The sequence below is a fragment of the Hyperolius riggenbachi genome, chromosome 2 (genome assembly GCF_040937935.1).
Source record: "Hyperolius riggenbachi isolate aHypRig1 chromosome 2, aHypRig1.pri, whole genome shotgun sequence".
Classification (NCBI taxonomy): Eukaryota; Metazoa; Chordata; class Amphibia; order Anura; family Hyperoliidae; genus Hyperolius; species Hyperolius riggenbachi.
In genome coordinates, this window is record NC_090647.1 from 552,053,018 (window position 1) to 552,197,196 (window position 144,179).

The window sequence follows — 144,179 nt, forward strand, 5'->3', positions numbered from 1 at the left end:
TGTAAATATACACAGCATGATGCAGAGCTTGCCTGGAGGGTCCATGGGCAAATATCTGTCTGGTCTCTCCCCATTGTTCTAATGACTGCATGTGTGGATGAGGTGTTAAAAAAGTTGAAAAGTTTGTGACAGTCCCTCGACTCCAGGAGGGCTGCTTTCTGACTTGTGTGAGAGACTGGCAGAGCCTCCTGTATTCCTGCACTTCATTACAAACACCTTTGTTAGCTTAAATTAACCCCAAAGTGTTCAGTTAAATCACTGAGATATCCAGCTTTCAGTATGGGCAAATGAATGGCAAAACGTTCAGTACAGCATGCATAACTTGTATTCTCAGCAGTTACAGTTTTAGGTTGAACAGAAGACCTACAGCCATCCAGTTCAGCCAGAATACTAAATCATTGTGCTTAACTAGCATGGTTTTTACAGTCTTCTCTGGAGTTCTCATCATGATTGTCATTTGTCACCTGTCTGTGTGATTTTATTGCATTTTGTGGGGAAATCTTCTGCGAATCTGATTGCATTTTGTGCTCGGCCGGCCCTCCACCACTATGTGGTCTGGAAAAAAAAACGGCCCTCCATGCCCACGAAGTTGGACAGCACACTGCTAAGGTCTTGTATATTTGGCCCCACCCATGACCACGCCCACATGCTGTTGTGAGCGTCCTCTTTTTTGGAAATCAAAATATGGTCACCTTAACCTAAGGGGGACCCTCAGACTCTATCCTATAGCTCCTTCTTTTTCTATCTTCTCTCTCTCCATCTGCACTTTGCAGGACATGCGGTGTAATTGCTGCAGAGTAGTGAGCGCAGATTGTGGCTGCTCCGCTCGACATAGCACTCAGACGGACCCCACGGGGCCTCCTCTACCGTATTAATGTATTGTGCAACATGCTATGCGTAATGTATATGATGATGTTGATTGCTTGTATATCTCTGCTATTGCTGTAACTACTTGTTCTTAACTATCATGCTGTTACTGTACCATCGACGACCCTGTATGTGCCAAAATTAATTCCGGGCAGGGCCGGCCCGCTCATGAGGCGGGGTGAAACTTTTGCCTCAGGCGGCAAATTTCCAGGGGCGGCATCCGCCCGTCCGTGCGGGGAGCCGGCCGCCGAGCTGGAGGGGTAGCTGGCAGGACGGGGGTATTGGGCCTAGCGGCGGGGAGGGGGTCGGACCCCCCCCCCCCCTCCCTCGCCTGGGTCCCCCGTCCTCCGCTCCCCTCCAGCCTTACATAGAAGCAGCCGCTATTTGTAAGAGGCACGGGCGGGGAGGACTCACCTCTTCCTCGATCCAGCGTGCGCTCCACTGACGTCACTTCCTGCAACGCTGCAGGAAGTGATGTCAGTGGAGCGCACGCTGGGAAGAGGTGAGTCCTCCCCGCCCGTGCGTCTTACAAATAGCGGCTGCTTCTTCTACGTAAGGCTGGAGGGGAGCGCAGTTCGGGGGACCCAGGCGAGGGAGGGGGGGTACGACCCCCTCCCCGCCGCTAGGCCCAATACCCCCATCCTGCCAGCTACCCCTCCAGCTCGGCGGCCCCCCCAGAGCGCCCCCCCCACCGGGGGGGGGGTGGCGGCGGAAAATTTTTTTTTGCCTCAGGCGGCAAAAAGTCTAGGGCCGGCCCTGATTCCGGGTACAATCCCCGTTGTACTTGGCGAAATAAATAATTCTGATTCTGATTCTGAAGTATCTGTGTGATCATTCTGCATAATGGCAGATTACCCAGGGTGCAGTGCTTCAGTGAGACGAATCACGAAAGTATGCAACCTGTATGCCGATTACTATGTGTGTGTGCTTGTACAGCACACAGCTAGGTTTAAAGGAAACCAGTCTATCTATCTACCTGCCTGTCTGTCTAATTAATCTGTCTATGCCCTCATCTACCTCTTTGCAAGGGTGTGACGAGAGTGGAGCAGCACCTGCGATTGCAGGAGGACCCAGGACTGTAGGGGGCCCCCAACTACTAACCTTCCCTTACTCCGATACAGAGGACTATACAGATCAGGTGTTTTGTGGCTACACTTGTTATGGGTGTGAAGATCACAATGGCCACACTTGTTGTATGACCCTTGTGAGATGGACTCCAAGGCTGTGAAGGGCACCAAGGGGTTGGCAAGGTGAAGGGGTGTAACCATTAGGAGGCCTCATCAAAGTTTTGCAGGGGGGGGGGGGGGGCATGAATTGTAGTTATGTCACTGCCTCTGTCAGTGGCGTAGCAATAGGGGGTGCAGAGGTAGCGACCGCATCGGGGCCCTTGAGCCAGAGGGGCCCCAAGGGGCCCTCCCTCAACCACAGTATTTACTCCTTATTGGTCCTGTGTTGATAATAATCACTTCTAGAGATGCTTTGAATAGTAGTAATCATTAATACACTGTTCCCCATCCCCTTCTTGCACCTCTGACACTGTGGTTGTCCTTGATTGGTTTTGGCGCGCCGTATCATTTGTTATGTATATAACGCTTGGGGGGCCCCATGTAAAACTTGCACCGGGGCCCACAGCTTCTTTACTACGCCACTGGCCTCTGTCTATCTATTTATCTATCTATCTATCTATCTATCTATCTATCTATCTATCTATCCATATGTGCAGGCTAACAACGCATCTGTACCTCCTTGGCATACCGATGTTGTCTGAGGCATTGGGTCACAATCCCTGTCGGGCAACAAATCAAATCAAATCAAAGATAGCTTTATTGGCATGACCAAGATTCATACAGGTATTGCCAAAGCAAGGGGAAAAAGGGGGACATGGAAGGGTGTGGGGTAGGAGGATAATGGCTAAGCAGTCTGTGGACATTTTTAGGTTTACAGTTCCGTTATGCTCCTCTCAGTCTGTGGCATGCTGTAGCATAGTGTGTAGCTCACTGTGGATTCCTCCTCTCAGTCTGTGGCATGCTGTAGCATAGTGTGCAGCGATTGTCACTGCGGATTCCTCCTCTCAGTCTGTGGCATGCTGTGGCATAGTGTGCAGCGATTGTCACTGTGGATTCCTCCTCTCAGTCTGTGGCATGCTGTAGCATAGTGTGCAGCAATTGCCACTGTGGATTCCTCCTCTTAGTCTGTGGCATGCTGTGACATAGTGTGCAGTGATTGTCACTGTGGATTCCTCCTCTCAGTCTGTGGCATGCTGTGACATAGTGTGCAGCGATTGTCACTGTGTATTCCTCCTCTCAGTCTGTGGCATGCTGTAGCATAGTGTGCAGCGATTGTCACTGTGTATTCCTCCTCTCAGTCTGTGGCATGCTGTGGCATAGTGTGCAGCGATTGTCACTGTGGATTCCTCCTCTCAGTCTGTGGCATGCTGTAGCATAGTGTGCAGCTATTGCCACTGTGGATTCCTCCTCTTAGTCTGTGGCATGCTGTGACATAGTGTGCAGTGATTGTCACTGTGGATTCCTCCTCTCAGTCTGTGGCATTCTGTGACATAGTGTGCAGTGATTGTCACTGTGGATTCCTCCTCTCAGTCTGTGGCATGCTGTGACATAGTGTGCAGTGATTGTCACTGTGGATTCCTCCTCTCAGTCTGTGGCATTATGTGACATAGTGTGCAGCGATTGTCACTGTGGATTCCTCCTCTCAGTCTGTGGCATGCTGTGACATAGTGCACAGAGATTGTCACTGTGGATTCCTCTTCTCCCAGTAGGATATATGTTTTTCTCGCATCTTCTAATGTGAGAAAGTCTGGGAATAGTTCCAACAATTTCTTAAAGTAAGTGTCCCTGGTTGCAGTGTATATATGGGGCAGGATCCCAACAATAGTGGTCAGCACCTCCAGAAGAATGCTTGCTCTTTTACTTAAAACATAGCTCTTTAATTCAAGATTTTAAAAAGTTCCATTAAAAATGGTGAAGAGTTGTGGGGCCATTAACCAGCGACAGCCCGCTGTTTCAGACTTCCGCCTTTCCTCAGGCTGGATAGTCCCACATTAACCATATGAAACACAAACACCATCTAATATACTACTTCCTAACCAATCAGGAGATGGCACCTTGGAGGACCTGATGGGGAACTGCATGCAATTGCAATTGGACCAATGGGAACATAGAGTAGGGATACACCTATCCTGAAACATGTGTAACAGGTGAAATCCCAAAGCTAAAAAGTAGTGCACTGAAAACATCTCCTTAAGCCGCTTCAATCCCTCATAATCAGGGACAGGCGACATCAGTCATCGACAGTGCAATAAAACATATAATATTCAATGCCATTGTTCCACAACATTAGTAGCATGCAGCCAGCACTCACCATCGTATCTCAACTTCCGCGTTCGCCGCGCGGCCCAGGGTTGCTGTGACGTAATGCAGAGGGAGTTCCCTGCTTCCCTCTACCCAATCTACCCATGGCCAGGGATACAATGCGCGTCAAACTGACGTCGCAATATCACACTCCCCCACAGCACGTCACTATGGAAGCCAGATGGCCGCGTTCGGACCTGGAGGCCTTTATCCGGGACTTGGAGGTCAGTTGCCCTTCAATCAGATTAACTGCACATTCTAGTAATGAACAAGTTGCCTTTTTGGACACCTTGGTCATGATCCATAATGGAGTATTGAGTACTGATTTATATGTGAAAAAAACAGACAGAAATGCAGTATTAGAATATGGAAGTTTCCATCCAAGACATATCATAGAAAATATCCCTCAGGGACAGTACATGAGGGTTAGACGCATAGTTTCAGATCCAGACATGTGTAAAACTAGATTAAGTGAAATGGAACGAAAATTCTCCATGAGGGGATATCCGAAAACATCCTTAGAGAAATCAAATAAAAAGAAAAAGACAAGGAAACGGTCCAAGATACGCATTCCATGTGTGACTACTTATTCGACGGCAAGTGATCAGGTGTCCAAAATTATCAAAAAACATTGGGCCATACTCCGAGAAGCATATCCAAACATACCTGAATTTGTGGAGCCACCTTTGATGTCATATAGGAGAGCCCCCACAATCCGTAACAGGGTAGTTAAAACTCGGGGCTGTACTCCCTCAAAAAATATGAAGAAAGTAACCGGTACATTTCCATGTCTAAATTGCCACATGTGTAACAACATCACTAAAGGTTCATATTTTACACATCCATCAACTGGGAGGAAATTTGCGATTAAAGATTACTATACCTGTGATTCTACATATGTGGTATACTATTTGAAATGCCCGTGTGGCTTGGGCTACGTGGGCCAAACTACACAGAAACTTAAAGACAGGATCTGCTCTCACAAGTCTTCAATCCGGACTAAATGTAAAGAACAATCTGTTTCTAGCCATTTTTTGAATAGTAGACATTCTGTTTCACAATTAAAGGTCCAGGTGATAGATCAGGTACCCTCAGATTGGGGGGGAGGGGATAGAAATAAGGAACTATCAAGGAGAGAGGCAAAGTGGATCCGATTGTTGAATACGTATGGACCATCAGGCTTAAATAGGGAATATGATCTTGCTTTCACCTTGAGATAAGTCTGGGATGGGATGGGATAGTGGTTTCCACCTGCTCATGATTCAAATGGTTAGTTTTAGATAGGTCTATAGAGGTCAAGGTTGTTACCTGTTTCTATATGAGTATTGTAATTTTTGTATGATTGTATATTGTTCTTGATATATTTTTATGTATTATTATCTTTCAGATGGAGATGGCACTGAGAGGGATCTCTTTTTTGACTGCTAAGGGTGATCTATACAAGTGTACTGAAATTGGTGATACCCCTTTAACATTGGTATGTATGCTGCCAGCAGGATGTATTTTTGTCGTTTTTTAAGCGGTTTTCCTGGGGGTTTCTATAACGAGTTTCCTCCCAGCACTCTGCCAGTGAGCTCAATAGTTTGTCTGTACATACGCGGCGAAGCACGCTTTGTTTACTTTTTTGTGGGCTCGGATAGGTGGTGCGGGGGAAGGAGGAGTGGCCATCTGGCTTCCATAGTGACGTGCTGTGGGGGAGTGTGATATTGCGACGTCAGTTTGACGCGCATTGTATCCCTGGCCATGTGCGCTCCATAGATTGGGTATAGGGAAGCAGGGAACTCCCTCTGCATTACGTCACAGCAACCCTGGGCCGCGCGGCGAACGCGGAAGTTGAGATACGATGGTGAGTGCTGGCTGCATGCTACTAATGTTGTGGAACAATGGCATTGAATATTATATGTTTTATTGCACTGTCGATGACTGATGTCGCCTGTCCCTGATTATGAGGGATTGAAGCGGCTTAAGGAGATGTTTTCAGTGCACTACTTTTTAGCTTTGGGATTTCACCTGTTACACATGTTTCAGGATAGGTGTATCCCTACTCTATGTTCCCATTGGTCCAATTGCAATTGCATGCAGTTCCCCATCAGGTCCTCCAAGGTGCCATCTCCTGATTGGTTAGGAAGTAGTATATTAGATGGTGTTTGTGTTTCATATGGTTAATGTGGGACTATCCAGCCTGAGGAAAGGCGGAAGTCTGAAACAGCGGGCTGTCGCTGGTTAATGGCCCCACAACTCTTCACCATTTTTAATGGAATTTTTAAAAATCTTGAATTAACCTCCCTGGCGGTAACCCCGTGTGTGACACGGGGTAAGCCGCCGGAGGGTGCCGCTCAGGCCCTGCTGGGCCGATTTTCATAATTTTTTTTTTTGCTGGACGCAGCTAGCACTTTGCTAGCTGCGCCAGCACTCTGATCGCCGCCGGCCCCCGCCCGATCGCCGCTATTTGCTGCGGCGCGCGCCCCCCCCCCCCCAGACCCCAGCGCTGCCTGGCCAATCAGTGCCAGGCAGCGCCGAGGGGTGGCCCGGGACTCCCAATGATGTCCCGACGTCAGTGACGTCGGTGACGTCATCCCGCCCCGTCGCCATGGCGACGGGGGAAGCCCTCCAGGAAATCCCGTTCTATGAACGGGATTTCCTGATCGGAGATCGCCGAAGGCGATCGAAGCGGGCGGGGGTATGCCGCTCAGCAGCGGCTATCATGTAGCGAGCCCTCGGCTCGCTACATGATTAAAAAAAAATTATTTTTTTTAAAAACTGCTGCGCTCCCTCCTGGCGGTATTTTTCATACCGCCAAGGAGGTTAAAGAGCTATGTTTTAAGTAAAAGAGCAAGCATTCTTCTGGAGGTGCTGACCACTATTGTTGGGATCCGGATCGCTGTCCAAGAGGTACTGACGGACGGAAGGTCAGAGCACTCCTACTTTGTTTCCACAATTCATTGGAATCCGTGGGTGCTGATCACATTACGCTAAAGTATATATGGGGCAGTGCAGCAGGAAATGGCTTTCATCCTCAAGGGTCTTCTGCTCGCAGTGTTGGCATAGTCTCTCCTCCCTGGATTTGTACATCTGTCTGTGTCTCCCAGACTCTATTTCGAGGTTGTATAGACCTCAACAGAGGCTGTCAGTCAGTATCATCCTTACAAGTGCTGTACAGTCAGCCAATTGCCATATGTGGCTCCCGACTCTGTCACGTGACATGGGACTGAAGCGCATTGTGATTGGCGCAGACGCTCCGCATTGCAACCCTCCGTGATGGAGGTTAGAGAGAGAGTGCGGCAGATGGATCTATGTGGGTGGGGGAGGTCCTCCATGTAGTTACGCCCTTGGTTTGATGAATAAGGGATAACTAAGAACTGGTCGAACTCCATGCCAGTGTTTAGGATAGACTTAGAAATCCAGGCTCGGATTTACACCACAGGAGCCTATAGGCAGGCCTGGTCTACCCATGATGCCAAGTGAGGCTACTTCCTCAGGTGGCAGAAGTCTGGGGACAGCACCAGGCAGAAACAGGAAGTGAAGAGAGTGCCTGGCCAACCTTTACTGGGGGCAACTGGACCTGGATAACCTATACTGGGGGCAACTGTACCCAGCTAGCAACACTGGGGGCACCTATAACTGGCTACCTACCTATACTGAGGGTGTTTTTTGGGGGGCTCACCGCAGCTATAACGTGCGGTGCAAATTGTCGGGTGCTGTGTGATCATTCCAATCCGGGGCGGGTATCCTCACAAGTTTGCCTCAGGCAGCAAACAAATCTAGAACCGGCTCTGCCTATATGCAGACAGACATCCTGGCACTGTAGACTTCGTCCTCCGTGAACCTATAAACTTCTGTTGAACTGCACGGCAAGTGTGCTGGCTGTCCCAGCTGTCACTCCTGCCTTACTTCCCTTGCCTGTCATAGGTAGCTGGAGGGTCCCTTAGCATTCGGTAGCCAGAGGTACCCTCAGACTCAGTATTAAGTAGATAGAGGTTCCCCTGATTGAAGGGAGATCCCGTCAATGGAATGCAGAGACCTGGGTGAGTAACCTCTCACTTACACTCTGCTCGGGACTCTGCATAGTGAAGGAGGGAGGGAGGCACTATGGGTTCTATCATCAGGCGCCTGACAGTGACTTATGGAGAATCCAGCCCTGGAGAAATGTGTTCTACTTGATGAAAGATGAATCACACCCATGTAGATACAGCCCCTGTTTTGATGAATTGAAAACGGGATAACTAAGAACAGGTGTCGAACTCCAGTCCTCGCAGGCCATATCCCTTCCAGTGTTTAGGATGGTCAGAGAAATGGAGAAATGTCTTCTGCTTGATATACCAAGCCTTTCCCTGATTCAGACTCATCAATTTATTTCAGCTGTGCCCAAAATGCTTTCAGAGGCGTAGCTATGGGTGGGCAAGGAGGGACATATGCCCCAGGCGCAGCACTGGGAGGGCACTCAGCATAACCGCTGCACCGCCACTCTCTGACTGCCCGAAGTGCCCCTGCTTCTCTCCCCCCCTCTGCAGAGGAGTGCGGAAGCATTAACAGCAGCAGAAAAAGCAAGGCATCTAAAGGTGGCACATCTAACTATCTATGGGCGGCACATCTGACTATCTAAGCAGGGAGGAAGGTGAGCACATCTGGCTATTTATAGGGGGCACATCTGGCTAAAGGGGGGCACATCATGCTATCTGAATGGGGTAAGGGGCATATTTGGATATCTAAACAGGGGGAAGAGAGGCATATATGGCTATCTATAAAGAGGGAAGGGGGCACATCTTGCTATTTAAACAGCATTTGTACATTTGACTCCACCCATGACCACATCTTGATGCGTGGCCACACCCGTTTGGTCTAGAGGGGGGCGCAAAGACTGTCTTTGTCTCCGGCACTGAAAAGCCTAAGCCTAGCTACGCCTCTGTGAGGACCTCAGCCTTTGATGACTGGAGTTCGACTTCCTGTGACAGTTATCCGAGAGGATTTCATACACAGACATAAACAGGAGCTGCCACTAACTGGCAGCCCAGATCTAGGAGCACGCTTGTTCCGGGAACGAGGTTTTAGCTCCATTTTCTACATTCCTCCTCTGAAAGCCGAACTTACACCGCTTCCGCATAATATTGTGTAATTGCTGTCACTTTTCACCCTCCTCCACTTTCCCAAAGAAAGCGATTTACGTTGCACCTCAGCGGGGTACCTGTTAGCAACGCGCGCCGGATTCAACACAACTTCATCTCCACTTGAGAATAATTGAGTTAGAATAAGATAAACAGGGCATTGTGCGAGACAATACCAAGCGCCGAATTAAGAAAACAATTATTTACATGCTGCCGTTTCCCGGGAATAATTGCCTTGCGCAGGAATAACCGGGGTAGGCTTGTTTTGCATGTCGCTAATGCGCCCAAGTGAAAGCCGCTCGCGTCACGGAAATAATGATGATTTGCCGACGGGCTGAGCGAGAGAAGCGACTAGGCGGCTTGTTAGGAGCACCACCGAACACTCGAACAAAGTCGTAGAAAAACTGCAGCTGGCTTTATGTTGTGTACAAACAATATGCCCTTTCTCAAACTATTTAAAGCAACCATGAACTGAAAATAAACTTATGAGACAAGTAATTGTATCTGTAGAACTGATGCAAAATAAAACTTTCCTGGAGAGACCCACATTCTTGATTTTGGTTGAAAGGGTTGAAGATGTAGGTGTGAAGTTTGAATTAGATATAGCATCACATTGGCACAGCTGCAGTTTGTTCAGCCCTCACACAGAGAAACAATGGCCTACTGAAGTTTTCATCGCTGTCTGCCTATTATTATTATTATTATTATTTATTAGATTTATATAGCGCCAACATATTACGCAGCGCTGTACAATAAATAGGATTACAGACAATCATAACAGGGTTGACAGAACAATACAGGTAACAGACCATAGATACAACAATACAGGTAATAGCAATAAGATACGCAACACAATGCAGATAATAGTACAATGCCAGATCATAAACTGGAATGGTAGTGGTAAAAAATTACCAGTTCCAAATTCTGGGTAAAGTGCACATAGTCAAGTATGATACACAAGGGAAGAGGGCCCTGCTAAAGGCTTACAATCTAGAGGGAGGGGCTGGTGACACAAAAGGAGGGGGTGCATCAAGAAGTTATTGGCAGAAAGCCTATCAGAAGTGTTTTCACAGTCACACAGAAGTTTAATGACCTCTAATTAGTCTTCAGGAAAGCTGCTGCTGCATTCTGAGTGCAGAGATAAAGTAGCAGTTAAAGGGACCCTGAGCAGAGCAATAAAATGGAAAGCTGAACTTCCCTGGGGCTTCCTCCAGTCCTCCATAGGCCACAAGGTCCCTTGGCGTCCTATGGGTCCTCTCCGTGGTCCAACTGGTGGGGTGGCTCCATTAGGTACGCAACTTCGGCTGAATTTGTGCACAACTGTGCATGCGTGGCCGTCCGCACACCTGGCTCGATCACGTGACCATCGCCTTAGCCGTTCTGCGCTAGCGTGGTTCTCGAAAAACTGAGCGGACCTAATGGAGCCGCCAATGTGACCATGGAAGGGACCCAGAGAAATCCTGCGCCTAATGAGAAACAGACGCCAGATAAGTAATCCAATCTTAAAGGGGAACTGAAATGGAGGCTGCCATATTTATTTCATTTCAATCAATACTAGTTGCCTGGCAGCCCTGCTGGTCTATTTCTCTGCAGTAGTATCTGAATAACACCAGAAATAAGCATGCAGCTAGTCTTGTCAGATCTGACTTTAAAGTCTGAAACACCTGATCTGCTGCATGCTTGTTCAGGGGCTATGGCTAATAGTATTACAGGCAGAGGATCAGCAGGGCTGCCAGGCAACTGGTATTGCTTAAAAGGAAAAAACATGGCAGCCTCCATATACTTCTCTCTTCAGTGAACCCGAGCTGAAAATATTCTGATGAGAAAAGCAATTGAATTTATCCTCCTACTCCTAAAAAATGACCCTTTTTAGATGTCCCATTTTATATTTAAACATTTACAAAGTAGAATTAATGTTTTGTCGCCTCTGCTCAGTGGCAGCCTATTAAGTGTCTGTAAATGAAAATACATGAACGATTGACCTTTTTCTATCTCTCTCCTGCTCTCAGAAGTTCTTTTCTGCCAGGAAAACTTGTATAGCTGTAATTAGCTTATCAGTGATATTTACTATATTCCCGACAAGGTACTTACAAGACAGAAGCCGCCACTTGCATGCCTGAAAATTAACTTTCAGGCAAGCAAAATAAAATAAGTGAAATAGCCTAGTTATTAATATGTTTTGCACTTTACATACACATGTTTATCTCATCATGTCACATGTCACCTCGGGGACACTTTAATATTCAGAGAATGTTAAAAACCACCTCCAGCCAAAAAAAGGTCTGAATGGCAATACATACATGTAGTCTATGCACTGTGTAGAGTTAGATGAACATATAAAGTTTACATCTGATAAATCATAGTGGATAGAACAAACTCACATTTATATTTGTAGCAGCATTTCCTTATTTAACTTAATGCTAAAGCTTTGTGTCCTCCCCTCCAGACTGGTTAACTCCCCTGCCCCTCCCTCCCCTGCCGTCTGCCTGCCTGGATCAAATGACTTCTCTTTTCACAGTGTGTAACAGAGAGCAAACACAGAAGAACTGCTGCAGCGTGTCTTAACATGTCTTTTTGCTATAATTCTTATTTCAGATGTCTATCTGTCTACCTAGATTAGATGACATGGACATGAGGGGTGGAGTTATGACATCAATTCTCCAGCATCCTTTGCACCTATGGGGCCCAATTTTACACTGGGGGCGGGGATTTCAAGTCCATATGTGGAATGCGGACCCTGTAGGTGAGAAAATCACACTTTATCATGTGTGAGTTTATATGTCTTGGCAATTTATTAGGTTTAGAGCAAACTGTAATTTATAATTTAAGTACTTTTGAATACTGCAGTTATTTCTTCATCCCATTTAGAGGTTGATAACCAGCTTGTCTGCCGAAGACGTTGAGATATTTTTCCCTGAACGAGTAATTATTTCTATTGTCTGCCTCCTTTTGTAAGAAACTTAGTTTTCTTTTTTTTCTTTTTTTTTTTGAAGCTGGATCATTTGCTGACATTTTATTAATTTGTAGTAGCGTAATAAAGGGTTTTTGTCTTTGACTTGACGTGGAGATGATGGTAAGATTGGTCCTTCGAAGATCTGTTTTTCTTGATCTGTCTTAATTTAATTAGCGCCTAAGAACTGCTTCTCATCGCCGCTCGGTAATTATCTTGGACAGGTGAGACATATTGGGATGAAACTGGCGGGGAACAGGGGGGGGAGAGGGATTGGGTGGAAAGGCAGTTTTATTTGTCCCAGTATGATCCTAGTGTAGTCTTCCACTCTACAGAGACATAAAAAAAGGCACTGAGATCACACAAAGGCAGTTGTCGCCTCTGGCTCCGAGACATATTGGTGCAAAGGCTATTGCAGGGGACTTCTGGCTCAGGTAGATATATTTTTTGAGGCGGGGTCCATTTAGTACACAGCAATTTTACCATTAAAGTGGTCCCGAACGCAGATCTTCCTCGCTGCTGTAAAAAGTACGCAACAGCACAATAACATTCACCACTCCCCTGTCCAGCCAACTCACTCCTCCTTCAGGCTGTGTCCTCTGTTACCCGGCAGCATGTGCGTACTCATACTGCTGCTAATACTCTGCAGGCGAGACAGACAAAAAGGGCTCGGGAAATTTTGGAGCACCATAGGCTGTAGTGTGAATTACAGCTATGGCGGTGCTCAGACAGTAATTTGCCCAAATGACTATAAAAACAGCATCATTCAGCCACCAGAAATAGCTGGCAGCTGGATCATGTCTTTCCCAGTGGTGGCCCGAAATTTCGCATATGCAAAATTTCGCATCGAAATTCGCAATTACGCATCATAACGGTAATGGGATTTCAGAGAAAATCGTAATTAATTTCTAATGTAATCGTAGTGTTTAAAAATTTTGCGTAATTGCGTAATTTCCGTGAAATGTCACATCATTTTGTGCCGAGTTTAGAGGTTAATAGCAAAGCCCCTGTACATGCTATTGCTACCAAAATTGCTACATATGTTAAGCAGAATAGTAGGTATAAGTCACAAAAAGAATTTTTCAAAAAGACCCTGTAGTTTTTGAGAAACTCGATTTTAAATATGCAAAGAAAAATGGTTTCTAAAGGGGAACTTCAGCCTAAACAAACATGCTGTTATTAAGTTACATTAGTTATGTTAATTAGAATAGATAGGTAATATAATATTTTACGCACCCTGTTTTAAAAGAACAGGCAAATGTTTATGATTCATGGGGGCTGCCATCTTTGTCATGGGGCAGCCATCTTTTTGGTCGAAAGGAGGTGACAAGGAGCAGGAGACACAGTTCCAACTGTCCTGTGCCCTGATTACCCCTCCCAGCTGCACACGCTAGGCTTCAAATGTCAAATTCAAAATGTAAAAAAAAAATTTTTGCACCAAAACAGCAGAACGAGAACAACAACATCAGAAATCCCAATATGCTTTGCACAGCATAAGGGGAAAACTGCCCGGGCAGTTTTCTTCTGTGCAGCTAAAAATGAGGCTTGTATAAGAGAAACAAAGTTCTGATGCTGTGAAACTGTTAAAGAAACACCAAGCCTTTTCAGTGCTGCTGAGTCGATTTTTAGTCTGGAGGTTCACTTTAAACTGTCATTTTTATAAGTTTAAAAACCATTTTTTACTTGTATTTTTGAAATCGAGTTTCTCAAAAACTATAAGGTCTTTTTGCAAAATGTTTTTGACTTGTACCCACGATTCTCCTTAAAGAGACTCCGTAACAAAAATTGCATCCTGTTTTTTATCATCCTACAAGTTCCAAAAGCTATTCTAATGTGTTCTGGCTTACTGCAGCACTTTGTACTATCACAGTCTCTGTAATAAATCAACTTATCTCTCTCTTGTCAGACTTGTCAGCCTGTGTCTGGAAGGCTGCCAAGTTCTTCAGTGTTGTGGTTCTGCTATGAACTCCCCCTTCCAGGCCCCTCTATGCACACTGCCTGTGTGTTATTTAGATTAGAGCAGCTTCTCTCTTCTCTCTTATCTTTTACAAGCTGGATACATCGTCCTCTGAGCTGGCTGGGCTTTCACATAGTGAGGAATTACAGACAAGGGCAAAGCAGTTTGCAGGAAGAAAAGAGCAGCCTGAAACTTCTGTGCATGAGAACAGGGGGAAAGAAACACACAAATGATCTCTTGAGATTCAAAAGGAAGGCTGTATACAGCCTGCTTGTGTATGGATGTATTTTCTATGTGTGGACATACTGTACATTTTGGTGGCCATTTTGTTTGTTTATAAACAAACTTTTTAAAACTGTTTTTAACCACTTTTAATGCGGCGGGGAGCGGCGAAATTGTGACATAGGGTAATAGGAGATATCCCCTAACGCACTGGTATGTTTACTTTTGTGTGATTTTAACAATACAGATTCTCTTTAACATATGTAGCAATTTTGGTGTCAATAGCATGTATGGGGGGCTTTGATATTCACTGCTAAAGTCGGCACAAAATTACCCGAAATTTCACAAAATTTTATGCGAAATTACGAATGAGTACACGAAATCAATTGAATTTGTAAATCGTAATTACGTATAAGCGTAATTGCAAAAATGTACGTGAAATTTCGCGAATTTGTTGATTACGATCCTCACTGGTCTTTTCCCTTGAGTTCACAGCGACCTGGAGAGGAAATAGTAATTAATGCCACCAGGACTTTTGCAGGAGCAGGGTTAACCGTTTTTCAGCTTCACCCTTCACCCACATTTTCCAGTGCCATTTTTGCATGTATGCTCTGCAGGGGCCCTGGGGGAGCACTATCAATGGGGGAGACCTGAGGGGGCCATCAGCCAACTCTCTGTCCCTGGGCAATTACCCAGTTTGTCCCTATGGAAGCACCTGCCCTGATGATATGTATAATATTTTGGAAGGCCAGCCTAGTTAATCCATTTTGCAGAGTCCTTTTGTAACATCTGTGCCTAGTATAAGGCAGACAGTTTAACATTGATTTTACAGAACAAATCCATGACACTTCATTACTAGGACTGGAGAAGGATGACATTTGTAATCTATAGCTTCTAAACGCGTTCTTGCCTTATGAGAAATATTCCGTTATCAGCTGCGGAACCTTTGTCTCGTCCCCCAATCTGCTTGTTTAGTCAGTAGTCTGACTAGTTCGCACTGAATTAGTTACGCCTTCTCTGATGTGTAATTGGCAGCTTCGGAGGAAACGAGATTAATTTATTGAGACAGATGCAAAGAAAACGGTAATAAAAGACAGGCGGTTGCCCGGAGCAATCATCAGGTTTCAGCTGCTACTTGACATATTTACAATGGAATAAATTTGAACAAAATTTGCATGATGTAATTTTGAGCCTATTTAATAATGTGCTTAAAAATACTTCATGAATATCTCCTCACGCGAGGTGGAGAAGTAATAATCTGCAGCTGTTCTCGTAGCAGTATTGCTCAATCAATAATGTCAACATTGGCCTTCTGTTGATGTCTCTGGGACACTGTAGGAGACCTTGATTTCTATAGGCTGGGAACTGTGAGTAGCCAAAGATCACAATCTAACTGGCAGCTCTTGACTGGGATTCCCTTCAGCTGACATTGGTTACTCTGAATCATCTGATGCTGTTGAGGACACAAACGTGGAAACCAGTGGTGAAGGAGCAGGGGTAGCAATTGGGAGAGCGGCCATGCTCATGGAGAGGTCCGTGTTCACCACTACACGCACCCATGGTGATGAAGTCACACCCCACCCCCCAAATGTGGCAGAATGAGCAGTCATCTTCCTCCTTCCCCTTGTCCAAATTCTCCAATCTGCATGGTTCTCCATTAATGATTCTGGGAGGTCTGGTAGAGGAGTTAAACATTTGGAAACCCAGGGCCGGTAAGAAAAAGAGACAAAAAAAGCCCCAGGAGTAGAGATGGGCCGAACGGTTAGCCGGCGAACGGTTCCAGGCGAACTTCGGGTAGGTACTTTCCCGGAAGTTCAATTCGCCCCATAATGCTCTATGAGGGTCAACTTTGACCCTCTGCATCACAGTCAGCAGGCGCATTGTAGCCAATCCGGCTATACTAAGCCCTGGAGCCCCACCCCCCCCCCCCCCCCCTTATATAAGGCAGGCTCCGGCGGCCATTAGCCTCACTCACTGTGCCTGCTAGAGACAGAATAGGGACAGCTGCTGCAGACTTGTTCTCCTAGGGACAGATTAGTCAGGCTCTTGCCTTCTTAGCTTGCTTAGCTGAATCTTATTGCTATAATAGCGCCACAAAAAAGCTCTTTTCAGAGCTCATCCTGCTCGTGTGATCAATTTTTTTTTTCTGTGTTTGAAACTGACACGTGTGTTTTATAGACAGCATTGCTAATTCATATTGTGTGTCCCACTGCCAGCAGCAGCAGCACATTCAGTGACTACTACCTGTGTGTGTGAGACACTTGTGTTGCTTAGACAGCATTGCTAATTCATAATGTGTGTGTCCCACTGCCAGCAGCCCACCAGCATTCAGCAGCACATTCAGTGACACCTGTGTGTGTGACAGGGAGCTGCACATTGTACTACCTACCCAGTACTGCATTTACCTACTACTAGTACCTGTTGTGTTTAGTTACCTCATCACTGCATACACCTACGTTTGTGTTGAGTGAACCCACCTCGCTGCACATAACTACCTTTTGTGTTGAGTGAACTTGCCTCACTGCATATAACTACCTTTTAAGCTGAATGAACTCACCTCACTGTATATCTACCTTTTCTGTAGAGTGAACTCACCTCACTGCATATAACTACCTTTGTGTTGAGTGAACTCAGCTGACTGCATCTAACTACCTGTTGTGTTCAGTGAACTCACCTCACTGCATATATAACTACTTTTGGGTTGAGTGAACTCACCTCACTGCATATATAACTACCTTTGGGTTGAGTGAACTCACCTCACTGCACATAGCTACCTTTTGTGTTCAGTGAACTCACCTCACTGCATATATAACTACCTTTGGGTTGAGTGAACTCACCTCACTGCATATCTACCTTTTCTGTTGAGTGAACTCACCTCACTGCATATACCTAGCTTCCCCCCGAGATGGACAAAATGGACAAACCAGGTAGAGGAAGAGGTAGAGGAAGACCCAGAGGAAGGCCACCTGGCACTGGCAGGTCTGTGCGAGGTGGTGTTGCTGTGATTTCGTGCGGACCTGGACAAGTACAGTGCTCAGAAGAAGGCACGTGCCATCACTTCCCAAAATTGTGAGGACGTGCTTGAGTATTTAACACAGAAGACCTCATCTCCGGCAGCCAGTGCTACCAGCGCTAGTACAAGCATCACATCTGCTGAATTTGACACTTCGCAGGAGTTATTTGGTGGTGGTGAAATCACTGATTCACAGCCACTACTGCAACAAGAAGAAGGCGCAGGTACACCACCTCATACGTCTGAGTTAGGTGGCGATAGTATGGACGTAATGTGTGAGGAGGGGCATGATGAACCACCTGAAGTTGGTGTAGTTGTGGAGTTGTCTGGGGAAAGCGAAGCTGGGCAGGAGGATTATAATGACGATTATACGGATGCCACGTATGTTCCCAATAGAGGAGATGACCAGGGGGACTGTTCAGAGGGGGAGCCAGAGAGGAGTAGGAGGAGACAACTCCATGATAGAAGCAGAGGGAGCTCGTCCTCAGAAACAGCTGGGGGCAGTGTCCGGTGCCATGTATCGCTAGCTATGGCCAGCCAGCCAACATGCCCTTCAACGTCAGCTGCTGATGCCACCGTAGCGCCATCACCCCAGGGGGGCTCAGCGGTTTGGAAATTTTTTAACGTGTGTGTCTCAGATCAGAGCAAAGCCATCTGTTGTCTCTGCCAGCAAAAATTGAGCTGTGGAAAGGCCAACTCTTACGTAGGGACAAGTGCCTTAGGAAGGCACCTGGAGAGAAGGCACAAACAGCTATGGGAAGAACACCTGAGGAAAAGGAGCACCCCTCAAAAGACAAGCCACCCTCCTTCTCCTCTTCCTCCTTCAGGTGCATCGTCTTCATCCGCTTTCTCCCTTGAACCTTCACAGCCACCCTCCTTCACACCGCCTCTGCCCTTGAGCGGTTCCTGCTCCTCTGCCCACAGCAGTAGCCAGGTGTCCGTGAAGGAAATCTTTGAGCGGAAGAAGCCAATTTCGGCCAGTCACCCTCTTGCCCGGCGTCTGACAGCTGGTGTGGCGGAACTATTAGCTCGCCAGCTATTACCATACAAGCTGGTGGAGTCAGAGGCTTTCCGTAAATTTGTGGCCATTGGAACACCGCAGTGGAAGATACCAGGCCGCACTTATTTTTCACGAAAGGCCATACCCAAACTGTACTGTGCAGTTCAGAGGCAAGTGTTATCATCTATTGCGAAGAGCGTTGGGTCAAGGGTCCACCTGACCATGGATGCCTGGTCTGCCAAGCACGGGCAGGGTCGCTACATTACGTACACAGCCCCTGGTGACCGATGGCAGCAAGCAGAGAGTACGTGGCTGTTCAGCGGGCCGACTTGTCACACCTCCACGGCTTGCAGGCAGGCCTCCTGCCACCTCCTCTCCTTCTCCTCCAGCTACATCCTCTTTGCTGTCAACCTCCTCAGCTGAGTGTCAGTTGATTTCTAGCGGTGCTGCCATCTCCTCTTCCTCTCCAGCTACACAGCCCCATCTCCCCAGAGCCTACGCTGCATGCCAGGTACGACGGTGTCACGCAATTTTAGACATGTCTTGCCTCAAAGCGGAGAGTCACACTGGAGCAGCTCGCCTGGCTGCTCTTAACAAAAAGGTGGAGCAATGGCTGACCCCACACCAGCTGGAGATCGGCAACGTGGTGTGTGACAACGGCAGCAATCTCCTTTCCGCTTTAAATTTGGGAAAGCTGACACATGTACCCTGCATGGCACATGTGCTGAGTCTGGTCGTGCAAAGATTTGTCTCAAAGTACCCAGGCTTAGAGGACGTCCTGAAGCAGACCAGGAAGTTGTGTGGGCATTTCAGGCGGTCTTATACGGCCATGGCACGCTTTGCGGACATTCAGCGGAAAAACAACTTGCCGGTGAGACGCTTGATATGCGACAGCCCGACTCGCTGGAATTCCACCCTGCTCATGTTCTCTCGCCTGCTAGACCAGGAGAAAGCCATCACCCAGTACCTGTACAACTACAGTAGAAAGACACAATCTGGGAAGATGGGGATGTTGTTGCCCAACAGCTGGACACTGATGCGAAATGCATGCAGGACCATGCGGCCGTTTGAGGAGGTGACCAACCTGGTGAGTCGCGCTGAAGGCACAATCAGCGACTTGATCCCCTACGCTTACTTCCTGGAGCGTGCCGTGTGTAGAGTGCTAGATGAAGCTGTGGAGGAGCGAGAACAGGAACCGCTACGGCAGGAGGAGTCGTGGGACCAATTTTCAGCTGAACCACAGGTTTCCTCAACACCTGCGGCACCACAGAGGGGGGGGGGGGGGAGGAGGGAGAAGAGGAGTCGTGTGGGAAAGGAGAGCAGTCAGACTCGGATGATTATGAGGAAGGTGTTTCAGTGGAGGAAGAAAAGGCGGCAGCAGCAGAAGAACAACCCCAGCAGCCGTCACAGGGGGCTTCTGCTGCTCCACGTTCCCGTGGTATTGTTTGTGGCTGGGGGGAGGAAGAGGAGTTGCGTGACGTCACTGTGGAAGAGCAAGAGGAGATGGAGAGTACGTCTGGATCCGACTTTGTGCAGATGGCCTCTTTCATGTTGTCCAGCATGTTGAGGGACCCCCGTATCAAAAAACTCAAGGGGAATGACCTGTACTGGGTGGCCACGCTACTAGACCCTTGGTACAGGCACAAAGTGGCAGACCTGTTACCAACTCAACACAAGGCGGAAAGGATGCAGCACTTGCAGAACAAGCTGTCAATGATGCTTTACAATGCATTTAAGGGTGATGTGACAGTACAACGCAATAAAGGTACCACTGGCAGTATTCCTCCTCACCAGTCCACGCAGGCAAGGACAGGACGCTCCAGCGATCTCGGGGTGATGTCGGACATGCGGACATTCTTTAGTCCAACGCCTCACAGTAACCCTTCGGGATCCACCCTCCACCAACGCCTGTACCGGCAGGTAGCCGACTACCTGGCCTTAAGTGTGGATGTACACACTGCGACTGCGAGCAGCGCCGATGAACCCTTGCTCTACTGGTTGCGCATGCTTGACCTGTGGCCAGAGCTGTCCCAATTTGCCATACAACTTCTCTCTTGCCCTGCCGCAAGCGTCCTGTCAGAAAGGACCTTCAGTGCAGCTGGAGGCATTGTCACTGAGAAGAGAAGTTGCCTAAGTCATGACAGTGTTCAGTACCTGACCTTTATCAAAAGAACGAGGCATGGATACCTGAGGGCTATTGCACGACCGAAGACTAAGTCAGTCCCCACACACAGCATCTCTGCCTGCAGGCCGCTTGACTGCCTTCTCCACCACCACCACCAGGGTCCAGGACTCTAGGCGGATTCCAGATTTTTTAAGGCCGCTGCTAGCAGCGGCCGCTATACTAATTTTTCTGGGGCGTGCACATGCCTGCCTAATTTTTCTGGCTGAACTGCAGGCGGCTGCAACAAAAAAACAAAAGACATGTACATGTGCCCATCCCCCTTCATGATCATTACCTTGCCGTGGTGAAGGGGCTTGCGTATCACAATGAAGCAATGACCTCCGGCTATATGACTCGGGTGGGGGTGGCACACCAAAGATAATAAGGTCGTTGTTTCATTGTGGTCAGACCAAATTTGATCAGCTGGACAGTCACTGTTCTGTCATTCAGCTACATCAGCTGGGCGACCATATGGGCTAAAAAGCCACCATCACCTGCACTCTCGTTATGGTGCGTACCAGTCCAGAACGTCCGTCACTACACAAACGGCTGTTTGCAGTCACTGCATACCTTTCACTGCATCTGTGACTGCCCATTATACCTGGCAGGCAGTGCATAACTTGCACTTTAATGGATACAGTTTTAAACAATTGAAAAATACAACCATCTACAGTTTCAAACAATTTAAAAATACAACCATCTACATTTTCAAACAATTTAAAAATACAACCATCTACATTTTCAAACAATTTAAAAATACAACCATCTACATTTTCAAACAATTTAAAAATACAACCATCTACAGTTTCAAACAATTGAAAAAAAAGGCAAAAATCTTGCCCTCCGTAAAACATTCTTGGCAAATGCTTTCGACTTGGTTTGTCTTCCGCTGGGTCAAGGGTCCATCTGATCACAGATGCCTGGTCTGCAAAGCACAGTCAGAACAGCTACAGCATGGGTCTCAGCAGGCTCCCACTTCGGGCCGGAACCCAACCTTCATTCCCCGCCCATTACCTGTGGTGACAATGTCAGACTTGCCCGCCTACATATGATTCTCGTGAAAGGAATGTGGTGTCATCTTTGCCCGCCATAACTGGTTCTCGTTAAAGGATTTAAAGTACATTCATTTCAAATACAGCAAGCCCTCGATAGTCCTCCTGTATTGTTATTTTTGGTCACTACCTCGGGACGGGCATGCCTGCCTGCTGCCCTCCTTGCCTGGATGTGTGGTGGGAGCCGTTTGTTAGGCTACTACTCCGGACCGGAAATACACCAGGAAGGGTTCCCCCACCATTAGCCATGGTCATGCTGGCCTCAAAAGTGATGGAAAAGATGTTTCAAGGGGTCTAACACCTGGAGGGGGGCATGGCGGAGTGGGATACACGCCAAAAGTCCCGGGGAAAAATCTGGTTGTGAAGCAAAACAGCGTTTTAAGGGCAGAAATCACATTGAATGCTAAATTGCAGGCCAAACGTGCTTTAAAACATCTTGCATGTGTATACATCAATCAGGTAGTGTAATTAGAGTACTGCTTCACACTGACGCACCAAACTAACTGTGTAACGCACTGCAAGTTACCAGCTGTTTGTGTAGTAACGGCTATGCTGGACTACTGCGCAACATGGCGAGATTGCTCTTCCTCACTCAGTAATGTCAGGTAATATGTGACTGCCTTCTCAACTTTCCATGGCATTGTTAAAAAGCTTACGTTTTGACAGCTTAGACACTGTCTCACATTAACCTGAGTAAGTCCCGTGAAACGCGTTGACTTTTTGTTGGTGTCTAACAATAAAAATCTTAACCTCTTATCACGAGGTAAGACTGTTCCTATTACTTATGTTCACTCACTACATATTATATCACAATTGGGGCTCCTCCTCCCATCTGGCATTGCCTCCTCTCCTGTCCCAGGGCTTACCTCTACGACTGCATCATGTGGTCTTTTGCTTTTTTTCTGGCGCACAACCGATGTTGACCCAACTGAGTCATCATAACCGAGTGGAGACACTCTTTCTCCACTAGCCCTAAACTGTGGTTGCCTATAACAACCCACGTCTGTAAGCAGTGGTTATTTCTTTACATTGTCCTGAAATATTACACTATTGGTACTCCTGGTTAGTGATGGGCCAAACCTCCGATTTTCGGTTCGCGAACTGGGTTCGCGAACTTCCGCGGAAGGTTCTGTTTGCGGAAAAGTTCGCGAACCGCAATAGACTTCAATGGAAAGGCGAACTGGATTTCTGCTGTATTTAGTCCTAAGCATAATAAGTGATCAAAAGTGATCAAAAGAAAAAAAAAACTCCCAACATACAAATCCCTATAGACCCAGAAACCGGGCCGACACCCCAATTGTTCCTCCTTGCCCTTGGTAGGTGCTGAAGTCTCACCTACCCACTGACCTCCTCTTGTGTCTAGCGTCATTGTGAGCATCTGCACCACGTGACACCGGCACATGTAGTGATGTCACTATATGTGCAGTGACACCAGACATAGGAGGAGGCCAGGAGTCAAGCCACCGGAGAGGTAAGCCATCACCATGGCTTGATTTCAGGCAAGACCACAAAGGCCATGGCCTAGGGCACTAGGAAAGCAAGAAGTAGGCTGAGGGCAGCAGGGTGGCAGGAGCAGTTAGCCTGCCGAACATTTGTCCTGCTACACAGTGTTTGCACATAGCAGTGGGCGGCATATCTGGCACTCGGCGGATGAAGGGGCAGGGAACCGGCACTTACAGTCATCTCTGAGCTGCCTGTCACTCGACGAATGTGCTGCTCGCAAAAGAGCTTACAATCTAATCCCTGCCATCATGTCACTAACTGTCCTCAGAGTAGCCTACAATCTAATCCCTGCTGTGTTGGAGGGGAAGTTTAGGATGCTGTCGGTCCAGTGGCAGCTGGTGATAGTGAGCCTTGAGCAGTAAAAAGTACAAATCCAAACCCTGGCCATCAGCAAAAACCACGAGCATGGAGTGGGCAACAAAACACTTGGGATGGGTCTGTCGGGTCCCTCGGTCCTCAGGGAATCGAATGCCGTTGCTGCTGTCGCAGCGCACCCAATCAAGCCTTTGCGACCAAGATTTTCCAGCTTGCCCGATCAATTACCCTGGCTGGAAATTGATTGAAAAATGGATCGGGTGGACATGTTGTGGCATCAATTCTCCTCCAATTTTATAAAAATAATCAAATTGAAATTGGCGAGCAAAATCAAGTAACGTATGAGTACCCTTAGCTACATTTTTTGTTTGTTCACAATTAGGTGTATGGCTGACTCTCCGAGGGACACCTCCACCACCGAGGAGTCTAAGAAGCTCTGATGTAGAGATCTCTCCACCATTCCTCCATCTACATATCCCTCGGCGCCACTGCATTACTAAAGATAATGTAAGAGCATGAGTAGATTATAGAGAATTGCACCTATTTCTCTAAGTGCGCACCATGGCGGTAATGCCGCTTTCTCTAACTAGCCGATCGGAGAGAGTGCATCCCACGTAGCATGCCGTTCCCTTTTCATCTCACAAACACAGTCGAGGATGTTCCACATCTTTTTCTTCTAAATATCCCTCCATTACAGTAAATATGTTTTCTTCCCGGACCCGGCAACATCAAAGGCAGTGCAGACGTTTAACTGGAGTAAACCCCCCTCCCCAGTCCCTAAGCTGTGTGGCAATGTAGCTATTAAATAGGACACAGCCAAAGCGGCAAAATGACCTTTCGATTCTACAAAGATGTGTTGAGGCTGCTTCCTCTGGAGTCGGGCGGAAAGGTAAAGAAGGGCCCCAGGCAGCCTCAGCTAGGCTTTCTAATAACGTAACCTCCTTTATTTCCATTTGTTTTCAGAGGTGGCGTTCGCTGACTCTCCGATAACCCGCTCCTCCGGTCTCTGTTTGTTCCTCGGCTAATGATTTGGTGCGTTGAGGTTTCTTCTGTTGTCTTCAAAGTGGGACTCTTGAAAGATTAATCTGGGGTGTCTGGGGAAAAAGATGAGGAGAAAGTTATCAGCAGATGCAATTTCAAACACTTGACTGGAATTTTGAAACAGCTTTGTGTTATTAACTCAACTATGTAAAGTTTGGTAAAAAGAAAAGAAAGGTCAGTTACTGGCTTAGAAATGAAATATGATCATTATTGTTGTTACTGTTATTGCTTCACATCTGTACACTTATATAATTATTTGTGACACTTTGCACTCCCCCCCCCCCCCCCTCTCTTTGTGACACTTTACACTCTCGTCTTCTGTCTTTGCACTCTGGTCAGTGAAGCCTATGTTATACTTTCCACCATGTCTTCTCAAACAATTTGCCTTTTGGCATAACGGCTTAAAGCATTATGCACTACAACCCACCCACACGTGGTGTGTCCATAAGCGTTTACACATACGCAGCAAGTTTTGTGCTAGACCACTTTTTTCTTGTCCATAAAAGCTTGCTGCATTGGTTACTCTGTCAGCTTCGGTTAGCACTGACCTAGTGTACTAGTGTCATTGACCTGCCTGATCCTGTTTATGTCCTGTTTTGACCTCAGCCATTTACTTTATTAAAGCAATCCACCTTCCCTTCACCTGAGCCTATGCTATGACCTGACTACTCTTAAATTCAGGCTGCCCTGATCTTGCTATGTACTTGAATCTTGTCTTGCCTTCCATTGCCCACTAGGGGTTATTATTATTATTCGTATTATTGATTTATAAAGCGACAACATATTCCATTGCACTGTAGAAAGTAGGAAACGACCAAGAGGTACGTAATGATACAGACAATGATATACATCAAATATAGACACTGGTACAAAATACATAACTGGTGATTACCATGACAGATGTAACATGATGAATAAAATGTATAACAAAGAGCAAGCTATGAAATGAACAATAAAATCCAAGACACAAAAGAGTGAGAGCCTTGCACTTGCGAGCTTACAATCTAAAAGAAATGATGGCCCATCATGCATTTTCGGGGCGCTCTTTTGAAGACCCATAGCCACTTAGAATCCATTCCTTGGAGAGCCTTTGAGAGCCTTCCACTGTAGTAAACATGGTCTGCTTTTCTTGGACACCTGCCAGTTCATCAAGGTTCTGTCTTGTGCAACATGACCATTTCGTGCCTGCTGCTATTTCCTCTGATCTGACTTCCTGTTGTGACTTGACCTTTACCTGACTTTGCTGGTCCTTCTGCCTCATTTACGGTTAAACTCTGCCTGCAACAACCTTGGATTGTCTTGGTCTACGATCTATCACTGCTTGCCCTTGACCTTTGATTGTCTAACCTTACCTTTAAATATTGTCCTACAACCCACCGGTAGTCACCTGGTGGTATCTTTTGTTCTCTCCATCAATGGTGGGACAATCCCAGAGGTTGTGTGACCTGTTGTGGCTACAACCATACCAGATTGCCAATAAGTGGCATAGCCAAGGGAAAAGAGAATTCCATAGGCTAATGAGAATTCCATGGGCTAAATTGCTACAGAGGACTGAAGTCTGCCATTGTACGAGTACAACACCATCAACTTGCTATTGCAGCAAACAACAAATAAGATTTGTAAAGTGCTTTTCTCTTACACACAATTATTATTTCTTGGCTATTGTCAGGTGTTTCTCTCTGTGAGAATCCCACATTGTTCAGTGACTGTGTGTAAGACCTGCCTTTGAATGTTTCTGTGGTAACCTTTTGTGTAATGTACCAACACGGGTTACATAACTAGAAGTACAATAACACTTAAAACATAATCTAATCAAAGAGATGCTACGAAATGAAAGCAAACTTGGCCTTCAACAGACTAGTTAAATGCTCTGCCTAGCATTTGACGGTAAAGTTAGGAATACTCATGTTTAACCTCCTGAGCGTCCAGAGACGCCGGAGGGTGCCGCTCAGGCCCTGCTGGGCCGATTTCAATCAAATAAAAAGGAGCACACGCAGCCGGCACTTTGCCAGCCGCGTGTGCTACCTGATCGCCGCCGTAGCGCGGCGATGCGCCACGTGCAGCGGTGATGCGCCGCGTGCAGCGGTGAAAGAGGGTCCCCCCAGCCGCCTGAGCCCAGCGCAGCCGGACCAAACAGTTCCGGCCAGTTTGTCATTGTTTGTAGATTTTAGCTATGTTTGGAACGTCTCATTTGCAAAGCTATGAACCTCTGCAGTCTGACATGCTAAGAACAGTGTAATATTGAAGCAGAGGTATATGAAAACAAAACCCCGTCAGGTATCACACACACACGCACGCACGCACGCACACACACACACACACACACACACACTTACAAATGTTTATGTTGCACATAAGAAACATTTCCTCTGCTTTCTGTGAAAGAAAGCTCTGCCTGTCTCTGACTAAGCTCTATGCACATGCAGGGTTAACAGATGCACTGTGAGGGAATTTTCCCCTCCCCTCATGGCTCACTCTGGCTTCAGATTAGAGAAGACTGCTATCAGAAAAGTGTGAAAGGAATTAGATAACAGTAAACAAAGAGATCATTTATACACTTGTACTTAGCAGCACTTCCCAAACATTTTCTATCTCAATTGAAAAAAATATTTAATCAATAGTGTTCCTTTAAGCTAATTACGCACAGCAAGACTGGATTGCTGGAAACGACCAATAAACGTCCCTTCCGCAATCCCGAGGTTCAGCAGGAGCAAGATGAGCTGTCTTTTGGTTTCACCCTGTGCCAAAATTAGTTTGCGCCCATTTTATAACAGCCAGAGATACCATCAGTATTGAGTAGTTAAAGGTGAACCAAGTATTAGGTAGCTAGATTCCCCCCCCCCCCCCCCCAAGACTGAAAGGAAATCTAGTCAGTGGAATGCTGAGAGCCAGGTGAGTAACCTCTCATTTACGATCCTCTCAGGACTCTGCATAGGGAAGGAAAAAAGGGAGGCACTCGGGGAGGGTAGTGAGCCACCTTTCCATCATCAGGCACCTGTAGGCAAAAGCCTACAGTGCCTAATGGAAAATCCAGCCCTGCCTCCTCTCCGAACATCACTCTTACAGCCCTCTTGCACACGGTATTGACTTCATGTGAACTGCACTGTGCTAGATTATACTAAAAACTCAAAAGAAGTACTTGGTAAGGAAGCACGATGGTCTCCTTGTACAAGGATAATCCTGTGGGATGGGGGAGGGTTTTATAAAGCTAACTAAAGATTGAGATAAGTTCCTAAAGTTCCTCGAATAAGAGAATCACTGCGACAAGCCTGATGGTAGAAGTTATGAGACGCTGATCTTGCAGCGCGGCGTGCTACTTGCTCCCAGTGACTGCAATCACCGCTCTCCCTTTCATCACCCGCCTGGTGTCCCTGTGATCAGCGCCTTCTCTGTGCAGACAAAAGACTGACATAGTCAAGGTGACGATCGCAGCGCGGCAGTCAGACAGTCAGAGGAACTTCATGCTGCTTCCGTCTTATTCTGTCTCTCCTATGGAATGCTAACTACTACACCTGGCTCCCAGTGTGTGACTGAACATAGCTGAGCCCAGAAAATATCCTTAATATTGGTAGCAGGAAAAAAGGGCGCCGGGTGAGGGTGGAGGAAAAGGACGCCGCCATAGACTTTAATGCAATTATCGTTAATACGGCGAAGAAAGCAGAAAAAAGGGCGCAGCAAAACATTTCGTCAATAACATTACAACATTATAGTTTTTGAGATAGTTATCATTTTAGAAGTTTACAACGGTATAGTTTTTGTCATATTATTTTGTTAATAAGTACAGATTTTACGTTTTCAAAGGTATTATCATTAATATATGTAAAAGGGTGTTTCTGCAGAGGGAGAGGTTAATGTTAGGCACCACAGGGGGAATGGTTAGGGTTAGGCACCACCGGGGGGTGGTTAGGGATAGGCGTCACCGGGGGGGTTAGAGTTAGGCACCACCAGGGGGTGGTTAGTTTTAGGCAATACTAGGGGGGTGGTTAGGGTTAGGCACCACCAGGGCGGTGGTTAGGGTTAGGCACCACTGGGGGGGTTAGAGTTAGGCACCACCGGGGGGGGGGATTAGAGTTAGGCACCACCGGGGGGTGGTTAGGGTTAGGCACCACCAAGGGTGGTTAGGGATAGGCGTCACTAGGGGAGTGGTTAGTTTTAGGCACCACCAGGGGAGGGTTCTGTGTGAGGGTAGGGTTGGGTTAAGCAGTATTGACGAAAAATGTAATGACATTTAACGTTAATTTTTATTTGTTATTATTTCTCGTTTGTTTTTGCAACAGTAATTACAGTATTGTTAATAAAACTTGACAACAATGGTTCTCGTTAGCAAATTTTGCTAATACCTAGTGCCAAATTCGTTAATAAGTCAGGCCCTTTTTTCATGCACGCTTAATATTCTTTATGGAATACATTTTTGATTGACTCAATTGACTTAAAAACTTTTTAAATAGTTTTGAATATCCTGATAACATTATCATTGTAGCCTTCTATCAGCAGGGTGACAGCAGAGACGTAGCCAGGGTTTTCAGCACCCGGGGACATAGACAGTTTTTGCACACCTAGCCCCCCCTTCCCCGGACTAAATGGGCATGGCCATACATCAGAATGTGGTCATGGTCATGGGTGGAGTCACATATACAAATGCTGTATATGTATAGCCATAGATGCCCCCCCTTCCCCTGTTTAAATAGCCAAATGTGCCCCCTTCCCCCATTCAAGTAGCCTGATGTGCTCCCCTTTAAATAGTCAAATATGCCCCCTTTGGAAAGCCAGGTGTGCCCCACTTTTTCTGCTGCTATTAATGCTTCTGCACTGCTCTGCAGAGAGAGGGAGAGAGGCAGAGGCACTTCAGGCAGCCAGCAAGTCACCTCTCACGAACATGGGGGTGCAGCCAGAGGCGTATGTAGAGAGATGCAGGTATGACTAGAGCTATGGGCGCCCCCTGCAGCATGGGCGCCATGTCTGCACCCATGTTGTGCTGTAGCCGCCTGGTGTGTGTCCCTATTACGGAGACACAGTCACAGGCACAGCTGCTGTTCTGTGCAGGAGAGAGATGAGAGGAGGCGCCACTAGGGGGAGCTCCAGGCAAGAGTGCACTGAGCTCTGACGTCTCTGCAAGAGAGTGGGAAGCACGCTGAGGATGGTGGGGCTGGAACTGCACAAGAACTGAAGACATGGTGACTGGGACTGATCCTCTCCCTCAGTCTCTTGCCAAGCAGATCGATCCCGCAGAATGGGGAGTACAGTCATTGTGGCATGCGAGGTATGTAGATTAGGTCTGCACTGGGGGGAGGGAGCTGTATATGGAGCACAAGCTTCCCTGTGAGGCTTGTGTAGTGTGACAGGCTGCCCTGCAATGTGAGCCTCATTATCTGTTATTGCTGTCTGTGTGACACCCCCCCCCCCCCCCCCGTCTGTTATTGCTGCCTGTGTGTTTCCCCCATCTGTTATTGCTGTCTGTGTGACTCCTCCTGTCATTGCTGTCTGTGTGACCCCTCTGTCTTTTATTGCTGTCTGTGTGACCCCCCAGTCTGTTATTGCTGTCTGTGTGATCCCCCTGTCTGTTATTGCTGTCTGTGTGACCCTTCCTGTCGGTTATTGCTGTCTGTGTGCCCCTTCCTGTCTGTTATTGCTGTCTGTGTGACCCCCCCTGTCTGTTATTGCTGTCTGTGTGATCCCCCTGTCTGTTATTGCTGTCTGTGTGACCCCCCTGTCTGTTATTGCTGTGTGTGTGACCCCTCCTGTCTGTTATTGCTGTCTGTGTGATCCCCCTGTCCGTTATTGCTGTCTGGGTGATCCCCCTGTCCGTTATTGCTGTCTGGGTGACCCCTCCTGTCCGTTATTGCTGTCTGGGTGACCCCTCCTGTCTGTTATTGCTGTCTGTGTGACCCCCCTGTCTGTTATTGCTGTCTGTGTGACCCCCCTGTCTGTTATTGCTGTCTGTGTGACCCCTCCTGTCTGTTATTGCTGCCTGTGTGACCCCCCTGTCTGTTATTGCTGTGTGTGTGACCCCTCCTGTCTGTTATTGCTGTCTGTGTGATCCCCCTGTCTGTTATTGCTGTCTGTGTGACCCCCCCTGTCTGTTATTGCTGTCTGTGTGACCCCTCCTGTCTGTTATTGCTGTCTGTGTGATCCCCCTGTCTGTTATTGCTGTCTGTGTGATCCCCCTGTCTGTTATTGCTGTCTGTGTGACCCCCTGCCTGTTATTGCTGTCTGTGTGACCCTTCCTGTCTGTTATTGCTGTCTGTGTGACACTCCCTGTCTGTTATTGCTGTCTGTGTGACACTCCCCCTGTCTGTTATTGCTGTCTGTGTGACCCCCCCCCCCCTCCCTGTCTGTTATTGCTGTCTGTGTGACCCCACCCCCCCTCCCTGTCTGTTATTGCTGTCTTCTGGCTGCACTCTGACTCTCACAGGAGGGAAAGATGTTTGATCAGCAGTCACTGTGGGTTCAGGCTTTGCTTCAGTGTAAAGGATGTGGTGTTAGAGGGGGTGTTAGAGGGCAGAGGGGGCTGTAAAGAAAACTATTGTAATCTAAAAATGGACATTTACAGAAAAATATACTTGGAGAATGATTATCATAAAATTTGCACTATTGTATATAGCAATGGAATACAGTACTATCTCTGGTGTTCCTTCTCTGCCCACTGCTCTCTCACTTTCTCTCCTCCTCTCTTTCTGTCTCTCCTAGCATCTCTCGGACCGCCTGTTCTGTTTTGCTTTTTCCAAGTGTTCACAATCACTTTATTTCACCATCTGCCAATGTATTTATGTAGCAGTAACGTCTTCTGCAGCACTTTACAGAGTACATAGTCATGTCACTGATTGTCCCAAACTAATCCTACCATAGTCATAGTATAATGTCCTACTATATTATTATTATGTATTTATTGATACAGAACTGACAGAGAAAGGGGGGGGGGGCGCAACTTCAGTGTTTGCCATAGGCGCTTTATTACCAAGATACGCCCCTGGGTGCAGCGACTGTGTTGAGTGCCCTCAAAGTGCTGCGCCCGAGGACATATCCTCCCCCCCTCCCTTGTCCTCCCAACGCTACACCTCGATTGGGAGAAGTTTATGCTGCCTCCTGTATCAAGTGCCTGTTGGACACATAACTACTATTATCCTGATCCCTAGCAATGACTTTTAGAGAGCGTTCAAGGATTGGCTAAAAAGTGCTGCTGGGAGGGAAATGTGGGTGGGGATTTAGCAGGACAACGTTGCACGCTGATGGCCGAGCTATTTTTTTTTTCAGATTTTCTTTAAGGGGGGTCAGTTAGGATAAGGCATCAGAGGGGGGTGGTCAGGGATAGACATTATAGGCATTGGCTGGAGGTTGGTTGGGGCTAAGCACTGGCAGTGAGTGTAAAACTGGCCACTAAAGGTCCAATTTCTTAGCGAATAATCGTTCGAGCGATCAGAAATTCTGATCGGACAAAAAATCGTTCACTACACCATCAACTAACCAATCATTGCTTCCTATCTATCACGACCACCAAGAAAATTTTTTTCACTCGTTCATAATCGATTGTGTCCACCAATGGAGATTATTTACAACCAATCCGATCAGAATTTCTGATCCTTTGAACAATTTTTCGCTAGAAATTGGACCGTTAGTGGCCAGCTTTAGAATAGCGTTAGGTTTAGCTGTTGTAAAATTTCGGTTACAATTAGCACTGCACAATAGTTGAACATCGGTGATTTTACTGATGTTCTACTTGGGGCTATTTCCAGGCGCCCTGTTTGCATGTGGGGCAGAGCAGATGCCCACGTTTTCTTATTGGCTGCTCCACCTCTTTACTTGGGTTTTCCTTGTACTGGTTTTGGTGTTTTCTGAGAAAAAAATAAATAAATAATGGTTGCTATTAAACAAGGATTACACACACACACACACACACATTATATATATATATATATGGCACTAGCTGTTGATCCCGTTCAAATTATCCCCCCCCCCCCCCTAAATCGAGCTCCGGCTATCGCCAGCACCCAAATTAGTGCCTGAGCACCCGCTATGGCCGTGATTCACTCTACGGCCTATGGCGGCGCCCAGATCATTGGTGCAGCTCTACGCCAAAATTAGCTGTCTGTCTCAATGTATACAAACATAAGTAAATATAGAATACATAGATATATGTATGCACTGTATGTATGTATTCATGTATATATTAATATACATACATGAATGCATGAATACATACATACAAACATACATACAGTGCATACGTATACAGTATGTATAAAACAGCAGAAAATCCCCATAATCTGTCATTATTTTTCTTCGTACCTTTTTTTTCTATCTAATCATTTATTTTTTTTAGTATACCGGTATTTATTTTCTCTGCCTATCTGTAGTGCAGGTTATTTTTTTAAAAAAGATTTATTTTTAATACTGTAAGTCCCTCTGATTTTTTTTTATTTTTTTTTACTGCTCCCTCATTCATTTTAAAACAACTAAACTGCTTTACTCGCCCCTCAGGAGAAGTATCTATTTAAAAAAAAAAACATATTTCCCTTTTTAGTGTATTATTTATCGCATGTCAGGAGCGCCACGGCATCCGTATGAAGGGAGACATGCTTCACAGTGATCTGGATAATATTTTATTAAGGTAGATTCCAGGAAATAAAAAAAAGATATATGTGTCTCATAAAAGGCAAAAAAAAATAAATCCCCTGACTGTAATGTATAAGACAGGCTGCCTGGGGCAACGCTGCCGCGGCTGGGAGAAAAGGGGACAATTTCATTCACATAATAAAAGTCGGGGCATGTAATATTCATGCGGGGAGCTGTTATTGCATTCTTGCCCTAAACCTTGTGAGGATCCAGTGATAAGAGAGCTGTGCTCATTAAATCTCTGGCTGCCTTCTGCACGTTCTCCCTCCGCCACGCTGGAGATACATTTCTCACAGCGCCGGGGCGAGACTCAGAATTCTTTTCTACCCAGAGTCCCCTAAGATTCCCTTCAGTAGTCAGGCTGAACAACATGTGCCGCCTCAGGCACCGCTGTAATATCAGGCCTTAAAGTGGATTTCTACTGGCTGTCTTCTTTCACGCTGGGAGATTATGTCCCACTGCGATTGGCTGATTTATTCTGAGTCACTCTTCGGTTAACCAGGCGGACAGTACACAATCATTTAAAATGATCCATAATGTTTAACGTGAACCGGAATTGAAAATAAACGCACGAGATAATGAATGAAATGTATGTGTAGTACGGATAATAAATAGAACATTAATAGCAAAAAAAAGTCATGTTTTTATTTTCAGTTATATATAGTTTTATTTATTAAACTGCATCAGACTGTCACAGTAGCAGTTTATAATCCACACTCAGCTCTTTAAGGTGTAAAACAAAGCAGAGCGAATGACCCTTAGAACTTCCCTGCTATAAAACCTTATCTTAAGCTGTCTCTCGCTGTTTCTTGGCTGTTAAAGCTCTTCAGAAAACGGGACCGACTTCCACTAATTTAGTCATGAAGCTCAGAGACGTTCTTTTGCATAGATAACAACTCAAGTATTTTAAAACTTCCTGGGATGGAAAACAGAAAGGGATTTCACATAATTTGTTAGTGTGGCTGTCAGGATGGAGAGTGGTTTCACCGCAGCAGGCAGCAGCGCGGCCGCCGCCGGCCCGGCATGTCAGGCATTTATGCCCTTAGGAGACGGGTCAGCTGACAAGCCGGTCAGCTGACTCCAGTCTCCATGTTTCTCTGCGCTGATTGGTTGGAGGATTCTGGGGGGGGCAGTTTGAACTGCCCTAGCATATTTAAGCCTGGATCTGACAGTGTTTCTTTGTCTGTTGTTTCGAAAACTTCGTGCTAGCGCTCAGACCTTAGTCAGATCCTTGTGTGTTTGAACCGGCAGGACCCCGGGGATTCGCACTTAGCATAGGATTATTATTGTTATTGTATTTTTGATATTACTGTGTATGACCTCCTGCTTGAACTCCTGATTACTCTCTTGCCTCTCGATTCTGTACCTTTGCCAATCTGACCTGTTGCCGACCTCTGCCTGTCTATAGACTCTGATTCTTGCCTCACGATTCTGTACCTTTGCCAATCTGACCTGTTGCCGACCTCTGCCTGTCTATAGACTCTGATTCTTGCCTCACGATTCTTTACCTTAGTTATCCTGATCTGCTGCTAACCTCTGCTTGTACGACCTTGAACCCACCATTAGGCCCTTGCCACTGGGGGGCTGCACCTACCAGGTGCCTGGTTAAACCCTCTCCAAAAAGTGTGCACCAATCACCTGTTTTTTACACATTGAATAAAATACTGACATCAGCTAGGTTCTGAGCCATACACTGATAATCGTTACAGTGGCTAGTATCATATGTGTATAAGTTTATCTCATCATGTCATATGTCACACCTTGCTTAACCAGGTAGGCATTATAAAATTATTTAAAATGATCCGCCATGATTAAATGAAATAATAATAAGCCTTACATGCAGTACATCTAAGAGAAAAAAAATACGTTTTTCATTATTATTATTATTATTATTATTGTTGATTTACAAAGCGCCAACATACTCCATGGCGCTGTACAAAGTAACAAGCAAACATGGGGTTCAAAATAATACAGACAATGATATTGTCACGACTCCTGCTAGCAGGGTATTTGCTGATCACATTTAGTAGCATATACAAAAGGTCAGGACACAGATATGCAATGAATTAGTGTTTAAAAGGATACTGTAGGGGGTCGGGGGAAAATGAGCTGAACTTACCCGGGGCTTCTAATGGTCCCCCGCAGACATCCTGTGTTGGCGCAGCCACTCACCAATGCTCCGGCCCCACCTCCAGTTCACTTCTGGAATTTCTGACTTTAAAGTCAGAAAACCACTGCGCCTGCGTTGCCGTGTCCTCGCTCCCGCTGATGTCACCAGGAGTGTACTGCGCAGACACAGACCATACTGGGCCTGCGCTGTGCTCTCTTGATGACATCAGCGGGATTGAGGACACGGCAACGCAGGCGCAGTGGTTTTCAGACTTTAAAGTCTGAAATTCCAGAAGTGAACCGGAGGCGGGGCCGGAGCATCGGTGAGTGGCTGCGCCAACACAGGATGTCTGCGGGGGACCGTTAGAAGCCCCGGGTAAGTTCAGCTCATTTTCCCCTGACCCCCCTACAGTATCCCTTTAATATGAACAGTGCTATATACATATATACAAATATAACAATCGCAGTACATAATCATCAAGCAGAATCAACATCAAACACAGTCCAGGGTCAATACACGCTAGAATCAGAAACCCCAATGGTTTACACATACACAGAGCTGCAACTAAGCTAGCCTATGTATGATTAAACAGGAATACCTACTACACCCTAGCTGATCTGGGACACAGAGGAGCAATAGAGCAGGGCAGAACAGGTTGCAAGCAGAAAGGCTCAGGGCTGGTTCAGACGGACGTTTGCAGAGCGTTTACAGCCAGCGTTCAGGGCTTGGTGTTAAACGCTCCCATTCAAGTGAATGGGAGCGTTTGTACCAAGCTTTCAAGCGCGTTTACACAAACGCGGCGTTTGGGTCCCGATTTTCCCTGGCGTTCAAGGAGCCCCTGGAAGCTACATGTAGCTTCCAGGGGAGGTTAACCGCGACGGCTAATGTCCCCCTAGGGGAAGAAAAAACGCGACCGCATCCAAACGCACACGAACGCTGCTGAACGCGACGCCAGCAAACGCAACGTCTCCAAACGTCCGTCTGAACCAGCCCTCACACAGGCAGACAGACAGAATCACAGAGCAAGGCAAGATAGGTTGTAAGCCAAAGGCTTACACAGGCAGTCAGACAAAGGGGAAATGCAGAGCAAGAGAGTGGACCAACAAGCAGTAGTCACACTGACACGAGGATCTGTGAAGTGTGAAGGGAGTGGCCAGCTTAAATAGGAGCTGGCAGCCTGCCCGGACATCTGTGGAATAGAGACATGTGTAACCCATGATACTCCATCTAGTGGTGAGCCTGTTAACTGCAGGCAACCATGAAAAGCAAACAGAGCCACCTGCTGGTGACTTGTGATGGCACCAGCAGGTGAAGCAGGAAGCAACAGTGTTTCTGACAGATATACACCAATATACCAAATGCAGAATTTGTACAAAGTACAGAATTGGTAATTACAGTGACAAAATGAATAAGAATACATTTGTAACAAAATCCAAAACACAAGAGGGAGAGAGAGCTCTGCCCTTGCGAGCTTACAATCTAAAGGAATGCAAGGGGAGGGGGGGAGGGCAAGAGGTGGGGTAGTATACAACATTCCTACCTAGTAGCAATGTGGTTTAGGTTAGCTAGCAGAACTACAACTTGTCCAGAAGTCAAAAATGGAAACTGGCCTAAGGTAGACGGGAAAGGTGAGTTTTGAGGGCATGTTTAAAGATAGCGAAGGTTGGGGAGTGACGGATGTGATGTGGCAGAGGATTCCAGAGGAGGGGTGAAGCACGTGAGAAATCTTGTATGTGTGAATGGGAGGAGGTGATTCTGGAGAAGGACAAAAGAAGTTTGTGTGCAGAGGAGCAGCAGAGGAAGAGTGAGAAGAAAGATGAATGAGACGAGCAGCCGAGTTCAGTACAGATTCAGTACACATCTATGTGCATACCAGCGGTTGGCACGGCAATATATTTGGCTAGTATTTGGCTGGTAATTGTCTTTCCCCCTGCCCATATATTTTGGTGCAAATTCTGATGTGTGCATGCCCATATTTTTTGTGTGAATATTCTCATTTGTGCAAGAAATTGAACATTTTCGCAAAAATTAGGTAAAAAAAATTGTACTGAAAAGGAGAGGAGATTTCCACAACATGCTAAATATAATGTAACTAGTAGACCTAAGCCCGTTAATATAACGGCCTCTAGATCTGTCAACCCCCTCCTCTCCTCTCCCTTCCCTTTGACTGCCACCACCACCACATGTTTGTCAGCGCATGTGCCCGCCCGCCATGCATGCACTTACGCCCGGCCCCCTGGCCCCATCCCAATGGCTGTCCATCAGGCACATGGGCAGGAGCACACAGGGCAGTTTCTAGGCTAAATTTCACCCAGGGCGAGGGTGTAAAAATCCCCCCCCCATGGAGCCAGGCATAGGTGCCCGCAGTATAGGTTAGCTACGTAGGTGCCTCCAGTATAGGGTAGCCCATATAGTTGCCACCAGTATGGGTTAGATAGGTAGGTGCCCCCAGTATAGTTTAGATAGGTAGGTGCCCGCAGTATAGGTTAGATAGGTAGGTTCCCACAGTATAGGTTAGATAGGTAGGTTCCCCCAGTATGGGTTAGATAGGTAGGTTCCCGCAGTATAGGTTAGTTAGGTAGGTTTCCCGCAGTATAGGTTAGATAGGTAGGTTCCCGCAGTATAGGTTAGTTAGGTAGGTTCCCGCAGTATAGGTTAGTTAGGTAGGTTGCCACAGTATAGGTTAGTTAGGTAGGTGCCCGCAGTATAGGTTAGATAGGTAGGTTCCCGCAGTATAGGTTAGATAGGTAGGTTCCCCCCAGTATGGGTTAGATAGGTAGGTTTCCCCAGTATGGGTTAGATTGGTAGGTTCCTGCAGTATAGGTTAGTTAGGTAGGTTTCCCGCAGAATAGGTTAGTTAGGTAGGTTGCCGCAGTATAAGTTAGTTAGGTAGGTTGCCGCAGTATAGGTTAGTTAGGTAGGTGCCCGCAGTATAGGTTAGATAGGCAGGATCCCGCAATATAGGTTAGATAGGTAGGTTCCCGCAGTTTAGGTTAGTTAGGTTCCCGCAGTTTAGGTTAGTTAGTTAGGTTCCCGCAGTTTAGGTCAGTTAGGTAGGTTCCCGTAGTTTAGGTCAGTTAGGTAGGTTCCCGCAGTTTAAGTTAGTTAGGTAGGTTCCCGCAGTTTAGGTCAGTTAGGTAGGTTCCAGCAGTTTAGGTCAGTTAGGTAGGTTCCAGCAGTTTAGGTCAGTTAGGTAGGTTCCCACAGTTTAGGTCAGTTAGGTAGGTTCCCGCAGTTTAGGCTAGATAGGTAGGTTCCCGCAGTTTACGTTAGTTAGGTAGGTTCCAGCAGTTTAGGTCAGTTAGGTAGGTTCCCGCAGTTTAGGTTAGTTAGGTAGGTTCCCGCAGTTTAGGCTAGATAGGTAGGTTCCTGCAGTTTAGGTTAGTTAGGTAGGTTCCAGCAATTTAGGTCAGTTAGGTAGGTTCCCGCAGTTTAGGTTAGTTAGGTAGGTTCACGCAGTTTAGGTTAGTTAGGTAGGTTCCAGCAGTTTAGGTCAGTTAGGTAGGTGCCCGCAGTTTAGGTTAGTTAGGTAGGTTAACGCAGTTTAGGTTAGTTAGGTAGGTTCCCGCAGTTTAGGTAAGTTAGGTAGGTTCCAGCAGTTTAGGTCAGTTCGGTAGGTGCCCGCAGTTTAGGTTAGTTTGATAGGTTCCCGCAGTTTAGGTCAGTTAGGTAGGTGCCCGCAGTTTAGGTCAGTTAGGTAGGTGCCAGCAGTTTAGGTCAGTTAGAAAGGTGCCCGCAGTTGTGTGGCAGGCGGGGGGAGCGGACATAATCGTTACAACTCACCTCCTTCCACCGAACCCGCGCTACTTCAATGTCCTTCCTTTCCCGGCATCTGTCTCAGTAACAGCGCTCCCTGTGATGACACGCGATACGTCATCAAAGGGGGCGCTGTTACCAGGCGACGGACGCCGGGAGAGGAAAGACATTGAAGCTGCGGGGGAACGGCTGGAGAAGGTGAGTTGTAACTATTATGTCCGTTCCCCCGGCCCCGGCGCCCCCCTCCTGCCGCAAAATAAAGCGCCCCGGGCGATGGCACGTGTCGCACGCCCATAGAAACGGGGCTGGAAGTGCAAACGCCCGGACACAGGGACAGTTAGGTTTTATTATACAGGAGGATAGTATATTTGTTTGTAGAAAGACAATCCCACTCTGGACAAATTCGGCGTAAGCACCAGTAAGGTCCCTTTCAGACTGGGGAATTTTCATTGTGTTGCATTACTGCAGAGTAACCCTAAGGCAATAAAAGTCTATGGGGCCTTTCATACCTAAATGGTGTGATGCGTTATGGCCGACACTAAGGCATTCGCTTGTTGTCGGCCGGCTTGTTGGCGGCCGGCTTGTGGCGTATCGTGTGGCAGGCTGGAAGTCATCTAAGTCTATGGCAACACAGATGGTTTTTTTTTGTAAACATTGCCGTTGTGGCGCCCATACGCGGAAACCCATTTTTGTTCAATACACTTCCCCGCAATTATAATTCTGGCCACAGGAAGTGAGCGCTAAAGAGCCTTACTTCCTGCTTGGCTGTTGGCCAGAAAGGTCATTACTGTGTATTAACAAAATCCCAGAAGGTTAATTTTAGTGTTGCGATGTAATCATCTATCGCCGGTACAAAGTGCGAAACTGGCCTGTCTCTTAAAGAGAAACTCCAACCAAGAATTGAACTTTATCCCAATCAGTAGCTGATACCTGCTTTTACATGAGAAATATATTGCTTTTCACAAACAGACCATCAGGGGGCGCTGTATAACTGATTTTGTGCTGAAACCCCTCCCACAAGAAGCTCTGGGACCGCGGTACTTTTGGCAGTTTGTTACAATGTAACAAGGTTCACAGACAGGAAATAGCTGTTTATAGCTGTCTCTAACAGCCAAAACAGCAAGCAGCAGCTACATAACCTGCTCACAGTAAAAATGTCACCATGTAATAAATGTCAGAATGTAAATTGGGGAGAGGAAAGATTTTACAATGAGCAAACACTGACTAAATCATTTATACATAATTATTGTAAAAATGAAGCACTTTTTTATTACATTATTTTCACTGGAGTTCCACTTTAAGTATTCACATCTGCAGATAGACATGGCTAATAATAATCTGGCCTTCTGTTTATTAGGTCTTCTGTCTTAATTCAATGAAGATTATACAATGCATTATGCCTCCCTAATATAACCCTTTCTGTAACATATCGATCACAATGGGGGTCCTAATGGCAAATTTTAGTGATTATTGTCACATTTATAAAGTGGGGTATATTCTCATTGACTTCAATATACTTTTCCGCATGCATGCCCATACAATTTTTCATACTGTACAGCACTGCATAGTATGTCAGCGCTTTTTCAAAACTGTCACCATCATCAAGAAAGTGCAACAGAGGATGTACGACCTACAGCATCTGAAAAAGACCGGCCCACCACAAAAATGGATGGTGCAGTTCTATACTACCATCATCCTGACATCATCTATGACTGGTTTGGCTCATGTGCCATATGAGAAAAGGAAAGACTGCAGCGCATCATCCAATCAGCAGAAAGAATAACTGACTGTAGCTTATCTTGCCTGTAGGATCTTTACACTAGCAGGTGCAGAAAGAGAGCGACCAAGATTGCCTCTGACCTTCCTCACCCTGCTCACTCCATCTTCCATCTTATGTCTTCAGGATTGAGATACCGGTCAGTTGCAACAAAAACTTCCAGGTACAGCTTCCTCCTTTAGGGGGTAGCCATGCTTAAAGTGGGATAAGACTGACATAACATTAAATAAAATGTGTTTTCCTACTTTTTATGACTCATACAGTTATCATATGTGCTTTTGTGCACAAGTAATGTTGTCTGTCTACAAATTCCCAAAGTACAGTTTAACTGCTCTGAAAGCTGCCATTGCATTTCATTGCATAGCTACTGTATTTATATATTAAAATCTATCTAGTGATCACTTCTCAGTTGCACACATACTTGAAGCAGAGAGAACTCAGTTTCTGCACTTTGATATTGTTTACTTAAAATATATGACTAATGAATGTAGACAAAAGATAATGGTATCACCTCTTCTCATAGGGCCAGAAGCTGGCCACTGAAGTAGGAAGCTTGCCCCTGAGGAACAAAGTGCTGTGTTTAACTGTTTGAATGCTGTTCTACTACAATTTATTTTGTGGTAGTAGGTTTTATGCTGTAAATAATCTTGTACAAGAAGGAGGAAATGGTGAGTTTCATACCACTTTAAAGAACCACTATTGCGAAAAAAAAAGTAGGCAGCTGAAATCTGACAGAACTAACAGGTTTTGGCCCATTCCATCTCCTCATGGGGGATTCTCAGGGTTTTCTTTGTTTTTGAAAGTATTTCCTTAACAGCAGTTTAACTGCAAAACTAGTAAGATACCAGCTAGCCTTCCTACTCACTTGCAGACTATTTTGTCAGTGAGACTTTGCAACTGTCATTCAGGAAATGCTGCTGAAAACAAAGAACCCCCCATGAGGAGATGAGCTGGCCCAAAACCTGTTGGTTCTGTCAGATTTTAACTGCCTATTTTTTCGCGATAGTGGTCCTTTTATGAACCATGCTGGGGCTGTTAAGACTGGAAACTATTACAGCACTGAACTGAAAATAAGCACTTTTCAAACTGTTTACTACTACTTTACTCTGAAACTAGAAACCGTCCTTGACTTGATATACCTACACTGTGTGCCCTTGTATCGTATTGTCTGTGTCCACTAAGCAACCGCCAAGTCAAATTCCTTGTAAGTGCAAACGTATGGTCAAATAAAATTGATTCTGATTAAACCTCACCTTCTTTTTGATAGAACACTTGTAGCTACCTATGACGGGCAAGGGAAGTAAGGAAGAAGTGACAGCTGGGCCAGCCAGCACACTTGCGTAGAGGTGAGCGTAATGACTTAATTACGATTTCGCGAAATTTCGCGTTATTAGTGTAAGTACGATTATGGCCGTAAGTACATAATCGTAATGAAGAAGGATTTCGCGAAATTCCGTGTAAGCGTAATTTTCGCGTAGCTTTCGCATTACAGTGGGTATCGCGAAATTACGTTTGCCTTGCATGCAATCGTTTGTAAGCGTAGTTACATAACGTAATTTCGGGATAGTTCATATTACTGTAAGCGTTAATTTTCGCGTAGTTTTCGCATTACGGTGGGTATCGCGAAATTACGTTTGCCTTGCATGCAAACGTTTGTAAGCGTAGTTACGTAACGTAATTTCGCGATAGTTCATATTACTCTCATTGATCACAGTGTAATTATTGCGAAAAAACTTGCTCTATGCGTAGCAACATTCTTGTCAATACACCCTTGAACTGCGCATGCTTAGTTTTTACATTATTTAACGCGAAAAAGCGTTCATATGCGAAAATTTGTTAGCGTTCGTCTGACTACCGCTGATTCACTTCTGATTGGCTAATGCGAACAAAAACAACAGGAAGTTGAGCAATCTCATAGGGGAAGAGGCTGCCTGCACGTGCACTTTCCTGTGTCTAGTAATTACTATTATAAACGAAATTACTTTCATTTTCAAAATTAAAATGTATTTCTTTTTATAGCTAACAAGTAATTACGAAATTCACGAAATTACGAAGAAATGCGAAATTACGTTATGGTTTAACGTGAAATTACGTTATGAACGAAACGCGAAATTACGCGTTGAAAATTACGCTTACGGCATTATCAATTACGATTTTAATGGCAATTACGCTACCATAATTTCGCGCCGTAATAGCAAATTTCGCATACGTAATTATAGTAATGCGAAATTTCGAAGATTTCGCCTCAACCCTACACTTGCGGCCAAATGAAGTCTAGGGTGCCAGGAAATCTGTGCCTATAGGCTCCTGTGATGGAAATCCAGGCCTGCTTACGGGGTAGACAAGGGTTGGGATTATCTAGGGCCCACTTAGTGGCTCCGGTAGATTTTATGGGAAAGAAGAGGGGAATGATTGTAGCAGTAGTGAAGGCCATAGATCGGCAGTGATCAATGACACAACGGGAGTTGAAGCGGCGGTGTCCATGCTATCTGGTTGATGCAAGTCACCATCTGTCATCAAAGCTCCAAAGTCTATTTATTGCATCCGTCACGACAACAGACAACCAGCGATCTCTTCCTCGTATCTCTCGCCGTTTCGCCGGAGCTCGCTGGCCATAATTGCCCTCCTGCGCAGTCAGAAAATACAGATGAAAGATTTTTTTTTTTTCCATGATCATTTTTTATCGCGGCTGTTTCATTCCCGTCAGTTTAATCTGACTTGCTGATCGATATCGCTGGTATTATTATTTCAGGGCTTTTACTTGTCATGTCTCTATCCTTAGATACAGTGCCTGCACAAAGTATTCAATGTTACCAATCTGATTAATCCTAAATTTACGAGATAATAACAAATGCAATTATAAAACCTCCCCAAAGTCAAACATTTATTGCAGAACAAATCGACTTATGCAAATGTTCTCGTTGGAGGGGGGGGGGGGGGGGGGTGAAAACAAAAAAAATGTCAAATGACTGTTGCAGCCTGGGGCCAGCAGATGGCAGTAAGAGAGCAAGGGAGTCTAGATGGTTGGGCATGATGAGATCATAGTGTTATATAAAAGTAATCAGTTGTGCTTTCACATATAAATGTGTTCTAATGTGTAGAAGGCATACACCTCTACAGAGTTTTGAGTGTTCCTACTTCCTAGAGAATAAAATGACAAATGACTAGCAGGCAGATTTCTTTTCTTACAAAGGATAAAAGACAGCGTTTTCCACTCCCCTACCTGGCAGACAATAGTGAGAAAGATTGTCAATACTTCACTTAGGAACTGCTGCAATTGCAGTCATGTGAGTCCATTTTAGCTGGGGAGACTTGGGAGGGTCATTAGTCATTCGTAAATCTATGATCACTACCGCCACACACCTGAGCCGCCCCCTTTTGAGTGAAGTCTTTGGTAAAAACTATATGCCAGGGAATATTGTATTAAAGGGACACTTAAGTCAAACAAAAAAAAATGAGTTTTACTCACCTGGGGCTTCCAATAGCCCCCTGCAGCTGTCCGGTGCCCTCGCCGTCTCCCTCCGATCCTCCTAGCCCCGCCGGCAGCCACTTCCTGTTTTGGTGACAGGAGCTGACAGGCTGGGGACGCGAGTGATTCTTCGCGTTCCTGGCCACAATAGCGCCATCTATGCTGCTATAGCATATATAATATACCATATAGCAGCATAGAGGGTGCTAATGTGTCTGGGAACGCGAAGAATCACTCGCGTCCCCAGCCTGTCAGCTCCTGTCACCGCAACAGGAAGTGGCTGCCAGGAGGATTGGAGGGAGACGGCGAGGGCACCAGACAGCTGCAGGGGGCTATTGGAAGCCCTAGGTGAGTAACACTCATTTTTTTTTTGACTTAAGTGTCCCTTTAAGTGAATCATGTGATTCAGGGTGGCAACAATTTGAGGGTGGCAAGTGGCAGTTCCCTCCCCAAATTTCCCCCTCCTCGCACTACCTGTCTCTGGCTCAATAGATGCACAGCTCTGCTTCAATAACCTGCTCTTAGAGTTCTAGCGATGGGATCTCCATCTCCCTATCCAGCATCCAGTATCCATGGCTACAGCGGTGCCTCATGTGACCTGTTACGTGCTGTTGAGTCACATGAGGCACCGCTTTATTTAGAGAGGAAACAGGATTTCACGTGTGGTTGGTGATCCCATGGCTAATCTGTTGAGAGTGGCTGAGTGATGCGGCGCCGGTGCAGCACATACCCGGTATCCTGGGGAGCAGATGCTGCGGGCCAGCAGGGAGGAGATGCTATGGGAGGAGGTGCAGCACATACCCGACATCCTGGGCATCAGATGCTGCGGACCAGCAGGTAGGAGATGCTATGGGAGGAGGTGTAGCACATACCCGGCATCCTGGGGATCAGATGCTGCAGGCCAGCAGGGAGGAGATGTTATGGGAGCAGGTGCAGCACATACCCGGCATCCTGGGGATCAGATACTGCGGGCCAGCAGGGAGGAGATGCTATGGGAGGAGGCAGGGCCGAGGCAGAGGCAAGAGAGGCTCCAGCCTCAGGGCGCAGTGTAGGAGGGGGCGCAGAATTAATTCAGCTGTCATTCCTAATTGTGTTTGAAGTAGAAAGAAATAAGAAAAGGGGATACATGGCAGTGACTGCAAGCCAGATAACTAGATATTAAGGTGTTGGGGAGGTTGTGGGCCCTGTGGCGCCTCTTAGTCTAATAGCAATCAGTGTGTGACGGCTGGGGTGGGAAGGATGGAGGGGCGCACTTTGGCGTCTCAGCCTTGGGTGCTGGAGGACCTCGTCCCGGCTCTGGGAGGAGGTGCAGCACATACCCGGCATCCTGGGGATCAGATACTGCGGGCCAGCAGGGAGGAGATGCTATGGGAGGAGGTGCAGCACATACCCGGCATCCTGGGGATCAGATGCTGCAGGCCAGCAGGGAGGAGATGCTATAGGAGGAGGTGCAGCACATACCCGGCATCCTAGGGATCAGATGCTGCGGGCCAGCAGGGACAGGGAGGCGATGCTATGGGAGGAGGTGCAGTAAATACCCGGCATCCTGGGGATCAGATGATGCGGGCCAGTAGGAAGGAGATGCTATGGGAGGAGGTGCAGCACATACCCGGCATCCTGGGGATCAGATGCTGCGGGCCAGCAGGGTGAAGATGCTGTCTTGGAGGAAGCAGAGGGTGGTAATCGTAGTGTCAGTAGGGATGCTCAAAAAACGGATTTGGATGAAATCCCAATAGGATTATTTGGATTTCATCCAGGTAATTAAATCACCTGTGCGGGAGGGCAAGGGGGGGTTAATCTTACCCATCAGGCGTCATCTTAGATCCGTCCCTCGGCGCCTCCCAGGATACGTTCCAAGCGCGTCACGTGATTACAAACACTTCCTATTTCAACCCCAGAAGGAGGAAGTGTTTGTAATCACGTGACCGTGGCTTGGAACGCATCCTGGGAGGCGCCGAGGGACAGATCAAAGAAGACGCCTGATGGGTAAGAATAAACCCCCTCGCACACCCACACGGGTGATTTAATTACCTGGATGCACTCCGAAAAATCCTATTAGGATTTCATCCGTTGCTCATCACTAAGTGTCAGTGTCTGCAATGCACAGCCCGATGTGTCTCTCTTCTCCAGTCTGGCTTTGGACACACATGTGGGGAAGAGGGCGGTCCTCACAATGTATTGCTCCAGGCGTCAAAAATAATCTAGAATCAGCCCTGAGCACATCAACAGGTGGACTCACATCTGGACAGACAAAAAGTTTGAGAAGAAATCCACTGAAGGCTGCCCATTGGGCCAGAAGTCATTTTTCTTTTTGTGTGTGTGTGCAATTGCTTGCTTACTTGACTTGAGTTAACATTTCTGCTTTTAGAATTAAATGTTGCGTGTTTACTAGAAATTTTTTTTTCCATAATACACATGACTGTGTATTATAATGTACAAAAAAAAAACAGTGAGTTTTCATAAGATACCTATGTATGAGAACTTTCTTGAAAATGAGTTTCCTCATGCTCATGGACTTCTATGTCTTGGCAAAAAAATTCTAAATTCTAAATGTGGCAAATAATTAGTTTTCTAATGTCCATTGATGTCAAAGCACATAAAAGGGGACACAAGTCTGAAGGGTAAATCTGCACTTGTAGAGCAGTTATAGAGCTTCCCCTACTTACGGGCTTATTGGATCTACTTAACCTCTTGAGGACTGCTGTGTTAAACCCCCTTAAAGACCAGATAAAAGTCAAATAAATTGGCCACTGCAGCTTTAAGGCCAAGCTGCAGGACCGCAAAACACAGCACACAAGTGGATCCTCCTCCCTTTTCTCCCCACCAAGAGAGCTCTCTGTTGGTGGGGTCTGATCGCCCCCCCCCCCCCCCCAGTGTTTGTTTGTTTATTTGTGTTTGTTTTTTTTTTTTTTTTTATAAAAACTGTGTTCCCCCCCCCCCTGTTGTATACCCCCCTCCCTCCCTCCCCCGCCGGCCAATCCCTGTGATCAGCTGTCATAGGCTTCAGCCTATGACAGCCGATCACCTCCGTGGCTCAGGAGGGGACAGCCGTGTCACACGGCTGTCCCCAGTACAGTGCTGCTGCTGATCGCAGCGCTGTACGGGTAATTAGACGGCGAATACGCCGTCTAACAGTCTCCCAAGCGGCAATAGCCGCTCAGAGACTGAAGAGGGGGCGGAGCTCCGCCCTCCGAGAATGAGATGCGCGCGCGGCGCGCGCGCGATCTCATTCAAAACAGAGCCCCAGGACTTTACGGCAATTGGCGTTAGGCGGTCCTGGGGCTGCCGCCGCGGCCACGCCCATCGGCGTGATGCAGTCGGCAAAAGGTTAACCAGCCTCCAACACTAGTCAACACTTCCAAAAATTCAGTTTAGATGAACATTTGTCTCAATAAACATAATTTTGCCACATAGCATAAAACCATGTTTTATTAGCTATTAAGGAGACAACTTATTTACAGGCTTGCAAGAGCTCCAGAACAATGTATTTTAGCACATTGCTTTTATTTCTTATTGGTTACAGTTCCTTGCTTCTAATTAGAACGGCTGTAATGTGTATTTATGGCCTCTTGTCACTAGGGGGCAGTGTGAGGCAATAACAGAGGACTTCTGCTTTCAGTTTCTATGTTTTCTGCTAGTAGAGAGAGATCAAAGCATTCCATCAATTTACAGCACAACGAGTTCTACCGACTGAGGTCAAAAGCACTGCATTTATTTCAAACGAGATAACTAATGAAGTTGCTAAAAGGTTTAAACCAATAATAGGCAAATAAGTAAATCATTCATAGAGTGATTGTTATGGGCTTCCCCCCTTTGCAGGCCACTGGTTGGCACCTGTAGTTTCCCAGTCACCCCCTTCGTACCAGTGCATTCGCTGCACCATACTCCTCCACGTGTGCTTCTTTCACCTCTCTTGTCTGATGTTACGCTGACTTCTGTGGAATACGAAGAGGTGGAACAATGTTGGGTTGGAGAAGCCTAACTGCACCATTTGTTTTTATGGACCAGTGTAAACCTCAACCCTGCCTTAAAGTGGATCCGAGATGAAAAACTAACTATAACAAGTAACTTGTCTATATATCTTATCTAAAGTTTAGATAGTTTACACAGCAAATCTAGCTGCAAACAGCTTTAATAGAAAATGATTATTTCTTCCTGTGATACAATAACAGCAGCCATGTTGTTTGTAAACATTACACAGAGGTAGGCTTATCTGCATCTTGATCGCTAAGCCTGTGAAAAAAAACCTAATCCCCCCTCCTCCCTCCTCCCCTCTGCCTCTGAAATCTCTGGCTAGTAACACCTCCTCCTCCTCCTGCCCAGACTGAGCTCCCATGAGCCCTTGCTACTGCCAAGGCTCTCTGAAAACCTGTGGGTGGGGTTTATTTAGTTATAGGGAATTAGAGTATTAAAACAAAAACAAAAAAGTATTTGGCTTGAGGAATGCCCTATAAACAATAGGAAAGGAACACAATTATGCAATGAGTAAAAGTTCACCTCGGATCCACTTTAGTTATTTTTAAAACATCTATCCAATCTGATGGTTGTGCTGTATACTTGTGGTGTGACATTGCATCTATTAAAGCAGGCTTCCAGTGTACATCATACATTCAACAGGTGCTTTTCAAATAGCAAGCTACAATTACCTGCTGTGTCTTTAACCCCCCAACCCCAGGCCACTAGCTTCTGCCACGTAGCCCCACCCTTTGCTAGAAAACTCCATGGTGTTTCTCTGTGTTCAGTAGAGAAAACATTGTGGCAGTTTTGGCAGGGGGCGTGGCTACATAGAAGCTGGTGGCCTCGGGCTACAGGAGTGAATTGGGGGGTAAAGGCACAGCAGGAAATTATAACTTGCTATAAGAAAAGTACCCGTTGAATGTATAATATAAACTGGAGGTGCACTTTAAGGTGCCATTAAAGGGGAACTTCAGCCTAAACAAACATACTGTCATTAAGTTACATTAGTTATGTTAATTAGAATAGATAGGTAATATAATCTTTTACCCACCCTGTTTTGAAGGAACAGGCAAATGTATGTGATTCATGGGGGCTGCCATCTTTGTCATGGGGGCTGCCATCTTTTTGGTTGAAAGGAGGTGACAGGGAGCAGAAGACACAGTTTCAACTATCCAGTGTCCTGATAACCCCTCCCAGCTGCCTGCGCTAGGCTTCAAATGTCAAATTCAAAGCGTAAAAAAAAGAAAAATCGCACCAAAACAGCAGAACGAGAACAACAACATCAGAAATCCCATCATGCTTTGCACAGCATAAGAGGAAAACTGCCCGAGCAGTTTTCTTCTGTGCAGCTAAAAATGAGGCTTGTATAAGAGAAACAAAGTTCTGATGCTGTGAAACTGTTAAAGAAACACCATGCCTTTTCAGTGCTGCTGAGTAGATTTTTAGTCTGGAGGTTCACTTTAATGGTACAATATTTTCCTCAGATGCGATCATCCCATCAGGTTTTTATGATTGAATTGTACAGAAAACTGGGCAGTATGTTGATAAAATCAAAGCAAAACAATTCTGTGATCGAAATGGAATACAGAATGTTTTTGATCAAAATGTTGGATTTTACAATCATATCTAAAGAGAGACAGTTACATAGTTACATAGTTGCTTGGGTTGAAAAAAGACATACGTCCATCGGGTTCATCCAGAGAACAAAGTACAACACCAGCCGGCTCCCTCACATATCCCTGTAAATCCAGAGGAAGGCGAAAAACCCTTACAAGGCATGGTCCAATTAGCCCCAAAAGGGAAAAATTCCTTCCCGGCTCCAGATGGTAATCAGATAAAATCCCTGGATCAACATCATTAGGCATTACCTGGTAATTGTAGCCATGGATGTCTTTCAACGCAAGGAAAGCATCTAAGCCCCCTTCAAATGCAGGTATAAAGTTTGCCATAACGACTTCCTGTGGCAATGCATTCCACATCTTAATCACTCTTACTGTAAAGAATCCTCCCCTAAATAAATGGCTAAAACGTTTTTTCTAAAACTTTAAAAAGTGTTCTAATAGACCCATTTATGGGAACAATCAAATATAGAATTGACATTCTGATTGCTGACAATCCTGTAAATCTGATCGAATGATCGCAAAACATTGTACCCTTAAGGGGAACCTTAAAAGGGAGGGGCTTAAAGTGTTCATTCATGTGTGCCTATAAGCTTTACACATGTACGTCTGACCATGTTCACAGCCTTACCATACACAACATAAAGCCACCCATGTCTGCTACACAGCCATAGCAGTTAGGGCACTTGGTTTTTGTCATTGACCTGAGGAAGCGGGAAAGCACCTGAGAAACACATTGTCAATTTTATGTGCTCAAATAAAATACCTTTTATCAATAAACTGGTCCTAATTCTTCAAGAGAGGTAAGATTCCCTCTATGTTTATAGGATTAACAGCTTATAAGCCTATATTTTATGCATTGGGCACCTCTACCCCTGTTTCGAGTTATCGTATATGGTGACCAATTACTGAAAGAAATCTTTCTACACTGATATCTCACCCTGCCAGGATAAATGAGTCCAGTTTGAACAGCATGATTTCTGTGTAGTCTAAACCTTCCGGTTTCTCTTCACGCGGTTTATAATGTGGATTTTTTCCCCCCTCCATCCAAGGAGCCTTGCATGTTCCGGCATTGTTCTCGTGCTTTTTTCCCTGCCTCGGTTGGCCCACATCCTCGCCTGCTCCTCTGCCTTGCTTTGCTTCCCTCCTACAGTACAAACGACCTCTAAGGTGTCTCGCAAGGAGCCCTTCTAAGCTCGCTTCTCATATTTTACATTAAACAGTGAAATCTATTTTTGTCGCGAGCCGTCCGCGCTAAATAAAAGGCTTTGTGTTTATCTTCAGCCTGCTGTTGTAACTCCCGGCTCCCCTTTGCCTCGTGGTCCCTAATTCAAGACTCCTGCACGACGGAGCCTCATGTCATGCAATTTATCCTTTCCCAACAAAAGGAAAAGGGCTGAGAGTGAAGTTTACAGCTACCTGGCCATTATTTCTATTGTCCAGGAAAAAGCAGCTTTCAAGCATGGAAGGAAAAAAAAGAAAAAGAAAAAAGTTGGTAAATGGCACAAAAGAACATAAAAAAGAGCATAAAAAAAGGAAACACAAACACTCAGAAATGATGAATCTCATGCGTATTTCATTCTGTATCCAGAAATTGCCCATGGCTCTCTCCTTATCTCTTTGCATTTGGTGAATTTCATCCCCAATTGTTTTATTCTTAGGCTTGCCTTACTGTCACACTCTGGGAACGCTTTTGCTGCCGTTAGACAAAATAAAATGCCCACGTTTTATCTTCTAAAGAGTGGAGTTCTGGCCCACGCTTTTAGGAACACAAATCTGCTGGATCAGGTTCCTCCTTTGATGCTTTCTTATTGCTGTAAAATGCTTCTCTTAAAGTGTAACCTCTTCGAGGCCTGCCGTTTCTGCTTTTGTTCGTAGTCTGGACAGCCGGTAAAGTGGTTGCGGAGGTTAAGTCAGCAATAGAAGTTCATAGAAGAGTATGAGTAGTTCATACAAGTCTAGTGCACCATCGTTCTAAATACATCATCTGATATCTCATAGCTTGACTGCAAATGGTACCCTCTTCATGTTTTTTTTTGGCTTCTGAAGTTAAAAAAAAGTTGGTATAGAGCAGAAGAGAATTAAAAGAACAGAAAAGAGAAGAGGAACAGGATAGAGGAGAGGGTGAGAAGAGAGGAGAGAAACAGAGGACACAGGAGGCAAACAAAGGATGGAGATGAGGATTGAGGAACAAATGACAGAGGAGAGGTTCCAAGAGAGGAGAGGAACGGGAGACAGAGTAACAAATTAAAAAGAGGAGGAAAAGTAAAGAGGATCAGAAGTTATGAGAGAAACAAAAGTTTTTAAATTGACGGCATCGAGGTCGAAAGAGTGGCCAGCGTCCGCCTCCTGAGCATTACCATCTCTAAAGACCTGACATGGAAGGAAAACACTACCTTAACCCAGAGAAAAGCCCAGCAGAGGCTATTCTTCCTCCATCAACTGAAGAAGTTTGGAATGGCCCAAGAACTGCTTATGAACTTTTACACTGCCACCACTGTGTCTGTCCTCTGCTCATCGATCCTAGTCTGGTACGCTGGCTCTTCCACCAGAGACAGATACAAATTTCAGAGGATCATTAGATCGGTGGAAAGGATTATCAGAAGACCGCTTCCCTCACTTGACCGCCTCCACTACTCCAGACTACGCTCCAGAGCACTGAGGATTGCCAGCGACCCCCCACACCCTGGTCACCGACTCAGGCTTCGGGCCATCTACACCAAAACTTCGAGACATAGTAACTCCTTTTTCCCCTCTGCCGTCAACCTCCTGAACTTGCTGGACTGAATTACCTAGCATAACTCTTTGTCGAAACTGTACACTGTTTACTGAATTCTAATCCTACTTTGCACTCCTGTTTTGTATTTACATTTGCCCTATTGATTTGCACTCCTGTTTTTGCATGTTCTGTTTTTTGTACTTCCTTTGTCTACTCTGAGCAATTGTAATGTGCCAAACCCAGTTCCGGGCACAACCCAGTCGTGCTTGGCGAATAAAATTCTTTCTGGTTCTGATTCTTAAAAAGACAGACGAAAGACAGTCTTAAATTATAAGAGAGGTAGAGAGGAGAGGTTTAGAAGAGAAGTGGAAAGGCACACAGAATAGGGAAGAAAATCAGTAGAGAGAAACAGAGGATGAAGGGGATCACTAGCAGACAGGACAGAAAAGAGGAACAGAAGAGTGAAACAGAGGAAAAGAGGAGGATTAGAAAAAAAATTGCAGATGAAGAGAAGAAATGGGAAGACTAGAAGAGAGGGGGAGTGGGAAAGAGGACAGAAGAGAGAACATAAGAATAAAGCAGGGGAACAGAGGGGAAGAAAAAAAGGCTAGTATAGACAACATAACAGTGCCCCAGTAAAGTAAATCTGAAGTAAAAATATACTTATGAGATAAACAACTCCTAAATTGGCTTTTCCTAGATTCCTTAAGAAGTTAAGAAGTTAAGAAGTTAAAAATCTAGTTTTTGAAATTAAACCATAAGACCCAAATTACCCCCAAGGGGAGTAAATATGGTTTTGCTACCCGGTCAGTAGGACTTAGTTAAAGGAACATTATCAACATGTTTTTTTCAATTACGAAAGGTTTGGGAAGTGCTGCTAAGTACTGATGTATACATTTGAATGCTTATCTCTTTGTTTACTGTTATCTAATTCCTTTCACACTGTTCTGAAGGCAAATCTGATGGAAGAGTGAGCCACAAGGGGAGGGGGTATTCCCTCACAGTGCATCTGTTAACCCTGTGTGTGTGAGAAAGCTCTACCTGCCTCTGACTGACCTCTCTGCAAAGAGCAGAGGAAATGTATCTTATGTGCCACATAAACATTTGTAGTTGTGTGTGTGAAACATGACACCTGACAAGCTTTTCATATAACTCTGCTTCAATATTACACTGATCTTAGCATGTCAGACTGCAGAGATTCACATCTGCAAATGAGAAATTCCAAATGTAGCTAAAATCTACACACAATGAATTACAGCTCTTGCCTCTGATATTTAACATGAAAAGTAGGAAAATGTTTACTTAGCTACGTAGACTGTCTGTCTAAGTTAGACATTAGTTGTACATTGTCATTTTAGAACACTTAGTTTAATAGTGTTCCTTTAATATCATTCCCCCTTTCGAGTCGTAGCAACTTGGAGGAAGAAGTAATTGGTGGTCCACCTGAATTACACCAATAATCCCGCTGCACAACTATAGGCCCTCGGGCCTCTGAGTCTTGCAAGGATGAATACGAGAGTGCACAGACTAACAGAGAAGTGTGCAAAGTGAGTTGCTATGCTGCCTGAATCTTCACAGGGGCCCTGGGGTGAACCACTGGGGTGTACCACGTCATTAGACATAACATTACCTTGCACAATCCTCCATTAGCCTGGGTGCACTTATATTCACCATCGCAAGGCTCAGAGGCCCTGGGGCAATTGCCCAGGTGGCCCCGATGATAGCTCCACCCTTAAGTATATTACCACTTAAAAATCCCATCTTTGTGAAAATGTGTATATTTTTGTAAAATATAAAACATGTTCTCTCATACAGAACTTGATCAGAGATCTTCCAAATGAGCAAAAACGTTCAACCAACACTTCGATTTTTCAACCAGCAACCAAAAGTTTTCAACCAACACTTTCAACACTTGTTCTAAAACAACTTCTGTTTCAGTCATTTGCATTTTTCCTTAGACGAAACCTGCAAATAATATTCTTGGAATTATCTCTCATGTAATTTACATATTATATCAGAGCATAATTAGAGGATACTGAAATTTCTATTATACATCTGATCAAGCAGCACGGCATTCATTGCGTAAGTTAAGTGCTAAACAGACAAAGAAAGAAGAAGAAGAGAAGGGGGGAAAAAATTAAAAAAATACAAAACGTAAGTAACAAATATTTTTTAATAACACTAGTGGGAGGGAGAATTGCTTAACTTCAGGGCCGTTTTTAGGCATGGGCGAGCCAGGCAGCTGCCTAGGGTGACTGTAGGAGTGGGCACCACAGAGCTGTACTTTATGGAATTCTTATAGCTAACTTCTAAGTAGTTCTATTAAGAAAGTGATGGATGGTAATTTTAACACCTAAATGGCTACTGCTTTGTTGATTGTTGCAACTCTGATTGGATTTCCAGGACAATATTCTAATCTGTAAAGACTCAGGCTGTACATAAACAGTAGTGGAAGAGTTTGTTATATGGGTTCAGTGAGTTTGGGCCAGTGGATGTATACGGCCTAATAATGAGTTGTGTATCTTTTACAAACTGATTTTAAACAACATTATTTCTATGTAAACTATCAACTTCTTATTGGTGCCCACCAAACTACTTGATGTAGGTTATGACCTTCATGTTCACAGGATTGGGGTAGGGAGACAAAAGTTGCCTTACCTGTGGTGCCAAAATGGGCAGAAACAGCCTTGCTTCACTCAAATAACAAAAAAATATGAAAACACTATGGATGATGCGTTTTGCTGACAACTTCCTACTTCATCAGGTCAATACAAGTGCTAGAAGGCAACTAAAACACTTCATCATCCATACTGTGTCATTACAATAGTCTTTCCAATATGGTAGTATGTCATTCGAAATAAGCTATCCTGTCAGATCTCTGTTATAACCACACTGAAACCATGTCTTCTATATTATGTTTTAGTTAACTATGATGATTCAAATAAGCCTGATATGTATGCATTTTAAGAATTAATGTCAGTTATATGCTAGATAGAGCTAATCCTTAAACAAGTGCAAATAGTAAAATCTTCAGAATATATTTGAAACCAGACTAAGGGAAATTGTTTAGATAGCAGTTCCAGACAGACCAAGGTTGCCATGTTTTTCTTTGTTTTGGGAACAATATCTTATGTTGAAATTAGTGACGACAGCAAACATCATGTTATGGTTATGGTAGTTCATTGTGACTTTTATAAAATGTCAGATAGATAAAGCATTTTAATTATAAGCTTAATACATAATATTACATTGCCATCTGGTGTTTTTTTGTAATCTTTTATGAGTTTATAAAATTAATGATTTTTTCATAAAAAAATTATAGAATGAAATTATTTAGATAGCTGATCAGTATACACAATATTTGATTACTCTTTAAGGATAGTATAGTGTTTAAATAAGTATTCATGTACTGTAAGTCTGAATACTGTTGGTTACAGGCCTATGTATTTTGGTGGGCCAAGATGGCCGACAGCATTTCAGAAAGAAATGGGCATACCTCAGGCCAATTAAGACACAGATGTCATAATAAGCAAACACAGCATGGAACATAGATATGGGAGATGTTTTTTAATTCTGGAGACCCAGTGTCTCATGACATTTCTCTTATCGGGAGGTCATAACGTAGTCAAGATGTCTACCTGCGTGTGTACCCAATTAATTACAATATCGCCCTCATTAGTTAAATGTCAGACTTTGTAAATAAGATATGTTGAATGACGCAAAAAAATTCCAAGATATGGAAAATACGTCAGTGGGAAATTCCGATTTTTCAGCCATTTTTGAAAATTGGGTATCGAAAGGGAGGTAGAATGGGCAGGTTTCTCACATCTCGACAACAGCTACCTTGGGGTGAGACCTTCTACATAATTGAGGAGAGGTATGCCTTTTTGATATTCTATTCTGGTGATTCTTAGCATTCTTAGCATTGAATATTTAGCTAAGCCTATTAAGCATCGAAAGTTAGCATTTTTTATTAGCATTATTTTTGAATATTTTTTCTCTCAGCAACTACTAGAGATACTCAGAAATAGGCAACATTAACTAACCGTAGATCTACAATTCAATATCTGCAAGATAAAGTTTATTTCATGGAACTGTGAACTTTGAACATCTTGAAGATTCATATTTTTCTGCTGTAAATATATTGCTTTTTGAGAAATACAAATTTATATAAAAATCCAAACTGAGAGCTTTGAGATTATTCCAAGAGAAACCATCATCTATAACTTTTACTGTTGTAGAGGGAAGGAACTCCACTATACCCAATATTTTTGATCGCAACACTGTAAAAGTTATACCTTTTACTGAGTTAGTGATCTTACAGAAGTAGATACCGTAAGGTTTGCCATTGTAAACTGTCTTCTATATTTTACTAGTTGAAGTAAGCCCATGTAAAAATGGGCTCTAGGTCTTGATCCTGCCGGCGCCGCTAGTCAGTGTGCATGTGCGCGCACCTGTCCGCCGTGCGTGCACCAGTCCGCCCAGCCCGCACGCAAACATGCGCCCGGCCGGCCTGCCTGCCTCCTAGCCTGTCCTGCGTCCTGTCCCAGTGGCTGTGTCAGTGCAGGACATGCGCAGTAGCACAAAAGCTCTGACACACGGACATGGGACGCAGGGAGACTTGCAAATTATTAGGTAGGATTCTTTTTTTGGAGGGGGAACATATCCTTCTTCCCACTATCGTTTGCACATATGTTCCGCATGGTTTTTACTTGGAGAACAACCTCACATATCCACAGGGAATTATACATACTCAAGAGAAGACAGGAATTCTGCACATCATCGTGGTTGCTGAGCCTTCAGTTTGTGAGTAAGTATCTCTCTTCTGTATAAGCTTTAGTCTAGTAATTAAGACTATCTACATACCACACGGGGCTCACAAGATAATCCAAACTTTGTAAAACCATGCAATGCTCAGACAGTTTATTTTTCACATTTTGCCCATAAAAGTGACAATTATCGAAATGACCCCCACTGCCCCTTCCTTCGTTAAGTGTGGAGAGCAGTAAAAATCCACCCCAACTAAAATATCACCCCATCCTCCTCCTTAGGATGCATGGCCAGTACTACTTCAGGATCGGCTATAATAAAATCTATGCCATGCTTCTGGCTGCTTAAAGAGACTCTGTAACAAAAATTTTATCCTGTTTTCTACCATCCTACAAGTTCCTAAACCTATTCTAATGTACTCTGGCTTACTGCAGCACTTTCTACTATCACGTCTCTGTAATAAATCAATGTATCTTTCCCCTGTCGGACTTGTCGCCCTGTGTCTGGAAGGCTGCCAACTCTTCCGTGCTGATCTGTTATGCACACCCCTCTCCAGGCCCCTCTATGCACACTTCAGTGTGTGTGTTATTTACATAAGTGTAACGATCGGTGTAACACAGAGAGGATCTGATTACCGGTGATCTGCAGTATCACCGAGAATGCAGATATATACCCGATTATTGATGATCTGCAGTATCACCGATAATCAGATATATCTCTAACCTCTGGACACCTGAGTAATATGAGTGTTTGGTGCAACCGTAATACTTTGAGGAGAGCACCCGTATAGAGGGTGCTAGGCAGTACGAGATACTGCTTAAAGATCAGGTTCCTTCCACTGGTCTGATGCTCCCCAAGGGGCGGAGCCAGGCTGAGAGTGGGAAGGACCAGAGAGTGAGTGACACCAATGGTGAAGTGTCACTGACAGGTCTGAACTATCTCCCAACAGGGAAGATAGTTCTCGAGGTCGGACAGGCCAGGTCGTTAACACACAGACAGATAAAGTACAGAGACAGGAGACAGATGCGGAATCCTAAGACTAGCAGAGTTTGGCAACAGAGTATCAGATATAGCGAAGTTCCTAATCAGAGATCAGAAGAGTGGTCGGGAAAGCAGAAGGTCATAACAAATAATCAACAATGCCTAGACTTGGGTGTGAGCTCCTAGATCATCAACACCCCGGAACTGGTCTAGATAATAATACAGATGGTAACAGGATTCCTAGACTAAGGTGTGAGCTCCTTGGTCATCAACACCTTGGAAACTGGTCTAGATAATAACACAGATAATAACAGGATTCCTAGACTAAGGTGTGAGCTCCTTGGTCATCATCACCTTGGAAACTGATCTAGATAATAACACAGATACTGACAGAAGGTGTGAGTGCCACCACGTAGTGATCGCAATGCCAGACGCCAGAGAAATGACCAGCACCCAGTATATATACCCCAGCGCTCTCCAGCGCCACCCCTAAGTGCTGGACCAATGAAAACTGCTGGAATTGTCAGCTGACCGATTTGGTCAGCTGACGCCCTTCTGACTGTCATGAAGGCTCTGCCTCTCCGCGCGCGCGCGTCCTCCTGAACCTGTGTGGACTATCAGTCCCAGCCACACCAGACATGTGTTGTAATGTTTCTGCTGTGTTGGATGCGGAACCCGCCGCCCCGCTGTCCAAGCATGCGGCGGTTCCTCCGCGTTCAGCAGTACTGTCAGAATTATGCCTATGCGTGCAAACATCCGCGTCTGACGCGGAATCCGCCGCCTTGTTCATAAGGCATGCGGCGGTTTCATCGCGCTCCGTCATGCCAGTGGATGCAGACCCACGCGCGCAACCTGCCGCGTTGGACGCGGAATCAGCCGCCTTGCTCTGAGTACTCGCGGCGGCTTTTCCGCGTTTTCTCACAATAAGCCAGCAGTGTCTCTGCTCTTATCAGTGAGATAAGAGAGCTGGATAAAAATCCTCCTCTGTTAGGATGTGAAAGGAGCTGGCTGACACATACTGAGGAATTACAGACAGGAAGAAATGATCAGCCTTACAGCCTGTGACTAGTATTCAGTGGATGAGAGCTGCAGGGGGACAGAAAGTAAACACACAAGTGATCTCTTGAGATTCAAAAGGAAAGCTGTATACAGCCTGCTTGTGTATGGATGTATTTTCTATGTGTGGACATACTGTACATCAACCTACTTCCTGTTTTGGTGGCCATTTTGTTTGTTTATAAACAAACTTTTTAAAACTGTTTTTGACTACTTTTAATGCGGCGGGGAGCGAAATTGTGACAAAGGGGAATAGGAGATGTCCCCTAACGCACTGATGTGTTTACTTTTGTGCAATTTTAACAATACAGATTCTCTTTAACCCTGATAGATTTTAGTACAGCGGCTCACATCACGTGTCACTAAACAAAGTTGTCTAAACTTCATTGGCTCCTGACCCTGTGATCACTGTGATTGCTAAAGTAAAAAAAAAAAAAGTATAGTTAAAAATAGTCTCTGGTCTTTAATGGCCAGAGCCACACAGTTCCCAGTTGGTTAAAAGTTTAATAGAAGCGCAGCCGGTCACAAATACCTGCTCCAACGCTGGGTCCTCTCGTCACGTATGAGAATTTTGGGTGTCATGGAAACCCCCTCTGGTGGTGCCTAAACCTAACCCCTGGTGCCTAACCGTAAGACCCCGCTAGTGGTGCCTAACCCTAAGATTTCCCTTCGGTGGTGCCTAAGCCTAAGACCCCCTGGTGGTGCCTAACCATTAGACCCTGCCTGTGGTGCCTAACCCTAAGATTCCCCTCTGGTGGGGCCTAAACCTAAGACCCCCCCCTGATGGTGCCTAACCCTAAGACCCCTCCCCCCAGGTGCTGCAAAAAAACCCAAAAACCAATAATTACAGAGTGCTGCTTGGCGCCCGAACAGAAAAAAACCTGCAGTAATGATAATTATCACCTGGCACCCACATTTCTCTTTAGGCACGCATTTGCCAATCAGCATGTACCAATGTCCCTTCGTAAGACTCCCGATGCATGTCATGTGACTTCACTGCTCTGCTACCCGGATGGGGGAGATAGAGAAACGGTTACAGTTACCTTTATGTCCTTTTAAGCAGGGCTGCGGAGTCGGAGTCGTGGTTTCATAAACTGAGGAGTCGGAAGATTTTTGTGCCGACTCCACAGCCCTGCTTTTAAGCCAAGAGCATCCAGAATTTTTAGTTTTATAGCATATCAGGGGCATAATTAGAGGGGAGCAGTCCCTGCGCCCACAGGAGGTCCCAGAGATGTGAGGGAACCCCAACTACTACTTCACTCCCTCCGATACAGGGGTCCATTCTTTACATCGGTGTTTTTTGTGGTTACACTCATTTTGGGTGTGAAGATTATGATGTCCACACTGTTTTATGGCCCTTTCAAGATAGGCCCCAGGCTGTGAGGGCCACAAAGGGAAAGGATGTGAACATTGGGGGGCCCCATCAAAAGTTTCCAGGGGGCCCCCATGATTTGTAGTTACACCACTGACCTTAGCCTATTCATTTTCCAGCTCAAGGGCAGATAAAGGCGTTCCTGGCCTGCCATTGCCTTGGTGAAAGGTCCTTTTTAAAGGATACCCAAAGTGACACGTTACATGATGAGATAGACATGGGTATGGGTGCCTAGCACACAAATAACTATGCTGTGTTCCTTTTTTTTATTTCTATGCCTGAAAGAGTTAAATATCAGGTATGTAAGTGACTGACTCAGTCCTGACTCCTGACAGGAAGTGACTACAGTGTGACCCTCACTGATAAGAAATTCCAACTATTAAACACTTTCCTAGCAGAAAATGGCTTCTGAGAGCAGGAAAGAGAAAAAAATGGTCAACAGTTCACTGATTTTAGCTCTGGCATACTTCAATGAATGTGTCATTGAGCAAAAACAATAAAACAATTAAAACTTAAAAAGTAGATTTACACATAAAATAAAACTGTGGAATATCTTAAAAAGTCATTTTTAGGAGAAGGAGGATAGATACAATTGTTTATTTCATCAGTTTATTTTCGCCTCGGGTGTCCTTTAAGCCCACTTCGCCCAGCAGTTAATCCACTCAGTTTAATCATGTTTGTCTGCAGGTCGTCAGGAGCCACCGCTGAAAACCTTTGTTACTGAAGATGAATAAGATAGAGGAATTATTGGACGATGTGATTAAACAGCTTTGGGATCGGCAGCCCGTGATCCGTTAACAACGCCTCTTCTTTCACACTTCAGGAGGAGATTAGAACCTGACAACGGCAGCGCACTTGGCACAGGAATCAAAGTCCGGCCGCGGTAATGGAAGCGCTTTGGTTGTGTGTGAGATGACAGCCCGAGAGCCCGGCAAAATCGATGCATCGTATATAGCCTGAATGAGGCAGATTAAGCAAATGTCTGCAGGAGATTCATGCTCCCAGCGGAGTTTTTAAGCACATGCTAGCTAACGCTAGAAAGTTCAATCCTAAGCAAGATGCATCAGAACAGCCACTTTCGGTGGATGGCAAATACCAGGTTTTGTTCAAAACCCACAGTCTTAATTTAGAGACAGGGAGAGAGAAAGAAAGACAACTTAAAGATAATCTTTAAAAAGAAAAACATCCCTTCAGGGTGTACTTACCTTGGGAGGAAGAAGCCTCTGTATCGTCTGTCCCTCGGTTCCAGCGCTGGCAGCTGGCGCCACCTGTGCAGTAGAGTGGACCCAATCTGGCTTGGCTGTATCTGCCTGAGCCCGCTCAAAAAGCCGCAACTGCGCTGGAGCCAGGCAAGGTAAATATTGCAGGCACCACTGTCCCTGCACAACAGCCACCATCCCCAAGGGCTGTGGTCTTTGGGGAAGCCAGTGCTGGGACCGAGGGGCAGAGGAGGGTGGGGGAAGCCTCATTAGGATCCAGAGGCTTTCCCTTCCCAAGGTTTAAAGTGTACCTGAGATGGGAAATAAAAAAAAAATATACACGCCTGGTGCTTCCTCCAGCCCCCTCCAGGCTGATGGCTCCCTTGCCGTCCTCCTCCGCCTCCTGGATCATCCACAATTAGCCCCAGAAAGGTCCTCAAGTCAGGGCCTTTCGGCACAGGCACAGGTCAGGGCCTTTCGGCACAGGCACAGTCAAGCCATGCATGCTCCCATGTTGCACTCCCATCGCCAGGAGCTCCCAGAGTGCACCCGGCAACAGGACATTGACAGTGCATGTGGCTGGACAGCAAACGCTGAACGTCACAGACCACACGACTTTCCAGGGACTATTGCAGTTGATCCAGGCAGTGGAGGAGGACGGCAAGGTAGGGATCACCCTGGAGGGGGCTGGAGGAATGTATATATATACTAGCTGATTGCCCGGCGTTGCCCGGGTATGTATTTGGCTGGTGTTGACTCCGCCTACTTTTTCTAACCCTAACACACAATTATTCACTGACCAAGTTTGTGAGCTTTGCGGTCTTTGGTATCAATAATCTGCATTGAAATGAAACAAATCTGATTGGGTGTGTGTGGCTCCACCCCCTTTTCTGAATTTAAACCCCAGTCACCCAATAACCAACTGTACCAGGTTTGAGGCCTGTGCCATTAACAGTTCAAGAATGGTAGCAATTAAATATTCCCCTTGAAAAACAACAGGTGAAGTTTGATTCACTTTTGTAGGCTCCACCCACTTTTCTGAATATTAATTTCAGTCACCCAGTGACCAACTGTGCAAAGTTTAAAAACCCTGCCATTAACAGAATGGCTGCAGTTTACATTTTCTCAGTGAAATTTGTATTTGTCTTCACCCACTGATGACCCGGCGTTGCCCGGGTATGTATTTGACTGGTGTTGGCTCCGCCCACTTTCTAACCCTAACGCACAAACACTCAATGACCAAGTTTGTGAGCTTTGGGGTCCTTGGCATCAATAATTTGTATATTCCCATAGAAATTAAACAAATCAGATAGGCTGTTTGTGGCTCCACCCCTCTCCAGCATTTGAACCCCAGTCAACCAATGACCAACTGTAGCAGGTTTGAGGCATCTGCTATTAACAGTGTAAAAATGGCAGCAATTTAAATATTCCACTTGAAAATCAACAGGTGAATTTTGATTGGCTACTATAGGCTACACCCACTTCCCTGAATATTAATCTCAGTCACTCAGTGACCATCTGGGCAAAGATTGGGAACCCTGAAATAAACAGAAGGGCTGCAGTTTACACTTTTCCAGTGAAATTTGTTTTTGGCTCCGCCCACTTTTTGTAACCTGGACACAAAGTCACTACTCAATGCCCAAGTTTGTGAGTTTTGGGGTCCTTGGCATCAATAATTTGTATTTTCCCATGAAATGAAACAAATCTGATTCACTGTTTGTGGCTCTGTCCCCTTTTCTGAATTTGAACCCCAGTGACCCAATGACCAACTGTACCAGGTTTGAGGCTTGTGCCATTAACAGTGCAAAAATGGCAGCAATTTTAATATTCTCCTTGAAAAGTGACATGTGATTTTTGATTGGCATTTTTAGGCTCCACCCACTTTTCTGAATATTAATCCCAGTCACCCGGTAACCAGCTATGCTAAGTTTGAGAACCCTGCCATTAACAGTGAAGACGGGCTGCAGTTTACAATTTCCCAGAAAAATCTGTTTTTAACTCCACCCACTTTTTGAAACCTTGACACACAGTCACTACTCAATGACCAAGTTTGTGAGCTTTTGGGTTCCTGGCATCAAAATTGTGCTAATATAAGCAGTTTATCCAGCAAAGAAATCTGGCTGTTTTTGGCTCCGCCCCTTTACTGAATTTGAACCCCAAACACTTAAAGGGAACCTGAAGTGAGTAAAATTATTTAAAATAAACACATGACGTCGCTGCAAATGAATATTACATACTTACCTCACTGTCAGTTCCTCTCAGAAGCTCACCATTTTCTCCTTACAGTGATCACTTCCAGTTCTGACAATATTTTGTCAGAACTGAAATATACCAGTTGCTGTCAGTTATATATCAGCAGCTGTCAGTTACAACTGAATGTACAAGGTAATGTCCATGTTTCCCTATGGCTCAAGTCAGCGATATTACAGTTTAACAGTGTGATGAGCAGGAAGCTGTTATGGGGTAATGGCCATTTTTAAAATGGAGGACGGAGAATTCCATTGATCACAGTGGACAAATGGGACACGGGAGAGGAGAAAGAGATTGGGGAGTAGACTGCACGGGAGGTAAGTATGACCTGTGCATGTTTATTTTGACTTTTTATTTTCAGTTCAGGTTCTCTTTAACGACCGACTGTAGCAGGTTTGAGGCCTCTGCTATTAACAGTGTGAGAATGGCTGCAGTTTCAACATTCCCCTTGAAAATCAATAGGTTCATTTTGATTGGCTGTTGTAGGCTCCACCCACATTTCTGAATATTCATCCCAGTCACCCAGTGGCCAATTGTGTAAAGTTTGGGAACCCTGCAATGTAAAAAATGAAGTTGTTGGCACTGCCCACTTTTTCTAACCTTGACATACAGTCACTCAATTATCAAGTTTATCAGCTTTGGGGTCCTTGGTATCAATACTTTGTATATTCCCATTGAAAAATAAATAAATCTGGCTGTTTGTGGCTCCGCCCCCTTCCTGAATTTGGACCCTAGTTACCCAGTGTCCAACTGTACCAGGTTTGAGGCATCTGCTTTTACCAGTATAAGAGAATGGTAGCAGATGAAATATTCCCTTTGAAAATCAAAAGGTGAATTTTTATTGGCTGTTGTAGGCTCCACCCACCTTCCAAAATCTTAATCTGTCACCCAATGACCAACTGTGCAAAGTTTGAGAACCCTGCCATTAACGGTGTAAGAATGGTTGCAGTTTATATTTTCCCAGTAAAGTTGTTTTGGCTCCACCCACTTTTTGTAACCTTGACACACAGTCACTCAATGACCAAGTTTGTGAGCTTTCAGGTTCCTGGCATCAAAAATGTGTGAATGGAAGCAGTTTATCCACTAAGGAAATCTGATTGGCTGTATGTGGCCCCGCCCCTTTAGTGAATTTGGACCCCAGTTACCCAATGACCGACTGTAGGAAGTTTGAAGCCTCTGCCATTAACAGTGTAAGAATAGCAGCAGTTTAAATATTCCCCTTGAAAATCAATAGGTGAATTTTGATTGGCTGTTGTAGGCTCCACCCATTTTCTTGAATCTTAATCGCATTCACCCAGTGACCAAGTGTGGCAAGTTTGAGAACCCTGCGATTAACAGTCTAAGAATGGCTGCAGTTTACATTTTCCCATTTAAAATGAACGGCTGAAATTTGATTGGCTGTTTTATGCTCCGCCCACTTTTCCTGGATTTGTAACCTCGGTCACCAAGTGACCAACTGTGCCAAGTGTGGGGACTTTGGCTTGATTACTGTGAGAATGGCAGCTTTTTACATTTTTTCCATTGACTTGAATGGGTGGAATCTGATTGGCTGTTTGTAGCTCCGCCCACATGTGCAGGGGGGCCGCGAGACCCCCAGAACATATCATCCCAGGTAGTAAGGGATCTGTGTACCAAGTTTCGTTCAAATCGGTCAAGCCGTTTTCGAGTGATCGCGGCACATACACACACACATACACACACACATACACACACACATACATACATACATCCGATTTTATATATATAGATATATTTTTTTTCTTTAAATGTTATATCTTGCCTTGGATTAGGAATCATGCAACCCCCATGCCAATAAGGATGTGTAGGCAAAAGTGTTGGTGTATGTGGACTGTGGCAATGGAGGGTGACTCATCTTGGTTTGCTGCCTCTGGCCACAGTACTCCACAACACTCTGCATCCTCCCAATACTTCCTCCTTCTCAGGTAGAAGGAGGGGGTATTGGGAGAGATAGGAGGAGGTATCGAGAGGATGTAGAGGGGCCTGAAGCACTACGGCCAGAGTCAGAGACCAAGGTGAGTTAACTGCCGCTGCCATAGCCCACGTATACCAATGTTTAGTTTCGCCTCAGGCAAAACTGAATTTCGCTTTCGCCCGCTCATGCTTACGTGCTAATTTTTGGGTCTGTACCACTTTACAAGCAGGAGACCCACACAAAAAAAAATGTCTGACTTTAGTTATGCATGACTTTAATTGGACCCCTATCTGATGAATAACAATATCTGCTACTTGGTGGTTTCAATGCGGGCACAGAGAACCAAGACAAGCAATCCCAATACTCAGGGGCGTAGCAATAGCCATAGCAGCTATTATGGGGCCCTGCAGTATAGGGGGCCCAATGGGTACTTAACTTTTTTGTGTTTCTCCACCCTCTGACTTTGACTCAGAGTGTCCATGAGTCTACTACTATGTGTAGTCTTGATTGCATGATAATGCATAGTGCATAATAGTGTATCCATAGGGTAGGGGCAGATGGAATTGCTTTAAAGGAAAACTTAAGTCAGGAAAAAAAAATGACATTTACTCACCCGGGGCATCCCTCAGCCCCCCGAAGCTGGATGGTGCCCTCGCAGCCCCGCTCCGATCGTCCTGTCCCCGCCGGCGGCTACTTCCGGGTTCGGCGACAGCCGCCGACAGGCTGGGAACGCGGCTGATTTTCCGCGTTCCCAGCCGCTATATCACCCCTCTATGCTGCTATAGCGTATATATATAGCGGGGCTGCGAGGGCACCATCCAGCTTCGGGGGGCTGAGGGATGCCCCGGGTGAGTAAATGTCATTTTTTTTTCCTGACTTAAGTTTTCCTTTAAGTGAACCTCCAGACTAAAAATCTACTCAGCAGCACTTAACTAAGCTCCGCCCCATCAAAGAAAAAAAGCCCGGGCTTTTTTTCCCCTGATGCTTTGCAGAGCATGATGGGATTTCCTATATTGTTATTCACGTCACCTAGCAACTGGGAGAGGTGCTTGGAACTGTGTCTCATGCTCCCTGTCACCTCCTTTCAGCCAAAAAGATGGCTGCCCTCAAGCAATCAAGCATTTGCCTGTTCTTTTAAAACAGGGCGGGTAAGAGATTATATTCCCTATCTATTTTAATTAACATAACTAATATAACTTAATGACAGTATGTTTGTTTAGGCTGGAGTTCCTCTTTAAGAGTGCCTCCATCTGAGGTCCTCATGAAAGTTTTGCTATGGGGCCCTTATGATCTCTAGCTACACCACTGGCCAGCCCCGTTTCTATGGGCGTGCGATGCGTGCAATCGCCCGGGGCGCTGGATTGTTGTGGCCGGAGGGGGGCGCTGTGGTGGTGGGAGCGGGCATAATAGTAATAACTCACCTTTCTTCATCTTCATCCGAATAGCCGATCTCACGCTGCTTCAATGTACTTCCTGTCTCGGCATCTGTCTCAGTAACAGCGCCCCCTGTGATGATGTTCCGCATGGGGGCGCTGTTACTGAGACAGATGCCAAGACAGGAAGTACATTGAAGCAGTGAGATCGGCTATTCGGCTGAAGATGAAGAAAGGTGAGTTATTACTATTATGCCCGCTCCCACCACCACTGCAGCACCTACCTACCTACTTACTCTATACTGCAGCACCTACCTAATCTATACTGCAGCACCTACCTAATCTATACTGCAGCACCTACCTACCTACCTAATCTATACTGCAGCACCTACCTAATCTATACTGCAGCACCTACCTACCTACCTACCCAATCTATACTGCAGCACCTACCTAATCTATACTGCAGCACCTACCTAATCTATACTGCAGCACCTACCTACCTACCTAATCTATACTGCAGCATCTAGTGATGCTCGGATACCCCTTTTTATTATTCGAGTTTGGTCGAATTCGAATAGTAAATTATTCGCATTCGGTCGAATATTCGAATCGAATTTTTTTTACTATTCGATTCGACCTCGGACTTCGAGCTCACTATTCGAGTCGGTATTCGAGCTCATTATTCGAGCTGACTATTCGAATTGGCCTTAAATAGCTTCCAACACTTGTTTTGAGGGTGAATGATGCAAGAAACATCTTTTTTTCCAAGTAACAACAGCAAGTGATTATGTGGGGATGTTCCTTTAAAAAAAAAAAAGGTGGAAAGAGAAGTTGTGTCCAAAATGTTGTTCAGTACTGTATATACTTCTTCTTCTTCTTTATCTTCTATATCTTCTTCTTCTTCTTCTATATCTTCTTCTTCTATATCTTCTTCTTCTATATCTTCTTCTATATCTTCTTCTTCTTCTATATCTTCTTCTTCTTCTTCATCTTCTTCATCATCATCTTCACCTTCTTCATCTTCTTCATCTTCTTCATCTTCATCTTCTTCATCTTCTTCATCTTCTTCATCTTCTTCTTCTTCATCTTCTTCTTCTTCATCTTCTTCATCTTCTTCTTCTTCATCTTCTTCATCTTCTTCATCTTCTTCTTCTTCTTCATCTTCTTCTTCATCTTCTTCTTCTTCATCTTCTTCATCTTCTTCATCTTCTTCTTCTTCATCTTCTTCATCTTCTTCTTCTTCATCTTCTTCATCTTCTTCATCTTCTTCTTCTTCATCTTCTTCTTCTTCATCTTCTTCATCTTCTTCTTCTTCTTCTCCTTCTTTTTCTATATCGTCTTCTTGTTCTTCACTTATTTCTCTTTTATATTTTTTTTTTTAAAGAAATGCAGCTATTTTTGAGCGTAATAAATAGCTGGTGGCGCACGCATGTTGGAAGCGCCATTGTATGTGCTCCCTGGCAGTGGAAACACACAGACAGCAGGAGGTAAATTCAGCAGCAGGAGGAGGAGGATGATTGTGTGGCAGCAGGCAGTCAATGAGGCAGGCAGCGTGACGAGACATAATAGGCTGTGGTACCTAGCGGTGGTACCAGGCCGTAAATACACAGCATGAGGTTCCAGACAGCGGTCGTGAAGCCCACATCATGTCCAATACACAACTGGGACAACACAGTTTTCAACCCGGACACCTCTAAAAATAATATCACACAGTATTAATAAAAAGTATATATAATTTTTTGTTTTTTTTTAAAGAAATGCAGCTATTTTTGAGCGTAACAAATAGCTGGTGGCGCACGCATGTTGGAAGCGCCATTGTATGTGCTCCCTGGCAGTGGAAACACACAGACAGCAGGAGGTAAATTCAGCAGCAGGAGGAGGAGGATGAGTGTGTGGCAGCAGGCAGTCAATGAGGCAGGCATCGTGACATAATAGCCCTGGTACCTAGCGGTGATACCAGGGCTGTAAATAAACACAGCAGGAGGTCCCAGACAGTGGTCGTGCAGCCCACATCGTGTCCAATACACAACTGGGACAACACAGTTTTCAACCCGGGCACCTCAGAAAAATTAAACTTTTTTTTTTTTTTTATGGTTTATTTGTTTTGTTTTTTACAGAAAATTACACAGACAGATATAGCTATTGTTTGACGTAATAGCTGGTGTCAGAGTGGCAGCAGAAGGTAAATCTGTGTACCCTGGCAGTGGGAAACACAGACAGACAGCAGAAGGGCAGTACACAGCAGCCCACTGTAGGTGTAAAATGTGTGGCTGCAGGCGACGTAATAGTCAAAGTGAACCAGGCTGGCTTAGTGAGCAGGAGCCAGGAGGTGGTAAAGGGTGGTAAGGCACATTAACGATGGTTCTTCCGGTAGCCAGTTCATGTCCCCCTCTCGCCGACAACAGGGGCCAGGAACTCGCCTTCCACCCACGCCTGGTTCATCTTGAGAAACGTCAGTCTGTCCACAGACTTGTGAGACAGACTTGAGCGTTTCTCGGTGACCACGCCACCAGCTGCACTGAAGCAGCGCTCGGACAGCACGTTGGAAGGGGGACAGGACAGCACTTCCAGGGCGTACTGCGCCAGCTCGCTCCAGATCTCCAGGCGCTTGACCCAATACTCCATGGGATCAACAGGGGCATCACTGTCAAGCCCGCTGTAGGACCCCATGTAGTCAGCCACCATTCGGGTCAGGCGCTGGCTGTGATCGGAGGAGGATGCTGCTGCATGCACCTCCTCTCTAGTTACTGCTGCCGGAGCCTCTACAGTCCTGTAGAGCTCGTTGCTGAGAGGCAGCAGGTCTGTGGGGCGCTTGCTGCTGGATGCAGGCACCTGCTGCTGCCTCTGTGCTGGCTGGACAGTGGGGGTGGAAGGCTGGGGGAAGGCTTCCTCCAAGCGCTCAACAAGGGCCTGCTGCAAGCTCCTTATTTGTTGCGCTGGGTCTCCTCCTGCAGGCGGCAGGAACTGGCTCAACTTCACCTTGAGGTGTGGGTCCAACATCATGCTGATCCAGATGTCCTCCCTCTGCTTCATCTGGATCACCCTGAGGTCCTTGCGCAGGCACGTCAGCATGTGCGCTGCCATTGGGAAGAGGCGGGCCACGTGTGCTGGCACATCGACGGCAGTGCTGTCCTCATCCTCCTCCTCTGCCTCCTCAGCCTCATCCTCTCTCCACCCCTGCACAAACTCAGCTGCGCTGTGCTGATCCCCCTCATCAGCAGCAAGGTCAGGGACCTCCACCAAGTCCTCCTCCTCCTCCCCCTCAGAGGTGGACTGTGCAGCTGCATGACGCTCCTGCTGGTCCAAGGCTGCCGCTCCCTGTTCCAGCAAAGCATCGAGGGCCCTGTTCAGCAGACAAACCAAGGGCACCCACTCGCAAACCATAGCATGGTCCCTGCTCACCATGTTAGTGGCCTGCAGAAAGGGAGCCAGCACTAAGCACACCTGCTGCATGTGCCTCCAGTCATCATCGGGGACGATGGACGGGATGTTGCTGGTCCTGTCCCTTCTCTGAGCGGCGGACACAATGGCCAGGGCAAGGTACTGGTTGACAGCGTGCTTCTGTTCAACCAGACGCTCCAACATCGCCAGGGTGGAGTTCCAGCGAGTCGGAACGTCAAGGCTCAGCCGATGGCGTGGCAGCTCCAGCTCCTTTTGCACGTCTTACACGCTCACACAGGCTGCAGCCGAGCGCCGGAAGTGACGCACAACGTTCCTTGCCGTTTCCAGCAGTTCGCCCATCCCCTGGTAGGTGCGCAAGAACTTCTGCACCACCAGGTTCAGCACGTGGGCAAGACAGGGGATGTGGGTCAGGTTTCCCCTGTCTATTGTGGCAACCAGATTGGCCCCATTGTCGGCCACCACCTCTCCGACTCTGAGGCCTCTGGGGGTCAGCCAAATCCTCTCCTGCTCCTGGAGTTTGGCCAACACATGGGTTGCCGTCAGTTTGGTCTTCCCAAGGCTGACCAAGTGCAGCAGCGCTTGGCAGTGGCGGGCCTTCACGCTGCTGCTGAGGCGGGGGGTTTGGCCAGGTGTGCCGGAGGATGGCAGAGGATCGGAGGAACCTGCTGCAGTTCCCCTGACCCTGCGGGGTGGCACCACCCACTGTGTTGCTGCTGCTGCTGTGCCCGCTGCTGCTCTCCCATCCTCACCCCCTTCCACCAAGCTGACCCAGTGGACAGTGAAGGACAGGTAGCGGCCTGTCCCGAAGCGGCTGCTCCAGGAGTCCATGGTGACGTGGACCCTTTCACCAACCGCGTGCTCCAGCCCTCACTCCACATTGGCCATCACAAAGCGGTGCAGTGCAGGAATGGCCTTGCGGGCGAAGAAGTGTCTGCTGGGGAGCTGCCAGTCTGGGGCTGCACAAGCAAGCAGCGCACGCATGTCGCTCCCCTCCTGCACGAGCGTGTACGGCAGGAGTTGGGAGCACATGGCCCGTGCCAGCAAGCCGTTCAGCTGCCGCACGCGACGGCTGCTGGGAGGCAGAGCCCTAACCACCCCCTGGAAGGACTCGCTCAAAAGGCTCTGGCGTGGCCTTTTGCTTGCACGGGAATCAGCAGACACAGCAGAGGAGGCCACTGAGGACTGGCTGCCAGAACAGGCCTCAGTGTCGGCGGCAGGAGTTGCAGAGGGGGGAGGAGCTGTCCGTTTCCGCACTCCTGCTGGTGCTGCTGGAGGAGCAGGAGGGCGGGTGGCTGCTGTTGCTGCTGCTGCTGAAGGCTGTGCAGTGATGGGTGTGATGCCACTGCCAGCACCAGATGCCTTCAGCCTCTGGAACTCCTCATGCTGGTGGAAATGTTTCGCAGCAAGGTGGTTGATGAGCGAGCTGGTGCTGAACTTTAAGGGGTCTGCACCTCTGCTCAACTTCCGCTGACAGTGGTTGCAAGTGGCGTACTTGCTGTACACTGTGGGCATGGTGAAAAATCGCCAGATTGGTGACAAAAACAACCCCCTACGGCCTGGAGCCGCTGCTGCCTGTCTCCCTGTGGTGGTTGGGGCGGGGGCTTGGGTGCAGCTGGTGGTGGTACTGGCAGATGCTGCTGCTGCTGCTGCTGAGCCTGAGACACCAGCAGGCTGTGGGACCTGCCTACTGCTGCCAATGCTTGCAATGATGCGCCTCCTTGCAAGGCCCACAAGCGCATCCTCCTCCTCCTCAGAGCTGCTGATGACGACATCCCCTGGAGCTGGTGGCACCCAGTCTTTGTCTGTCACCGTGTCATCATCATCCTCCCCCCTCCTGAAACATGTCTTGCTGGGATGATGACCCCCCAAACTCCTCTCCTGATGCATGGATGGGCTGCTTGACTGTCGCCACAGTCTTGCTGTCCAATCCCTCCTCCCCCAAAGTGCCCATCAGCATCTCCTCCTCAAAATCGCCAACAACAGCAGACAATACCCTGATGGTGCCTGGGGTCAAAAGACTGCTGAGTGACAGGTCGGGCGGCGACTGACGGTGAACTGGCCTCCTCCCCTGGCCCTGCTGGGTGGCTGCTGCGAACAGGGGTGGTGGTGGTGAGGGTGGAGGCCTCGGATGCAGAGCTGATGGCGGGCTGCTCATCCTCTGTCATCAGTTGCACCACAGTGGCTGCATCCTTTTCCTCAATGGGACGTTTCCGACCCGGCTGGAGGAAAATCGGAGCAGGTGCTACACGCTGCTGCTGCTGTGTCTCTGCAGCGTGAGTTGCAGATGCTCCTGCTGGGCGGCGCCCAAGGCGTCCACGGCCAGTGGCTATAGGAGGAATGTTAGCCACTGACGCTGCTGCTGCGGAACTGTGCATGGTGGCGCGGCCGCGGCTTGCCACAATGCTGCTCCCTCTCCTCCTGATTCCCTTGCTGCCCTTACCCTTGCCCAAACCGCGCTGGCTGCCACTTCCAGACATCTTAGATGTTTTGGGCGTAAACACAAAAGTTTTTAAAAAGGGCGGGTGAAAAGTGGGGTACTTTAATGGAGTGGGTTGGTGGGTGAGGTGACACTAATCACTAAGTGATTAAATCGCTAACTGATTAGTACAGTACAAATACAAAATACAATAATCGGTAATCAGTAAGTGTGAACAGTGAACAGTGAGTGTGTCCCCTAGTACACTAACTAGAAAATACAATAATGAGTAGTAATCACTCAGATTCAGTAGAAGGAAATAGAGTGTGTGTACACTACAGACAGTGAGTGCACGCACGCGCACACATGCGCAGGAGCTAGCCTATGAACAGTGACTGAGTGAGTGTCCCTAGTACAGTAAGTAAGTAGTAACAGTCAGGAAGTACAACTAGAAATTACAATAATCAGTAGTAATCACAAGGAAATAGAGTGTGTGTACACTACAGACAGTGAGTGCACGCACGCGCACACACGCGCAGGAGCTAGCCTATGAACAGTGACTGAGTGAGTGTCCCTAGTACAGTAAGTAAGTAGTAACAGTCAGGAAGTACAACTAGAAATTACAATAATCAGTAGTAATCACAAGGAAATAGAGTGTGTGTACACTACAGACAGTGAGTGCACGCACGCGCACACACGCGCAGGAGCTAGCCTATGAACAGTGACTGAGTGAGTGTCCCTAGTACAGTAAGTAAGTAGTAACAGTCAGGAAGTACAACTAGAAATTACAATAATCAGTAGTAATCACAAGGAAATAGAGTGTGTGTACACTACAGACAGTGAGTGCACGCACGCGCACACACGCGCAGGAGCTAGCCTATGAACAGTGACTGAGTGAGTGTCCCTAGTACAGAAAGTAAGTAGTAACAGTCAGGAAGTACAACTAGAAATTACAATAATCAGTAGTATTCACAAGGAAATAGAGTGTGTGTACACTACAGACAGTGAGTGCACGCACGCGCACACACGCGCAGGAGCTAGCCTATGAACAGTGACTGAGTGAGTGTCCCTACCCTAGTACAGTAAGTAAGTAGTAACAGTCAGGAAGTACAACTAGAAATGACAATAATCAGATTCAGTAGTAATCACAAGGAAATAGAGTGTGTGTACACTACAGACAGTGCACGCGCACACACACGCAGGAGCTAGCCTATGAACAGTGACTGAGTGTCCCTCCCTAGTACAGTAAGTAGTAACAGTAAGTACAACTAGAAATTACAATAATCAGTAATCAGAAGGAAATAGAGTGTGTGTACACTACAGACAGTGCACGCACACACACACGGTCACACGCAGGAGCTATGAACAAACAGTGACAGTGAGTGTCCTAGTACAGTTATATAACTACAATACAAAATACAATCACTCAGTACTAGTAAAGGACAGCAGAAATACTGGTATAGATGAGAAATAAACTAACAGAGGACAGGAGAGAACAGCTGAGCTGCCCACACAGGCAGGCCCTGAGGCCTAAAGTTGTGTAAGCTTGCCTGCAGCAGCTGGCTCTCTAGTAACACACAAGCTACTAACTAAAATACAATGTCTATCTAACTAACAACAATATAGGTGTATATAGGAGGTGTATGTGAGCAAAAACGCTAGGTGAATGACCACAATAAAGCTCTTGCTAAGCCAAAGCACAAAGGAGCAGATCTCTCTCTGTACAAAGTCAGGCAAGGACGGAAAAACCTAACATGGCGGCCGCTATTTATAGGGTAGGGGCTGGCCAGGGTCCCCCTCTGTGATTGGCTGCCGTCAGAGGGCCTGGGAGCCCTCTGATTGGCTCTGAGGACATCAATCTGGGCTATGACGCTATTCGAGCTCGGTATTCGAGCTTGAATAGCGCTGTTAGCTCGAATAGCGCGAATAGTGAATGTGCTATTCGAGTTTACTCGAATAGCCCATTCGAATATCTCCAGCTATTCGGAGCTTGAATACCGAGCTCGAATAGCTGGAAAAGAGCTCGAATATTCAAGCTACTCGAATATTCGAGCTCTGTTGAGCACCACTGGCAGCACCTACCTAATCTATACTGCAGCACCTACCTACCTAATCTATACTGCAGCACCTACCTACCTAATCTATACTGCAGCACCTACCTAATCTATACTGCAGCACCTACCTAATCTATACTGCAGCACCTACCTAACCTATACTGCAGTCACCTACCTATCTAACCTATACTGGCACCTACTTATTGAAGCTATACTGCAGTCACCTACCTAAGCTATACTGCAGTCACCTACCTAAGCTATACTGCAGGTACCTACCTACCTAACCTATACTGCAAGCACTTACCTATCTAACCTATACTGCAGTCACCTACCTATCTATCTATCCTATACTGGCGCCTACTTATCTAAGCTATACTGCAGTCACCTACCTATCTAACCTATACTGCAGGCACCTACCAAACCTATACTGCAGGCACCTACCTACCAAACCTATACTGCAGGCACCTACCTACCAAACCTATACTGCAAGCACTTACCTATCTAACCTATACAGCAGGCACCTACCTATCTAACCTATACTGCAGTCACCTACCTACCTATCTAACCTATACTGTCACCTACCTATCTAAGCTATACTGCAGTCACCTACCTATCTAAGCTACCTATCTATACTGCAGGCACCTACCTATCTAACCTATACTGCAGGCACCTACCTACCAAACCTATACTGCAGGCACCTACCTATCTAACCTATACTGCAGGCACCTACATAGCTAACCTAAACTGTGGGCACCTATACCTGGCTCCATGGCGGGGAAGGTAGGGGGGCGATTTTTACACCCTCGCCCTGGGTGAAATTTAGCCTAGAAACTGCCCTGCCACTGGCAATACTCCCATGCTTTGGGGCTTTGATACAGTTTTCATCTATGTTTTTAGTCTTTCATTTAGAGACTGTTCCTAAATGATACCACTATCAATCTGATTCCTAAATCTGCCCACCATAAAACACCTAACCCCTTTCTAAAGTCTAATTTTACTCCAACCCAACATTAAGTCCATCCTGATGACTGTCCGTAATCTTCTAACCCAGAGTTCCCAAACCCTGTCCTCAAGGCCCACCAACAGTACATGTTTTGCATAAAACCACAAACATGCGCAGGTGAGGTAATTAGTGTCTCAGCAGAGCTGATTAACTACCTCTGTGGATTTCCACAAAACATGCACTGTTGGTGGGCCTTGAGGACAGGGTTGGGGAACACTGCAAAATCTAACCAACTATAAGATCCAGGGCAATGGCTATCAAAATTGGGGCCCCCAACTGTTGGCCTATGTTATTTGTGGCAAGTGGCTTCATCTGTTGGTCATCATCACCCATCCATCGGCACTGGATACCTTTTACATTTTCAGCACATTGGGCCTGCATTGGACTGTTCTCATGGCCAAGGAGCCTTCCGTCAATCTCAGTGGTGGATCCATGATTCATCTCCATGGATGTGGTGTCCAGGTTGTTTATGATGTTGTCTTGTTTTAAATGCTGAACACACATGTAGCAGATGACAATCATTTAAAGTTTTATAGAATGTTCTTTTCTTGTGAACATACAGTATCTGTTTTATGGCCACAGCTTTTCCTGCACACCTATGCAGGAAGAATTGCCTGATGTGGCTGTTAAGTTGGTTGCTGTATTTGGAGACTTTTATTTTTGTGCACCATGCTCTGACTCCAGGAATGTTGCTGCTGCGCAACTTGCCTGAAACCATGATAAGTCAACGATCTCACCATCTACACCTCCTTCTCCTCTTCCTGACTGGGCTCAAGGTCACAGTAAGAACCAGAATGTAGTAACTTATGCATACTAACGTGCGTTACCTGAAGGCCTGTTTTTGGCAGTGTGATGCGGTTTGACAGGCATGCACCGCACCGCTGACGCCGGTTTACAGTGTGAAACCAGCCTAAGATTTGTGCTTTAGTTAATGGTTGCGTTTGTCCTCTACCTATGGTTGTTTTGAGTCCTTCATTAACAGCTCCAAACCTTCTGGAGGATTCAACAGGTGAGGAAGTAGAGGGCTATATGTTCATTAGTACATTCAATAAATGGGTTGCTCTGGATCAGGGAGGAAGAGAAAAAGCAAGTGGTTTGAGGTGACCTTTGTTGGATCATCCAATTAAGGTGCAGGGACTATGAGGGACGCCCAACACCATATACTGTAGAAAAAATGGCAGCCATGTCTGGCCTCTTGCAAGCTGTGACGACTTGTTCCATCATGTCGAGATGGAGTTGATTGAGGAGTCAATATCTCTAGTCTCCTACCGTCTCCACGTCTCCATAGGAGAGGCCATTCATTTTATGAATGTAAAATAATTTGCAAGTGGGTCAGAACCGGTTGACCTACATATAGCTCTTTATGTCAAAATTAAAAAGGCAGACAGCAGAGATAGAGCACTGTTTTGGACCTTGTGGTCCTTTCTCAAACTACACAAAGCCAACTTTAATAATACAGCAAAGTCCCAGTTATGCAGAACTCAGGCAACTGGAAGTCTCAAATTAACCGGCATGCCTCCAGGATAACAGTGACTGGTTTCGGGTGGGTTTCAGGCAGGATTGGAGGCAATAAAATACTTACCGAGCCTCCAACTACATCTTGTAGCCTCCCTGCAGCTCCTAGTGGACTCTTAGCGACTTTTCGTCGTCCGTGCATGGAAGCCGGAGTGTCACCTGACCGGATGTGTGTCAGGTGACACACTGGTTCACTTTCACGGAGGATGCCAGAAAGCAGCTAGGAGCTGGAAGGAGGCTGCAAGACGTCGCTGGAGGCTCGGTATGTATTTATGGGGAGAGTTTTGTGCTTTTTCGGACAGTTGCTCAAGCAAACCGGCAAGCACATGTATCCGGCGTCAAGTGATTCTCGCTGATGCCAAATACTCTGGACTCTGCTGTATTTGGTAAATTGGTTAATTTTATTAATATCTCAATTTAATTATTATCTCAGTTGTCGTGTTATTCCTGCTTCGGGTTCAAAGAACTCTTTAAATCATCTTTTTCCTCAGTTACGATAAGTGACCCCTTTTGTTATTTGCAAATACAAAACAAACTCCAAGTGCAATGGAACAGATAGTGTAACAATTCCAACAGGCTTTCATAAAGACAAAGCGAAAGCGTTTATTTTAACAATATATTTCCCTTCAATAGACATGAAAATAAAAACCATATAATTAACTCTCCATTTATTAGTCATTGCCGCTCAATGCGTCATGCTGCTCGCCTGTTCCTGTCGCTCGCTGTTCCTGCCTTTCTTGTTATTCTTTCTCTCCGTGTGTTATATTTTTTTTCATTTTTTTTTCCCTTTTTTTTGTTTTTTCTACAATAAATATTAAACTAGCAACTATTGTAGGGCTTTGTATTTCATTAAGTACAAATGAGTTGAAGTGCGTTTGCATTGAAATCCTTAAAAACCCTTAGTTCTTGATTTAACCACTTGAGAACCGCGGTCTTAAACCCCCCCTAGTGACCATGCCATTTTTTACTAATAGGGCCACTGCCGCTTTAAGGCCTCGCTGCAAGGCCGTACAAGTCAGCACACAAGTGATTCCCCCCCCCCCCCCTTTCTGCCCACCAACAGAGCTTTCTACCAGGATATTTATTTATTTTTTTATAATAAGTTTCTCGATTTTTTTTTGCAACCCCGCCCTCCCTCCCCCCGCCAGCCAATCCTAGCAATCAGCTCTCATAGACATCAGCCGGATCACTTTCCTGCTGCCCAGGGGGGCAGCCGTGTCACACAGCTGTCCCCAGTACAGCGCTGCCGTGCATCACAGCGCTGTACTATGTAAATAAACTGCGTTTCGCCATCTAACAGTTTCCTAGCGGTGATCGCCGCTGGGAGGCTGATGACGGAGGTCCGCTCCGTCATTCCAGCGGGGATGCGCACGCATCGGCGCGCGCGATCCCCTGCAATCTCCGCCCCTAACACTTCACGCCAGTTGGCGTGGACTGGTCCTGGGGCTTCCGTCGCGTTCACGGCAATCGGCGTGGAACGGTCAGCAAGCAGTTAAAGAATAACTTAGCGCTAAATATTTTTCAAAAAGGATGCCTCATGTGTGTGTGGGGAGTTGTGCAGATGCTTACCGCATCTCCCGTGCCCCGACATCTCCCTCTGTTCTCGGGTAATTTTCCAAATTCTTTATTTCCTGGTTGGTGCCCTCTGACCCAGATATAATATGCTGCACATGGGCAGTATGTTCACTTGGGTGCCCGGTGAACACACTCCTCGTTGACCCCGTATGGCATAAGCGTACTTGTGCGGTCGCAAGGCGCCCAAGCAAACATACTGTGCATGCGCAGTGTAGTATGTCCAGGTCAGAGGGCACCGACCGCAACCAAGAAGAAAGTTAAGAACTTAGACAACTACCGGACAATGGAGGGTGATGCCAGGGCACAGGAGGTGCGGTAAGCATCTGCACAGCTCCCCCCACACACAGTGGATGTCCTTTTTGAAAAACATTTACCACTAAGGTATCCTTTAAAGGATAGGTGAATTTATGCCACACAAGAATTAAATGCAGCCCCAAATTGATTAACTTGAGCAGTGAAAGGGATAAGTCTCAGTATTTACTGTATGGGGAGAGGTGATTTGGCAGTGCTCCAGCAGTCTATTCACAGTTGCTGATAAGTACTAATTAGACACTGGCTAAATAAACACAGAACACAAGGCAGTGAAAATCTGCAATTATATGTGCAATAAAGACTTTTCATTGTGTACTGTGTTAGAGTTTGGGTACGCTTCAATAAAAAGAATGTTTGCACTTACTCACTTTTTTTCTGGCCACATGAGGGTCAACAGCCCAATGTGGCCAGAAAAAAACCCAGCAGCAGTTAAAGAAAACTTGTAAGGGGAGAAGTGCCCCGGTGGTACTTACCTTGGGAGGAGAAAGCCTCTGGATCCTAATGAGGCTTCCCCATCTCCCTCCATCGGCCTGATCCTGCAATGGCAGCTCGTTCAGGCTTTGGTGGAAATTGCTCGTGCCTCTGCAGTAGAGCACACCCGATCAGGCTTCTGCATGTGTGCATGTCGACAAGCATGTAAAAGAGATCTTCAGGCAGTCTCAGCACTGGAACCCCTCTATTGTGGAGCACAGGAGAAGCCTCTTTAGGAACCAGAGGCTTCTCTCCTCTGAGGTAAGTATCCCCCTAGGGGCTCTTTTTGCCCTTACATGTTTACTTTAAAATAAAGACTTGCAGGCTCACAGTGGATCAAACAACTTGATTGAACAAAGTATCAATCATTTCTTGATTTATCTTCTATTTCTTTCCTTCTCACTTTGCAATGTCTTGATTTATTTTTTTTCCTTCACTACAATCTTTTGGTAAACTTCCTGCCCAAAAAATGCAGTGCAACGCGTTTCGCAGGCCAAGCCCGCTTCATCAGGCAATAAACGCGGGGACAAAACAGAATTTTGGCAATAGCAGGTGTAGCGCCTTGTTTTGTCCCCACATTGATTGCCTGTTGAAGCGGGCTGGGCATGCGAAACGCGTTGCACTGCACTTTTTGGGGTACTATATAATAAATGTGATTGCCACTATTCAGACAGTCTTTCGTGTCTACTTTGTGGAGAGACAGTCCACCACTTCCTCCAAGCAAATTTTAAAGGTTTTATCCATTTATATCCAGCTGGCGCCTCTGTTCTCCTACTGCTATACCGTGTCCACCCCTGGTGGAGGGGTGATCTACCCCTTTTTCTGATCTACAGAGAGCGACTTCTTATCCCTGAGTGAGGATAGGTCTAATCTCCACACCTGCCTATACAGTGGTTGCCTATGTGGTAACCCAGGTTTGTGAGTATACTCTTCTCACTGATTATCCTTACTTTATTTTTGCATAACATACTACACTGGATTGGGCTCTCAGTTTCTCTAAATTTTATCCTCTCCAATGTTCTCCCAAATTTTTTAATAGCCCCCAATGCCTAGATCACACTATTATTGAGGGATTTACAGCACATTTTTTATTGTAGCCCTGACCATTTTCTCGCTTTCTCTTTGCTGTCCACGTCAAGACAGAGAGAGAGAGTTGTACCGAGGTGCCAAAGGGATGATGAAACACATGCTGTGGTCTTCAAAAGCAGAAGCAACCTTGAATGATCAAGTCTATCTATAACATACAGTACATACGAAAGTGTTGCTCTGGGTAATCTTGAATTATTCGAGAGTTACTTGACACAAGCTGGAAGATATTGGCATGCCTCTTAGAATTAGCATTCGGCAATCTGCCTGTTGACAGACAGCTGTTCTCCCTTTGGCCCCATTAAATATCATCTTGGTCTCCAAGCAACCTTCAAAAAACGATCTCTCAATTCTCAGCCCTGGAACTGGAACTGGTGGTCAATCTCATCCTCCGAGTCTAGATTATTCGATTGTGTTTTTCTCATTAATAAAAGAGAGGCACTGTTCCAGAAAGTGGAGAAGTACGTTGGGACGCTTTGACGGAGCTCGTGGCATGATAGGGAAGTATGGAAACACTCAGAATTCTTCAGAGGATGCCAAGATCCCCTGCTTGGATTGACATGCACAGTTTGCAAAGGATAATTGTGAAATGTGTGTCTTTTTCCCCCTCTACTGCAATCATTGAATAGAAAACTATCTGCAGAGATGACTGTAAAAAATATGCCATAAAAAAATAAATGAAAAAAATAAATTAAGAAGTCACTGCAGGCAGTAGCTAACTTACTTTAGTCTGCAAACGATAATATTTGGCAGAATCCAATAGAATTTTTTGGGCCTGATATGAGGTTGATTTTGAAGGGGGGGGGGGGGGGGGTGGTGCGGATGGGGGACAGTTAGTGGTTTCATACTACAAACCAATTATTTAACTGAAAATATATTGTTTATGCATGCACATTAGACAATGTGCTTCATAGGTCTTGGCCTGATTCCTCAGGTCCCCAATACAAGTGCCTGTGGGTATTTCGGTCATAAGCATGAGCGCCTAAAAGAATACGCTCATGGCCTAAATTCCCATAAACAATATCTTTTCCATTAACAAAATGGTTTGTTCTTCTGAGAAGGTAAGATATTACATTTCTCATCCATATAAATCTCACAGTTTCAAGAACGCCTCCACCAGTGTTTTTGGCATAGTCCATACGCCCAAGGGGTTTATAGTCACGAGGACCCTACGGTCCTCAAAACTAATAAAAGAGAGCGACCGACCAGCATCAGCACCAACAGACCTGGGTTACCGAGCGGGGCCGGTTATATTCCCACAGGCTCCCACAGTGGTTGTTTTTGCAACCCACCCTTGTCAGTATTTTACTATATCTCTTTGTCCTATGATACTGCACCATTGGGCTCCTAGTCTCTCTCATTTTACAGATACTTAGAGGTTACAGGTAACCGTCAAGGCTCGAAACTCTTTCAGACTACAAAGCTGTTTTTATTGGCGGGTTCCAAGTTTTTTTTTTTACCTTACCCTAACTTCCCCCGTAATGCAACAATCTTTCCCATTTCCCAATTATTGACACATTTACTGAGGCCTAACCTTGTTAACATAATTTTATGTGGACAGAGAAAACATGTGGACATAAAAAAGATACAAAGGGATAACTGGAGCTCAGTCTTGTAGTATTAGAGTACACACAGGTCAATAAGCATAAAATTAGGCACTAATGCTGGGCATACAGGGCTCGACTTTGCCGCTAGATTCTCCCGCTTGATCGATTCTCTGCTCAGTTCCACAGGCGCCTCTCTTATCTTCCACTCGTTTTTCTTATCTTTGTGCATTGTCTTCAATGCGGAATTGAACGCGGCGAAACAATCGGGCCGGAGATCGGACATGTTGGAAATTATCTATCGAGCCATCTAAATGGCTCAGAATCGAACCGGGTATTCCCAGCATAACACTTCTAGTTGCTCCAGTATGTGGGGTACCATCCCCATCCCGACTGACTCAGCCTTTAGAAGGTAGTGTTGTCACTTCTCCAAAAATAAGACGTTTTGAATCAGGATGATACCATTTATTGGCTATTGGCTAACTTATAAACAAGAGTAAGCTTTTCAGCTTTTGAGCCTTCGTCATACTCTCCTAGTCTGATGAAGGCTCAAAAGCCGAGAGCTTACTCTAATATATATTTTTAAGTTAGCTAATAAATGTTATCATCCTGATTTAAAACGTCTTGCTTTTACTGATGGCTAACACGGTAATACTCTACTTCTCCAGAAATAGACATTTTAAAAGCAAAAATAAAAATTTATAACCCTCTAACCAGGGTGGAAACACAAAAATTCTGTTAGCTGGAGGCGCCGAAAAAAACTATAAACATTTATAACAGAAGTCAGGTTTAGGCTTACATTCTAAAGGTGGCCACACACCATACAATTTTTTAAATATCTGTTCAATTTAAGAATTGCAATCAATTTTTCTGACTGATTGTACCATTTGAAAAATATGACCAATGTACCACACACGTATGTTCAATTTTCCCCAATTATGATAAAAAATGATTGGAAACTCTGACAAAATTGCTAGGATGTGTATATTAATAAATTGACAGTCTAACACACACCATACAATCTTTAGAAAGATTGAAGAAAAATATCTGGCATTCCGGATTGATAAAAATCAAAGAAAACGGAAATCCGATCGGATTTTTCAGTCAAATGAAAAAAAAAAAGCTTTCTATGTTTTTGGGAGATACAATCATTTTTATCGAATTGCCGTAAAATCGGATCATTTTATTGTATCGTGTGTGGCCACCTTAAGTATGACAACTGTTCAATAGGAATGCTCATTCAGATTTCACGGGAAGAGAACTTTCTGCATTTTTGTTTTTTTGATCAGAAATCGGCGATTCCATTCGAACTCGGATATTGGATTTTTGTGTAAATACCACCTTACCGCAATTTGGTAATTTCAGCCCCTTCACAGAACTCGGTAGCATTGGACCAATCAGAGGATGCAGAAGCAACTCAAATGTATTTGTCCAATCAGAGAACGCAAACAATTAACAAAGAAAAAGGCTCTGATTTCACAGATTTCCAATTGCCAAGGAGTCCTTGGCAATTGGAATTCTGTGAAATTGGTAACCGGCATTGGCGTAAGTTGGAAATTTCCACGGAATCAGAAATTGGCAATTCCTACCATCCCTACTGTTCAATAACATTTTCACAGTTTATCATAACAAGGAAAAGCAATGTTCATGACTTGCTTCTTGTTTTGTCATTTCTAATTTGTACACACGGGATGTTAACCCTATGTCTGCCTCCATGAAAGCAGGAAGTAGACACACAGCAGATTTATTGCAGGATCTCTATCAGCTGTAACAAAGAATGTTTTTCCTGTAATGGTTATTATGCTGTTGCTTATATTTTAGAGCAGAAAGGAGGTTCTGAGTTCAGGTTTGCTTTCAGTGAAGGATAAGAACGATGAAACAAAACAACAGTATTGTGGCAACTCCATTCCTCCCACCCCTTCCTTCGAGTCTGGCCAACCAGGTCCTGGTCTCTAAATCAACCGCTGTTTATCTCTCCGTCTTCCTGAGCACTGAAGTCTTGTAATTTGCCTTTCACAGACCATCATAGTAAAACAAGACTGACTGCTCTTCCGCGGTTAGGCCAATACTCGCGCCTACATTGATGTATTGATGCCTTGTTTCAATAGTCCTCCCGCCTTGATTGGTTTATTTACACCCGATAGACCGTTCCCCGTCATTATTTCTCGGGGTCACAGGAACGGCGAGCGAATGGCGCCGGCCGCGCAGCCCATCAGCCAGGAGCTTGGCTTCTCGTATGAGCGAGCACAGTACATTGGCAGGAAGGTAATTTAGCAAACACATATTTTCCTCTTTAGTATGTAATGATAACCTGAATAAAAGGTTTGAATTACCAGGCAGGCAAAGCGCTCACCGCCGCTGACTGATGAGGGCCATTTATGTCACGGGGGAAGAAAGCGCAGCCTGTCGAGGAGCTGGAAATCCGGAGAAAACAGAGAGAAAATGAAGTCGGACAAATTGGCCGCAGAACTAAAGGTTGATCATTCCATCATATCTTTTCTCCTTCCTGATGAAGATGGGGAAATTGGTTTTTCTACAAAAGGTGGAGTTTTAGGCTAAGATGGGAGGGGCTTATTATGAAGACTAGAGATGGTCAATAAGAGCTTACGTATTAGTACGCCGTCAGTGAGTTGGGTGCAGGAAGGGCCGAAAGGCGGCTCTCCCTACTGCTGTTAAACTCCCCGACAGCATTAAAGTGTACCAGAGCTGAGCTAAAGTACAAGTTTTATACATACCTGGGGCTTCCTCCAGCCCCATCAGCACGGATCGCTCCCACGCCTCAGCCTTCTCCCTCTTGGGTACTGGGTCCCGTCACTTCAGCCAGTCGTGGCCAGACTGCGCAAAAGCCACCGCTGGAGAGATAGTTAGAGGGCACACTTCTCTTGCGTCAGACTGGCCGCGACTGGCTGAAGTTAAAGAGGAACTCCAGCCTAAACAAACATACTGTCATTAAGTTACATTAGTTATGGTAATTAAAATAGATAGGTAATATAATCTCTTACCCACCCTGTTTTAAAAGAACAGGCAAATGTTTGATTTCATGATGGCAGCCATCTTTTTGGTTGAAAGGAGGTGACAGGGAGCATGAGACACAGTTCCAACTGTCCTGTGTCCTGAGCACTTCTCCCAGTTGCTAGGCAACGTGAATAACAACATAGGAAATCCCATCATGCTCTGCACAGCATCAGGGGCAAAAAGCCTGGGCCTTTTTTCTTTGATGGGTGGAGCTTAGCTAAAAATGCAGCTAAAAATGAGGCTTTGGTAAGAAAAACAAAGTTCTGATGCTGGGAAACTGTTAAAGAAACACCAAGACTTTTCAGTGCTGCTGAGTAGATTTTTAGTCCGGAGGTTCACTTTAAGGGACCTGGTACCCGAAGAGGGAGAAGACTGAGGACGGCGGCGTGGGAGCGATCTGTGCCCATGGGGCTGGAGGAAGCCCCAGGTATGTATAAAACTTTTATGTCAGCTCAGCTCTGGTTTCCTTTAAATACTATTCCCCCTCTGAGTCATAGCAACTCAGAGGGAGGTGTAATTTGGAGTCTGGTGATTGTTGGAGCCCCGATCTACTCATACCCCCCCCCCCCCCCCCCCCCCCGCCGCCACCCCCCGCGCAGCATAAATGTGCTGCTATGGGGCACCTGATTCGCAATAAGATGTTTAGGATTCAGTCAAGTAAACCTTAAAAAGTCAGATACTTACCTTGGTAGTGCCTCCATAGGCTTCCCATGTCCTCCTCGAGACCACCCATACAGTGTTAGGACCCTCTGAAAGTTTGCGACTAGACTCCCATCCATGAACAAACATGCCCACGCTGTGCAATAGCCAATGCCGGGTTTATACTTTGAGTGCCCCTAGGCCAGTTTCTTGTTTCCCTAGGATGTGCAGACCCCATTTACATAGTTACATAGTTATTTTGGTTAAAAAAAGACATACGTCCATCGAGTTCAACCAGTATAAAGTACAACACCAGCCTGCTCCCTCACATATCCCTGTTGATCCAGAGGAAGGCAAAAAACCCCGACAAGGCATGGTCCAATTAGCCCCTAAAGGGAAAAATTCCTTCCCGACTCCAGATGGCAATCAGATAAAATCCCTGGATCAACATCATTAGGCATTACCTAGTAATTGTAGCCATGGATGTCTTTCAACGCAAGGAAAGCATCTAAGCCCCCTTTAAATGCAGGTATAGAGTTTGCCATAACGACTTCCTGTGGCAATGCATTCCACATCTTAATCACTCTAACTGTAAAGAACCCTTTCCTAAATAAATGGCTAAAACGTTTTTCCTCCATGCGCAGATCATGTCCTCTAGTCCTTTGAGAAGGCCTAGGGACAAAAAGCTCATCCGCCAAGCTATTATATTGCCCTCTGATGTATTTATACATGTTAATTAGATCCCCTCATTTCATGTGCACGACCCATGTACAGCCGCCCCCCTCCCCTTTCATGAACAGGTCTCTTGGACAGCAGCACCTCTCTTCTATGCAGCCCCTCTTTTCAATTTGCAGCCTCCCCATTCCTATAGTGCAACCCCTATATGTCTCATGTCCAACGTGTGCCCCCCCCTCCCCAGGCAGCAGCCACCCAAGGCATGGGCCTTTCTGTCCCTTTACTCAGGCAAGGCAGACAGAGCAGGACAGGAGAACGGCTGCGCACATTCTGCGACAAGCCCCTGTCAACGATGTTCAGGGGGTCCCAGTGCTGGATAGGTGGAGGTGAGGGGGACAGATTGTCCAGAAGCTTCCCTCTACTGGGGTAAGTATCAATTTGGGACACTTTTTATCCCTACAGGTACACTATATTTTATTTATTTATTATTATTAATTTATTATTTATTTTACGTATTTATATATCGACATATCACGCAGCGCTGTACAGAGTATATTGTCTTGTTATGAATTATCCCTTACAGGGGCTCACATACATATGTCTATGTATGTATCGTGTAGTGCATGTATCATAGTCTAGGGCCAATTTAGGGGGAAGCCAATTGACTTATCTGTATGTTGTTTGGGATGTGGGAGGAAACCGGAGTGCCCGGAGGAAACCCAGGCAGACACGGGGAGAACATACAGACTCCTTGCAGATGTTGACCTGGCTGGGACCCGGCTCTGCAAGGCGAGAGCGCTAATCGCTACGCCACCATGCTACCCACTATGCCACCGTGCTGCCCACTACGCCACCGTGCTGCCCTTTAAAGTAAATTGTGGGTAACTGGGTAAGCAATATATGTTTTTTCTTCTGTCCGGCTCAGATGAAGGACTTGACCTAAATCTGAACACTAACTTACCTCAGCAAAACTCAGTAGAGGGGTGTATTGAATCAGGACCACAGTGACATAAACAAGTACAACCTTTGAACTTTGCACAAATTCAACCCGCAAAAAAAAACAAAAAAAAAAAACAATCTAACAAAGAAACTAAAAAAAAACAAAAAAACACACCCCCTTCAAATAAAAAACAACTAGCTAAATAATGTTAGACACAAAGCAAGTAAGGCACTATAGCAAAAAGAGATGCAAAAACACTGTATCCCAACTCTGCCTGTTCCTGTAAAATCACACCTATCCTTGCTTCTGTCTATGCACAATTCCTCTCTATAACTATTTCAAACTCTCCCTGATATGAACTCCGCTAATACCAACAACTAATAAAAAGAATAATAATTATAAAAAATAGGAGAAGATGTCTCAACTCTTATAGACCAGTGCCTAAGTATGATAGAAAAATCAGGTTGGAAGTCGATTTGTCCTTTAAAACAAGGAAGCCATTTTTTTTCTACACCTCTCTGTAAGAAGTACCTTCCGTTATTAAACCGATTGCCAAAACGATGAAACCATGGTAAATGAAGCAGAAATTCTGGCTTAGAGCAAGTCACAGTGCAAAGCAGAGGACGAGGCCAACAAGTTGAGTAATGGCGTCTTTCACCTCCCTCGATGATCATGGGCAGTTTAAGTTAAGAAAACAGTTCTTGAAGCAACAAAATGATGCCCACTGGCACAACGACTCCATAATATGACCATATATACTGTACAGCCAAATAGTGCAGAGCTGGTGACTTATCATATATTTCAGGAAACAGTGAAACATAAGTGTGAAGTTAGGCATGGTATAATTTGTGCATGTGCTGGTCTAAGTATGCAGACTGCTTCCCTCTGTCTGTCTCTCTCTCTCCAGACCTAATTGTTGGTATTAAAGAGGAACTTCAGCCTAAACAAACATACTGTCATTAAGTTACATTAGTTATGTTACTTAAAATAGATAGGCAATATAATCTCTTACCCACCCTGTTTTAAAAGAACAGGCAAATGTTTGATTTCATGAGGGCAGCCATCTTTTTGGTTGAAAGGAGGTGACAGGGAGCACGAGACACAGTTCCAACTGTCCTGTGTCCTGCTCACCCCTCCCAGTTGCTAGGCAATGTGAATAACAACATAGGCAGTTTTATTTGATGGGTGGAGCTTAGCTAAAAATGCAGATAAAAAGTATGCTTTGGTAAGAAAAACAAAGTTCTGATGCCGTGAAACTGTTAAAGAAACACCAAGCCCTTTCAGGTCTGCTGAGTAGATTTTTAGTCCGGAGGTTCACTTTAAGCTCCATTCTACTTGTTGCACTGCTTGGAACATTTCAATGGGAGAGAGGGTGGGTGGAAGCTTGGCCGCACACTCTCACAGTGGATACCCAATGGCGGAAGAAGACCTCCAGTCTTTGCGTTGCCAACTTCTGTAGACCACCGCAGGAGAATGGTGGTGGTTGGTTGGCAGATCAGGCAATGTCCTTCTCAGAAGCCCATGCAGGCAGGGAAATATTGCTATAAGAGCCTAAGGCAGCTGGACATTATTATTATTGAGTATTTATAGAGCGCTGACATCTTCGCTACGCGGTCGTAGCTACGGTAGCATGATAATATTAACAAAGTTTGATGAATCAAGGCCAAGGTGCCCATACATCTAGCAATGTATAGGCAAAATTGCCAAGAGACAGATCTCTCTTTGATCAATTCTAATCATATAAAGATCTTTTTGATGCCCACACATACTCCGCAGGCCATTTACCGATCGATTTCAGAATGGAATCTCTCAGGAATCGGCCTTGTGACACCTTATCCACCCACCACCTCCATGCCTCCTTTGCTGCCCCCAAATTTAAATGTGCCCACGTGCCTGTACATTTAATACTTTATATGTCCATTGTCTCCCAATGCAGTGCCCATACATGTTCTGCTTTCGCATTGCAGTGAAAACTGATTTAGACGTGATTATAACCTGAAAACCCGCCAACTTTAGTGGTTAATAGTAGAGCCCACTTACATGATATAAACACCAAATTTGCAGGATATTAGTAACAGTGGGAACAAGGGGAAAAACATTCTTCAAAAAGGCCGTATAGTTTCTGAGAAAATCGATTTTAAAGTTTCAAACAAAAATAGTATACATTGAAATGCGGTAAATGACAGTAAGGCTACTTTCCCACCAAGACGTTGCGTTTTAGGGGACGGTAAGGTCACATAACGTGCCCCTAACACAACGCATGATGGTGTTGAAGTTGGACGTCAGACTGAGCCGCGTTATGCAGCTCTCAAAGCAGCCGCTCCAGGTTAGTAATAGGAAGTCCGGATCTTTTTAAGGATTCGGATCATTTGAATCGGATCATTGAAAAGATACGGATCTTTGAACCAAATCATTTGAATCATTTTACTAGGGAAGCAGGCTGGGTGAAATGACTAGCAGGACAGGACTTTCCCTGCTCTGTACATTCTGTATGTTCCTGTTTCTTCCAGACAGACATCCACTGTGAACCGAATCTTTCATTGTGATGATCCGGATGATTCGACTCACAAAAAAGATCTGGATCAAATGAATGATTCGTTCATGATCCGGACAACACTACAGTCCCACCACCAGTCTCTGCAGTGCAGTGAATATTAATTAGCCATGTGACTGGCTGCGGAGGAGGAGGGGAGACCTGCCTAGCACCCAAATAACTATGCTGTGTTCCTTTTTTTCTTTCTCTGCCTGAAAGAGTTAAATATCAGGTATCTAAGTGGCTGACTCAGTCCTGACTCAGACAGGAAGTGACTACAGTGTGACCCTCAGCGATAAGAAATTCCAACTTTCCTAGCAGAGATAAACACAAGAAGGTTTTGGATCAGCACCCATCCAACGTAGAGAGAAACGTGTGCCCAAGCTTATGGCGTTCCACACCACTGGAGCCGTTAATTCAGTAAATCCACATGGAGCAGGCACCAGCGATGAAAAAAAGTAATCTCTTTATTGATCACATGGATTAAAATCAGCAGTGATATTACAACGACAGACCGCTGTTTCGAGCCATAGGGCTCTTTATCAAGTTGTCAAAAAACTGCAATATTGCAGTTTTTTGACAACTTGATAAAGAGCCCTATGGCTCGAAACAGCGGTCTGTCGTTGTAATATCACTGCTGATTTTAATCCATGTGATCAATAAAGAGATTACTTTTTTTCATCGCTGGTGCCTGCTCCATGTGGATTTACTCAACTTTCCTAGCAGAAAATGGCTTCTGAGAGCAGGAAAGAGATAAAAAGGGTCAATAGTTCATAGATTTTAGCTCTGGCATACTTCAATGAATGTGTCATTGAGCAAAAACAATGAAACAATTAAAATGTAAAAAGTAGATTTAAACATAAAATAAAACTGTGGAATATTTTAAAAAGTCATTTTTAGGAGAAGGAAGATAGATACAATAGTTTATTTTATCAGTTTATTTTCGCTTTGGGTGTCCTTTAAATTGGATAGACAATATAGAAAGCTCCGGCAGAGCTAGATAGCATCAATCAGTTGTTAAAGCAGGCCAAGCCAATAGCATAAGTGTAAAGCATGGAACATGTATGCTTTTAAAGGAATACAGTAACCCCTAACACAACCCCCCACAATAAATATATGTACCGTTCCATCTATTTCTCCTGGAGCTGAATCGGCAGATTTCGCCGCTCTCCATCCCCATTCTGCCGTTTTTTTCCCCTGAGATTGTTCCTCCGGTTACCAATATGGCGGCTAACCCCTCATCTACTTCCGGGGCATTGAGCAGTACCCATGATTCGGGCACCTCCCTATAGCGCTACGCACGAAAGGACTTCATTATCAAGCATGCGCAGAACGTCCTCTCATGCTTGCGCAGAGTTACAGTGCTCTCTCTCTCTGTATTGCAAGCAGGGACGAGAATTCTGAGTGAGAGAGCATGCATGAAGGGGCGGGCGGAGGAGCTGGAAGGGGCGTGCATGGAGGGGCGGGCGGGGGAGCTGGAGGGGCGGGCGGAGGAGCTGGAGGGGGCGTGCATGGGCTGGAACGCAGGACTAAGGCAGGGAAGAGCGCGGCTTCTTCCTGGGTTGAAATCTCAGACTTTAAAGTCGGAGATTTCAAAGGACTATACCGAGGCCACCGGGAGTGCGGGCACATGGACTGACTGGCGAAAAGGTATGTCACAACATACCCTGGTAGTCCTTATTGCATTGAAAAAACAGGGTTACAGTATCCCTTTAAGCTGAAGCATAAGCTATTGTAGAAGTTCTACTCTGCACAGCAAGTTATGCATGGCCGGGTTCTTACCACATGATGATTCAGATCACTGTTCTTGCTTGTCAAGAGTCCAATGGTGTAGTTCTCCACCTCTGTCTTCAGCATACACAGCCACTTGTGATGTAAGTCAGGTAACAATTGCTCGGCATTGGTCTCTAAACACAAACTCCGCGGTGTGAAGCATGGTGCATGGGATTTTGCTCCTCCTCCAACATGTTTCACTCCTCCATTGGAGCTCCATCGGGTGTCTAGCTTTCTTTTCCTTCACCTCACCTCAACTGGAGAAACCACCCATGCTAGTGACAACATGTCTTTCTAGAAGAAAAAAAAAAGTGCCTATATTAAACCCCCTTTATCTTGCTTTGGCTATGCTATGACCTGAATAAACGGGAAAGCATCGCTGGCAAGATTCTATTTACTTCAAGGTGATGACCACCCAAATATACCTTAACAATAAGAAAAAATATTATCAAGATGATAAACGCGCTTAAAACATTATTATTATTTTTTTCAGAGTTTTGTTAAAGGTTTCCATTTTCATCATGTGTTCTGTGAAAATAATTTAGTCTTCTAAATGTTTCAGCCATAGAGAAGGGAAATTACTGTTACATTAAATGGATGGTATTTTTATTCAGCAGAGACAGAAATTCAAAAGTGCCTCCTACATCTCATAATGGCAGCCAAACTTTTAAAAGCTTCTGAGATTTTCTTCCTTCCAGAGTTATTAGTTTGCTTTCTAAGTGTTCTGCTCTTTTCTAATTATCACCGTCTGCAAAAACACAGAGAGGTTAAAAAAAATTGTTTCCAGAAGCATTTTGCCTTGTCAGAATGTGCTTTTTTGTCTCTCAGCATATGCTAAGCAGGTGAGTGTTTGACAGCAAGTGCTGAAACGCGCCGGAAGGGGGGAGGGACTTTTAAAAAGGTATTCTAAAAGTTCTAAAAAAATAAAGCTCCTAAGTGAATATAAAGCTCCTGAGTGAGGAAATTTCAAAAATTAATTTATATTCCTTTAGGAGTACGGTATATAGATCACCCATGGGCGTAAGTCTTTAAAGTGTACCCGAGGCGACATCATGTCACATGATGATGTAACAGGCTGTTTGGGGTTTTTTTGCTGCCTGAAAGCGTTACATTTCAGGCATGCAAGTGACAGCTTCTGTCTTGTCAATGGAATATAGTACACCTTATTGATAAGCAAATTACAGCCATTAAAGTTTTCCTGGCAGAATACAACTTCTGAGGGCAGGAAAGAGATAGAGAAAGGTCAACAGTTAATGTATTTTAACTCTGGGATGCTTAATAGGCTGCCATTTTCAAAGACAATAAAACATGCAATCTACTTTGTACATGTTGAAATATGAAATAACACCATGGAATATAAAAAAAGTCATTTGTCAGAGTAGGAGGATAAATACATAAATACAAGTGTTTATCTCATTAATTTATCCTCACTCTAAGTGCACTTTAAATGCATATTTGCAATATATATATATATATATATATATAGATAGATAGATAGATAGATAGATAGATAGATAGATAGATAGATAGATAGATAGATAGATAGAAGTTTTAAATCAGGATGATACCATTTATTGGCTAACTAAAAATGAATAAAAATAAGCAAGCTTTCGGCCTTGCATCCTCCGTTGGGCTTATATCCTGTTAGTTTGCAGGCTGGTGTTACAGACAGCTATATACATGCAACATCAAAAAGGGAAAACAGATATTTTTTTCAAGCATAAATACATGTCATTAAGATGCCTTAAAGGAATACTATCAAACTTCACCAATTTCTGGAAGTAGCATAAATCAAAATTCCATGAACAGTCTGTACGAACACAGCTTATCTTTTAGCTGCTCAGTGTATCTTTTTTTTAATTTTTCCTTATATACGGCATCCTCTGACAAATTGACAGTGACGGGTAATGGGGCAGCTCAGAAGGAGGCTTCCGTGTGCCGGGCTGCCGCCGCATCAATGACACGCCCGTTTCCAGTTTATTTGTTTGCCGTTGCATAGCAACGGCAAAACAACCAGTGACGCGGCGGCGGCCCGGCACACGGAAGCCTTCTTCTGGGGCGGATGGACGCAAGCTGATAACTCCCGGACTCCTAGGAAGAAAATGAGAGGAGTAAGAACGTTATTGGATGGGCAGAATAGGAGCGAGAGCGAATGTCTCTCGCTGCTCATAGCAGATTACCTCGGCGGGTCACACGCTGTATAGTTCGCATTGATGTGGGGAAACATATGAAAATAGGATAATCCACTGCCACACACTAAAAAAGGACTCCCCTCTCACATGAGCTGCCCCATTACCCGTCGCTGTCAGTTTGTCAGAGGATGCTGTATATAAGGAAAATTTTAAAAAAAGATACACTGAGCAGCTAAAAGAGAAGCTGTGTTCGTACAGACTGTTCATGGAATTTTGATTTATGCTACTTCCAGAAATTGGTAAAGTTTGATAGTATTCCTTTAATTCAAACAGACCATCTAAATGGGGTTAAAGGTTGTTAGCTAAGATAAGGATCCTTGTTTACGCCATGCTCACAGACCTGGGATTAGGATTGACCCAGAGGTATCGTAAATTCTTAGTTCACAAGTTTAGCTAGAATGGCTGAGAAAGTTCAAATATCATCAGCCCCATACCAATATAAAAAGTTGTTGTCCTTATTCAAACCGTTCTGCACAGCTTTGAACCAATTTATAAATTTTGTTTCTGCTATTAATCGATCATTTGACGTTTTGAAGCCACCCTTCAGGGCGTGACACGAAGATCATCCATGCTGTGTCCGTTGGACCGAAAGTGTGTAGCAACTGGGAGTCCAGATTTGGTATCGTTAATAGTGTGCCTGTGTCCATTCATATGTTTGCGCAGTTTGCCCAGTTTCTCCCACGTACATAACATTGGGGCATTTCGCACACATGATCAGATACACCAGATTGGTGGAACCACAGGAAAATGTACCTTGTACTCTGTACTCCTGTTGTGAACCTGGTATCGTTACCCTGTCAGTGCAGTAAATATGTCTGCAGGTCCCACATATTTTTTGTCGGCAGGGTGATGTTCCGTTTTGTTGAGGCCTATTCAAAGAACTCCTGACAATCATCTGTTTTAGATTGTGTGGTTGCCGATATGACAAGAGGGGAGGTTTAGGGAATATCTTTCTCAGTCTGTGATCCTTGTGTAAAATGGGATGAAGTTCCTTAGCAATCCTCCTTAAGATTTTCAGGTGTGGGTTGTAGGTGACAACCATACATAGATTATTACCTATAGCATTTTTCTATTTAACATACATTTCCCACAGACTCCCACAATTTCAATACGTATCTTTACAAATTCTCACATTAACCTCTTGACGACCAGCTAACGCCGATTGGCGTAAACTGGTCGTCTGCGGGTTACCATGGAAACGGCCTTTCCATGTCAGTTCACGGAGGGTGTCTTCATGAACAGCCGGAGAGCCGCCGATCGCGGTTTGCCGGCAAAATGTAAACACGCGGGGAAGAAATCCCCGCTGTTTACATCATACGGCGCTGCTGCGCAGCAGCGCCGTAGGGCAGATCGGCGATCCCCGGCCTCTGATTGGCCGGGGATTGCCGGCATCTGATAGGCGGAAGCCTATCCTTCAATGTGCAGGACGGAACTCCGTCCTGCGCATTACGGAGAGAAGGAGGGAGGGAGGTAAGGAGGCAGAGGGCGGAAATGGCTGCGGAGGGGGGCTTTGAGGAGCCCCCCCCCCGCAAAACGCAGATGGCCGGGGGCGATTAGACCCCCCTGGCAGGACATCCCCCTAGTGGGGAAAAAAGGGGGGAAGTCTGATCGCCCTGCCATAATACTGATCTGTGCTGCGGGCTGGAGAGCCCACGCAGCACAGATCAGGCAAATCACCCCTGGTCGGCAAGTGGTTAAAGGATACCTGAGGTGACATGAGACATGATGAGATAGACATGTGTATGTACAGTGCCAAGCACACAAATAACTATGCTGTGTTCCTTTTTTTCTTTCCCCGCCTGAAAGATATCAGATATGTAAGTGGCTGACTCAGCCAGTGTGATAGCAGGTAAAAAGGGCGCAGTACGAGGGTGGACGAAAAAGTCGCCGCCATAGATATTGATGCAATTATCGTGAATACGGCAAAAAAAACAGAAAAAAGGGTGCCGCAAAAAATATCGTTTACAACATTAGAAAATCATAGTTTTTGAAGTAGTTATCATTTTAATAGCTTGCAACCTTATAGTTTTTGTCATATTATTTCATTTATATGCACAGATTTTACGTTATCAAAGATATTATCGTTTCTATGTGCAAAAGGGTGTTTCTGCACAGGAAGTGGTTAGGGTTAGGCAATACCAGGGGGAGTGGTTAGGGTTAGGCTTCACTGGGGCGGCGGTTCGTTTTAGGCAACAGCAGGGGGGTATTTAGGGTTACCACCTGGAGGGGTTAGGGTTAGGCACCAACGGGGTTTAATTATGGTTAGGCACCACCGGGGGGGGGGGGTAATTAGGGTTAGGCGCCACCGGAGAAGTGGTTAGTTTTAGGCACCACCAGGGGAGGGTTCTGTATGAGAGTAGGGTTGGGAATACATTCAAATATTCAAATTCTCTGACTGTATTTGTTCAAAACTAAGTTTAGGACGTTATACGTGGCACCATGTGGGTCGAGAGAAAAAATTAGGATTTGTCAACTCAATAAATAAATATCACAGCACTGGCACCACACTAGTTTCAAGGATTATTATTTTACTTCAGGCCCTGTACTCTGTAGGTATTCCTGACACAGCCCACTATTGGTTCGCTTCTTACTTATCCAACCAGGGCCGGCCCTAGACTTTTTGCCGCCTGAGGCAAATTTAGAAAAAAATTGCCGCCGCATAGCCCAATCCCCCCCGTGGGGGGCCGCCGAGTCGGAGGGGTAGCGGGCAGGACAGGGGGATTGGGCCTAGCGGTGCGGTCCTCCCTCACCTGGGTGCCCCGATCTGCGCTCCCCTCCGGCTTAAATAGGAAGCAGTGGATACCCAATAGTAAGAGGCACGGGCGGGGAGGACTCACCTTTTCCGCGTTCCAGCGTGCGCTCCACTGACGTCACTTCCTGCATCGCCGCCCACTGTATTCTAAGTGGACGGCGATGCAGGAAGTGACGTCAGTGGAGCGCACGCTGGAACGCGGATAAGGTGAGTCCTCCCCGCCCGTGCCTCTCACTATTGGGCATCGGCTGCTTCCTATTTAAGCTGGAGGGGAGCGCAGATCGGGGGACCCAGGCGAGGGAGGGGGGGGTCCGACCCCCCTCCCCACCGCTAGGCCCAATACCCCCGTCCTGCCCGCTACCCCTCCGGCTCGGCACCCCCCCGCACCCACGGACGGGCGGGTGCTGCCCCTAGAAGTTTGCCGCCTGAGGCAAACGTTTTACCCTGCCTCATGAGCGGGCCGGCCCTGTATCCTACCATTTGTTCTTCTGCCATGCTTATTCCCTTCTGGATGTTCCACAAGGGTCAGCCTTTGTCCCTGAAGTATTTTCTTTTAATACCCTTTTCCTTGACAAAGTCGGTTTCTCTTTCAGCCTTTAATAATACCATTTGCATGCAGATGACAGCTAGACTAGCTACCCACCCCTAACAGGACTCCCTTTATCCTGAAATACATTTCCTACTGTCTGTCTGTCAGCCATTTCTATGTAGATATCTGTCAGATGATACTAATCATCTATCTTCACCTTTCTCAATGCTCAAAAGCGTGTGGACTGGAATGATTGATCCGGAGGGGTGCACATGCAAACTGCCTACCCTATCCTGGCCAGCCAGGCTGCATGGTTGTATAAGGTTCGTGTTGGAATATTACAGGGACCCCATGCTGTTTTGTTTTCACTTTAAAAATAAATAAATTAAAACAAAAAAAAAACAAAACATTTTCTGCAGTACACTGAGGGCAGAGGGGGACAGAGGTGACACAGTGGAGGGACAGAGGGGGACACTGAAGGCTTAGGGGAACAGAGGTGACACAGTGGAGGGACAGAGGGGAACACTAAAGGCACAGGAGAAAAGAGGTGATGCAGAGGGGGTCACTGGGGGCACAGGCTGGCAGAGATGACACAGTGAAGGGACAAAGGGGGACACTGAAGGCACAAGGTAACAGAGGTGACACAGAGAGGGGCAGGGGAGCAGAGATGACACACAAGGAGGACACTGAAGGCACAGGGGAACAGAGGTGACACAGGGGAAAAGAGGTGACACAGAAGGGGACACTGGAGGCACAGGGGACAGAGGTGACAAAGAAGGGGACACTGGAGACACAGGGGCAGAGATGACACAGTGAAGCGACAGAGGGGGACACAGGGGAACAGAGGTGACACGGAGGGGAACACTAAAGGCACATGGGAACAGAGGTGATGCAGAGGGGGTCACTTGGAGCACAGGCTGGCAGAGATGACACAGTGAAGGGACAAAGGGGGACACTGAAGACACAAGGTAACAGAGGTGACACAGTGGGGACAGTGGAGGCACAGGGGGAAAAGAGGTGACACAGAGAAGGACACTGAAGGCACAGGGGAACAGGGGTGACACAGAGGGCGACACTGGAGGCATAGGTGAACAGAGGTGACACGGAACGGGACAGTGGAGGCACAGGGGAACAGAGATGACACAAGGGGGCAGTGGAGGCACAGGGGAAAAGAGGTGACACAGAGGGAGACACTGGAGGCACAGGGGGACAGAGGTGACACAGAGGGGCAAAGTGGAAGCACAAGGTAACAGAGATGACACACAGGGGGGGGGTGGAGGCACAGGGGACACAAAGGGGGACACTGGAGGCACAGTGGAACAGAGGGGACACAGAGGGGGACACTGGAGGCACAGGGGAACAGAGGGGACACAGAGGGGGACACTGGAGGCACAAGGGAAAAGAGATGACACAGAGGAGGACACTGGAGGCACAGGGGAACAGAGAGGGACAGTGGAGGCACAAGGGGACACACTGAAAAAACAAAGGAACAGAGGTGACACAGATAAGCACAGTGGAGACTTATGAACAGATTCAGGTTAGGATTAGGAACGAACCTACAGTCCCTATGTTGTTAGTTAACTGAGGACTACTTGTATAAGTATATTTCAGGCAGCTGGGGTTAACTCAGTCCCAAACTGAGAGCTAAAAATGCAGTCCTTATACTTCACAGTAATGATGCAATAATGTGCAGCGGTCTCAGCAAGGAAGCCACAAAAATTCAGTATTTGCTCTATAGGTCTTCCCTAAAAAAATATCCAGGGTTGTATAAACACACAGCCGGCAGAAGTGTGATCATTGCAGAATCATTCTGCCATCTTGGCAATAAGTCAGACTCTCATGCAGGAAAGTATTCCGTGCTGGCGGGAGTTCAGAAGATAGGTGCCAGAGCATCCCCTGATAGACTTTGATCTCGGATACCTGTCTGACTTGCTCTGCTGTCATTTTTTCATTTGGATTTGAATCTCTTCTTGGTGCTGTTATTGGCCGAGTTTCCTAAAACCAGTGTTACCATTTTTCTGCATGGAACCTTTAGATGTATTACAGCCCCTCAGCTTTATTTGGGAAATCTGACGCTTAATTACATTTTCCTACCGCCACTTACAAAACCCAGTCATGTCATCATGCCATCTCATCCCTCAGCGCCAGGGCCGGGCCAAGGCAGGGGCTGAGGAGGCACCATGCCTATGCTATCTAATACTCGGGGCACATGAGGGGGCAGGGCAGTTTCCGGGCTAAATTGCACCCAGGGCGCGGGTGTAAAAATTGAGCCCCCCCACTCCCGTGGACTTGAGAACCCTTTCTCTACACAGCCACAGATCACAAGTAGATCTGCCTACTTACTAGTGACCAGCCGCTCATCCAGGAAAACACACAGGCAAAGAGAGCCCGGAAAGCCGACTCCTCCATGGGTGCCACGCACTGACAGCCTGCAGTACCGCTACAGGACAACAGGTGTCATCATGCGGTGGTGATGTGATAATGACTTAACCTTCCTGGCGGTAACCCCGAACGTAGTTCGGGGTAAGCCGCGCAGGAGGTTTTCTCAGGCCCTGCTGGGCCGATCTGCGTAATTTTTTTTTGCTGAACGCAGCTAGAACTTTGCTAGCTGCGTCAGCACACCGATCGCCGCCGCCCCGCGCCGATTCGCCGCTATCCGCGCCGCCGCAGAGCCCGCCCTACACTCCTGCGCTGCCTGGCCTATCAGCACCAGGCAGCGCTAAGGGGTGGATCGGGTCTCCCTTAGACGTCACGACGTCCATGACGTCAGTGACCTTATCCCGCCCCGTTGCCATGGCGACGGGGGAAGCCCTCCAGGAAATCCCGTTCTTTGAACGGGATTACCTGATCGCCTATCGCCGGAGGCGATCGGAGGGGCTGGGGGGATGCCGCTGAGCAGCGGCTATCATGTAGCGATCCCTAGGCTCGCTACATGATTTAAAAAAAAAACAAAAAAACGGCATCGTTGCCCCCTGGCGGTTTTTAATAGACCGCCAGGAGGGTTAAAGAGAATCTGTACTCTAAAATTCTTACAATAAAAAGCATACCATTCTCTTCATTATGTTCTCCTCCTGGGCCCCTCTGTGCTGTTTCTGCCACTCCCTGCTGCAATCCTGGCTTGTAATTAACAGTTTTAGGCAGTGTTTACACACAAAAGACATGGCTTCTAACCAGAGTATGATAGGCTGAGAACAGCTTACTATGTGACTCAGGCAGAGCTTGGAGAGGGTGTGTAAAGCTTCTGCCAATGACAAGCAGTGCTGCACATTCCACACATTCCAGCCTGAGCCGACAGAGCAGACACAGGAAAGAAGATAAGATTTAATACAGAGACAGTGCCACTAGAAAAGGCTGCAGTAAGACAGACCACATTAGAACAGGCATAGGACCTTATAAGATAGAAGAAATAAGGCTCAACATTTTGTTACAGAGACTCTTTAACATCTGACGCAAGCAGCCCAGGTTTTAACATCTGACGCAGGCAGCCCAGGTTTTAACATCTGACGCAGGCAGCCCAGGAGGAGTCAAGGAAGGTGATCACGTTGGTAATATTCTTCTTCTATTTGGCTGCATCACAAGTTACCAGCTCCCTAGTGGTTATGTCCTTTTGCCTGCGCCCCCCTTCTTCTGCTTGCCAGTCTGCACCCAGGGCGGATGCCTTGCCCGCACTGCCCAAGAAACGGTCCTGTTAGGGGGAGACCTAATTCTCAAGGCACATCTGCTCCCTACACTTGGTTAGGTACAATTCGGGGGTCATCTGACTATCTAAACAGTGGAGAGGGACCTACCTAATACAAGGGAAAAATTGTTAATTATTAATCAGAGGACAACCAGGGGATGATCCTCTGTCTTACATGTTATAAGTGCGCCCATTCTCCAAATGAAAAGAGAAAAAAGAGAAAGCCTCTCTCTTACAGTTGATATTTGGTAGTGCTGTTTAACAATCTGATCTCAGCATTGTTGCGCTTGGCTACACACACCGTCTCCAGAGGGTTTAACAATGGTGAAGTGTCCACAGATACATCCAGATTCACTGCACGGAACTGACAGTGACAGCACTGTTATGTGATAGGCTGCGCGGGTCATTGCAGTTTGTTTTTCTGAAATGCTTCACTGCTGTTGGTTACGTGTCTCCACCACATCCGCCCGTCAGCGGGTTTATTTTTTTCACAGTTTTTACTTCAGACTGAAATTAAGAGATACATGCAAATAAAAATGAATGACGCAAATAATTTTACACAGCCAAATGTCAGTAAGATGTAAGAGACATCAGATAAATGATACCCATTTTATTGAGATGTCACTGAGAATGCAGCCTATCCATTCACTAGAGAGCAGTGACATCACTGAGAATGCAGCCTATCCATTCACTAGAGACCAGTGACATCACTGAGAATGCAGCCTATCCATTCATTAGAAACCAGTGACATCACTGAGAATGCAGCCCAACAATTCACTAGAGACCAGTGACATCACTGAGAATGCAGCCTATCCATTCACTAGAGACCAGTGACATCACTGAGAATGCAGCCTATCCATTCACTAGAGACCAGTGACATCACTGAGAATGCAGCCTATCCATTCACTAGAGACCAGTGACACCACTGAGAATGCAGCCTATCCATTCACTAGAGACCAGTGACATCACTGAGTATGCAACCTATCCATTCACTAGAGACCAGTGACATCACTGAGAATGCAGCCTATCCATTCACTAGAGACCAGTGACATCACTGAGAATGCAGCCCAACAATTCACTAGAGACCAGTGACATCACTGAGAATGCAGCCTATCCATTCACTAGAGACCAGTGACATCACTGAGAATGCAGCCCAACAATTCACTAGAGACCAGTGACATCACTGAGAATGCAGCCTATCCATTCACTAGAGACCGGTGACATCACTGAGAATGCAGCCCAACAATTCACTAGAGACCAGTGACACCACTGAGAATGCAGCCTATCCATTCACTAGAGACCAGTGACATCACTGAGTATGCAGCCTATCCATTCACTAGAGACCAGTGACATCACTGAGAATGCAGCCTATCCATTCACTAGAGACCGGCGACATCACTGAGAATGCAGCCTATCCATTCACTAGAGACCGGTGACATCACTGAGAATGCAGCCTATCCATTCACTAGAGACCAGCGACATCACTGAGAATGCAGCCTATCCATTCACTAGCGACCGGTGACAACACTGAGAATGTAGCCTATCCATTCACTAGAGACCAGTGACATCACTGAGAATGCAACCTATCCATTCACTAGAGACCAGTGACATCACTGAGAATGCAGCCTATCCATTCACTAGAGACCAGTGACATCACTGAGTATGCAGCCTATCCATTCACCTGAGACCAGTGACATCACTGAGAATGCAGCCTATCCATTCACTAGAGACCAGCGACATCACTGAGAATGCAGCCTATCCATTCACTAGAGACCAGCGACATCACTGAGAATGCAGCCTATCCATTCACTAGCGACCGGTGACAACACCGAGAATGTAGCCTATCCATTCACTAGAGACCAGTGACATCACTGAGAATGCAGCCTATCCATTCACTAGAGACCAGTGACATCACTGATAATGCAGCCTATCCATTCACTAGAGACCGGTGACATCACGAGAATGTAGCCTATCCATTCACTAGAGACCAGTGATATAACTGAGAATGCAGCCTATCCATTCACTAGAGACCGAGACCAGTGACATCACTGAGAATGCACCCTATCCATTCACTAGAGACCAGCGACATCACTGAGAATGCAGCCTATCCATTCACTAGAGACCAGTGACATCACTGAGAATGCAGCCTATCCATTCACTAGAGACCAGCGACATCACTGAGAATGCAGCCTATCCATTCACTAGAGACCAGTGACACCACTGAGAATGCACCCTATCCATTCACTAGAGACCAGTGACATCACTGAGAATGCAGCCTATCCATTCACTCGAGTCAGTGCAGGGGCGTAACTAGGCCCACCGGGCCCCCCTGCAGAATTTCTGAGCAGCCCGCTCGGGGCCGTTTTGTGGGGGTTGGAGGAGATGCAGCATGAGAGGAAAGCCACGGCCACATTTGGCGGGGAGGGGGGACTTCCCCCCTCCCCTCCCTCACCTCGGGGCTCTACCCTCTGCGCTCCCCTCCAGCTTAAATTAGAGTCCGGGCAGCGGCGGGCAGCAGACAGATAGATACCTTACGTGCGCTCCAGCGTGCGTTCCACTCTCTAGTCTCTGACACGACTTCATGTTATACAGGGGGGGGGGGGGATCAGGGGCTGCAGGCCCTATTGTTACGCCAGTGGTCCAGTGACTTCACTGAGAATGCAGCCTATCCATTCACTAGAGACCAGTCACATCACTGAGAATGCAGCCTATCCATTCAGTAGAGACCAGTGACTTCACTGAGAATGCAGCCTATCCATTCAGTAGAGACCAGTGACATCACTGAGAATTCAGCCTATCCATTCACTAGAGACCAGTGACATCACTGGGAATGTAGCCTATCCATTCACTAGAGACCAGTGACATCACTGAGAATGCAGCCTATGCATTCACTAGAGACCAATGACATCGCTGAGAATGCAGCCTATCCATTCACTAGAGACCAGTGACATCACTGAGAATGCAGCCTATCCATTCACTAGAGACCGAGACCAGTGACATCACTGAGAATGCACCCTATCCATTCACTAGAGACCAGCGACATCACTGAGAATGCAGCCTATCCATTCACTAGAGACCAGTGACATCACTGAGAATGCAGCCTATCCATTCACTAGAGACCAGTGACATCACTGAGAGTGCAGCCTAAACATTCACTAGAGACCAGTGACATCACTGAGAATGCAACCTATCCATTCACTAGAGAGCAGTGACATCACTGAGAATGCAGCCTATCCATTCACTAGAGACCAGTGACATCACTGAGAATGCAGCCTATCCATTCACTAGAGACCATCATAGTTTCCTTGGTTAAAAAAAAAAGTTACAGCATTTTGAGAATTGTGAACCAGAGAGGTCTTAGAAGCTGCTGTTTCCTCATTTTGTTTCTGTTGAGGTATTAAAACGGGACAGGCATTTACATTTGTAGCGTGAAACAGATGGTAAAGCCCAAATACAGCTTTGGGATATCAGCTTTGGATAGAAAAATCTCCTGCTGTTTGTTCCAGAAACAGCTTAAAAAGATAAGTATTTATTGAACGCTTTCCCTCGTCATTGAAATTATACAACATGCCAGCTTGTCGATAAATATTCCTAAACAAAGAAAACCCATCCGGATGCCACAGTTTGCCATCAGCCCGCGCTGAAATGTCTCCACCAACTTATAACTCACCACAAAAAAAGAGGCTTTCATTAAAAGTTTGTGAAGTTTTTCAATTGCCCAGGTCAGGATATATCCACAGATGAAATAAGGCTCAACTCAATATCTTTTTATGCTCAAATAACATGAACAAAAGAAGCCACCTAGTAAAAGCGAGGAAACATTTTGAAATTACAGCGCCTTTCCTACTACAAAAAGGTTTCCCAGGTTTTAATATGAACAACTCATGTTCAGGGCCAGTTCTAGACATTTTGCTGCATGAAGCAAACTTTGGAAGATGTGCCAACCCGCGTACATTAAAAAAGGGCGCCGGGAAAAAAGGGTGCACGGTTTTAAACGCTAAGCATGAATAACGTTTAAAAAAAAATTGTGCTATATTTCGTTTAAAAATAATGTTTTATAAAGTTATAAATCATTAAATAATGTGTATAAAATCGGCAATTGTAAAAACGTTAATCGTCCGTTTAAAAAGTGAAACGTATAACGTTTAAAAAAAAAATTACTAAGTAACCCTCCCTGTACCTGCCCCTAACCCCTAGACCCCCCTGTTGGTGCCTAAACCTAAGACCCCCCTGTTGGTGCTGCCTAAACCTAAGACCCCCCTGTTGGTGCCTAAACCTAAGACCCCCCTGTTGGTGCTGCCTAAACCTAAAACCCCCCTGTTGGTGCCTAAACCTAAGACCCCCCTGGTGGTGCCTAAACCTAAGACCCCCCTGGTGGTGCCTAAACCTAAGACCCCCCTGGTGGTGCCTAAACCTAAGACCCCCTGTTGGTGCCTAAACCTAAGACCCCCCTGGTGGTGCCTAAACCTAAGACCCCCCTGTTGGTGCCTAAACCTAAGACCCCCCTGGTGGTGCCTAAACCTAAGACCCCCTGGTGGTGCCTAAACCTAAGACCCCCCTGGTGGTGCCTAAACCTAAGACCCTCCTGGTGGTGCCTAAACCTAAGACCCCCTGTGATAAGCATTAATAACGTTTTAAAAAATATTGTGTGCTTTTTCGTTTAAAAATAATGTTTGAAAAAGAAATATTTTACAAGTTTTCGTTTAAAAATAATGTTTTAAAAAATATTGTACTGTTTTTCGTTTAAAAATAATGTGTAAAAAATTATAAATCATTAAATAATGTGTAATCATGAGAAGCAGTTATAAAACATTAAAAGTCTCCGGGCGCCGCTATTAAAACGTTATTTTTCTCCGGCGCCCTTTTTTCCTGTTGGGCGCCCATTAAACGATATTTATAATGGGAGTGAATGGCGGCGCCCTTTTTGTCCACCTGCCTCATGCGCCCAAATTTCCTGCTTCCGTGCCAACCCACCCCCAGCGTTCTCTAAAATAAGGACCATATTCAAAAGGTGCTTGCTAATGGGAAAATAAACAGGATCTAATGTATTTTCACTTCATATTAGGACTCCCATGATTCCCTGCAACACTATCAACCCCAGAACCTCATCACTATGAACCAATCAGACAACAGCTAAAATTAAAAAAACTTGCTCTATGCTGCTGTCTGCAAACGTATTTTCACAATTGTGCTGCTTCCACGAAAATACATTTGTGGAAGCCACAAACATTTACGGAATACATGAATGTTCACCTTTTTAGTACTTGAAAGGTGACTCAAGATTCAATTTTTTAAAAACAAATCTAATTTTGTATTATTTTTGTGGAAATTTGTGCAAAATGAATGTTGGCAACTTGGCATTTGGAACACTATGCAAAGTATACATGGCACAGGTCCTAAATGCTTTGTCCCAGCAGTCCCACTGTACATAATTATTAATATGATATTCATATCTTTGATTTGGTTTTAACAGATGCACACAGTATTTATTTACCATGGTAGGGTAGCAGGAATGGCATAGGGGGGCTTTAAAGAGAATCTCCGACCAAGGATTGAACTTTATCCCAATCAGTAGCTGATACCCCCTTTTACATGAGAAATATATTCCTTTTCACAAACAGACCATCACGGGGCGCTGTATGACTGATATTGTGGTGAAACCCCTCCCACAAGAAGCTCTGAGTACCAAGGTACTTCTGGCAGTTTCCTGTCTGTGAACCCTGTTACATTGTGGGAAATAGCTGTTTACAGCTGTTTCCAACTGCCAAAACAGCAAGCAGCAGCTACATTACTTGCCTGCAGTAAAAATGTCACCATGTAATAAATGTCAGAATATAAATCAGGGATTTAAAATATCTTACAATGGGCAAACACTGACTAAATCATTTATGCATAAGTATTGTAAAAATGAAGCACTTTTTTATTACATTATTTTCACTGGAGTTCCTCTTTAAGGTTAGGCAACAGGTAGAGTGTTTGGGCAAAAGGTGACAGTTCGAGTTAGGCATCAGGAATGGTGCTTGTGTGGGGATGGTGGTTGGGTTTAGGTGTCAGGTAGGGTGTTGGTGCGTGGTGGTGGTTAGGCGTTAGGTAGGGTATGTGTGTGTGTGGGGGGATGCTTAGGTATAGGCTTCAGGTAGGGTGTTTGTGCAGGGAGGGAGGGGTGGTTAGGGTTCAGCGTTAGAAAGGGTGTTTGTGAGGAGGGTTGGTTAGGCATCAGGTAGGGTATTTGTGCAGGGGGCGGTTAGGGTTAGTCATCAGGTACTGTGTCGGGGGAGGGGGTGTTTAGGCGTTAAGTTGGATGTTTGTGGTGGTTAGGGTTAGGTGTCAGTTAGGATCTTTGTGTGTGGGGGTGGTGGTGGTTAGGACTAGGTGTCAGGTAGGGTGATTGTGCTGGGGTAGTTAATTAGGGTTAAGCATCAGGTAGTGTGTTTGTGCAGGGGGTGCGGTTAGGGTAAGTCGTCAGGAGGGGTGTTTGTGCGGGGGAGGAGTTAGGGTTAGGTGTCAGGAGGGAGGATTCTGTGTGAGAGTAGGATTAGGTTTAGCTATAGTAAAATATTGGTATTTATTACCAATATTTTATGATCTTTCTGTATACTTTAATAGTACAATATCTGTAAATACTAATGGCTTTCCTGGGCGCCCAAATTTCCAGGCGCCCTTTTATTACTTACGCCTGGGTGGTTGTCACCTCTCTGTTCCCACCCAACTTATTAATATTAATTACCTCCATCCTTGAAGGGGGCATGGCTTAAAAAAAAATGATGACTGACAAACAGCACATAATACTGTATTCCCGCTTTGTCAAAACCACGCCTCCTCAACAGGATCTAGGAGAAGTCTCTGAAGTCTCAACAACAGGAAGTCAAGGATTAGTTGCACTATGGGGCATGGATTAAAGTATAAGTTCAAGGGGGCTTTAAAGTGTATTTATACATCATTTTTTTATATTTGACTTTAGGTGAGCTTTAAGCGCTTCGCTCCTCTATTGCAGGAAACTGAATTCCGAACTCCCTGGGCATTTTTCAGAAACCCTCGCTGGCTGCTAATCGACATGGAAGGTTAATTTTTAATGGCATTGCATTAGAAAATGATCCGCGAAGCATCAATCTATGTCGTATCAATTTTTTAACAAAAGCCGAGTTACACGTAATGATTTTGCTACACGGGGCCCACATGACGCTACGCTATAGGCGCTCATTACTGCTTTACAACTCACCAGTCCATGACCAGTTCGCTCCGTCCCATGGGGAAACCCGCGTGAAACACATCTAAAGAAAGAATGGTGGATTGCGAAGGAAATCTTTATTACCAGTCCGCACATATCGCTCTCCATCCCATGTGGACAGATCTCTGTATCTGCAATGATCTACGCCCTGCATATCAAACATTCAGGGCCATCTATATGCATGAATTATCAACTGCTTACAGCCACCTCTCTCCTGGATTAGCGAGATATCCTAAGCAAACAGTCATGGAGTGTCATTAGTACCCCATATCACGGCAATGGCTGTCATCATGTCCCACTGAGCTGCAATGTCAAACTACACTGGTGTTTAACACATTAAATGTACTATAATTGCATGTTTGCGAACAGAGCCTGTAAAGATTGCTCAATAATTGGGATATCACTGTCAAAAGAAATCCCCTACAACACTGCTGTCAGTTCCCAGCCCTCAAGAGCTAAGGTCTACACTAGGGTGCTTCTTCAGATTCCCAGGGCTGGATTTGTACTTTTTACTGCCCAAGGCCACTGGCACCAGTCGCCCCCCTTCGGTATAGGTATCGAGTTGACCCCTCCCCCTTTCCCTCCAGTATAGGTAGCCGGATGACCCCTCCCCTTCCCTCCAGTATAGTTAGCCAGATGACCTCTCCACCTTTCCATCCAGTATAGGTAACCAGATGACTCCTCCCCCCTTCCCTCCAGTATAGGTAGCCGGATGACCCCTCCCCCTTTTATATAGGTAGCCAGATGACCCCTCCACCTTTCCATCCAGTATAGGTAACCAGATGACTCCTCCCCCCTTCCCTCCAGTATAGGTAGCCTGATGACCCCTCCCCCTTTCATATAGGTAGCCAGATGACCCCTCCCACCTTTCCATCCAGTATAGGTAACCAGATGACTCCCTTAATCCCCCCCCCCCCCTTTCACTATAGGCAGCCAGCTCACCTTCACACTGTAGTAGCCATCAGTGTCCCTTATTTCTCCGCTCGTCTCCAGTGCCACCTGATCTCCCTGCATTGTAGCATTTGCAAGCTTGCAAATCCTGCACCAGTTTAGCCTGCTGCTTTGGTGCCCTTCCTCCTGTGGTGCCCTAGGCCATGGCCTAGGCAGCCTTGGCCTAAATCCGGCCCTGCAGATTCCACTGTAATAAATTCCGTATTTCCAATCCAAAATCTGCATTTTCGATTGGAACTTTGAAACCGAAATCAGATTTCTGCAGAAATACCACATTACTGCGACTCGGTAATTTTAGCTCACCAAGGCAGGTTACATAAAGTCCATCCATGGAAATGATCAAGTCCTATATTAGCATAGCTCCCAACTGTCCGTCTTTTGGAGGGACAGTCCCCCTTTGGGAGCCATGTCCCTCTGCCCCTCTTTCTTCCTCATTTGTCCCTCTTTCAGGACTGATGCATAGATCTGTGTAAAGATATGTATTTTTCTACTGAAAAATGTGTTTAATGTACTCTAAATGTTATTTCTATCATTTAAAGTACTTAGAACAAAATTGTTGCTGCACCAATGGTAACAATATGATGTGCCAGGATCCACTCTGGAGCACCGAGTATCAATCCACAATTCCTCAAGATATGCACCATCAAAAAAGTCCAATTTTATTAATGTATCAAAATCATAAAATCATGATAAAATAGCATGGGAACATGGCAGATGATGCACAGGTGTTTCAGACCATCACAGTCCTTTCTCAAATCATCATAGACCCACACTGTCTATGATGATTTGAGAAAGGACTGTGATGGTCCGAAACGCCTGTGCGTCATCTGCCATGTTCCCATGCTATTTTATCATGATTTTATGATTTTTACATTAATGAAATTGAACTTTTTTGATGGTGCGGATCTTGAGGAATTATCATTTAAAGTACAGTATACCTCAGTGCAAACCGAAATCAAAAGCAGGGGGAGGAGCAGGTATGTTTAGTGAGCTCTCCTCATGCCCACCGCTCCCCCTGTTGTCCTCCACCCCCTTCTAGTACCACCTAGCGAGCACCCGAATTTACTTCCTGGTCAGGGTGGTTGCGGCTGACGCGCCCGGCCACATGCAGCCTTGTTTGCGTGGTCGCGGCCGGGAGCGCTAGTAGTTGTGACATCAATTTGCACTAAGGTATCCTTAAAAGGAAACCCGAGGTAGTGCAGGGTGGTGCATGTTCTCTGCGTCATGACATACCTCTCTGCCCCCACCACCACCGCGCTATAGGCCCCCCCTCACCACACCACCACCTCTGAGCTCCAGCCCCCCAAAATTGCAACAATATTTGTTGCTATCTCGGAGGGTAAATAGAGGAGAGGAATTCCCTGTTCAAAACGCCCACTAGGTTCCTGCAGGTTTTCCAGAACTGCCATTGGGCAGCTCCCTCTCCCTGGTTCCACCCACTGCCACTCCCCGGCCTCCCTGCTCGCTGGGAGATAGAGAGATCTCTCTCCTTGCAACATCATGACCCAGAGGTCACAAAAGTGAAAGTGGACCAGTGCAGCATACAGGAGCGGCGTAGAGCGGCGGTTTTGGCGGCTACCTGATCCACTCAGCCCCCCGGATCAGGTAGCATAATTTTCTTTTTTATGTTATGAGCCCACCTTGGGCTCTCTTTAAATGTATATGTTATGGCCAGATCCCGAAGTCTGGCCAGTTCGGGTTCTGGCTGCTCAGAATGCGAAGTGGCCGTGTTGCAGTGGCCAACTTCAGAAATGAGTTTGATGCCGGCTCCGGCTCCACCCCCTGCCTCCCTCCTCTCACTATTCGTCCATAGAGTCCTGCAGCTCCGGCTCCTGCCCCGCCCCTTCCTCTCACCAGTCGGCCTTTATTATGCTATTGTGACAGCGGCAATCCGGCTTCTCCCCTATAACTTTTGGCACCCGCTATCCCCTAGCTACCCTCTATCTCTTGTTGCATGCCGTTTGTCACCGCAGGCAAGAACTTGAAGGAGCATGCAGACATTGCTTCTGCCAGCACCCGCTCTGGTGGCACGAATCCTGCTCCTTGCACTTCCCTGCAGTGACAAATGGTAGCGGCGAAGATACCAGCTGCCGCCTGCCAGTGGTGAGAGGAGGGGGGCGGAGAGGAGCTGGAGCCGCAGGACTCTATGGACAAATAGTGAGAGGAAGGAGGCATGGGGTGGAGCCGGCATCAAACTAATTTCTGACGTTGGCCACTGCAACAGCAACACGGCCACTTTGCATTCTGACTGGCCAGAACTCGAAGTGGCCACACTTCGGGTTCTGGCCGTAACATATACATTTCTTATTTTTAAATGTTAAAATGAAGGAGAACTAATGATGACAGTGATTTAAAAAACGTCATCTTTTTGCTTCTGAATTCTTTCTGATATCTGTGACTAGAAGTGTTTTGCTGGCGTGATTAGGGGTGTGGCAGTACTCCACAGCTAGTCTGCTGGGATTTGTAGTAGTTTCCTACCTAGCTATCCTGTCCTGCTGCAGTTTCTGAGAGTTTCGGGCACACCCAGCATGCTTTGCAGCGCCTGACTTGGACTCACTGGCATTGCCTTTAATTTAGCCTCTTCTGCACAGAAACCCCATCGCAGTCCCTGCAGAAAACACATCAATCACGCAGAGTTAAACACTAAACAGGCAGCCTTGATGTTAATGTTTCTGTAAAAGTTCTGCTCACGCCTCAGGCCCATTTTCCTGAAATACTTTCCGCGGAGAGGCGTCGAGCGCGGCCCTGACCCATCATGTACAGATTTACTGGCAGCCTTCTCCCGCCGATGATGAAAGCCGCCTCTCGCAGGCGGAGGTGTTATGGCCTTTTGCTTATTTTAATATTATAGTTATAAATCTTGGAACCGTCACCGTGGGTCACCGGTAATGTTGGCAGGTCTGTGTTCATGCCGGTGCTGAGGGCTCAACATGGTGCTGCCCGATAGCGTGAAACAATAATTGTATCGGTGACGGAATGTAGATGAGAGCCATACATTATCTATCTATCTATCTATCTATCTATCTATCTATCTATCTATCTATCTATCCATCCCTCCTCTATAATCCATCAATCCATCTATCTATCCACAAGGCCGGGTTAATACTTCTTGTGCCCCTACTCCAAGTATGTTGTGGCTCCCCTTCTATGTACAGCAGCCCCCTCCCATTCCATCTGCAGCCCCCTCTTCCATGTGTATCATCCATGTACAGCAGCCCCTCTCCCATTCCATGTGCACCCCCCTTTTCCATGTGTATCATCCATGTACAGCAGCCCCCTCCCATTCCATGTGCAGCCCCCACTTCCATGTGTTACATAGTTACATAGTTATTTGGGTTGAAAAAAGACATACGTCCATCGAGTTCAACCAGAGAACAAAGTACAACTCCAGCCGGCTCCCTCACATATCCCTGTTGATCGAGAGGAAGGCGAAAAACCCTTACAAGGCATGGTCCAATTAGCCCCTAAAAGGAAAAATTCCTTCCCGACTCCAGATGGCAATCAGATAAAATCCCTGGATCAACATCACTGGGCATTACCTAGTAATTGTAGCCATGGATGTCTTTCAACGCAAGGAAAGCATCTAAGCCCTCTGTAAATCTAAGCCCCCTTTAAATGTGTATCACCCATGTACAGCAGAACCCCTCTTATTCCATGTGCAGCCCCCCTCTTCCATGTGTTTCACCCATGTACAACAGTTCATTTCTTTCATGAACAGCTCCCTCAAGCATCAGTTTCCCCTTTCCATGTGTTAAGCTTGGGACCCTCTAGCAGCTCTTTTCTGAGCACTTGTGATTTGAAAAAGCTCTTGCTAATGTAATGCTATGGGGGATTTTTTTACAAAAAAAATCACATCCCTGAGGCCTCTTGCACACTACATGCAATTCCGATTTTTTATACGATCCAATTTTTTATTTCAAATGAAAAAAAGTAGTAGCATGCAGTACTTCTTTTAATCGGAATCAAAAATCGGATCGTATCAAAAATTGGAATCACATGTAGGACTTGTTTCACTAAACCGTGATAAGACAAATATCACACCTTATCAAAGTTATCACACGTTATCAAAAGTTATCACACGTTATCAAAGTTAACACGCCTTATCAGAGTAGCATAGCGAACGCTACAAACTTGTGCCTGCTAATTGGCAATGACACTCGTCCTGCCCTGAGCCCCTGCGGGTTCGTAGTGCTCGCTATGCTACTCTGATAAGGGGCTTGAGTCACTAAAGTGTGAAGACTGTTATCGCGGCTGCGCTATTCGATTCTCGCGAGTTTGCCGCTATTTTCGCGTGTACATTTTTTTACGCGAAAATAGCGGGGATTCCTTCAGGACTTTCATGCCCTACAGTCTCTCGGGAGTTTAAAGAGTGGCAGTCCAGATAAAAACTTCAAGCGATAAGGACTATTCTGGTCGAATAAGGCTGGTGAACAAGAGATGTGAAAGGCGAGTAGCACACATAGTCCACAGCAACAGAAGGGCCACAACACACCAAATTACAGCTGAATTCAATGCAAGTGCATCACAAAGCATATCTAATCCCAACTCATAACAAGGTGATCTATGCAAAGGATGGGCTTTAGCAGCAGGAGACCATCAAGAGTGCCTTTGGTATCAGAGGAAAATAGGAAAGATGGCTGTTGTGGGCCCTTGCCACCATGCTCGATTAGTCTCAAATTGGTTTGAGGAACATCAATCAGGGTTTAACCTGCTTCCATGGCCAGATTAGTCCCTGGCTTTAATTATATTGAGCATTTGTGGGATGAAGTTGAAAGATCACTTCAAAGTTTGTAAACGCCACCATCCAATGTGACCCAACTTAGAGCTGCCATTATGTCAGCATGGGCCAACCTTCTTCAGCAACGGTATCAGCATCTTGTTGAGTCCATGCCAACAAGAATATCGGCTGTGATCAGAGCTAAAGGAGGACCAACTCATTATTAGAGGATGCCTCTAACTTTTTGGCCACTCAGTGTGAGCCAGTGCGTTCCTAGGGTCCTTGGAGATCAGTGGCACCTGGGGGCACTAGGTGGGGGTTGTGTGCGGCGCACTCAGCGCGCCGCGGCAAAATGGGCGTGGTCATGCAGTGAGTGGGCGTGGCCATGGGTGGGGCCAATCGTACATTAGATAAGGACAGTGGTGGCGAACTTTTTGGAGGCCCAAACTGCAACCCACAAGTCACTTATCTATCGCAAAGTAGCAACAGCAATTTAAACTAAATACTATACAAACGTTTTAACTCATACATGAACATTATGGAAAATTCAAGTTGAAAAACTGAAAAGATAAACAATTTCATCCATCCTACTCCTGAAAAAATATATTCATTTTTTTAGAACCTCCCAGTTTTATTTTCTGTTTTAAAAAGCTAAAAAAAGTAGGTTTAATGCTATTGTCTCATATGATGATGATTCATTTTTTTTCCATAGTCTCGCAGTTAGCAATCATGTGACCCCCAACAAGACAAATTCAGCAATCATGAGGCCCCCAACAAGACAAAATTCAGAAATCATGAGGCCCCCAACAAGACAATTCAGCAATCATGAGGCCCCCAACAAGACAAATTCAGAAATCATGAGGCCCCCAACAAGACAAATTCAGCAATCATGAGGCCCCCAACAAGACAAATTCAGCAATCATGAGGCCCCCAACAAGACAAAGTCAGCAAGCGTGAGGCCCCCAACAAGACAAATTCAGCAATCATGAGGCCCCCAACAAGACAAATTCAGCACTCTTGAGGCCCTCAACAAGACAAATTCAGCAATCTTGAGGCCCCCAACAAGACAAATTCAGCAGTCATGAGGCACATAAATAGACAGCTTTTCACATAAATAGGCAGAATGCCCCCTTAATATGGTAGACACCTCTCACCTGGCTTCTGAATTCTCCTCTACTGGCTGCTGTACCTGGCAATACTGTTTTTGGCTGGATTGGGGATGATGTGTGGGCTGAAAGGCCTGGCAGTGATGCTGTGGCCTGGCTGGCGGTGATGCTGTGGCCTGACTGGTAGTGATGCTGCGGCCGATGTTGTGGCTGGGTTGGCTGGCAGTGATGCTGGGCTGTGCTTGGCTGGTTGAAGTAAATGCTGGCCTGACTGGTGGTGATGCTGTGGCCTTTTTGATAGTGATTCTGGGCTGGTTGGCTGGTGGTGATGCTGGGCTGGCTGGCCTGGATAGTTTAGGTAGTGACAGGTGCCCCCTAGTTAAGGTAGCACCAGGAGTACCCCAGTTTAGGTAGTGACAGGAGCCCACAGTTCAGTTAGTGACAGGAGCCCCCCAGTGTAGGCAGTGACAGGCACCCCCCCCAGTTAGGTAGTGACAGGGACCCCCAGTTGGGTAGTGAGTGACAGCAGGGACCCCCAGTTGGGTAGTGAGTGACAGCAGGGACCCCCAGTTGGGTAGTGAGTGACAGCAGGGACCCCCAGTTGGGTAGTGAGTGACAGCAGGGACCCCCAGTTGGGTAGTGAGTGACAGCAGGGACCCCCAGTTGGGTAGTGAGTGACAGCAGGGACCCCCGTTTAGATAGTGAGTGACAGCAGGGACCCCCGTTAGGTAGTGAGTGACAGCAGGGACCCCCGTTAGGTAGTGAGTGACAGCAGGGACCCCCGTTAGGTAGTGAGTGACAGCAGGGACCCCCGTTTAGATAGTGAGTGACAGCAGGGACCCCCGTTAGGTAGTGAGTGACAGCAGGGACCCCAGTTAGATAGTGAGTGACAGCAGGGACCCCCAGTTAAATAGTCAGTGACAGCAGGGACCCCCACTTAAATAGTGAGTGACAGCAGGGACCCCCAGTTAAATAGTGAGTGACAGCAGGGACCCCCAGTTAAATAGTGAGTGACAGCAGGGACCCCCAGTTAAATAGTGAGTGACAGCAGGGACCCCCAGTTAAATAGTGAGTGACAGCGGGGACCCCCAGTTAAATAGTGAGTGACAGCAGGGACCCCCGTTAGGTAATGAGTGACAGCAGGGACCCCCGTTTAGATAGTAAGTGACAGCAGGGACCCCCGTTTAGATAGTGAGTGACAGCAGGGACCCCCGTTAGGTAGTGAGTGACAGCAGAGACCCCCGTTAGGTAGTGAGTGACAGCAGGGACCCCCGTTAGGTAGTGAGTGACAGCAGGGACCCCCGTTAGGTAGTGAGTGAGTGACAGGGACCCCCGTTAGGTAGTGAGTGGCAGGCGTGCTCTCCACCCCACCTACCTTGCCGCTTCAGGCCTCAGGATCAGCGGGCGACCCGATCAGATACAGCGGGCGCCGGGCACAAATATGCGGAAGTGATGTCACTACCGCATATCAGCGGTGTCCGCTAGGTCCTAGCGCCCACTCTATCTGGTCGCCCGGCGCTGATCGAGGTCTGAATGGCAGCGCAGCGGGGACAGCAGGGCAGAGCGGGGCAGCGGTGGCCGGGAGATCCGTGGCACCCCAGGACAGATTGGGGGCACGCCCTCCCCCCCCCCCAAAATAGGGCTAGCAACGCCCCTGGTGTGAGCACAAAGAATCCCTTGGTTCAGAGTCCTGCCCTTTATTATTTCCAGAGAAGAGATACATACATGGCCTATACTCATGTAACAAGTGGCTGGAGTGCTACCCCAGAATCTAGACCAGCCTCTCTCAAACAGGGTTCCCTAAAACCTGAGGGTTCCTTGAGGACTTTGCAGGGGTTACCTGGCATTTTTCCCCTTCGAAGTGAACTGAATCAGCTGGCAGGTGGAGAAAGTTTCAACATTACGTCCCTAGCTTCTCAATGTCCTTTCCTGTCCATCCTGAATTCTAGCTGTCTTACTTGTTCTTCTCTGGTGCATTGGTCACAAGGCAGTTATGACACAATACATTGGTGATGAATAAACTGTGGCATGTGGGATGCCAGAACTAAGGATGTGTGTACAGAAGAGGAAAGAGAGAAAAGCTAACACTAGAAAACCACAATGGGGAGTGCAATAATGGATGGCATGAAATGAGTGTCCTGTAGCGACCAATCAAAAATGCCTCTCCCTTCGTTAAAGGACATCCAAGGTGAAAATAAACTCATGAGAAAAACAATTGTATCTATTCGCAGTCACCTAAAAATGACTTTTTTTGAGATATCCCACAGTTTTATATTATATTTAAATCTAGTTTTTACTGTTTCATTGTCTCTGCTCAATGGCACCTTCATTGAAGTATGTCAGAGCTCAAATCTATGAATTATTCACCCTTTTTATCCCTTTCTTGCTCTCAGAAACCATATACTGACAGGAAAGTGTTTTATGGCTGTAGTTCGTTATCAGTGAGGGTCACACTGTAGTCTGACCCAGTCCGACCCAGGCAGAAACTGTCACTTGCATGCCTGATGTTTAACTTTTTCAGGCAGAGAAAGTAAAAAAGGAACACAGCCTAGTTATCTGTGTGCTAGGCATTGTACATACCCATGTCTATCTTTAGATTGTAAGCCTCCGGCAGGGCCCTCCTCCCTAACGTATCCAGCTTGATTATGCAATCTTACTCGCAACCACCCCTCTTGTAGTCTCGAACAGTCTCTATTTTGACCTATGACACTGTATTGTTATCCAATCATTTGCATGATCTTGTTTTTTTGTGAGTTTCCGTATGTTCTACCTGTATGTTAACCCACTTATCTATTGTGCAGCGCTGTGTAAGATGTTGGCGCTTTATAAATACAATAAATAATAATAATAATAATATCTCATCATGTCACACGTCACTTCTGGTGTCCTTTAATGCAGGGGTTCCCTCCCTTAAAATCCCAAAAATATTTGAAGGGCTTCCTCCAGAATAAAAAGTTTGATAAAGGCTGATCTAGACCACACCACTTGGACTCTGACTACGATCTATGACAAGAATCACAAAAAGAGACTCTCAAGACGGGCTTGATGTCTTTGGTGAGTATTCTTTTATGCACTTCCCAGACTTGCTCTTTTTGCCGGTTTGAGGTCGAGGCAGGAAGGAAAGGAAACAGTATCGACTATAAAAGCTTTACATGTTTACAGCTTAAACTGGAGCCTTGGCTGACAGACGGAAAATGTCACCGATTCACCTGCATTCACAATATCCTTGACAGATCTGCTTAGAGAAAAATACTTTATGTACTGAGCCAAATCAATACAGCCGGCTGACACAATAGAGGAGGAGAAAAAAAGAAAAGTAAAATATAAAAAAAAAGGCTAAAGTTTGTGTGAATAGAAGAACAGTGTCCTCAGAACAAAAGTGTACTTTATAAGGCAAATGAAGGCTGACGAATTAACGTGCGGTAAGGCTGCCATAATCAGTGCGTTAATTGCTATTACTGTTAATTATCTCACTTTAATAAACCCCGAAGTTAAAAGGTAGGATTCATGATACTAAGGTGAGGTTTAATTCAATTGATTAGTTATCTGTCGCGGTAGCTTGAGCCCTCAGTTTCATTAATAACCAGGCAGATGCTTAAAATATTCAACCGTAAACAATGCAGGAAAAAAAACAGCATTAGCACCCGTCTCCCCTTCTTTCCTGATGCTGTACATGGTCCTCCGTCAGTTTCTGAAGCTGTTAACAAGCAGACATGGACTCCTAGCTACTAGCCATCAAAATTGGGAAGAGCTGTCTTGTAAGGGGACAGAACAAATATCTTTAGACACACCCCTGTCCTGGAGGGGCACCCTGTAATGAGGGGTGAGGTTCAGGTTAGAGCACCCCTACCCTATTGAATACAAGGGACCCTTTTAAGACCCCTTGTACATTTACATTCAATTACTCCAGGAAAAAAATCAAGTCCCTCCTTAAAAAGAAGCTGTACTCTAAAATTCTTACAATAAAAAGCATACCATTCTATTCATTATGCTCTCCTGGGCCCCTCTGTGCTGTTTCTGCCACTCCCTGCTGCAGTCCAGGCTTGCAATTGCCAGTTTTAGGCAGTGTTTACAAACAAAAGACATGGCTGCTAACAGCATGCGATAGGCTGAGAGTAGCTCAGTCTGTGACTCACACAGAGACTGCAGGGGGCCTGGAGAGGGTGTGTATAGCTTATATCCTATCACAAGCTGATTAGCACATTCCTGCCTGAGTGCCTGAGCCCGACAAAGCCGTCAGAGGAAAGAAGATTAGAATTTACAACAGAGATAATACAGCCTCTGTGCAACTAGAAAAGGCTGCAGTAAGACAGAGCATATTAGAACAGGTATAGGAACTTATAGGATAGAAGAAATAAGGATGAAAATTTTGTTACAGAGTCTCTTTAATAACTGTGTCTATGGCAATCTTGAACAGTCACAGTGTTCGCCCCAGAATTTTTTTCCAGCCAGTGGCATGAAAAAGTAGTCAGGTGGGGCGAGATGAGAGAATGGAAGGCCGGCGCTTCTCTGCACAACTCTGCTTACAGCATGGTATGAGGAGATGAGCCGATGACAGCCGGGTGCTCACCAAAACTAGCCAAGTGAAGCATCCACTAAAAGAGACTGGGGAGAACACTGAGTCAGTTGTAAAAAATGATCGCATGGCAAAACATCCCTGCCGACAACATCCTGGCCCTTCTTCAGTTCACTTTTTCTCTAAAGTTTTCTCTAATAAGATAATTTTTTATCTTCTGTTTTGAAATAATTTTCAGCACTCTTGAGGCCGTCAGATTTACCGTGCCTATAGTTTCCTGAGATATAAATGCAGCCTTTCATTGTAATAAAAGGCAGCTGCGCACCTGGGGTTAATATTTAGTTATATTTTTTAATGAACCTCAACATAAGTGAGGTTCATAATAGTCTGCCCATGGTGGTTCAGAAATGGGCTAAGTAATTACTTACCTTCGTGGGTGGGCTGCTACTCTGGCACAGTATGGGATTGGCCAGTTTATCAGTAGTACAAAAAAGGATCCGCAAGCCAGAACAGGATGAGGTAAAAAAAAGGCTGAAATGTTTATTTGAAAAATCCACAGACAAGGCAATAAAATCACAGGATCAACTAACGCGTATCGGGCCTACCATCTGCCCTTAGTCTAAGACTACGACTAAGGGCAGATGGTAGGCCCGATATGCGTTAGTTGATCCTGTGATTTTATTGCCTTGTCTATGGACAAATAAACATTTCAGCCTTTTTTTTACCTCATCCTGTTCTGGCTTGCGGATCCTTTTTTGTACTTCTCTACTACTATGGCCTGGCTTGCCTGATCCAGCACCGACTGGTATGATGGTTGGGGGTAGAGCGTCATGAACCTCCTCACTGCATTGGCCAGTTTATCCATGGAGAGCCTGTGTGTACAGTTGAGGTAATGCATGCTGGGTGATGTACTCCATGGATGCAAGGACATTTTTCACTCAAATCCATGGACTACATCTCCCAGAATGCATTGCAGTGGGCGCATGCGCATATGACTTTGACGGGGAAATGAAAATGTGACACAGTGCGGGCTCTCCGTGGAGAAGATGGCGGATCTCATATGGGCGGGGCCTAGAGGAGCAGCCCCTTCCCCCATAGGTAAGTAATAACATTCACTCCAACTCCCTCTCCCCAGCATACTATTATTATTTAATATTTATATGGCACCCATATCTACCGCAGTGCTGTACTGCCCCTCAGAGGGACTCACAATCTAATCCCTACCATAGTCTTATGTATGTGTATGTATCATGTTGTGTTTGTATCGTAGTCTAGGGCCAATTTTTATGGGGAAGCCAATTAACCCAGAGGAAACCCACGCAGACACAGGAAGAACATACAAACTCCATGCAAATTGATGCCCTGGCTGGAATCGAACCTGGGGCACAGCACTGGTGAAAACACTAACTACTACACCACTGCGCTGCACATTATGCCACCGTGCTGCAAACTATTAAAAAACGCCCTTATGGGGAGGTTCATCTTTAAAAAAAAAAACAACAACCCCAGATTAACTTTTACACATTGCATAATTGGGTTCCTTTCCTATTGTTTATAGGGCATTTCTCAAACCAAATACAAATACTTTTTTTGTTTTTGTTTTAATACTGTAATTCCCAATAAACTAAACAAGCCACGCCCACAGGTTTTCAGAGAGCCAAGGCACTTTCAGACAGTAGCAAGGGCTCATGGGAGCTCAGTCTGGGCAGGAGGAGGGGGAGGTATTACTAGCCAGAGATTTCAGAGGCAGAGGGGAGGAGGGAGGAGGAAGGGGGGATTAGGTTGTTTTGCTCAAGATACAGATAAGCCTGCCTCTGTGTAATGTTTACAAACAACATGGCCGCTGTCATTGTATCACAGGAAGAAATAATCATATTCTATTAAAGCTGTTTGCAGCCAGATTTGTTGTGTAAACTATCTAAACTTTAGATAAGATATATAGACAAGTTACTTCTTATAGTTAGTTTTTCATCTCGGATCCACTTTAAGGAGAAATTTTCGGGAGCAAAAAAAAAAACCTGAATGACGAGTCCCGACAGTGAGCAAGAATTTTCGAAAGGAAACTTTTGCTTTTTGAAACTTCTCACAAAGCCTAAACCTGGGCTGCGGGGACTCTTCACAGATAAAAACGCGCAGAATAAGCGGAATATGGAGCTTCCTCAGATGAAGAGCTCAAAAGACGAGGAGGGCCATTTATCACCATCACTGCGTTCCCACCCCTGCTGTTGTCCCGTCCTTATTAACTTAACACAGATGGATCCCAGCCATTAGCTTTCCATGTCTGCACAAACTACCTTTCTTCATTACAAAAACCTTCCCTCACTAATATCTCGGCTCCGACGCTGATTAGGAAGATTGCCGACTAAGCGCGATGTTGAGGGAACTGTCTTGGAAAAAGTAAACAAATGTAGCCAGAAAACAGATTACCGTAGCAAAAAATCATGGCTGAACCCTCCAATATCGTCATTAAAACTCCGGAGACTGTTATTATTCAAAAACGGTTCTGCTCAAGCATCACGGGGATATTCATCTCAGATCAGAGACGTTTGTAGGTATTATAACCGTAATTCACCCGCAGGTAGGATGTGACAAAAACTCTACGGTCGCTTTGAATGCTGTGCCAAATTTCCATGAACATTATTCATGTACAGTTTGTACATCCTCCTTTTTGTGGTTGTTTCAAATGGCATTTTGAAATTCGAGAAAATTTTCACAAATACACATATTTTTGTAATATGGTGTAATTTTGCTAAATTGTGAATTTTTATTTTTTTTACAACAAAACGCAAAAAATCATTTACTTTAGTGTGAAAAATAATTTACTTTACTGTGGAAATTCAGCAAAAATGATTTTCATTGCATTTTTGCTCAAAAGTCAAATTTAACATTATTTTTGCAAAACATTATGTATCATGCGTTATTGTGATGTTACCTTTGTCGCATGTCTAATTTATTTCAAGGGTATCTCATTTAACCACTTGAGGACCGTAAGCTTGCACCCCCCCCCTCCTCCCCCCTAGTGACCAGGCTATTTTTTACAACTTAGGCCACTGCAGCTTTAAAATATTAAAATGTAACGTATTGGTTTTTACCAAATTTTTTACCAAATCTGTAATATTTTGTGGATGTAAAATTACCGAGTTGCAGTAAATCAGAAATCCGATTTCGATGCCATTTTCCGATTTTACGATCAGAAAGACGATTTCCGAAATTTTCATCCCGGCGGAAACTTCTTACCATCCCTACAATTTTGAACTGATTGTGGGCAGCACTATCTTTCTCTTTCCTTTTAATTGTTCTATGCCATAGCTGGCCCACCCCTGTATTAGGGGGCGGGGAGGGGGGTTTAAAGGTTACCTCAGTGCGCAATTTTTTTCAAAAAAGACACCTACTGTGTGGAGGGGGAGTTGTGCAAATGCTTACCGCACCTCCTGTGCCCAGCATCTCCCTCCAATCTCCTGTGATTGCCCAAGTTCTTCAATTCCTGCTCCATGCGGTCAGTGTACACTGATCTGGACATACTATGCTGCGCATGCGCAGTAAGTTCACTTGGGCTTCTTGTGACTGCGCAAGCACGCTTACGTCATATAGAGTTTGCAAGGTGCCCAAGCGGACTTACTGCACATGCGCAGCATAGCATGTCCAGGTTGGAGGGCACCGATCACACAGACCAGAAAGTGAAGAACTTGGGCGATTACAGGAGAATGGGGAAAGACCCCAGGGCACAGAAGGTAAGTCAGTAGCAAACCCAGGATTTTCAAGGGGGGGACTCCTGAAAGGTCTCCCTCAGCCACGCACAATACAGTATAATTATATGGTAGGACATCATATCATGCTGGGTACACATCATGCAATTTCCTGTTCTACTGACAGGAATGTCCGATCTGCTCCCGATCAACAACGTAATCAATCAGGAGCAGTTTGGATACAGATAATAATGAGGACAATCGACATTGGTAATGAAGGGTATAGTGAAGCATTCACACAGCAGGGCACAGGGCTGTGCTCATACCTGACTCTGTAAGTTCTCCAGAGCTGCTCCATGTTTTGTACACACATGCTGCTGCTCCATGCTCTGTACACACGCTGCTGCTCCATGCTCTGTACACACGCTGCTGCTCCATGCTCTGTACACACATTGCTGCTCCATGCTCTGTACACACATTGCTGCTCCATGCTCTGTACACACACTGCTGCTCCATGCTCTATACGCACGCTGCTGCTCCATGCTCTGTACACACATTGCTGCTCCATGCTCTGTACACACATTGCTGCTCCATGCTCTGTACACATGCTGCTGCTCCGTGCTCTATATGCACGCTGCTGCTCCATGCTCTGTACGCACGCTGCTGCTCCACGCTCTGTACCCACGCTGCTGTTCCACGCTCTGTACACACGCTGATGCTCCACGTTCTGTACACACGCTGCTGCTCCACGTTCTGTACACACGCTGCTGCTCCACGCTCTGTACACACGCTGCTGCTCCATGCTCTGTACAAATGCTGACGTTCCATGCTCTGTACACACCCTGCTGTTCCATGCTCTGTACGCACGCCGCTGCTCCATGCTCTGTACCCACGCTGCTGCTCCACGTTCTGTACACACGCTGCTGCTCCACGTTCTGCACACACGCTGCTGCTCCATGCTCTGTACAAATGCTGACGTTCCATGCTCTGTACACACCCTGCTGTTCCATGCTCTTTACCCACGCCGCTGCTCCATGCTCTGTACACATGCTGCTGCTCCATGCTCTATACGCACGCTGCTGCTCCATGCTCTGTACGCACGCTGCTGCTCCACGCTCTGTACCCACGCTGCTGCTCCACACTCTGTACACACGCTGATGCTCCACATTCTGTACACACGCTGCTGCTCCACGCTCTGTACACACGCTGCTGCTCCATGCTCTGTACAAACGCTGACGTTCCATGCTCTGTACACACCCTGCTGTTCCATGCTCTGTACGCACACCGCTGCTCCATGCTCTGTACCCACGCTGCTGCTCCACGTTCTGTACACACGCTGCTGCTCCACGCTCTGTACACAACTACACACGCTGCTGCTCCATGCTCTGTACACACGCTGCTGCTCCACGTTCTGTACACACGCTGCTGCTCCATGCTCTGTACAAACGCTGACGTTCCATGCTCTGTACACACCCTGCTGTTCCATGCTCTTTACCCACGCCGCTGCTCCATGCTCTGTACACATGCTGATGCTCCACGTTCTGTACACACGCTGCTGCTCCACGCTCTGTACACACACTGCTGTTCCACGCTCTGTACAAAGGCTGCCGTTCCATGCTCGGTACGCACGCTGCTGCTACATCCAAAGTCAAGTGTGTACTGTAGCAAGGAAAGAAAGGGGGCGGTGCTGTAAACTGCAGGATACCTGCAAATATTCTGGTGTCCCAACCTTTGCCCCAGACACTGGTCTGAGGGGGGATTCTGGGCAGCTGTAACCCCCCCCCCCCCCTCCTTCCCGCATTTGCCTATGGTAAGCATCTGCACAACTCCGCCCACAACCAGTAGGCAACCTTTTTGAAAAATGTTGAGTGCTAAGGTATCCTTAAAGGTGTCTTCATTAGTCCCCCCCCTTGGTGGTGCTCTTTCCTGTTACCGGTAATTGTTTTAATAATTTTTGTCAAGATTATGTGCCTTTTCTCCAGCTCTAAAAAAGTTGTAAGTTGTTGTGATAAACTTGCACAGAGATGTCCTGAATAACAATGGAAAAGTGATATAAACCATTGTTACACCCTGAAGCCCTTTCTTTTTGTAGAAGCGGACTTTCAGATCTTACACTTGAGAGTGAAATGTGAAGTCTTTATGAAGCTGGCAGCTGTCAAATCACTCCAGGGTCAAACTCAAGTCGTAGCGTTGTTGAGAATAGTGAGAGCTTATCCTGAAAGTACATTTATAGGAAATAATTGCACGCTGCAAAGTAAAATGAGGAGATATCGATGTGAAGTTGGATCTGAAAGAGGCACTTTCTTGCTAAAGTGTACCTGGTGTCTTCATGCACATTTTTCCATTTTCTCAGAAATATTAGTTATTGTCAATAGTAAAATGATTTCCGCCTCTTTCCTCCACTTCTAGGGCTAGAAAGCATATTTTGTTTTACAAAGATTTATTTTCTTGTACAGGAAAAAGGAGGAATCCATACTGAATTCCACTGATTCTCTGAATGCTTATCGAACATGACAAAAGACTACATACCCGGCCCTCTTCCCCAGGTGTCTGACCCTTTAACCATCACCAAACTACTCATTTATTAACCACTTAACGACCAGCCAACCTGATAGGTGGCGGCTGGTCGCAGTGGTGTTTCCATGGAAATAGCCTGTTTCCTGTCAGTTCATGGAGGGAGTCTCCGTGAACAGCCTGCGAGTCTCCGATCACGGCTCGCAGGCAAAATGTAAACACCCGGGGAAGAAATCCCCAGTGTTTACATCGCACGGCGCTGCTGTCACAGCAGCGCCGTAAAGGAGATCGGCGATCCCCGGCCTCTGATTGGCCGGGGATCGCCGGCATCTGATAGGCTGAAGCCTATCAGAGGCGGTACAGGAAGGATCGCTGTCCTGTACCGCCTATCTTGGGCAGGAGAGGGAGGGAAGGAGAGGGAGGGGGGAATAACGGGGACTGGAGTTCTGCAGGAGGCGGGGAGAGCAGCAGACTGACACTATAGAGATAAACACAGCCAGCTCTGACAAGCTTTTTGTCAGCAGCTTGGCTGTGATTTATGAGGGATTGCAGAGTGAAGGGGGACCTTAGGGGGTTTGGGATAGCAACAGAGGCTGGGCTGTATAGGCAGATCCAGCCTCTGTATGCAGATAATATTCTTCAAACCCACCTCGGGTTCTCTTTAAGCAGCAAAGCGGTGTAGGTTGAAAGCTGCAAAGCAATAGGTTATAGTAGAGGACCCCAATGGAGTCCGCAGCGTACACTGAAAAAGGCTGTAGATATAGCTGTTAGTGATAGAAGCAGCTCAGCAACACAGTAGCATGTATAGTTCGAAGTATAACAACTCCCAGCAAGGCAACAGGTATAGTAGTAAGTAAATGAGTCCGGCTGTGTGTGGCTGTGCACTGATCAAAAGCCTCATGCACGCCGTGACAGCGTCACACACACAAAAATAGGACATGAGTCTCCATAGGCATGAAATGATGAGAATAATACTATACAGCTCTGTTGACCGGTGTCAGCTGTACAATTCATAATAGTCTGCCCTTGGTGATTCAGAAATGGGCTAAGTAATTACTTACCTTCGTGGGTGGGCTGCTACTCTGGCACTGAATGGGATTGGCCAGTTTATCCATGGAGAGCCTGTGTGTACAGTTGAGGTAATGCATGCTGGGTGACGTACTCCATGGATGCAAGGACATTTTGCACTCAAATCCATGGACAACATCTCCCAGAATGCATTGCAGCGGGCGCATGCGCATATGACTTTGACGGGAAAATGAAATTGGGACACAGTGCGGGTTCTCCGTGGAGAAGATGGCGGATCTCATATGGGCGGGGCCTAGAGGAGCAGCCCCTTCCCCCCATAGGTAAGTAATAACATTCACTCCAACTCCCTCTCCCCAGCATACTATTATTATTTAATATTTATATGGCACCCATATCTACCGCAGTGCTGTACTGCCCCTCAGAGGGACTCACAATCTAATCCCTACCATAGTCCTTTGTCTGTGTATGTATCATGTTGTGTTTGTATCCTAGTCTAGGGCCAATTTTTATGGGGAAGCCAATTAACCCAGAGGAAACCCACACAGACACAGGAAGAACATACAAATTCTATGCAAATTGATGCCCTGGCTGGAATCGAACCTGGGGCTACAGCACCGGTGAAAACACTAACTACTACACCACCGCGCTGCACATTATGCCACCACGCTGCAAACTATTAACCCCCTTGCCGGTTATCCCGAGCTCAGCTCGGGGTAACCTGCGCAGGAGGATTTCTCAGGCCCCGCTGGGCCGATTTCTATCAAATAAAAAGCAGCACACGCAGCCGGCACTTTGCCAGCCGCGTGTGCTACCTGATCGCCGCCGCAGCGCGGCGATCCGCCGCGTGCAGCAGCGAAAGAGGGTCCCCCCAGCCGCCCGAGCCCAGCGCAGCCGGAACAAACAGTTCCGCCCAGCGCTAAGGGCTGGATCGGAGGCGGCAGACGTCAGGACGTCGGCTGACGTCCATGACGTCACTCCGCTCATCGCCATGGCGACGAGGAAAGCGAAACAAGGAAGGCCGCTCATTGCGGCCTTCCTTGTTACTTTTGATCGCCGGAGGCGATCGAAAGTGCGGATCCGGAGCGCCCTCTAGTGGGCTTTCATGCAGCCAACTTTCAGTTGGCTGCATGAAATAGTTTTTTTTTTATTTAAAAAAAACCCTCCCGCAGCCTCCCTGGCGATTTTAATAGAACGCCAGGGAGGTTAAAAAGCGCCCTTATGGGGAGGTTCATCTTTAAAAAAAAAAAAAAAAAAAACCCAGATGAACTTTTACACATTGCATAATTGGGTTCCTTTCCTATTGTTTATAGGGCATTTCTCAAACCAAATACAAATACTTTTTTGTTTTTGTTTTAATACTGTAATTCCCTATAAACTAAACAAGCCACGCCCACAGGTTTTCAGAGAGCCAAGGCACTTTCAGACAGTAGCAAGGGCTCATGGGAGCTCAGTCTGGGCAGGAGGAGGGGGAGGTATTACTAGCCAGAGATTTCAGAGGCAGAGGGGAGGAGAAAGGAGGAGGGGGTGATTAGGTTTTTTTGCTCAAGATACAGATACTGTAAGCCTGCCTATGTGTAATGTTTACAAACATAACAACATGGCTGCTGTCATTGTATCACAGGAAGAAATAATCATATTCTATTAAAGCTGTTTGCAGCCAGATTTGTTGTGTAAACTATCTAAACTTTAGATAAGATATATAGACAAGTTACTTCTTATAGTTAGTTTTTCATCTCGGATCCGCTTTAAGGAGAAATTTTCTGTGTGGACTGTGTGGACTCCTGAGCACCATCACAGCGGGGGTAGAAAGTCACATGTATCACCTGTGTCCAGATCCATAAACATGGATGCCGCCTCGCAGATGCTATGCAGCTAGATGGTGTCCACCGCTAATGTATTACAGTGCTGCTGCTGTAAACATATTCCCACAAGGCCGAGACTATGGTCCTCATGTGCAGGGATGAGCAGCCAGAGCGGGAGGGGGGAAGGAGAGAACCTGCCGGTCGGCCAGAATCCATCAGCAAGAACACGCCAGACCTGACATGTTTCGCCGGTTTCCACTTCCGGCTTCCTCAGAGGGGCGTGGCTGATAAGAAACAAGCTGTGCAGTGAAGAATGAAACAGAAAGCAGGGTAGGGGTTTTCTCTAATGTTCCCACTGATCTATATGGTAAAATACACGAGGATGTCGTCTCTGGTTCTATTTAACAAATGATCAGTTTTTATATAAAAAGTGCGTTGTTGTTTTTTGTTTTGTTTTTGTTTTTATAAATGTAGCTTTTCCAAAGTCCTATAGAGTGACTGATAAAGCTATAGATAAGGATTTCCTATTTTGAGTTTTGATGTGTGATGCAGTCTGATATGCGTGTGAGCTAAAGTCTTGCATAAAAAAATCTGTAGCACTCTTGTTTGTTCTTTGCTTGTTAGGGCAACATTTTCGGCCAGTGGTCATTGTACAGACATGCTGTTTGGCTATAACCAAGCAGTGTGTGCAGTTCTACAGAGAGGGGAGGTAGAACGATGGGTGATGAATGTGTGAGTGGTGCCCTATGGCTCAAAGAACAAAGGGAGTAAATGTCAATGCCACTTGCTCATCCAACACCCTCCATCGTAAAAGTTAAAGAGGAACTGTAACCCAGTAATGATCTTCATCCCAATCAGTAGCTGATACCCCCTTTCCCATGAGAAATCTATTCCTTTTCACAAACAGATCATCAGGGGGCTCTGTATGGCTGATATTGTGTTGAAACCCCTCCCACAGTGTGATGTCAGCACCTAGGTACACTGTGGGAGCCTTGTTACATTGTGGGAAATAACATCTGTTTCCAACTGCCAAAATAAGCAGCATCTCCTTCCACAGACATCACCTGCCAGCAGTAAAGATGTCGCCATGTGATAAATGTCAGAATGTAAATCAGGGAGAGGAAAGATTTTACAATGAGCAAACACTGACTACATAATTTATACATAATTGATTATTGTAAAATGTAAGCATTTTTTTTATTACACTGCAGTTCCTCTTATAATGTTACTTGAAATCAAAAAAAGAATATTAACTCTTTATTAAACATAATCCATGTTTTTTTTCTGTGTTATTTTCTGCTTTATCTGTATTCATTTTCTGTTCTATACACTTCTTTCTTCTTCCAGGAAAATTCATCTGTTAAAAAAAAATATGTTGTTTGTTCTGGACCAATAGGAATGCTTGGCCACAATTTTAAATGTTACATTTTCTGGCAGGGAACTTGTTTTCAAATTTCCCCATCAATATTAATTCTAGACCCCCCCCCCCCCCCCCCCCCCCCTGAAACAATCAAGTTTCCTGCCCAACCAGGGCTAACCTCCTCTTATTTAAAGTGGACCTGAACTCTTGCACAGGACAGAAGGAAAACAAAGAGAAATGCACCCTGTATGTATTTAGAGAGTTTGATTTCCCCTCATCTGGTCTTGATTCACTAACCGGCACTAAGCCTTATTACTTAGTGGGCACAAACTACAGCGCTAACCTTATGTGCCTTATCTGAGGTTAGTGTGCCTTATCTGAGGTTAGTGTGCCTTATCTGAGGTTAGTGTGCCTTTTCTGAGGTTAGTGTGCCTTATGAGGTTAGTGTGCCTTATGAGGTTAGTGTGCCTTATGTGGTTAGTGTGCCTTATCTGAGGTTAGTGTGCCTTATGAGGTTAGAGTGCCTTATCTGAGGTTAGTGTGCCTTATCTGAGGTTAGTGTACCTTATCTGAGGTTAGTGTGCCTTATCTGAGGTTAATGTGCCTTATGAGGTTAGTGTGCCTTATCTGAGGTTAGTGTGCCTTATCTGAGTTAGTGTGCCTTATCTGAGGTTAGTGTGCCTTATCTGAGGTTTGTGTGCCTTATCTGAGCTTTGTGTGCCTTATCTGAGGTTAGTGTGCCTTATCTGAGGTTAGTGTGCCTTATGAGGTTAGTGTGCCTTATCTGAGGCTAGTGTGCCTTATCTGAGGTTAGTGTGCCTTATCTGAGGTTAGTGTGCCTTATGAGGTTAGTGTGCCTTATGAGGTTAGTGTGCCTTATGAGGTTAGTGTGCCTTATGAGGTTAGTGTGCCTTATGAGGTTAGTGTGCCTTATGAGGTTAGTGTGCCTTATGAGGTTAGTGTGCCTTATCTGAGGTCAGTGTGCCTTATCTGAGGTCAGTGTGCCTTATCTGAGTTAGTGTGCCTTATCTGAGGTTAGTGTGCCTTACCTGAGGTTAGTGTGCCTTACCTGAGGTTAGTGTGCCTTATCTAAGGTTAGTGTGCCTTATGAGGTTAGTGTGCCTTGTCTGAGGTTAGTGTGCCTTGTCTGAGGTTAGTGTGCCTTGTCTGAGGTTAGTGTGCCTTACCTGAGGTTAGTGTGCCTTACCTGGGGTTAGTGTGCCTTATCTGAGGTTAGTGTGCCTTATCTGAGGTTAGTGTGCCTTACCTGAGGTTAGTGTGCCTTATCTGAGGTTAGTGTGCCTTGTCTGAGGTTAGTGTGCCTTATGAGGTTAGTGTGCCTTACCTGAGGTTAGTGTGCCTTATCTGAGGTTAGTGTGCCTTATGAGGTTAGTGTGCCTTGTCTGAGGTTAGTGTGCCTTGTCTGAGGTTAGTGTGCCTTGTCTGAGGTTAGTGTGCCTTATCTGAGGTTAGTGTGCCTTACCTGAGGTTAGTGTGCCTTACCTGAGGTTAGTGTGCCTTATCTGAGGTTAGTGTGCCTTATCTGAGGTTAGTGTGCCTTACCTGAGGTTAGTGTGCCTTACCTGAGGTTAGTGTGCCTTATGAGGTTAGTGTGCCTTGTCTGAGGTTAGTGTGCCTTATGAGGTTAGTGTGCCTTATCTGAGGTTAGTGTGCCTTATGAGGTTAGTGTGCCTTGTCTGAGGTTAGTGTGCCTTATCTGAGGTTAGTGTGCCTTACCTGAGGTTAGTGTGCCTTACCTGAGGTTAGTGTGCCTTATCTGAGGTTAGTGTGCCTTACCTGAGGTTACTGTGTCTTACCTGAGGTTAGTGTGCCTTATCTGAGGTTAGTGTGCCTTATGAGGTTAGTGTGCCTTGTCTGAGGTTAGTGTGCCTTATGAGGTTAGTGTGCCTTATCTGAGGTTAGTGTGCCTTATGAGGTTAGTGTGCCTTGTCTGAGGTTAGTGTGCCTTATCTGAGGTTAGTGTGCCTTACCTGAGGTTAGTGTGCCTTATCTGAACTTAGTGTGCCTTATCTGAACTTAGTGTGCCTTATGAGGTTAGTGTGCCTTATGAGGTTAGTGTGCCTTATGAGGTTAGTGTGCCTTATGAGGTTAGTGTGCCTTATGAGGTTAGTGTGCCTTGTCTGAGGTTAGTGTGCCTTGTCTGAGGTTAGTGTGCCTTGCCTGAGGTTAGTGTGCCTTGTCTGAGGTTAGTGTGCCTTGTCTGAGGTTAGTGTGCCATACCTGAGGTTAGTGTGCCTTATCTGAGGTTAGTGTGCCTTATCTGAGGTTAGTGTGCCTTACCTGAGGTTAGTGTGCCTTATCTGAACTTAGTGCCCCTTAAGTAGCTTTGTGCACACTAAAAGATGCACAAAGCTACATCGTGCACTGCACCGCGCACAGTGTAATGCGCCGATCTTTGTGCGCAGTGCTATACTGTATATGATGCGACCATAAGGTCGCATTGGATGCGACGATAAAGGTGCACTGATGCGACGTTTAGGTCATATACAGTATAGCGGGTGCGATGTTATCGTGCAGTGCGCGATGTAGCTTTGTGCATCTTCTAGTGTGCACAAAGATACTTAAGAGGCACTAAGTTCAGATAAGGCACAATAACCTCAGATAAGGCACACTAACCTCAGATAAGGCACACTAACCTCAGATAAGGCACACTAACCTCAGATAAGGCACACTAACCTCAGATAAGGCACCCAGATAAGGCACACTAACCTCAGATAAGGCACAATAACCTCAGATAAGAGTTAGTGTGCCTTATCTGAGGTTAGTGTGCCTTATGAGGTTAGTGTGCCTTATCTGAGGTTAGTGTGCCTTATCTGAGGTTAATGTGCCTTATGAGGTTAGTGTGCCTTATCTGAGGTTAGTGTGCCTTATCCGAGGTTAGTGTGCCTTATCCGAGGTTAGTGTGCCTTATGAGGTTAGTGTGCCTTATGAGGTTAGTGTGCCTTATGAGGTTAGTGTGCCTTACCTGAGGTTAGTGTGCCTTACCTGAGGTTAGTGTGCCTTACCTGAGGTTAGTGTGCCTTACCTGAGGTTAGTGTGCCTTATGAGGATAGTGTGCCTTGTCTGAGGTTAGTGTGCCTTGTCTGAGGTTAGTGTGCCTTGTCTGAGGTTAGTGTGCCTTGTCTGAGGTTAGTGTGCCTTACCTGAGGTTAGTGTGCCTTATCTGAGGTTAGTGTGCCTTACCTGAGGTTAGTGTGCCTTACCTGAGGTTAGTGTGCCTTATCTGAGGTTAGTGTGCCTTGTCTGAGGTTAGTGTGCCTTATGAGGTTAGTGTGCCTTACCTGAGGTTAGTGTGCCTTATCTGAGGTTAGTGTGCCTTATCTGAGGTTAATGTGCCTTGTCTGAGGTTAGTGTGCCTTGTCTGAGGTTAGTGTGCCTTATCTGAGGTTAGTGTGCCTTACCTGAGGTTAGTGTGCCTTACCTGAGGTTAGTGTGCCTTATCTGAGGTTAGTGTGCCTTATCTGAGGTTAGTGTGCCTTACCTGAGGTTAGTGTGCCTTATGAGGTTAGTGTGCCTTGTCTGAGGTTAGTGTGCCTTATGAGGTTAGTGTGCCTTATCTGAGGTTAGAGTGCCTTACCTGAGGTTAGTGTGCCTTATCTGAACTTAGTGTGCCTTATGAGGTTAGTGTGCCTTATGAGGTTAGTGTGCCTTATGAGGTTAGTGTGCCTTATGAGGTTAGTGTGCCTTGTCTGAGGTTAGTGTGCCTTGTCTGAGGTTAGTGTGCCTTACCTGAGGTCAGTGTGCCTTATCTGAGGTTAGTGTGCCTTATCTGAGGTTAGTGTGCCTTACCTGAGGTTATTGTGCCTTATCTGAACTTTGTGCCCCTTAAGTAGCTTTGTGCACACTAAAAGATGCACAAAGCTACATCGTGCACTGCACCGCGCACAGTGTAATGCGCCGATCTTTGTGCGCAGTGCTATACTGTATATGATGCGACCATAAGGTCGCATTGGATGCGACGATAAAGGTGCTCTGATGCGACGTTTAGGTCATATACAGTATAGCGGGTGCGATGTTATCGTGCAGTGCGCGATGTAGCTTTGTGCATCTTCTAGTGTGCAAAAAGATACTTAAGAGGCACTAAGTTCAGATAAGGCACAATAACCTCAGATAAGGCACACTAACCTCAGATAAGGCACACTAACCTCAGATAAGGCACACTAACCTCAGATAAGGCACTCAGATAAGGCACACTAACCTCAGATAAGGCACAGTAACCTCAGATAAGGCACACTAACCTCAGATAAGGCACACTAACCTCAGATAAGGCACACTAACCTCAGATAAGGCACACTAACCTCAGATAAGGCACAATAACCTCAGATAAGGCACAATAACCTCAGATAAGGCACACTAACCTCAGATTTGGCACAATAACCTCAGATAAGGCACACTAACCTCAGATAAGGCACTCAGATAAGGCACACTAACCTCAGATAAGGCACACTAACCTCAGATAAGGCAGAATAACCTCAGATAAGGCACAATAACCTCAGATAAGGCACACTAACCTCAGATAAGGCACAATAACCTCAGATAAGGCACTCAGATAAGGCACAATAACCTCAGATAAGGCACAATAACCTCAGATAAGGCACACTAACCTCAGATAAGGCACACTAACCTCAGGTAAGGCACACTAACCTCAGATAAGGCACTCAGATAAGGCACACTAACCTCAGATAAGGCACAATAACCTCAGATAAGGCACACTAACCTCAGATAAGGCACAATAACCTCAGATAAGGCACACTAACCTCAGATAAGGCACACTAACCTCAGATAAGGCACACTAACCTCAGATAAGGCACAATAACCTCAGATAAGGCACAATAACCTCAGATAAGGCACAATAACCTCAGATAAGGCACAGTAACCTCAGATAAGGCACAATAACCTCAGATAAGGCACAATAACCTCAGATAAGGCACAATAACCTCAGATAAGGCACACTAACCTCAGATAAGGCACACTAACCTCAGATAAGGCACACTAACCTCAGATAAGGCACAATAACCTCAGATAAGGCACAATAACCTCAGATAAGGCACAATAACCTCAGATAAGGCACAGTAACCTCAGATAAGGCACAATAACCTCAGATAAGGCACAGTAACCTCAGATAAGGCACAATAACCTCAGATAAGGCACAGTAACCTCAGATAAGGCACAATAACCTCAGATAAGGCACAATAACCTCAGATAAGGCACAATAACTCAGATAAGGCACAATAACCTCAGATAAGGCACAATAACCTCAGATAAGGCACAATAACCTCAGATAAGGCACACTAACCTCAGATAAGGCACAATAACCTCAGATAAGGCACAATAACCTCAGATAAGGCACAATAACCTCAGATAAGGCACACTAACCTCAGATAAGGCACAATAACCTCAGATAAGGCACAATAACCTCAGATAAGGCACAATAACCGGCTTAGCGCCGGTTAGTGAATCAAGCTCATCTGTGTCTAATCACAAGTTGTAATTTGATCCCTCAGCTGTGTCAGCTCAGAATTTTTGGTCTGCCACGGCAGATGAGCTCATTTGAAAGTACGGGATGTTAACAATATCTGTGCTTCCATGAAAGCAGGAAGTAAACAAACTGCAGATTTATTACAGGATTTGTATCAGCTGTAACAAATAAATGATTTTTCTTTAAACGGTTATTATGCTGTTGCTTATCTTTTAGAGCAGAGAGGAAGTTCTGAGTTCAGGTCCGCTTTAACTCAAAATGTTATCAAAGCTTACATTTTGGAACAGAGTCCAGACAATAGCTTCAGTGTGGCTCTGCTCCCAGACCTCAAGCCTAGGAGCGTGTTGTTTTATTCCTCGTGAAGCAACAGACATGCACAGTTTCCTTCCAGCAACACCAAGTCAACAAGGGACAGAATTAGGGCAACCTTCCAGTTAAGTGGTCGTTAATTTGCAAGTGGTCGAACTTCACAAATAACACTGCAGATAATACACAGAGATAATAGGATCTAAAGGGATATTTAAAGTTGCCACACATTGGTTTATCTGCTACCAGACTGACCATTTTAGATAGATCCCTCTCAGTACAAATCTGATTAGAGAGGGTTCTATTGCCTGCCCACACACTACACAGAAATTTCCAGTACATTGGATGAATCAAATCTATTGGAAATCGCCCTAGTGCCGCCCCCAAGTGTATATTTCCTCAAAAGGATCTAATAACTTGGTCACCCCCAGAGTCCATCTCAAGACCTTTGAAGCAGGAGCCTTCTGTTATGCTGCCTTTACACTTTGAAACTCCCTGCCACACCCACTCAAGACAGCTCCAAACCCTAGAAACATTTAAAGAGAAACTCCGACCAAGAATTGAACTTTATCCCAATCAGTAGCTGATACCCACTTTTACATGAAAAATATAATGATTTTCACAAACAGACCATCAGGGGGCGCTGTGTGACTGATTTTGTGCTGAAACCCCTCCCACAAGAGGCTCTGGTACCGTACGGTACTCTGGGCAAACTGCCACAATGTAACAATGACACACACAGGAAATGGCTGTTTATAGCTGTCTGTTAAAGCCAGAACAGCTACATAATCTGCCCACAGTAACAATGTCACCATGTAATACATGTCAGAATGTGAATCTGGGAGAGGAAAGATTTTACAATGAGCAAACTCTGACTAAATCATGTATACATAATTATTGTAAAAATTAAGCACCTTTTTATATTAAATTATTTTCACTGGAGTTCCTCTTTAAGTCATCTCTATTTAGTCTGGCATTCATGAACACTTGACTATTACCTCTGTAGCACATTCCACCCTGGAACTATGTATTAATCTGAGACATATTTATACGCTTTGAGTCCTATGAGAGAAAAGCGCTTTAGAAATGTTATTCTACTGTATTTACTGGCGTAACTATGTAGGGGCAGGCCTCGCCATCACAGGGAGTCTCTGCCTGAAAGAGTTAAACATATGGTATCTGGTATGCAAGTGACAGTTTCTATCCGGTTCCAGACCGGGACGGACTGGGTCAGACTATAGCTTAATAATCACTGATAAGTAATTACAGCAATAAAACACTTTCCTGTCAGTAAATGGCTTTGGTTCTGAGAGCAGGAAAGATATAAAGAGGGTCAATAATTCATAGATTTGAGCTCTGGCATACTTCAATGAAGGTGTCATTGAGCAGAGACAATGAAACAGTAAAAACTTAAACACTAGATTTAATTATAAAATAAAACTGTGGGATGTATTAAAAAGTCATTTTAGGAGGAGGAGGATAGATATAATTGTTTTTTTTTGTGAGTTTATTTTCACCTCGGATGTCCTTTGATCATGTAATGTATGCAGATGCACTAAAAGCATTTATTTTTCCCCTCTTGACAATAGGGAAAATTCATTTTAAATGTGAGTTGTCCATGCCTAGCCGTACAAAGGAAACAGGGCCATTTTCTCTTAAATAGTTTTCCCATGATGCCGCGCTCCTAATAACAGTGTCAGCGCCTGGTTCTAAATGTCGGTCATTGCTGCAGACTGTTGCGCGCCTCTCTGTTAGGGACGTAGTTAGTGTATATAAAGCAACACTAATACAAACAGCATGTAATGTACAGAACAGACTGTTCCCTATTGTGAGAGCTGACAGTTAATAAAAACACTGTTGTAGTGTATTTTAGGGCTAATGGGCTGCCATGACAGGCTCGTTGTGCCGCTCTATATTCTTGCTGGCATTATTATCCCTTTATACAGAATACATCAGCAGCCCTGTCAGCCGTACACCGATGTGAATAAACCTACGGACGCCTCTCACCGCTGCGACAACGTGGCATTTCCCCCCGGTCACGTGGACATGTTGTCGCAACAAGATAAACAGCATTTCTTTCACAGACAGCGTATTATTACAGCGAGCGGAGATTTGTCAGGACAAAGCGGTGAAAAATGGAGGAAACAGAGGGTTCGGTCGAAAAAGCAGAAAAAAATATTAAGCCCTGTGCGCAAAGCACATAGATTCCCTAAATAAGAACCTCATTGAAGAGAGGTTTGTGGCATAGCTGAATTCAGGAATGCGCCTTCTGTTTTAAACACAGGCATTGGTAAAGCCTCAAACACACGCATAGCTACCAACTGTCCCTCTTTTGGAGTGACAGTCCCTCTTTGGGAACCTCGTCCCCCTGTTCCTCTTTCTTTCTCATTTGTCCCTCTCTCAGGACTCATGTACAGATCTTTGTAAATATATGTATTTTTCTGCTCAAAAATGTGTCTGATTGACTCCAAGGGCTTGATTCACTAACCGGTGCTATGCCTTAGCCGAGGTTAGTGTGCCTTATCTGAGGTTAGTGTGCCTTATCTGAGGTTAGTGTGCCTTATCTGAGATTAGTGTGCCTTATCTGAGATTAGTGTGCCTTATCCGAGGTTAGTGTGCCTTATCTGAGATTAGTGTGCCTTATCTGAGATTAGTGTGCATTATCCGAGGTTAGTGTGCCTTATCTGAGTTAGTGTGCCTTATCTGAGATTAGTGTGCCTTATCTGAGATTAGTGTGCCTTATCCGAGGTTAGTGTGCCTTATCTGAGTTAGTGTGCCTTATCTGAGTTAGTGTGCCTTATCCGAGATTAGTGTGCCTTATCCGAGGTTAGTGTGCCTTATCCAAGGTTAGTGTGCCTTATCCGAGGTTAGTGTGCCTTATCCGAGGTTAGTGTGCCTTATCTGAGTTAGTGTGCCTTATCTGAGGTTAGTGTGCCTTATCTGAGTTAGTGTGCTTTACCTGAGGTAATGTGCCTTATCTGAGGTAATGTGCCTTATCTGAGTTAGTGTGCCTTATCTCAGTTAGTGTGCCTTATCTGAGGTTAGTGTGCCTTATCTGAGGTTAGTGTGCCTTATCTGAGGTTAGTGTGCCATATCTGAGGTTAGTGTGCCTTATCTGAGGTTAGTGTGCCTTATCTGAGTTAGCGTGCCTTATCTGAGGTTAGTGTGCCTTATCTGAGGTTAGTGTGCCTTATCTGAGTTAGTGTACCTTATCTGAGTTAGTGTGCCTTATCTGAGGTTAGTGTGCCTTATCTGAGTTAGTGTGCCTTATCTGAGGTTAGTGTGCCTTATCTGAGGTTAGTGCCCCTTAAAGAGAATCTGTATTGTTAAAATCGCACAAAAGTAAACATACCAGTGTGTTAGGGGACATCTCCTATTACCCTCTGTCACAATTTCGCCGCTCCCTGACGCATTAAAAGTGGTTAAAAACAGTTTTAAAAAGTTTGTTTATAAACAAACAAAATGGCCACCAAAACAGGAAGTAGGTTGATGTACAGTATGCCCACACATAGAAAATACATCCATACACAAGCAGGCTGTATACAGCATTCCTTTTGAATCTCAAGAGATCATTTGTGTGTTTCTTTCCCCCTGCAGCTATCTTCCACTGAAGTGTCAGGCTGTTTCTTCCTGCAGAGTGCAGACAGCTCTGCCTGTCTGTAATTCTTCAGTATGTGAAAGCCCAGCCAGCTCAGAGGAGGATTTATCCAGCTTGTAAAAGAGAAGAGAGAAGCTGCTCTAATCTAAATAACACACAGGCAGTGTGCATAGAGGGGCCTGGAGGGGGGAGTTCATAGCAGAACCACAACACTGAAGAACTTGGCAGCCTTCCAGACACAGGCCGACAAGTCTGACAGGGTAAAAGATACATTGATTTATTACAGAGACTGTGATAGTACAAAGTGCTGCAGTAAGCCAGAACACATTAGAATAGCTTTTGGAACTTGTAGGATGATAAAAAAAACAGGATGCAATTTTTGTTACAGAGTCTCTTTAAGTAGCCTTGTGCACACTAAAAGATGCACAAAGCTACATCGCGCACTGCACGATGACATCGCACCCACTATACTGTATATGGTGCGACCATAAGGTCGTATAGGATGCGACCTAAACGGCGGATCAGTGCACCATTATCGTCACATCCTATGCGACCTTATGGTCGCACCATATACAGTATAGCTGGTGCGACGTTATCGTCGCACCGCGCGCAAAGATCAATGCATTACGCTGTGCGCAGTGCAGTGCGTGATGTAGCTTTGTGCATCTTTTAGTGTGCACAAAGCTACTTAAGGGGCACTAAGTTCAGATAAGGCACACTAACTCAGATAAGGCACACTAACCTCAGATAAGGCACACTAACTCAGGTAAGGCACACTAACCTCAGATAAGGTTAGCGCTGTAGTTTGTGCCCACTAAGTGATAAGGCTTAGTTCCGGTTAGTGAATCAAGGCCTAAATGTTGTTCCCATGGTTTCAATTGACGTATTTCTTACGCTGGGGCTCACAAAGTTGTCCCTACCATAGTCATATGTCTATGTATGTATCGTGTAGTCAAGTGTTTCTCAACATTTTTTCGGTATGTACCCCTTTTAAAACCCTGTACTCACCAAGTACCCCCTAGCATAGTAACCATTATCACAAGTACCCCTTGAGAAATATATATTTAATTGTAGTACATTATAATTGGTTCCAAACCATTTCCAAGCCTTTACTATCTATATATATAATAGAGTAAGTGCCTCAACCTTCAAACAAGAAGAAGTACTTTGCATGAGAAAATTTATGCGTGCTCAAACACCAAGTTTAAGGCCTCTTTTCCACGGACTGTTGAGCTGTGTGCTCAGCAAGCAGTTACCAGGCAGCAGTGAGCAGATACCAGGCAGCAACAAGCAGTTACCAGGCAGCAGTGAGCAGATACCAGGCAGCAACAAGCAGTTACCAGGCAGCAGCAAGCAGTTATCAGGCAGCAGTGAGCAGATACCAGGCAGCAACAAGCAGTTACCAGGCAGCAGCAAGCAGTTACCAGGCAGCAGTGAGCAGATACCAGGCAGCAGTGAGCAGATACCAGGCAGCAACAAGCAGTTACCAGGCAGCAGCAAGCAGTTACCAGGCAGCAGCGAGCAGTTACCAGGCAGCAGCGAGCAGTTACCAGGCAGCAGTGAGCAGTTACCAGGCAGCAGTGAGCAGATACCAGGCAGCAACAAGCAGTTACCAGGCAGCAGCAAGCAGTTACCAGGCAGCAGTGAGCAGATACTAGGCAGCAACAAGTAGTTACCAGGCAGCAACAAGCAGTTACCAGGCAGCAGTGAGCAGATACCAGGCAGCAGCAAGCAGTTACCAGGCAGCAGCAAGCAGTTACCAGGCAGCAGCAAGCAGTTACCAGGCAGCAGCAAGCAGTTACCAGGCAGCAGTGAGTAGTTACCAGGCAGCAGTGAGCAGTTGTGAGAGTTTGAGAGCCATTTCACTGCCTATTCACAGTCCATGGAAAAGAGGCCTTACCCTAGCAAGTCTGACATTGCAAATCTGGCCTAATTGGCTATTCATGAGGCAATGCTCATGCAAATGCATGCACAAACCAATACCACAAAGCAGTCACCCTGCTACATGCTACATTAGCACTATCCGGCTTAGTGCACACCAGAGCGGTTCGGCAGCATTTTGCGATCCACTTGCGGCTGCGGATACGCTTGGGTAATGTATTTCAATGGGCTGGTGCACACCAGAGCGGGAGGCGTTTTGCTGAAACGCATACTCCCGAGGTGAGGCATTTTTTGGATTGCGGAGGCGTTTCTGCCTCCAATGTAAAGTATAGGAAAAACGCAAACCGCTCTGAAAAACGGCAGTTCAGAGCGGTTTTGCAGGCGTTTTTGTTACAGAAGCTGTTCAGTAACAGCTTTACTGTAACAATATAGGATACAAACCAAAGGATACAAACTGCACAAAATGCTTTCCATGAGAAAATTAATGCGCATGTAGCAGAACCCATTGGATGTTAAGGTAAGTGGCTGTTTTTAATATTAGGAGGTGGGTGCGGACGGCTCTCCCCAGCGCTGGCCCCGCTTTGGGGGGGGGGGGGGATGGGGGGGTGGCTGCGCCACCCAGCCTCCCACTCCGGGGTGCCGCTGTGGTTCCCAGGCAGCGAGAGAGCACTTTGCAGTATTGGTTTTTTGACCCTGCATAGTTTGGCATGCGAAAGCAAATGCATATTTGCATGAGCATTGCCTCATGAATAGCCAATTAGGCCGGATTTGCAAAGCCAGACTTGCTAGGGTTAAACTTGGTGTTTGAGCACGCATACATTTTCTCATGGAAAGCCTACTTCTTCTTGCTTCAAGGTTGAGGCACGTACTCTATTAGATAGATAGATGCGGCGTATGCTACGACGCGGGTTGGCTAGTTGCTTTTAATTAGCTAAAATACTAATTTGGGGTTGTTTAACCATCTTAGCGGTATGGACGAGCTCAGCTCGTCCATCACCGCCGATGGCTGCCGCTCAGGCCCTGCTGGGCCGATTTTGCTGAAATAAAGAGCAGCACACGCAGCCGGCACTTTGCCAGCCGCGTGCGCTGCCCGATCGCCGCCGCTCTGCGGCGATCCGCCGCGAGCAGCGGCGAAAGAGGGTCCCCCCAGCCGCCTGAGCCCTGCGCAGCCGGAACAAATAGTTCCGGCCAGCGCTAAGGGCTGGATCGGAGGCGGCGGACGTCAGGACGTCGGCTGACGTCCATGACGTCACTCCGCTCGTCGCCATGGCGACAGGAGAAGCCAAACACGGAAGGCTGCTCATTGCGGCCTTCCGTGTTAATTTTGGCCGCCGGAGGCGATCAGAAGAACGCCTCCGGAGCGCCATCTAGTGGGCTTTCATGCAGCCAACTTTCAGTTGGCTGCATGAAATAGTTTTTTTTTTATTTACAAAAAACCCTCATGCAGCCGCCCTGGCGATCTTAATAGAACGCCAGGGTGGTTAAAATAAGATTTATCATTTTCTAAAACTCTAAATTTGTTGTTTTTGGTTAGTATATCAAGCCCGAGTACCCCCTAGAACCATTAGAAGTACCCCCTGGGGTACGCATACCACACGTTGAGAACATAGGGTGTAGTGCATGTATCATAGTCTAGGGCGAATTTTAGGGGGAAGCCAATTAACTTATCTGTATGTTTTGGGATGCTTTTGGGATGTGGGAGGTGCTGCCCTTTTTAGATACTTACCTCAGTACAGGGAGGTTTCTAGGTAATCCAAAGACTTCCCCGGCCCCGCCCCACCTCACTGTTCCTGCGCTTGGATCCTCTGAACCTCTTCAACAAGTGGTGAAAAGTGTGCGCAGCTGAGCTCCCATCCGTGAATGACCCTGGTCCTATTTTTGACATACCTGAGTGTGTCGTGCTACTGCTCAAGTGCGAGGTGTCCTGCAATGCAGTCAGTGGCCACACTCATTCGAGGAGGATGGGCTCAAAGAAGACATGGAAAGCATCTGTCTGGAGGATCCCTCTACCAGGGTAAAGGTGTGAAGCTCCCATTGCCGTAAGCATCCTGTGCATGCGCGGTTCAGTCTTTTGAGAACGGCGCATGCACCGGATGCTTACGGCGATAGGCTCATGATGGAGCCAGGTGCACGGATGGCCCGCACATGCGCAATTGCGCACGTCTTCGGCCGTAGTCACGCACCTTATTCACGTGGCTGCCAGCGGGACCACTAAAAGGATGCCAAGGGACCTCGTGGGCTAAGGGGGGCTGGAGGAAGCCCCAGGTAAGTTCAGATTTTCGTTTTATTCCTCTGGAGGGGTCCTTTTAAAGTCACAGGTTTACTTTAACCTCCTTAGCGGTATGCCCGGCACTGTGTCGGGCATACCGATTGCT